Genomic DNA, 144,179 nt, shown 5'->3' with positions numbered 1-144,179 from the left:
GAGGAAGAGTATGGGGGCTAAGTCTCCTCTTCCTCACCCAGTGTAGGCTTCCAAGAGCGGCCGGATAATCTACCAATTAGCAGCAATTGTGGTGGAGGGTTTTAATGTGGGGTTCTGTATTTTTTAAATACCGTTTAATTTTCCTCTCTCTGGCACAATCACGATTGTCAGCACTCTCTCTGTCTCCCCCATTTAAAAGAAAAGGGTCCGGAGCTTAATTTGGCATTAAAGAGCGTTGAATGTGCACAGCCAGCGATGTGATTGTCAGTCTGAGACTGGTGAAGGAAAATGAAGGGAGAAAATCATTTTAAAAGGGAGCCGGTGTGAAGGACTTTTTTGAACAGGCCTAACGCCCGCCAGAGTATCAGTGGAAGAAGCCGTATAGTGTCCAGATGACACGGTGCATCCCCTGTGGTCCACTGAGTTTGGGGTGTTCGGATTAGGACACCCCATTACATTAGGCTAATAATGGGATATGGCTAGCCGAACAACATATTATACAGGATTGTACTAAGCGCTTGAACATACTTTTAGGTAAAGCAAATTATTTAAGTAATGTATGCTTAAATTTTTAAGTTGAGCCAATTAGTATAGCAGGTGAGTTGGATCAATGTTTGGCTTGTTTTGAATAAATGGTTTTGCGGTTTAGTCGCATTCATCTTCTACCCAGCATGCACTGGACAACTAGTTGCTTTGTTTCAGGATGAGTTTGGTCAATACATTTATTTTTACCCTTGTGGTGTGTCATATAGCAATTGATATTTGTTGTTTTCTGATGATGTGGTCAGTGGTTTAAGACAGTGGTTCTCAAACTGGGATCCGGGGCCCCCAGGGGGGTGCCAGGGGGGCCCCAGTTTTATGACATTTTATAAAATACATTAATTTATCATGAATTCTGTGTAATTAAACCTTAAAAAATAAGCTACTAACCAACAGCACTACTTTGTATAATTTAATATGTTTTGTTTAATTAAAATGCTACCTTTTAGAACAAATTTGTCTTAATTTTCTTTGGGGGGGGGCGCGAAGGAATGCACCGTACACAAGGAGGGCCGCACACTGAAAAAGTTTGAGAACCACTGGTTTAAGACAACAAGTACTTTGTTCTCCATAGCCTTTTTCACCCACATATTACGGAAAATACATGGAAAATGCGTCCCTGGATTTGTCCGGGATTGATTGATTTTAGTTTATTCACACTGCTAATGATTTTCAGGAATCTGTGGGTGCATTCACACACATCACGTAAAGATCCCGTAAAGACACGTGACATATTTAAAGTCCTGCACTTGGGTTTTTTCCGAAGCGTCTAAAGTTTGCTGCTTATCCGTGATTTCTTTCTAGAGAAACCGCGAGCATTTTTGTTTATAAAGGAGCGTGTGACATGCGGTTCTGTTATGCTGGTGAATGATCTCAACTTCAGTTTGGATGGTGACACCCTGGCCTGATATCTGATTTATTCCAGTTTGCAGACATTTCTCGTAATGAATTTTAATCTGCATTTAAAACCCCATGCGTAAAAGAGCTGAAGGCTAACTTGTTGCGATGACACACACGTCCTCACTACAACACCCCTTACGGGCATTGTTTCTGCCTTTTGTTCATTTACGTTCCATAAATGTTAGGGCAATGTTATTACTGTACTGTAGGTCCCCTTTCCAGGAGCGATCCCAAAAACAATCATGGGACGTGTTTGTGAAGTTGTGTGACAAATTCCTCATGCAAAGATTATTGTACAGTTGTACAGTATTGCACAATTTACTATTTAAAATCTCACTTTGGGAACACTTTGCATACTGTAGAAGTTTATACTTGAACATTAAACAGCTTTCACAGTTGCATATAAACAATTTAAATAGGTATTAATTGTTTGCTTAAGACATTTATTTTTAATAATTAAAGAAAAACATAAGCAAACTGCTACCTTAATTGTATAAAATTTTTAAGAACACATACATTTTTTTAAACATATCATTAACATTTTCCTATTTTGTTTTAATATGACTCAAAAATTATATGTTTTAAATAAAAGACGCATTCTGATACCATGTTTTATGGGGACATTCCATGGACGTATTGCATTTTATACCATACAAACTGTATATTCTATTTACCTTTCCTACCCCATTCCCTAACCCCAACCATCACAGAAAACCCTACTTCACATTTTCAAGAAACATCATTTTGTTTGATTTATAAGCTTGTTTCCTCATGGGGACATCAAAATGTCCCCACAAGGTACAAAAATACCAGGTACACACACACACACACACACATCTAATTTTTACTTTGGACAATTTCCTCCTTCACTTTAGTAGTTATCTACCCAAGCCCATTGCAGTTGGGCTGTGAAACAGGTGGAGCACAATCTTCGTGAGAATTATGTTAGTGCAAAAAGTTTCAAAAACAAACCCCTGTTAGTGCGGCTGTAAAACACACAGCTTTAACCAAACACTTCTGTGATTATAGTGCTGAAATGACAATCATTAGCTGACTATGTGGGTATTTCCATTGGAGGAAACTGAGCCAACACTGCACGCTGTTCTTTAATTTAATGATAAATGTTAAGTGTGAACCTAGAAAGCCTACTTTTTTGTCTGTAAGGAACTGTTCTGCACTGTCTTGTTCTATGTCCTCAGGCAGCTCGTAAGCATTTTGATGCCCAGTGCACCTGTATGATCCGTACAAAGATGTATATACCTGATATTTATCATTTTTACTCCAAAAGTGCTGAGTAGTTTATATCACTATATAAACTACTATAAAATATAATATATAATATATAATACCTGCTGGATAAAATGCAAAATTGCATACTCTTTTGTGATTAGAAGCATTAAAGTTTGATTTCAGTCATTGATTTTAATCTTTGACATGGCCTTACTCAATCAATATTAAAGGTATCATGGTACCGAATGTGTATTACATCATGTAGGATGATTTAACATAAATAACAGTGAATCACAAAAAATACTTAAGCTGGGTTTTTACAGCCTAGCTCACAAATGTGAAAAAACTCCTCTGTTTTAAGTTAACCTAAATGTCCATATTTGACCCAGCCATCGTTCGAAACAACACAGCATAAGTTAATTTAAACCATATTGTTTTGGTTGTCTGTATTTTACTCAGCTACACTCTAAAAATGGGCTGGGTTTAATTTGAGTCAATGCTGGGTTGTTTTACCCCAACTGCTGGGTTATTATACCCCATGGTTGCATAACAACAACCCAACCTTGGGTCATTTTTAACCCAGCATGTGTTCTGTCCAATATTTACATATTATGGGTCAAAAATAACCCAGCCGTTTTTAGAGTGTATGGGTTAAAACAATCTCACAGAAAAAAAGTCTTCAAGGTCAAGTGAACAAATAAGCATAAAGCATTATGCAGTTTACTGCCATGCTAACTAAAACTTGAAGTCTCTTGTGCAAATCGTCATTTAAATAATTCCAAATCATCAAAGAACCTTAAAAATGGCTGGGTTATTTTTGACCCATAATAAGTAAATATTGGACAGAACACATGTTGGGTTAAAATTACCCAATGTTGGGTTGTTGTTATGCAACCATGGGGTATAATAACCCAGCATTGGGTCAATTTTAACCCAGCGGTGTGCTCTGTCAAATATTTACCAATTATGGGTCAAAATTAGTGCATGATGGTTAGGACGGCGCAAAAATTAAATAAACAAATAAATGAAATAAAATCAAACTGTTTTTTAATATCACAAAATGATTTTAATCCACACTTCACATTCATGCTATTTTTTAAACAGTGGTGCATCGCAACACACATGAGCTGCATTTTTCTCAGGTGGGCCCATAGGCAGCCAAAAGGCCAATAATTAGTTGTCATCCCTGCTTGCCTTTCTAGTGCTAATTTGAGGTCAGGCTGTCGGGTGTAAAGGTCACGGCCACAGCTGGCTCTCTCACTGTGCCCATGGCGGCTGTTTGTCTATTGCGGGAGCGAAAACAATCTACTGGCTGTTCCCTCTGGTCGGCATAGTGACCTTGCCCTTGGCCACGCTGGGCAATGGCAGCTGGTGTCAAACAGAACAGCGCTACAAAGTTCCCAAGATCTCCGTGCTTTCCTTTCCTCGCAGGTGTGCGGAGATCGGTGTAGAACATGGAGATGGGGTGGAGTGTTTCTTCAAGAGACTTCACAACCCCTTCTGTGTGTGTTGACCTCATAATCAAAACACAGAAAGCTATGGCTTATCTCTCCTTCAATCTTTTAAATCTTCAAATAACAGTCTGATCCTTTTACTAATGGCTAACTCTTCCCTGGAGGGTTCATCTCCAGGTCCTCAAACAATAACACAGTGCAGGTGAAGTTCATACCTTGACGGGGGCTAACTGACCATTAGCTTATAAGTTGAAGCAAACTTGTATTTGAGTTGCTGTTACTGCAGGTTTATGCTGCACGCTCATCGTATTTAAGTTGAAGATGCTGACAAGAAGTCTGCATTTTTGCACTACACATGAGGTGAGACTTTCAGGACAACACCCTCGTCCTCCAAGCTTCTCGTGATCAGAATTTGCTACCTATTTCTACATTTCTTCAATGAGTTTGGGTAAACAGTGCCAACAGCTTGGTGTCCACCTGCTTTGGGGCAGTTGAGAAATTGACGTTTCCTGAAAAGTTCCTTGAACTTTGACCTTCGGAGGGCAGGAAGAGGGGTGCGGTGTGGCAATGCCCTCCTGTGTGGCCAACTACCATTTAACCCCCTAATTGTTACAAGGCAGCTCCTGGCACTCTAATACTTGGTTTCCGGAAATGGCTCTTAAACAATCAAATAAACGCACATGCGTGGAATTCGTCGTGCCTTTGGGCCTGGGATAAACTGTGTAGCGAAGCCTGCAAAAGTCATCTGGTGGTGCTTAAGCTCAGAGGAAATGCTCCATCTAAACACATTTTTAGAAGTGAGGCATGTTATTAATAATCTGATTAGTAACTGAAATGTATCAAGTGACTTCTGAAATACAGTTGATTGCAGTTTTAAACAAGCACACGTCAAATGATTTCAATGGTCAAATGTTGCCCAGACTGTCACGATAAGCTACGAGCTACTTAAGCTGAATAGTTATTTAAAATGGGGTTAAAATATTATGTTGACATAAAATGCAATGGGTCATGAAGGTCAAAGGCAAACATAAAACATGTAAGATTGTAGTACTAGCATATTGTGCATACAGGACAGTTTAGAAATATTTTACATAACATTACATACACTATTTTTCTCTGCAGCAATGCCATAGAAGAACCATTTTTGGTTCACCATGGAACCTTATAGGTTGAAAGTTTTTTAAATAACCATTCATTTTTATTGCATGTAAAACATTTTTCATTACAGAGAACCATTTGTGCAACAGATGAGTGGTTTAAATGTGAAACCTTTATTTTTAAAAGTGTCTTATTTATTTAAGTTTACACTCTGCACCTTTATTTAGTACTAAAGGTTTTGGAGGCTTTGCATCATTGCATTAAAAAGTTTGTTTGCAAAGTCCCTTAAGCAACACTTATAAGTTTCCTTTATCATTTTAAAATATTTATTAACTTTCCCAAAAGCTTTATTTATTCACACACCCTATCCAGTGTCTGCCACGCAAATATCCAGCATAACCCAAATTTCAAAGCTGTACTTTGTCAAAAGCATAGATACTCTCTTTCTGTGACAATAAGTAATTTAAACACAATAAACATTTTAAATCATCTAACTACTCTTCAAAATGTTTGACGTTTTAAAAAAAGCAACAGTGAATAAACATGTTAGGACTTTAATTAGCAAATGAAGACTAATGTGTATTAGTCAGCGTTTATTAGAAATGTCACAGGAATGGCCTGAGAGGAAGCACTATATCAGGAGCGGGAGATGGCCTGTCCGTCCAGATGATTTGCAGACACATTATTAGCATACAGTGCAAGTTCCTCTGGAGGACATCACACTTATTTTCTTTTTCTCTGTGTTTTCATTTTCTTTCTTTGCCTTTGTGTTAAAGGTTTATCGAAGAATTAGGTTTCCTGTGATATATCATTTCACCACTAAAGATTATTGTACAAATACAGAACACAAACACATCTGAGAAACTAATGCCCTGAATGTGTTCCACATAAGTGCCTGTGTTTATAATTTTGAAGTGATGTTTCCGCTCAATATATTGTGTGGTGAATATTTTGTGAAAATATGTAAATTAAAGCAGCCACAGGGTGTAAGTGTAAGCATAGAAGAATTCAATGACAAAATTGTGATTTATAGAACAACCAAACCATAATATTATAATTATTATTATTATTTTGTTATTATTATTATTATTATTGAAAGCTATATTTCAGCCAGTTTGGAAAATGTTTATTAAAAATAGTATGCCCCATTGCATTATGGGATATCTGAAACCCTCTATGGCTTTCCACACTTGAGTTTTTCCACTTTCGACTCACTTTTAGCAGCGGTCTCAGACGCATGTGAGTGTTCCTCAGTGCAGCTGAGATAGCGACCTAGGCCTGATTGCTTCTCAGGATCAGAGCAGAAAGCAGCAGCCAACCTACAGTAACTTTTCTCAGCCCCGCTAAGCTAACCACACACAGACCACCCGATCAGAGGCGTCTCCACCCGCCCCGGATTACGCACGAGGCCAAATTATATTTCAGCTCATCTACTTTGTTTATTTCTTGCTCTTCTCTTTATCTGCCCTCTCCAACCTGCCTCTTCTAATCCGATCCTCATTTCCCGTGCCACTACCGCCCCAAAACTCAGGTGTTACTTTTCAAGAGGGGTGTTGGGAGACTCGGAGAGTTTAGTGATGTAATGAAACAACAGCCAGATTCCAGGCAAGCTTTTAGCACCAGCAAATTGGGTGGGGAGAAAGTTCTGAAGAGACTCCAAGGTCAATTGCTGTGGGAACCGACACTATTGCCAGAATGAAAAAGGAAACGGAGGAAGTATCAAAGGCTGTTACCTCTACGGAAGCTGGATTCGAACTCTTGCTTTTCTTGGTGGACACTATCATATGTCTGCTTTATGTTGACAGAGGATGTGTAATGTATATGTGATATACTGTTTTTTATGTATTTTAAGTTTTTAACATTTAACTGAATGAAACATTTTAAATACACACAAAATATAAATGTGGTCACACAAATTAATGCAAACAAATATGGTATTGCAATCCCTAAAACAATTTAGGGCCACATGAACAGTTCTCTTAAAAAAGTAAGAGAATAATGGAATATGGAAATTTTAAATAGATATATTTTGTTTACTAAAGCAATTGTTATGACTGTTATCAAATTTATTTGTACTAGTAATTATTCATGTATAATGCAATATATTTTATGTAAAATATTTACACTTATGACCAATTTTATATAGGTAACTTTGATGTTATAGCTGTAATTGTAAATTAAAAGAAAACGACAAACAAGCAACCTTAACTTTTTGCACTTTTATTTTATAGTTTTATATACGCATATACATATTTTTTTGGCTAACATAATGAAACACAAAAGCAGAAATGTAGGTTATATTAGAATACAGAGCAAACCTTCAAACCTCTCTTAGCATGCTGCGCTCAGTTCACATATCTGTGTCAAAACTTCATAAAAGTTTTTAGCTTTTCTTATTCTAATAGTATGCATTTTTAAAGTATTTTGGCTCTTTTTGATTTATTGAGAACTGGCAAAGGTGTAGTGTGTGAAAGTTTTTTTTTTTAAATCCCTCCGCTTTGTGAGGCACAGCAAGGATTGGAGACAAAAGGCCACAGGAATTCTGGATCAGAATTGTTTTTAACCCAGTTTTTACAGACAACAATTTATCTACCATATGACCATTTATTACATATCTGTATATTCGAGTTCTTAATTTTTATAGAATAAATGCATGGTTGTGTTTCTTTATTAAATAAACCTTTTGTATCTGACAACAAAAGTGTTAAACACCTTTCCTTTTATCTTCCTTCATTACATTATATATGTATGCATAGAACATGTTAAATTAAAAAGCACATTTATGAATCCATTCAAAAGTTGGGTTTAATGTTTCAATATATTATAAAAAAGCAAAATACTTCTGTTCATTAGTAATATAGTGATTATACAAATTTTATTAGCATTTTTTTGCAAGAAAATACCCATTAGTCATTTTGCCCTAAAGGAAATGATTCTGCAAGAGCTCTCTGTATCAGACAGTGCAAAACGTAAATTATACCCACCACAGTTAATGTATGTCATGTAAAATGTGAGCAAGCAGTCCTTATCCTACTTTCACCGGCCCCTCTCTTCCACTAGTTCCTGCCACCCTAGAGGTCAACGAGATTAGCCCGGGAACGTGAGAGGAAGCCGGAGAAAGTCTTGTGCCTAGCCTCCCCTCCCTCTACCTCCATCTCCTCTCCCCTGTGATTTAAATTCAATCGCTGAGAGCGTCAGAGCGACACAGCCGGGACACCGGCCGCCATTAAAGCAGCGTGCTATTTACACATCATAAGCCAGTCTATTACATTGACATCCCAAGGAGTTTCAGCCCTGTGCGAGCTCATCCTCGGGCCACGCCGGGGTACCTTCTCTGTTTGTTCTTCGCTCCGGCATGCTGATTGGGCGATTTTAGAGTGATATGACATTCCACTACTGCTGGACGACGTGTTAGGTCATCTCTGTGAAGTAGTCAGGAGGCATTTATTATTTTGGGTGAGTGAGAAATTGAGACGAAAGGTCAACTATGAGATGGGGATGGTGTAGGTGGATTTTAATAGAGGGCGGCTGAAGAAGGTGCTGGTTGGTGAGCGTTACAATTGAGTAGGGAATTTATTCACCCCTGATGTATCCCACACTTACAATAGATATATCCACACCAACAGTTTGTTTAAAGTGCGGAAAGTGATGGCAAGAAATGTTTGGTTTAGTGTCCTTTATACGGTATAACAGCATTGGACAACCCATCAGTCTGAGATTCTCGTCTCTGGAGGGTCTGAAAGGCCTGTCCGAACCAGCTTAGTATGGGGAATATACTTTCATTCCTCACTATAACACTAAAGGCATTAAAAATATTTGACCACTTACAATCAGATGGCTTGAACCGTGCATGTGTATGAATGTGTGAGTATATTTGTGTGTGACTGATGTTTATATACTGTGGATGCCCCGAGGAGAGTGAACTCAAAGCGGCTTAACGTTGTGGACTGAACCTTTGCTGAACTCAAGCAGACAGCAGAGCAGGTGGAGAAATATTCGTCATCTTGGTCTCTCAACTATACTCCTTGACTTTAGACAAGACCTGCTTTAAATTTATTGGTGATCTGTAGTGCTTTAACCATAGACTTGAAAACATAATCTTGGAAATGACACGGGAATTATTTTTTATCGTTGCACAATATTGATTTAGATATTCCTCAAGTTAGGTCATAATGTATTATATGTTTTATGTAAATATATGATATATAAAATTTGCCAATTCAAAATATGTGTGTGTTGTAATTTAAGAGAATTCTACGGGGCAGACAATCATGGTAAAGTGTTAGACAAATCTGATGTGGATTCATTCTGGTATTTCCTCTTACTTTTTAAAACAGAAAGTAACACTTTTGTTATTAACAACACACATTTTCATCAGGTTACATGAAGACCATGATTAGTTTGGAAAGATTTTAATATTCATGAATGATGGAATGTTTAACCACCGAGAGATTTGTTTGGCATCCATGCTGACATTTTCTCCAGCTTGGAAATTTTATACATTAAAAACTTTATGTAAGTTGATTCCAGCATGCCTACATTCGTCTTTTTGGTCAGACATTCGCAGATTTAATATGTTATAATAAAGTAATTTAAATTTGCTGTTTAGGGCTATTTTATCTTAAATATCAACGTATAATTTTACAGCTAAACTTTGTGTACTGCATCGATTTATGCAAAATAATGTCTAAACTCACAGCATTCTTGATATTATAGATTGCAAAAATGACTTAAATTAACACATTTACAGCATGTTATTGCTGCAGAACTGCAGATTATGGCATAAAACACAGGCATTATTTTATATTTATATTTCATGGACAGAAATACAGACTTGTTATTATGCTGTTAATGTTAATTACAATTGACTTTTATTGGTCGACCCCTAACCGTGAAATTTCCTATCTGTAAAGACAGCCATAAAAATTATTATAGTGTACTGCAAATGCAACGTCTTTATATGAGGAAAAAGAAACCATAAATCACAAACAAGACCTGCAAATTAATCTGTTATCAGATCTTTCTTGCTTTATCCTTGTCTGTAAATAAATAGCTTTTCAATGTAAAGGAAAATGTTTTCATATCTTATGTTGTGCCAAATTCAACTCAGTGCTTTTGGCACCTTTAATTTGGAAATATGGCCAGTATTAATACAATATTAAGCTGAATGTTTGTTTGATGTGGTAAATAGAAAACGAGTAACATTTGATAATACAGCCATATAAAATGTTAAATGGAAATTTCAATTTCATTCAGTTGTTTGACTTAAAGATCCTTTTGTTTACTACTAAAGACAATTGTTAAGAATGTATCAACAAAAATGTGGTACTACGGTTGGGAACCTCTGTTGTAAATATCTCTCCAGAGTTTGTGTGAAATCTCTTCATGGTTATCATACCCCATCTAGTGGCTGGAGCAGGTTAGAGTTATCATCTAAAACTCGCTCAACCATCTAGCAATCTCATCTTTCTCCTCACACTGCCTATGTCCAAAGCCAATAAGGAGTAAAGCCAGAAATAAATAACATACTTTACAAACCAATAGTTCTTGATAATATTATGCAGAAGTTAAATAATACAACAAAACAAAACAAGCTTAATTATTTAAAAAAATAATATGTGTAAAAATTACATAATACAGTAGTGACATTAGCAGTCTGTAAACACTGTACAACACACAATATAAAGGGAATATTGTACGGTTAGCTCACTGAAATGAATCCAGTTGTTTCCTGCGATGGATTCTGACCGTAAATATGGTTCATGTTATGCAGATATAAAGATGTAACAATGTGTGAAAGCGTTGGCCTGCGTTGCCCTCTTGTTTCACAAAGTCATTATCCGCTTGAAAACGGATCCCAGCGAGCTTCTTCTGCGTTCCCCTCTCAGAATAAGTGGACAAAATCGATCTCAGGTCTCGCAAGCAACATTGCATCTTATAAGGTTACAGATGGGACCATTTAATTCACGTCTAGGGGCAATTCACACACACATGCAAGTGAAAGAGAATCTCCCTTTCCCAGAGAACCTGTAGACCAGAGGTGCTCCACCTGTTTCTCGCTCCTCAACCCATTGTACCATTTTCCTGTAGTTTTTCAGATAAACATCTGTGTGTGACATGGCCTTCAGATTGACCGTGTTAACAATTCACCGCCATACAGTAAGCACGTCAGGTTGAAAGAGCTTCTATGCGGTAGATATCCTCATACAGTATGTTGTGACTCTGGCTGTCAGTAAAAGGGAACTTATGTTACAGCGTGTTAATTTTACCCTTTTCTACCATTCCAATCCGTGTCTCCTAGAATAAGTACATCAAAACAGTGAGAAGGTCGGGTTACCGCATCTGTGTCTATCTTATTTGAAGTTTCACTTTTCTTTTGGTGAAATTTGTTCATACATAAAAGCAGAAACAGATGAGCAACAGGTTATATCACTGTCACTCACTCTTTCACACAAACCTTCATTGCAATGGAGAACATACGTGCAGCTGAAAGAAACAAAGACGTACAGATGTACAGTACGCTCTCGAGTCACATTGCATTCTGAGGCACAGCTGGTCATTGCAGTGCAATCGCACAATAGATTAGTTGTAGCATTAAAAAAAATAAAGAATCTTCTGCTTATTCCATTTGAGATTAAAATTATATATTTCTTTAAATGCAGTACAGAGTGATGTTAATTTCAGGTACATATGGCCCTGGACTAGGTATGGGCCGGTTACCAGTTTTAAGGTATACCGAGGTTTTAAATAGTCAAGGTTTCAAGGTGATACCGTCTCCAAGGCATGAGCTGTGTTTATACAAAATTCATTAAATCATTAAGTCATGTGATTGATTTGATGTTTACATTTAATATACATTATGAAAATATTATATATTTTTTGAAAGCATATTATAATTTAAAGGCTTTATTTTTACCTGGCATTTGAAAATAACACATTTTAGTGTGGCAAAGGCAATACCACAACACTGTGAAACAGTGGTATTTTTGCTAAAGGTTATCATACCGCCAGAATCTTATATCGGCCCATGCCTACCCTGGACCAATAGCCAAAAATGCATAGTATGGTGCAAAATCATTGATTTTTCTTTTTTGCCAAAAAACATTAGGAAATTATGTAAAGATCATGTTCCATGGAGAAATTTTGCAATTTTCTAGAGTAAATACAGTATATCAAAATGTTATTTTTGTGAGTGGATACAGTTGAAGGACTTCATTGGACAACTTTAAAGGCGATTTTCTCAACATTTTCATTTTTTGCACCCTCGGATTCCAGATAATTTAAAAGGTTGTATATTGTAATATCCTGAATAATATCCGTTATTAAAAAGCTTTCAGATGATGTTCAAATCTTAATTTTAGACAATTGTGGTTCAGGGTCAGACATGATGTCCCATGTCATATTTTTTCTCCTTTTTAAAATAGTTTTATATGTAATTATTTTAATAATTTGAAACTCATTTTCATGGATTACAAGATGTCACAGGCCATTACAATGTAAAATTTTCTGTAAAAAGTGTCTTGTAATCATGATTTCCTGTTGTCCGAATAAGTCCTTGTCAATTCTGTTATTGTAAAAGTCTGATAGCAAGGTAGAGTACCAATGTTAAGACACTTTAAACAGAATTATTAAAATAATTTAAAATATAACCATTTGAAAAAATGTGCAATTAAATAAACACCTGTTTGGAAGATTCTATATGGCGGTTTCCCAGACAGGGATTAGCTTAAGACAGGATGAGGCCTTAGTTCAATTTGGCAATATAGTTTTAACAAACATGCCTTACTAAAAACATTACTTCTGTGCATTTTGAGGCAAAACAAATGGCACTGATGTATTTTAAGATATGTCAGTGCAAGTTGTTTTTAGTTTGGACAGCTCTTACATTTATTTTAGTCTAGGACTTATCTAATAGGCTGGGAAACTGCCTATGAGGATAGTGTTTGAATTTATACAGAGATACACTTGTATGAACAATTCCTATACAGTATTATAAAAGAAATTATATTAAAATGAGAAAACAATAATAAATATGTAATAATATACTATATAGAATGTGTGGCAAAAGCAAAGCCTGAGATCACTATTTAAAATGCGGTTAAAAAATGTATTTAAAGAAGAGTGTGATTTTTGAGATTTTTAGTATTCGGTAAGTCCCTCTTTTGTTTTAAAGACAGCATTTACTCAAGCTGGCATTGACTCCAGTAGTTTGTGCAGATTTTGATGATTCATGATATCTCAGCATCATTTGAGAATGTTCCAAAGAGCATCTTGTGTACTTTAATAAAAAAGCAAATCTGATCATGTTAACAAAATGTCTTAAATATTTCAAATTCATTTTACGTCATATAATTTCTTTATCTTTTAAAACCCTTAACTTCAAGTCTCAGATTTTCAATATAGTCTCTTTTCATATTTATATATCTATGATATAGTTCAAACAATGTGAAGATATTAATAAAACATATTCAAAATGACATTGATTTAGCTGATGACTATAATAAACTACACAGTGAAGAATAAGACGCATAAATCAGGTTAGATGACTATGATGTTAATGCTTTATCTCTCTCTCAATAAGGCAAAAGACCGCACATATATCATGAATGCAATTGAAAGCTCAGCAGCTCCATTAATTCCAAGGGCCATATCCTCGCTCTCCTCTCTTGAATAATTGATCCTTTATAAAACCAGCTATTAAAAAGAGACTCGCCCGTGAGAGAGGTCGGAGGGAGAGAGAGAAATCTCAAAGAAACGTCAATGTAGGTACACCCATCTCTTTCAGACTCGATTATGGATCGTTTTAATCTGACAGAAAGAAATTTGACTGGCGTGGCCGACAAGAAGAGCGATGCAATCCTGAAGAGAAAGACACCATTCATTAGACTGCCCTAATGTGATTGAAAGCACTTGTGTAAATAAACAGGCAGTTAAAACTGATAGAGAGGAATCTCACAGAGTCCGTGTCTGTACCAGACAGTGACTAATTCCACTCGGCCCTTTTATCATGGCAACGGTCGCAGGTCCAAAAGAGGACTTATAAATTACATCTAATAGGCTTCAAATCAAGTACTAATTAAAACTGCATTATCCTTAATGAATCGGAAAAATGGAGACCCCAATTTATCGGAGATGTGTTTATACAAGCGAGCGCTTCAATAATACATGACGCAATCTTGCTCTGTGGGATGAACTCTTCCTCCTAATGTAAACCTCCTGTGTCCGTGTGTGTGTGTACAGAGAATAGAGGAAGTGTATGTGTGTGTGTGTGTGTGTGTCACTTTGGTAAATTTGGGCACTTCTGATCATTACTGGCCTTGTTAGAGGTTAACTTAGCAACATTAAGGCATCTTTAGCATGGGGAAAACACAGATGGAGTGTGAGTGTGCCAATCAGCATCACAGGTGCTCATAATTGTCTCTCTAATTGCTTCATTATTTCTTGCGGGTCCCGGGCCCCTGTTTTTTCCCCTCCTCTTGTTGTGTGGCATCTGCGGTTCCATCACATCAGCATTTGGCAGATCCCTCTCAAGTCTCCACGAGAAGCCTCTCTAGAGTTTCGACATGTATCTGCATGTTTCCTTGATTTCCCCGGAGAACGCCTTTTATTTATTCACTGATTCTCCCCTCAACTCGCTTTAATAGGAATTCCCGCGGCGGAGGGTATGATTGTGGTGTTTATGACAAATTGTTAAATATCTCATTAGAAAAACACAGAAAGAGAAAGGGATATACGTGGAGAGAGGGCAATAATCAGGAAAATCCCACATCAATTATGTCAGTCAAACTGATGTTTTACTGCATGGATTTTAAAGCGAGCTGATGCGTAATTATACAGGTAGCTTTGCTCTAAACAGTTCGGACACTTGGTAAGTCCCTACACCTTAAAATAAAAGTTCCTTAATGGTTCTTCGTTGAGATATATGAAACTTTAACTTTCACGTAAACGTTTTGTTTTACAATATGTGGATAAAGAACCTTTTCTTTAAGAACCTTTGACAAATTTTTTTTTTGAGGAAACAAAAGTAGTTTTTATGGCATCACTGTATATGAGTGTATATGAATGTGCATGTACCGGTGATTCACAGATCTAGGGTTTTTAAGTGATTTAACAGTTTGCCAGGTAGTTAAGTTGTGATCTCTAAATAAGATTGATGACAGACAGAACAATTAAGATGGATGGACAGACAGATAATAAAACACCTACCGCACCCATCTGCTGGGTTCAATAGCTAACTCTAAATGCAACAACTACAAGTAGAATACTTAAAGAGAAACTTCACTTTTTTTTGAAAATATGTTCATTTTCCAGCTCCCCTAGAGTAAAACATTTTATTTTTACCATTTTGGAATCCATTCAGCTGATATCCGGATATGGCGCTGGCACTTTTAGCATAGCTTAGCATAATCCATTGAATCTGATTAGACCTTTAGCATCGCGCAAAAAAAAAAAAAAAACGATTTAAAACTTGACTCTTTTGTAGTTGCATTGTGTACTAAGACCGACGGATAATTAAAAGCTTTTTTCTAGGCAGATATGGCTAGGAACTATATTCTCAAACTGGCGTAATAATCAAGGACTTTGCTGCTGTAACATGGCTGAAGCAGGCGTAGTGATAAAACAGAGTACCCAAAAACAGTCTCCTGCTATGGAAAGTAACCAAGGGGACTATTTTAAGGCGGTGCGTAATATTACTACATCTGCTAGAGCCATGTTACAGCCTACAAAATCTGCCTAGAAAATCACAACTTTTAAATTTCGTCGGTCGTACACGATGTAACCACAGAAGAGTCAAGTTTTAAATAGGAAAAATATCAAAACTCTTGATGCTATTAGTCTAATCAGGTTCAATGGATTGTGGGAAAGTGGTACAGCCAGACACGGAGGTCAGCTGAATGGATTTCAAAATGGTAAGAATCAAATGTTTAGGGGAGCTGGAAAATGCGCATATTTTCAAAAAAAAAAAAAGTGGAGTGTCCCTTTAAGTAGAATACAGAGAATACTTCTTACCTTTTCACACACAACAGAGCTCAATCTCTAGAGCCACACTAAACTGACAGTACAGACAAAACAGCTAAACCATCATGAGAAAGCCTCATGGCTCAAACAGAAGTGACCCTGCGCCTAAGGAGTTCATTTCTGGGATACCCCTTCTTCTTACTTTAAGAAAAACTCAAATCACATGACATGAGATCCCCCAGAAGGCCTAACCACCTTCTGCCCACCCACAGAGCCAATGAAGCAGTCATGTATGCACGTTCATGCTTCTCAAGTCTGGACTTGTGCTTAGCGGGACTGGACCAATTATCTCTGCTCAACTGGGAATACCAACTGAATATAACTGTGACCCTTGAACTTGTGGAAGCACTGGTCAAAGCCTCAATTTATCTGATACATACAAAAAATCACTGCCATATTGCAACACTGTAAATATGTATGTGATCGATATGTCATATCAACATATGTTTATATGCTACTTTAACTTTTCAGATTAAGTTTTAAGCGATTTTGACAAGTTAGCGACTCATCAATCATTAGTCTAAATAGTGAATTAAAGTGTTGATTAACTTTAAAATAAAAAATTAAAATGAATACAGTGGATGTATATCATCAAGGTTTTTTTTTACTAGATTTAATAGTTTGGGAAATATTACACGATTGATTGGTTTTAATGAGTCAAGGTTTCAAAACTAAAATTTTATGTGATACCATTTTCAAAGTATAAGCTGTGTTTAGACAAAATTAAGTTATATAATTAAGTCATGCAATTGATTTTATGTTTTCATTTAATTAATACATTTTAATTTTTCTAATTTGTATAATTTTTTGAAAGAATTTGATAATTTAAGGCCTTATTTTTGCCTGGCATACATGTTGTAATTTGCTTAAAAATAAAATGCATTGTGTCCAGTTGAAAAGTTGTTGTTTGTATATGCAGACATTTGAAAATAAACATATTTAAGTGTTGCAATGGCAATACAATACTGCAACACTGTGAAACCGTCGTATTTTTGCTTAAGGTTATCATTGTGCCAAAATCTCATGCCTAGGATGATATTTTTAAATATATCTGAAATAGTCACATTTCATCTGTTAGGAAGCAAAATGACAATAACAAGTATGGATTATTAATATAAATCAATTTAATGCAAATAAATATGAATTTTTCTTGTAATTGTGTTTATAAAAACACCAATTTAACATGGCACCTTAGAATTCTTTACTTCAACACTTATTTCAACACTGTTGGATTTGAACTCATGGGGGTAAAGGATCTGGCTACAGTATGTTTGACATCCAAGATTCCTCTATCATTTAGCTAAAGATTATTTTTTGTGCAGACAGTGTGTTAAACTCTGCTGACAGGTGTTTTTGTTTTTCCTCTGCAGTACTTTGACAGAGACGCACTGACTGCTAAAGCAATGTTAACATCTTTTCCAATCTCCCCCAGGATGTTTGGTGTCTTTTCATCACCTGGGACCGGCTCATCATAATCCACGCTGCTTAAAGTCCACATAGCAACTTTCACATTGTCCAAACCCTGGCAACCACATCAAACGACAACAGTAGATCCCTTACTTCTGTTCTCACCCACACTAAATCCATCTGTGCAAAAGAGCCTGTGGGGAGGAAAGAGTTAATTAAATTAAAATGCATTTTTAAGAAGCGCACTGTCTGCGTCTCCTGCCAGATGATGAGGGGCATGTCTGAGCCTGCTGTTCCCTCAGTCTGTCTCTCCGGAGCTCCTGCCTGTCACACACACTCAGGTGTGTTTCCCCAAATGCACCTTTCACATGCACTCACTGGAGTGACATTCACACTTTCACAACAAGATGCAAGTCACTCACATTAATCAGCGTGATGGCAGAATTCGGTAGAATGATGATACGATTACGATTTGCCAAGATTTATGACTCGGCATGAGGATGGCGGCAAGCTCAATTCAAATGTATTTACAATTATTAAACACCTTCACTGAATTAGTAGATTTTTATCGTCCTAATAAAAAGATTGTAGTTTATTTATAAAGTATTTACATTTAGTCTGGAATATGACATACTGTGTGACAGGAATACAGATATATTTAAACAATTCAACAGCCTGTTGATTCCATTTGCAATGTTTCATTTAAAGACACTTACAGACTGCGTTTTTTTTTTAAATCTTTTAATGTTACTCATACAACTGGCCAGGCCATCTTAAACTTAAGATGGATTAAAGTTGTGACAGGGTTCTTCCGAGAGCCGAGTTTTTCCGAGAGCTAATCAAAATAAGTGTCGTCAGGAACCGATTCTTCTGGGGGGCCTTTAACAAGCCCTTCATTATATTTGACCTGATTTTCTCCTTACGAGGTCTTACGACAGAACAAGTGGCGAGATATTTCATGTTCTTGGCAGCAAAACAAGGGACGCGAGGAAGCGATTCCTTTTCTTAAAGCAATTAATGGCTCCTTCATCAGTTTTCCGGAGAAAGGAAAGAAGGTGGTGAACAAATTTAAAGAGCGATCCGTGACTAAACAGTTCCACAGAAAAATGTCACGTTTCCTGCGAAGAGAAACCCTTTGCGGAATTTGAAGAAACAATATTAAAAATGCCAATTTAATTCACGTTGGAGGCCAATTATTAATTCTGATTCATGTCGCCCCACTTACTTTCACAGTTAAATTAATGAGGCTTGTTATCGTCCGCATTTAGAGGTAATGGACAATTGCTGAATTGTGAGTGTTTACTCTATTGGAGCTGAATCCTATCTTAGCCCTTTTGTAATGCATTGCCAGCGAGCGAGAGATTAACAGTGTTTGCCATTCCTCCCACAGCTGTTTTATAATGCAAAATGAGGAGAGCGAATTAATCGAAATGGCCATGTGAAATAGCGACCGTCAAACTTCTGAAAGCTAATTAACAGTGTAATTCTTGATCTTATTAGCAAAAAGTCTGACATGCTTTGAGAAACATCACAGGGAGAGAGAGAATAGAAAAAAAACTAATATATTGTATGTGACTGAATAGTAAAGCACAATCTATAGAGTATAATGAGCTGCTTTAATGTACACAGCATGCATTAAAGCTATAGCGTATTACAAATGCTTGCTACATTTGAATACATACTTCATTTCAGGCCAATGTTTCTCAAATTATACTGAATTGGAGACCCATCGGTTGAGAATTAGCATAAATTACACAAAGAGCTGTTGAAATAAAACAGAGAGCTTAACACACGTTAACAGCATGTAATCATATTTTGACCTACTTAATTCTATTTCTTTCTCTGTTTACTCAACACAAGGAGGTTATTACATTCAAGGATTTCATCAAGAAATGATTCACTACTGGACAGTGTGTTGAAAAAAGAAATATGCTAATATTAATGACCTGCTCTTAGTTCTGCCAAGGAATCTTAATCTCAAGACGTGTATTTGTCTTCTCCAAGCGTTTTATGTCAGGTATCTCTTCTGGGATAGAGAGCAGATATTGTATCCAGCAGTGTACAGTCAATGGAAATGAATGTTATGGATATCCCTGGAGGATAAGCCAAATCCAGCAGCAGTGAGCTGTTGTTGTTGAGTTCTTACATAAACAAAGACAATGCAATGATCTGATTTAGCATCCTACTTTACTATGACAATCCAAGCTTATTGGGCAATCAATTAAACACATTTGATTTGAGTCTTTTAAGTGCTCTAAAACTGGCTCAGGCCTCAAATCATTTCTATTTTCAAACAGGATTTGAGAGATTAGCATGTGATAATGTACTGCTTTGCTAATATAGATTTTGTCCTAATTTAACAACATGTTCAATGCAAGTGTATTTTTGGTCAAATGCAAGTCATATGGAAGCAAATTATATATGCGTACATCATTATAACAATTCAGAAAGACTCTGGTTTCTGTTGTCTCCCATTTGGTTTCATTTTCTATGGCTACTAATCCTCTTTTTGTCAGGCATAAGGGTTGCCAACATGCCCAACTCAGGTACTCTAACTCTTAGATGTTTTCAAGGGGTTTTCCGCATTACTAGTCAATGGTATTTGGTTTGAAGCGGGTGACGTTTGGAAAATCAATCCACAATGAAAACGTTTGGGTCTGTGATCTTCACAGAGAGACGAGCTTGATCTGGTATGAGCACACCCAGGGTCCTAAATAACACTTACCATGCTTCAAATACCAGTAATAATCCACATTACTTGCCAGTTGGCTGTAAATAAAAAGTACAAGAAGCTGCAACAGAATATTTTAATTGTAATATTTAATTTAATCATTTGTATATAATATTGTTACAGTCCCAGTCTGTCTGCCTGCCTGCCTGCTTCCCTCCGGACTCCAATTCCCATCATCCTCTTCACTCCCTCACCTGAACTGCATTTGTTATCATCCTCTTCTGTCATCAATTATATGTTCATCATCATTGTCTATTACTACCCGATCATGGCAAGTTGTGTTATAGTCACAAAATCTTTGATTAATTTATTCATGTTATTGACACGATTTTCTGCTGTTTTTCATGTCACTCAGCTCTGATTTCTGTGGCACGACTTTCTATATCGTGTCATTTAATATTTTTTATCATAGTTTTTTCCTATTTTTAAATCATTGTCGTTTGGGGTTAGGGTTAGATTTGGGGTTTGTGTTAGGATGTCATTTTATGCATTGGTTTCTAAATGTTTTTCTTTCGCTTTTAAAACTATTCTTGCTTGGAGTGGTTAGAGTTGGGGTTTGCAGCCCAAGTCTCACGAAATTAAATACCTATAGTCACGTAATTTTTATATAGTATCACAAATTTCTGTTTATGGGTCATTGTCACGTATTTATTACTCAACTGTTTTGTCCTATTTTTTTACCATTGTCGCTTCGTTTTAGCGTTAGATTTACATAAAATGACATCCTTACCCAAACCCAACTATAACCCTTACGCCAGGCGACAATGGTTTAAAAATCAGAAAAATATAAAAAAACAAATCAGATTTTTTTTTATAAACCTATAGTTAAAGTGACAGCCTAATGCAAACACCAAATCAACCCTAAACAAAAATGGGTTTAGGGTTGAAAATTAGACAAAGCAGTTGAGTAACCAATACGTGACAATGACACATACACAGAAATTCGTTCTACGATCACGAAAAAAACACGGAAATTCGTGACAGTATCACGAAAAAGAATAAAAAATTACATGACTATAGGTACATAATTTCGTAAGACTGGGTAGGGATTTGGGTTAGGATTTCACAGAAAGTGATTCTAACCCTAACCCCAAGCGACAATGGGAAAAAAAATGGGAAAAAACAATGAGAAAACACAAAATATAAAAATGACATGATAAAAAAGGTGTGCCACAGACACGAAAAACTATTTATAGATATTCATATTTATACCCTTCATATTTATGGGCTATTTATACCCTGTTGTTTGCCTTAGTCTTTGTCGGTATTGTCAAAATGTTACCTTCTGTCAGTGTCTATCTTGTAATATTTGTCTTTAGTCTATTAAACCTGTTTATTTGAATTATCCTTATCTCCTTCGTCATTCTCCACCACACATACTGTAAAATATATGTTATTAAAGATATATATTTTTTGGGCTGCACGATTAGAGCGGCATTTACTACACAGAGCCATGGTTTACTGACAAGAGGGGAAATATCGCATTCATAATCGCAGGTGATTCATCTGCGATTATGAATGCGATATCTATATTTATTTATATAAAATTTTTGTTTAATATTAAACTGCACCTGTCAAAATAATTTGCAGCATCCGGGTTACTGTGTGTTATCTCGGAATAACATACCTTGCAATGTCGCAAGCATTTTAGAGTGCTGTCTAATAATATTTGATTAATTCTATATCTCCTTCTATATTTTTCATTCCATTCTTATTCAAAAATGTAAATAAATTTTATTTAATTGTTTTTTCAATATACAACATGCATTATCATCGAGAATACTGGTTTGTGATTATACCGTCTATTGAGGTCAAAGAAGTCTCAGTGTGCATAATAACAAATACCAGACACAAAGACATTGTTCTCTAACTAGGATAACAGCAGATATTAACCAAACACACTAGAGTTCCTATCAGGATCCACTGACTTGGATGACACAGTGTGGGCACTTATCTAACGTTTCTAATTACTTGGGTTTATTTGATAAACAGAAGAAGCGGAATGCATAAATGATTCAACTAAATCCAATGGGGATTCATCTGAACTCCTTCAAGAGTGAGAGACAGAAAGAGAGGGAAGGAGTGAGAATCCATCTTTTGTCGAATGCTTCATTTTGGTCTTTAATGATGCTTTAATTAGGAACAGTAGGGCACCTAGTTACACTTGGCATTTTAAAGGATTGGTTGTTCAAAGGAAAGACCATGTTAGCCTGGTCTCCTGAGAAACATGTTGGAAAAACACACTTACAATGGCATCTCATTCTGTTTGGAGGGCTTGGGGATTATAATTCTGCATTCGGTAGCGCACGCTGTAGTGTTTTTCTTGCTAATTTCAACATTATTTTGTTGCAAAAAGTGCCAGCAGTGTGCCAGGATGAACATACACGATTTGAATTCATGTCGATTGGTGTTTTGTAAAAATGTGTTTTTAAATGAAAGAATCGACAGCCTCTTCACGAAACACACTTGTACTTCTGTTTTGAAGTCATTATGCGGCCCTTTTCCCTTCCACCCGCCTTTCTCTTCACCAGCTAAAATAAAGAGGGGGCTTCACAGGCAATCTCTGCCTTGTTTGTGTAAGGTAATTACTACTCGTCCTCCCTGCCCACCAGTTCTGATGATGCATGAAAAATAACCGTTCCTCTACTTCAATCAAAGCAGAGGAAAGAGACCAGAGAGAAAGAGGAGCTCAGGAAAGTGTGTGTGTGTGTGTGTGTGTGGGGGGGGGGGGGGGTTGGACCAGGAGACAAGGAGAAAGAGGGAGAGGGGGAATCTGGGAGCAATGCACACTGCTCCCTCCACGTTTCTGATTAATTAGTTGGAGTTGGTAATCAGTTTAATAAGGCTGAAGTTGCTGGTGAGAGGTCCCTTTGGCTGGGAATCGCTAAGCTGAACGGGGGACCGGGGCCCTGCTATTCTTCCAAGTAAACACACAGACCTTATTTACATAAACAGTTGTTTCTTTTCTTTTACTTTCTTTGTGTGTGTGTGGGTGTGTTTGCATGTGTGTGTATGTGTGACCCTTCTTTGTCGGGACGACCTGCAATCCTCACACCACTGCCCAAGTCACTTTCAACGAGGGGGCAAAGCAAATTCATGAATTTTTCAGGGGATTTATGCCCTAATTAAATCTGGGCTTTCCAAAAGAATAGCAGAGCAGAGCGCCTGTGCCGGTTCCTGCATAAACAACAGAGGCCTAATGCCGTTAAACCTTATGACGTCAGATATTTAGCATTCAAGTCTACCAGTTTGTTTGCGAGCAAGCTTAGTTTACAGAAGCGAAAACTTTATTTAGTCCACTTTTTCCTCTCAGTCAAAAAGGATTAATGCAGGCATGCATCATATCATTTATAACGCAGCTTATGGGTCCATTTTTGGTGCAGAAGCATCTTTTAGTAGACTTTGTAAGACTTTGTATGTTTAAAGGGACACTTCACTTGAAAATCGGCTCATTTTCCAGCTCCTCTAGAGCTAAACATTTTATTTTTACAGTTTTGGAATTCATTCAGCCATTTAGCATCGCGCTCAAAAATAACCAAAGAGTTTAGATTTTTCCTATTTCAAAACTTGACTCTTCTATAGTTACACCATGCACTAAGACCGACTGAAAATTAAAAGTTGCAATTTTCTAGGCCGATATGGGTAGGAACTACTCTCTAGCGCCTGAAAATAGTCTCCTTGGTAACTTTCAATAGCAGAGGACTATTTTCAGGCACTGCATAATATAATTGGGAATGAGAGTATAGTTCCTAGCTATATCGGCCTAGAATATCGCAACTTTAATTTTTCGTTGGTCTTAGTACACGATGTAACTACAGAAGAGTCAAGTTTTAAATAGGAAAAATATCAAAACTCTTTGGTTTTGAGCGCAAGCTAATGGTCTAATCAGATTCAATGGATTGTGCTAAGCTATGCTAAAAGTGGTACCGCCAGAGATCAGCTGAATGGATTCCAAAACGGTAAAAATCAAATGTTTAACTCTAGGGGAGCTGGAAAATAAGCCTATTTTCAAAAAAAAGTGGACTGTCCCTTTAAGAGCAACAAGACAAATATTTGAATTTATGCCAGGTGATTTTAGTAATACATGATGTATATATGTTTTTTTAGATACGAATTTGTAGGATGTGTAAATTGTCTGTATTTTTAACACATGGTTGGGTAACAACAACCCAGCATAGATTTATTTATCATAACCCAACAGTTTAGAGTGTCCATATTTGACCTAACCCAGCATTTTTAGAGTGCATGTTTAAAAACAAATGTGTGGTTAAAAGAAGATAACATGTCATTTTCGTTTAGAATAGATTAAAAACGTTTCCTAAATATTTTTTACTGACATGTAGAAAAGTCTTTTCGTTGTCATGATCTCGCATACACTAACATCTTCAAGACTTTCTTGAAAAAAATTAAGCAGACCCAGTTGCATGAATTATTGCAAATATTCAAAACAACTAATTTAATGCTCGTTCCCTCAGGAACACCTCCTTCACATCATAAAATGTGCGATTTGCTTTATTCAGTTTCTACCTTGGAGAAAACAGAAAGTTCAGCATAGTTCCAAACCCAAACTTTGATAAGGGACTACCTCATAAACTCTGCAGTTAATGATAGTGTGCAGTTACAACACATATCCAGTCAAGTAGCTGATAGTGCAGAGAAATAATTTAGGATGTGTTAAGTGGCCTATTGTCATTCAAATGACAAATTATGCTTGGCAAAGGTTTTAGAATAGCTTTTACAAAGCATTGCTATTGTTTGTGCCGGGACAAGGTTTTAGGCAGCCAGAAGTAAGGGAATTACTTTAGAGAGTTGTGCAAAGTTCCTAAGGGTTCAGAGACAAATTGGTTCAGCACTCATCAGGTCTTGGCTGAAAGTAAGCTCAGCCCTCGACATAAAAACACTGACACAGCCATAACATCGAGCAGCAGAGCCGTAACAAAACACTGCTACAGATTTACGGCCAATCCAACGAATCTAATGACCGTACTGATTATAATACATGCATCCTAAACTGTTTCACTTGCTCCCAAATGTTTGTCTCTTCCTTAACTTTCTTTGAAACCTATTTATTGGCATCTTTCTCATCATCAAAGGGTATTCCAAAATGAGGTCCTCAAGGGCCCGTGCCAAAACATCTTTCACGTCGCCATGACAACCAGGCACCATTAATGGGTTATTTCTAATCAAGCTAACCTTGTAATTATTAGCTTAGCAAGGGAATAGTTTTGTTTTGTAAGTAGATACTGAATCTTGACAAAAAGGAAAAGGTTTCGCAGCATCGGTCACTTTAGCGTATACTTGCTACAGAGACAAATCAAGCTAATGGTAATTACGTCCCTTATGATGATTTGGGCAGATCCCCCGAAGGCTTTCGTAAACGCTTAGTGTCCATTTGTAAGACAGGGGCATTTCTCTAGCTCGGTCAGTGGTGTCAGAGCCCTGAGGGTGAAGGTGAATCATTCACTGCAGGTGTGTTTACACAGCCAGAAAAGTGCGGAGGCTTGACCGATACTGTGTTCATTCTCACAGGGTACGTTCTTGTACACATGGGCTGATTTTGAGTTTGAAATTGTACGAAATTACTGTGAATATACGCCAAAGATTTTTTTTTTTTTAAAGGAATGTTTAATTATTAGGTCAACCTCAACTATTTTAAAAAGAAACTGGCATGAAAAATGTTTTCATTTCAACGTTTTATAGATGATATTACAATTGTGTGCATTGAATAATTTCACTAAAAATAATATGTAATATTCATGAAGATTAATTAATTATTCGGTCAGATAACATGCAGCATGCCATTATATTTTAATGATGAGAGAGCATTATGTCAGCATATTTGTTCTAGGGAACATTTATTTCATTTAAAGATACCCAAAATTTTAATTGGAAGTTCATTTCCATTTTGTTTCAAGAGTTATTTTTAGATGATAATAAGTGCTTTCAAAGTTTTCGTTTCCATATCCATATCAAAGTACAACTTATTTTTAATTATTCTGAAGTTCTTTAGTTTTAGTTTTTTTTTAATCCAACAACATATGATATATTTTGTCATCTTGACCTTGTTACTACAGCATACAGTAGTCTTGATGGTTAATGAAAAATGTTTGATGTAATATTATTAAATATAACTAATTGATCCACTGTGCATTTGGCCTTGTTCTTATAGCGACTGTAGGTGCTAATCAAGACATTTAAATAATGAATTTATTTAAATAATGAACATATATATATATATATATATATATATATATATGGAATAACACATTATTGTAATTTAATTTAAAGACACAAATGAGTAAGTTTCTGTAAAGGTCACTAAAGACATTTACTCATTTATAGCCAAAGACAATGTACGTCTTTAGAGACACATAAAGTAAAAATTGGTGCTTTTATATTTGTACACTTGAACATCTATGCCCTCATCATCCGAAATTGGTAGCTAATGTCAGTAAATATCTTATTTATAGTGCATTTCAAAATGGCACTTCTGTAACACAAACAGTCACATTTTTTCCTGAGCAGGGAGGTTCATTTGACTGTAATGAGTCTATTTTTTCTTCTCCTGACTGATTAAGAATCTTTTGTCTTGACACATATAATTATTTAATGAACGCTGCGACAGAATAAATGACACGTCTTTTGTGTTATTATTCTGAGCATCTTGACAAACAAGGCCCGCTGAGTGACCCGCTGGCCTCTCTCAAGAGCGATGATTACACCAATTAAAACTGCAAAACATCTGCGAGGGCCGCGGATACGCCGGAATTAAACAGGTCATTAAATCAGCGGAGGAAAATGTCAACATCCTTAGACAGCTTCTCTTTTCCTGTCTCACAGTCCAAATGAACATTAGCGGCGGTCTCACACACACACGTTTCATTATTCTGAAGTCACATTTTATTTTACTGCCAAATGGATTGGTTTAATTAAAAAAGCTTTTTTGTAAATTCAGGTTAATCGCACTGTTTAACATGTTAAACTGCTTATCTCAAGGATCTATGCTATACGACATCCTGCAGGTTCCACTTGTAGTCTCTCGGTTTTTAACACGTTTCTTTCCTCGAGGTTCTCTGCTGAAGAGGGATTACCAGGTCCGTGCATCCCCTTCACGGCAAAACCTGGATTTTAACGCATTGCGGCCACGTTCGAGCGTTTAATAGGATTGGATGTCACAGATTTTTTTAAGCATTCTTCGACTAACAATAACCATTTTGCCCCCTTAAGTGTTTCAACATGTGGATCAAGAGTTGTTCCTCTGTGCTCCTCAACAAATCAACACAGGTCAGGGTGCAAGCCTGGCCTGGAGTAAAGAAACACAACGTAAGCAGCAGGAAGACATTGGGAGACACAGAGACATCGAAAAAGCGGATTGTCCTGTTTTAAATGCTATAAACACTCAGCTCGAGGCTTTGTGCCATGTTCAAAGAGATTCATAGACTGAGATGATTCGGTAGGAAAGCGAGTTGTCAAGAAACTCTCCGAGTGGAGAATATCTTCATGTTCTCTCAAAACCACTCTCTCTTTTTCACATTCCCTGATGGTGAAATGGTTTATGTACGCATCTCTGCAGATGCATGTTCCTTCTGGACAGCCGACATCCTCTCCCGAGTCCTGGAGGACATGGGATTTCTGTAAATGATGTATAAGTTCTGCTCAAACAAATTGTTTTACTGGGGAAAAAAAGTTTATCGTCTCAATATTTTTAGCACAGGCTGTTAAGACCACAATACTGGAATACATGGATGTATCTGTCATTTTAATAAAATGTACTCCCATTGTAACTTTACAGAAAAAAAGCATTTACATTACATTTACAATTATGCATTTGGTGGAAGCTTTTTTCAAAAGCGACTTAGAACTGAACACTGAATTACAAGGTTGTTCACTTGGAATCAAACCCACTAACTTTCACGCTTCTAGCAAAATGCTTAACAAATTAAGCCACGCAATATGCTAGCTCTGTGTTAAAAATATATAAGTTCCCGCTTCGGAGTCTCTATGTTTTATAATGCAGGAAAAAGGGAGTGTCTCAGTGTAATTTGTATTTGCTTGAAACTTAAATATCACTTACCATAAAAAAAATAAAAAGTGATTGACAGCGCATTTTTACACCTATAATTATGAACGCCTTTGGCAATGTGTATGACTTTCAATTCCTGTGCATGCTGGAAACCCTCTCTATGCTGTTGAGCAACAGAACAATAAAAATATTTCGCATGAGCCTTTAAGCGTTTCCAGCCAATCACTCTTACTGTAAAACGGTGAGAATTTCAAGATGGTGATCTATGGCCAAACTTTGGAATAGCGGGAAGAGGCTGTCTGTCAGCGGATGAAAGATTCGGGAAGAAGCTGTCTGCAAAATGAGTGTAATTAGCACCTCATATGTGGTGACAAATGTATTCATTAAAGACAGAGATGGCTAAGGATGTGGTTTAGCTTTGGACATGTTCTGAACACATACTGAGATGTTTGTAACACATATGCAGACATGGCTTGTGAAATATGTGAAGATCACGCTTTGACTTGTACATTTCACAGCAAGCTTTACCAGTTAAGACCCTGCATGCACTTATAAACAAAAGCTCCTTATTTATTACATATGTGACTATTTTTACATTTAAAAAAAGATTATATGAATAAAACTTTGTGAAGATTCTCATCCAGGCCATAAAATAATATTTAGTAGCATGTTGTATTTATATTCTCCACTTTAATATATAAATAAAATAAAACCTTCTCAAGAAAAGGTGTTGCTATGTGAATAATAATATTGATTTGAAAACATAACACACGTTTTAAAAGCTGCTTGTCAACAACCTGGCATTATTTCAGACTGATTGGAATGTCGTGTTAGTCACACAAATTTGATCAATTTATTTGTGTCCATGGCACGAAATTAAGCTTTTTTCGTACCTTAAGCACAAATGTCTTCACACCACAACTTTCTTTTTCGTTTCATATTATGTATTGTTTTCCTATTTTCTTACCATTGTCGTTTGGGGTTAGAATCACTTTCTGTTACATTTTTGACATCCTAACCCAAACCCCAACTCCAGGCGAGAATAGTTTTAAAAGCGGAAGAAAAACATGTAGAAACCAATACATAAAAGTACATCCACACCCCAAATTTATCCCCAACCCCAAGCGACAATGATTTAAAAATAGGGGGAAAAGGAGAAAACAATACATAAAAAAGAAAAAGAAAGTTATGCCACGGACACAAAAAACTATTTATTGAAATTTGTCATGAAAAAAAAAATTGTGCGAGTGTCAGGAAAAAAAACATTTGTGCTCGAGGCATGTAAAAAAAGCTGAATTTCGTGCCATGGACACAAATAAATTGATCAAATTTTGCGTGACTAACACGATTTTCCATATGATCATGTTGTATTATTTACTCTACAAGGATTTCACAATCAGAGCTAAGTTTGCATTTTATTAATAAAAATAAGTTGGTTATGGTAAATCATCAAAATCATTTTTATTGCTACAGCTATTAATGGGACTAAACCGTTTTTTTATTTTTGTGACATTCACCACAATAGCAAAGCGACTTTGCGCGACCCACCTTATCCCGCTGTGTGACCCACAAGTGGGCCCCGACCCACAGTTAAAACAAATGATTTAGACATAGGAAATAATTGAACACTAGCAATCTGTTTTTAAATAAACACGTTGAACAAATCAGCCCACAATCTTCCAAAGCTTTATTTATTGATGATCGCAAACCACAATTTGACTGATGTAATAAAGATGGCATTTACAACAGATTTTTTCTTTAGTAAGATGTCTCCGTGCTGACTGCATTGCCTTAAGGCAGCACTGACAAGTTTGTGCTACAGTTGTCAGTTGGCTGTTGTCAGGGTGGCAAAGCCCTAAAATTACAGATGTCTCTGCCTCAGGCCAACAGAGAATAAATCAATAGAGTGAGCTGCTACATTCCCACTACAGAGCTCACTCGTACCAAACAGGGTCGTGAAAGTGGGAGGGATGTTTAGAAAAGAAAGGTACTCGGGTGTATTAAGAAATATAATGACAAAACTACTCCTTTTTTGTTATTTACTCATCCCCATGTCTTTCCAAACATTCCTCTGCGGAATTTTCCTTATAGCATAATGTCCAACATGCTATTTACTACACATGGAAGATGAACAGTGACCTTGGCTACCAAAACTATATTTATCAAACACAGTACACACAAATCTATTACATGGTTTTAAATGAAATATAGCACACAAGTCATACAGACTAGTATTATCATGTTCTTGAAGCCAAAAAAGCCCCTTGTTCTCTTCATTTTTACTACATGGAAAAAAACTCTAAACATTCCTAAAAGTCATACAGTATTGTGAATATGAGTAAATAATAATCCAATCCATTGTGAGTTTTGGGCAAACTATCATTTAAAATAATTACATTTATTCATAACTATAAATATTATATACATTTCACGTTAAGAAAGTTTTACTGGTTCTTATCTGACAGCTCATGAGAATGTGCAACCAAAAGCACTGACCACAGGTCAGTGTCATACACGCGCTGCTCTCCATCTTATTCTCTTTTCCTCACACACGCTCATCTTACACTCAGACCCGACTAAAGTCGGCGTTTATGACTGCTCAAACCTCCTTACAGCCAACAAATTTCATTTTGCCTAGGCAAATCCTATTGCATATTATCCTGTACATTGCATTAGGCTCTTAATCTCTCCTTTCTCTTCCCTCTCTCCATACCTCCATGGAAGAAAAGGCGGCTTCTGATTAACCCACTTACTCCGGTAAATAAACGCTGTGTGTGCCAGATTTAATTATGAGAAAAAGAACCCAAATACACGCAATAATGTAAATGCCAATCTGACAGTAATAATCCTACTTATTAAATGACCCACAAAACTGAATGACCAAAAACTGATTCACTGAAAAATTAAACTATATTTGAAATGATCACATGAATCCCATGTTGCTTTTGGTTTCCCATCTTTGCTTTGCTTCGAACCTAAAATAAAAAAATATGATAAATTGAGTCAAAATATTACATAAGGATGTTAGGAAGAATTGATAAGAGCAATAAACAGAAAGGGAATATAAAGAAAAAGCATAACTACTTCTATATGTGGTATTTCAATACAAAATCACTTATTTACTAACCATCTGCCTACTAACCATTGGGCTTAAGCTGGTGCTAAAAGCGGCGAAATAGTGCTGCACAATCAGTATTAAAAAAATTAGGTAACTATCATTCTATTTAGTGCCCATGTCTATGTACAGTAAATAAAAATCACAAAAGTTGGCACTATTCGCCTGCCACAATTTACACTGGCAATACAGTAAATCCGTAAACTGAATTTAGTTTCATCAAAATAATAAAAAGAAACAAGGAAATAAGAACATTCTTATAATAGTATGCAAATACTAATTCAAAGAATCTGAAAAGTTTATAAGTGGCAAATAGCTCTTACTTCTTTCTCACATTATTCAAAAGCCACACAGAGACTCTCTATAGGGACTGACTGACCCATAAGATAAGAAGCATCCCCATTAGAAAGCTCTTACAAGTTAACACACAGGAGCATGTCCAAGATAGATATCTAAAGTATAAAACTGCACGGTGTCAGTGCTAGAGGTAGAGACAACTTCAGATAGAAGAAATAAAAATAAACAACAAACCCCCAAGCGATTTGCTTTCTCCGTTTTCGGGCTGCCTGGGAAGCCTCTGCTTCCCGTTTGGACCGGGTGAAGTCGCGGCAGTCGGCGGCTTGTGCGATTTTCACGCCCAGCTATTGAGAAGACGACAGAGACAAGCTCCATTAGCTGACGAAAATCAGTCTGCCTGGCAAACCTTACCAGAACTGCCAGCATGTCAACGCGATGCCTGAGGTTCATGGTGTTTTCTGACGTTGTGCTTAAAGCATGCGTGTGTCCATGCAAGTTAAAAAAAAATACAAAAATGTTTCATGGTTCATAGACAGAAGTAGGACACCCTGTTCCCTGAGCATGGTTGTGCATAATTAATGTTATTATCTCATATACTTAATCGCTTCATCTAAAGAGGACCTTTAATTCTGAAAATTGCAGTGCAGGCAGTTAGGATGGGAAAATGAATGGAGGAGGGTGAGAGGAGCATGTCGGCAGTATCAGTTAGGGGAAATGTGTGTGGTGTGGTTGAGATTAATTCCAATAGCCAGAGTGACACAGAGGGCTCGGGAAACAAAAGAAGAGTCCTGGCCTCTCCCATCACTCCTGGGATGGGTTTATTATTGAACCGCGAGAAACTCTGATAAACACTTGGAGCAAATCACAAACCTTTTTTAAAACTCTTCTTTCACTCGCTCTGTTTTTCGGGAGGGTAATTCTTAAGAACAGTGAATTAACACAATTGGAAGAACACAAAAAAACTCTACTGGTAATGAGGAAACGTGCCACCGTTTGTCGGCTTGAAAAAACCTAGAGAGAGCCAGCGAGAGAAAAAATGTTTCAATTATAATTAAGTGGGATAAACTTTATTAGAAAGACTGAAACTAAAATATCTCCTAATGCATGCTGGGATTAGGCAGGTCAGAGCGAGCAGGAAGAAGAAATTAAACTCTAAAGGCTTTTTATCGCCATATTTCAGGAACCAAGGGTGTAAAATGTTCTAATTTGGGATACATTAAAAGCCATAAAGGTCTTTCAAAAAGATTAATGGTACTTTGCTTGGATTTAAGATAAGGCCTTTAGCAGGCTGAGAGAGCGGGGTTCCGGCTGGGCCCTCGAGGCATTCATCTATACAGGCACTTGGAAGATTTGTAAAGGCGTCTGCATAACCTGAAGCTAACACACTATGACAGTTTTTTCTAAATCCTTGCCATTTTTTCGAGGTTTTAGAGGCCATAAATCATGTTTTCTAGCAAGACAGCAAAAAGAAGGGAAGTTATAATAGGCGATCATGCTCATGTTTAGCGCAGATCTTCTTGCAGATAATTCACACCAGGGTGTTTTTTGAAAGGCATGTTTAAGTGGAATACTGTAGGTGCTAAAGCTGTCGCTGCCAGTACGGCATGTTAAATCGCAGCTTTATTAAATCGTTGAGACATTCTGGCACGGCTCTGGGTCTTATGTAAAAAAAAAAATAATAATGTTAATATGGATAGAAAGGAGTAGTTTGATACAGTAAAAATCTTATGATTTAAGTATTTTCGATACATTAACCACCATCATCTCATCCAATAATACCCCCCCACACACACCCTTTACTGTGTCCCCTTTATCATTACTATATTCAAAGCATTAAAGGTTTTTTTTAATCAGCCCAGTCTACAATTCACGATTGTCTTTACCGCAGCTCAACATTAATGTCAACCAAGTTACCTAGGAGACAGAGCAGATCAAAGCGACAAAAAAATTGGAAAAAAGCTCTCAAATGTCTGATTAATCAAGCCTAGCAAACAGCTTATTTCTTTTAGCCTGCATGCAAGTATGAAAATGAGATTCGGAGAGCAGTACATTGTGCAGATTTGTTCATTCTTATCAGAACAAAGCCGGCGGCAGCTTATTTCATGGATCACTGGCACAGTCATCAGAGTAGCGCAAAGCAGGTGACAGCACTTCTGTCTGCAGCAAGAGCAAAATTAGCAAAAAGTCGGCACAAATTAGCCTCTTATATATTCCGTAATATGACATTATTTTTCATTTACTTTTCTGATCCACTTTTCATGATTTTTCACCCTTTTTCATCTTTAGCCCCCACCACGCTCGGGACTTAGAGCCAAATCCTTTCACATCAAATACATGCAGAGGCTGAAAATGCAGGAATAACGAAACAAAGAAATCACAATCTAAAAAAAAATGTGGGTTAGGGGCTAACATACATAACACAAAGCTCTCGTGCTCTTTGTTCTAGGTAAACATTGCCATATTTCTGAAAGAAATTCTCGTTCAGTGAATTTTTATTGTCGTTTCTCTCCTCTTTAAAGGCATTGTGTGGCATTTACACCCATTCTCGGACAGTCTTATTCAGTGCTGGGTTCATTTAGCACCATTAATGATGTGACCTTTCAAAGGTCTGTGAGGGATGAATATATTCAGCTCAGTCCTGTAGCTACACCGTGGGGCCACTAGGTGGGTTAAGTCAACAGTGCTATAGATGTAAGACATCAGGTTTTAGACAAGAACCATGTTTCATAAACCCAAACCCTTTCAGTAACACTTTACAATTAGGTTGTATTTGTTAACATTAATTAATGAATTGTGAATTATAAACATCTAACCATGAACAAAACTTCTACAGTATTTATTAATCTTAGATCATGTTAATTTCAGCATTTAATACACGTTTAAAATAAAAATATATAACTGTAATCATGAGTACAATTAGGCTAACTAACATTAATAATTGTATTGTCAAAAACGAACATTAATAAAGATAATAAATGCTGACAAACTATATTAGTTTGTGTAATCTATGTATTTACTATTGTTAACAACTATAACCTGATTATAAAGTGTTAGCAATCTTTTTTTTTTTTTTTAGCAAAATGTGATTCTGATTTTCAAATATTTTTGTGATACATTTTCAGCTGAATTGAATGCTATAAGAATCATTTTGTGATTTATATGTGGAAGAAGGCCAATGCTCACAATCACCTAAAAGCAAAATCTTATGGTTGACAGTTAAAATATTTGGGCAGAAACTCCTAAAGTGGAGTTTGTATAATGTATCAGCTGTTAGACAACGTTCACTCTCAAACAAATAATGCTTAGACAAATCCTTTAATAAGTGTCCCTTTCTATAAAATGAGATGTGGATAAACAACACTAGTTAGACTTTGTCTGGTTAATCCCATGCAGAAGCTGCTTCTCAACATTTCTGTGCCTATGCCTAAATAACATGGCCTAAGTAAATACAAAAAACAAGTTCATATAAGACTTCAGTGAGTATCAGATTAACATTAATTGCATATGGTTTCTTTTTTTGGATATAAAACAACGTCTGTGCTGGATATGTACACTTGCTCGTGATTTTGCATATGATTGGACAAAAATCTCTGTAGTGCAAGATGACTAATCAATATATTTGGTCTGTTCTCCTCTGTTTGTTAAAATAAAGATAATAGACCAGTGGTTCTCAAACTTTTTCAGCGTGCGGCCCCCCCTTGTGTACAGTGCCTTCGCGCCCCCCCAAGGGAAATTTATGACAAAAAACTGTTATAAACATAACATTTTAATTAAACAAAACATTAAATTATACAAAGTAGTGCTGCTGTAGCCTTATTTTTTAGGTTTAATTACACAAAATTCATCATAAATTTATGTATTTTATAAAATTTCATAAAACTGGGGCCCCCCTGGCACTATCTCGCGGCCCCCCAGTTTGAGAACCACTGTATTACACAGATTTTATCTACTGCAAAGTCACTAGGGATATTTATGTTAAAGAGCCTTATGTACCCTCTCGATCACTGCGCTCTGCCACCGAGCGACGACTTGTGGTACCATCTCAAAAAGGGAAGAAAACCCTAACGCGTACCTTCTCAGGAACTGTCCCACAACTGTGGAATGATCTGCCGGTCGTGACACGATCAGCTGACACTGTAGCTGTCTTTAAGACTCGGCTAAAAACCCATCTCTTCCATCATTACCTAACTTCCTAATTACAGATTTACTATCTTTACTTAGTTACCCTTCTCTTTATCTCTTTCTCTATCTACCTTCCTCTTTATATAAAAAAAAAAAAAAAAAACTAACATACCCTTGGCTATGTATATTGTGTTGGACTTGATGAGACTATTTCCAGTGCACTTATGTATTGCTGTTCTTATGTTGCCATAATTATGTTGGCTTGACAAAGCCAACATACTGTTCTTCGATCTAAGCTTATTATTAGTGGTGCTTGCATTTATGCAAGGCATCACTATTATTATTGCTCATACTTATTAGTGGTGCTTGCATTTATGCAAGGCATCACTATTATTATTGCTCATACTTATTATGTTGGCTTGACAAAGCCAACATACTGTTCTTCGATCTAAGCTTATTATTATTATTAGTGGTGCTTGCATTTATGCAAAGCATCACTATTACTATCTTGCATACTTATTATTATTATTATTATTATTATTATTCTTCTTTTTCTGGACACTTTTTCGGCGCGTAACTCGTCCCGCACGCTTTGTCGTAGACCCATAAATTAGGGCTCAAATCGACCGGCTTATTGAGGAGAGGTGTGCTATGACTTTTATAAGCGATCGGGTGCAGGATTTCCGAAAGGGGGGCGAAAAACCACCCAAAAAATCCCATTGACTTAACATTGCGCCCAACTTTGACGAGTCATAGCTCCGCTTGAGGATTTTGTAGAAACATGTGGGTTACAACATTTGAAGAGGGTGGTAGGCTCTGTAAGAACATGGATCACAATGGGGTGTAAGTTGTACCCCTGGGGTGTAAGAGGTGCCCAAAATTGCCCCAATGAAAAGTCAATGGGGCAAAATCCCATAGACTTACCATTGCAAAAATTTTGACGGGTCATAGGTCCGAGCCAGGATTTCATAGAAACATGTGGGTTACTAAATTTGAAGAGGGTGCTAGACTCTGTCAGGACGTCCCCCACAATGGGGTGTAAGGTTACCATAGCAACCATTTTGGGCACCCTAGCAACCTATACCATAGACTGCCATTATAAAATGCCCGGATGGATATCTTTGCACCACAGTGTCATAGAGACATGGGGGTGGGCTCATTTTACTCAGGCATCCAATCAGTCTCTCAGGATCCTTACAGACTTACTAAGCCACGCCCCTAGCAACCACTTTTGAGCACCCTAGCAACATAAAATACAAACAGTTATATCTCGGCATCAGAACATCGTAGAGACACGGGGGTTGGACCGTTTTACTTGTGACTAGGGGTGTAACAATTGGGCACATCATTGGCCACTCCCAAGCCACGCCCCTAGCAATTAAATTTGAGCACCCTAGCAACCGAATAAACAAAGCCTTATATCTCCGCATCAGAACATCGTAGAGACACGGGGTTTGGACCGTTTTACTTGTGACTCGGAGTGTAATCACTGGGCACATCATTGGCCACTCCCAAGCCACGCCCCTAGCAACCAAATACAGTACCCTAGCAACAGAGTAAACAAAGCCTTATATCTCCGCATCAGAACATCGTAGAGACACGGGGGTTGGACCGTTTTACTTGTGACTCGGAGTGTAATCACTGGGCACATCATTGGCCACTCCCAAGCCACGCCCTTAGCAACCAAATACAGTACCCTAGCAACAGAGTAAACAAAGCCTTATATCTCCACATCAGAACATCGTAGAGACACGGGGGTTGGACCGTTTTACTTGTGACTCGGAGTGTAATCACTGGGCACATAATTGGCCACTCCCAAGCCACGCCCCTAGCAACCAAATACAGTACCCTAGCAACAGAGTAAACAAAGCCTTATATCTCCGCATCAGAACATCGTAGAGACACGGGGGTTGGACCGTTTTACTTGTGACTCGGAGTGTAATCACTGGGCACATCATTGGCCACTCCCAAGCCACGCCCCTAGCAACCAAATACAGTACCCTAGCAACAGAGTAAACAAAGCCTTATATCTCCACATCAGAACATCGTAGAGACATGGGGGTTGGACCGTTTGACTCATGACTCGGAGGGTAATCACTAGTGGATGCCAATTTTTTCCCTAACAACCAAATACAGTACCCTAGCAACCGGATAAACACAGCCTTATATCTCCACATCAGAACATCGTACAGACACGGGAGTTGGATCGTTTAACTTTTGGCTTGGAGTATAATCATATATGTTCCCCAGAATTTTGCCACGGCAAGCACCACTCACATTTTCTTCAGGAAATGTACCTATCTAGTTATTATTATTATGTTGGCTTGAAAAAGCCAACATATTGTTATTGCTTTTAAACTTATTATTATTATTCTTCTTAGCACCCCAAAATTATAAACACTAACTCGTCCTAGAGCTTTCAAGCTACATGCACCAAATTTTCCACGGACCTTCAGACTGGTCTGACTTAGTGTGCTATATCTTTTCTAACTGATGGGACCTTCCGAATTCCTAAACGGGGCGCTCAAACACCCCAAATTTCCCATTTACTTAACATGGAGACAAACTTTGACGGGCCATAGCTGCGAGTGAGAAACTTGTAGAAACTTGTGGCTTACCACATTTAAGGAGGCTGACAGGCTCTGTAAGAACATACATCACATTAAGGTGTAAGCTGTACCCCTGGGGTGTAAGAGGCCCCCAAAATTTCCCATTGACTTATAATGGGGCAGGAAACATGCCCATATAAGGGAGTAAAAGCGTCCCAGATGGAATATCTTCACTTTAGAGTGTCGTAGAGACATGGGGGTGGGCTCATTTTACTCAGTCATCCAATAGGTCTCTTAGGATCGCCCCAGAGCTATTAAGCCACGCCCCTAGCAACAATTTTGGGTACCCTAGCAACATCTCCCATAGACTACCATTATAAAAAGCCCAGATGGATATCTTTACACCAGAGTGTCATAGAGACATAGGGGTGGGCTCATTTTACTCAGGCATCCAATCAGTCTCTTAGGATTCCTACTGAGGTATTAAACCACGCCCCTAGCAACCAATTTGAGCACCCTAGCAACATAATAAACAAAGCCTTATATCTCTGGATCTGAACATCTTAGAGACATGGGGGTTGGGTCTTTGGGTCATGTTAGCTTCATGCTAGCTCCATGCTAAGTCATACTAGCTTCATGCTAGTTTCATGCTAGCTTTATGCTAATTTCATAATAAATCTTGCTAACTTCATGCTAAATCATGCTAACTTCATGTTAAATCTTGTTAGCTGCACGCTAAATAGTGCTAGCTTAATGCTAATCATGCTAGCATCATGCTAATCATGCTAGCTTCACGTTAAATCATGCTAGCTTCATGCTAATCATGCTATTCTCATGCTAACTTCATGTTAATCATGCAAGCCTCGTGCTAGCTTCATGCTAGCTTCATGCTAATCTTGCTAGTTTCATGCTAGCTTCATGCTAATCATGCTAGCATCATGCTATCTTCATGCTAATCATGCTAGCATCATGCTAGCTTCATGCTAATCATGCTAGAATCATGCTAGTTTCATGCTAATCATGCTAGCTTCATGCTAATCATGCTAGCTTCATGCTAATCATGCTAGCATCATGCTAGCTTCATGCTAATCATGCTAGAATCATGCTAGTTTCATGCTAATCATGCTAGCTTTATGCTAGCTTCATGCTAATCATGCTAGCATCATGCTAATCATGCTAGAATCATGCTAGTTTCATGCTAATCATGCTAGCTTTATGCTAGCTTCATGCTAATCATGCTAGCATCATGCTAGCTTCATGCTAATCATGCTAACATCATGCTAGCTTCATGCTAATCATGCTAGCTTCATGCTAATCATGCTAGCATCATGCTAGCTTCATGCTAATCATGCTAGCATCATGCTAGCTTCATGCTAGCTACATGCTAATCATGCTAGCATCATGCTAGCTTCATGCTAATCATGCTAGCTTCATGCTAATCATGCTAGCATCATGCTAGCTTCATGCTAATCATGCTAGCATCATGCTAGCTTCATGCTAATCATGCTAGCTTCATGCTAGCTTCATGCTAGCTTCATGCTAGCTTCATGCTAGCTTCATGCTAGCTTCATGCTAGCTACATGCTAATAATGCTAGCATCATGCTAGCTACATGCTAATCATGCTAGCTTCATGCTAATCATGCTAGCATCATGCTAGCTTCATGCTAATCATGCTAACATCATGCTAGCTTCATGCTAGCTACATATTAACAATTCTAACATCATGCTAGCTATATGCTAATCATGCTAGCATCATGCTAGCTTCATGTTAATCATGCTAGCATCATGCTAGCTTCATGCTAGCTTCATGCTAATCATGCTAGCTTCATGCTAGCATCATGGTAGCTTCATGCTAATCATGCTAGCATCATGCTAGCTTCATGCTAATCATGCTAGCATCATGCTAACTTCATGCTAATCATGCTAGCTTCATGCTAATCATGCTAGCATCATGCTAGCTTCATGCTAATCATGCTAGCATCATGCTAGCTTCATGCTAATCATGCTAGCTTCATGCTAATCATGCTAGCATCATGCTAGCTTCATGCTAATCATGTTAGCTTCATACTTAAACATACTAACTGCCAGATAGCCTACTAAACTAAACTTCTGTCAATCCGTTTTAAACGTTCAGGCTACGCTTTTTCAAGCCAACATAAAGTTTGTCTTCAAACTTTAATATCTAGTTATTATTATTATTATTCTTTTTCTCCCCCCAAAATTTCGGCAACTAACTCGTCCTAGGGCTTTCAAGCTACATGCACCAAATTTTCCACAGACCTTCAGACTGGTCTGACTTAGTGTGCTATATCTTTTCTAACTGATGGGACCATCCGAATTCCTAAACGGGGGTCTCGAACACCCCAAAATTTCTATTGACTTAACATTGAGACAAACTTTGACGGGTCATAGCTGTGAGTGAGAAACTTGTAGAAACTTGTGGCTTACCACATTTAAGGTGGCTGACAGGCTCTGTAAGAACATACATCACAATGGGGTGTAAGCTATACCACTGGGGTGTAAGAGGCCCCCAAAATTTCCCATTGACTTATAATGGGGCAGGAAACATGCCCATATAAGGGAATAAAAGCGTCCCAGATGGAATATCTTTACTTTAGAGTGTCGTAGAGACATGGGGGTGGGCTCATTTTACTCAGTCATCCAATCAGTCTCTTAGGATCGCCCCAAAGCTATTTAGCCACGCCCCTAGCAACAATTTTGGGTACCCTAGCAACATCTCCCATAGACTACCATTATAAAAAGCCCAGATGGATATCTTTACACCAGAGTGTCATAGAGACATAGGGGTGGGCTCATTTTACTCAGGCATCCAATCAGTCTCTTAGGATTCCTACTGAAGTATTAAACCACGCCCCTAGCAACCAATTTGAGCACCCTAGCAACATAATAAACAAAGCCTTATATCTCTGGATCTGAACATCATAGAGACATGGGGGTTGGGTCTTTGGGTCATGTTAGCTTCATGCTAGCTCCATGCTAAGTCATACTAGCTTCATGCTAGTTTCATGCTAGCTTTATGCTAATTTCATAATAAATCTTGCTAACTTCATGCTAAATCATGCTAACTTCATGTTAAATCTTGTTAGCTGCACGTTAAATAGTGCTAGCTTAATGCTAATCATGCTAGCATCATGCTAATCATGCCAGCTTCACGTTAAATCATGCTAGCTTCATGCTAATCATGCTATTCTCATGCTAACTTCATGTTAATCATGCAAGCCTCGTGCTAGCTTCATGCTAGCTTCATGCTAATCTTGCTAGTTTCATGCTAGCTTCATGCTAATCATGCTAGCATCATGGTAGCTTCATGCTAATCATGCTAGAATCATGCTAGTTTCATGCTAATCATGCTAGCTTTATGCTAGCTTCATGCTATTCATGCTAACATCATGCTAGCTTCATGCTAATCATGCAAGCATCATGCTAGCTTCATGCTAATCATGCTAGCATCATGCTAGCTTCATGCTAGCTACATGCTAATCATGCTAGCATCATGCTAGCTTCATGCTAATCATGCTAGCATCATGCTAGCTTCATGCTAATCATGCTAGCATCATGCTAGCTTCATGCTAGCTTCATGCTAGCTACATGCTAATCATGCTAGCATCATGCTAGCTTCATGCTAATCATGCTAGCATCATGCTAGATTCATGCTAATCATGCTAGCATCAAGCTAGCTTCATGCTAGCTTCATGCTAATCATGCTAGCATCATGCTAGCTTCATGCTAATCATGCTAGCATCATGCTAGCTTCATGCTAATCATGCTAGCATCATGCTAGCTTCATGCTAATCATGCTAGCATCATGTTGGCTTCATGCTAGCTTCATGCTAATCATGCTAGCATCATGCTAGCTTCATGCTAATCATGCTAGCATCATGCTAGCTTCATGCTAATCATGCTAGCATCATGCTAGCTTCATGCTAATCATGCTAGCATCATGCTAGCATCATGCTAGCTTCATGCTAGCTTCATGCTAGCTACATGCTAATCATGCTAGCATCATGCTAGCTTCATGCTAATCATGCTAGCATCATGCTAGATTCATGCTAATCATGCTAGCATCATGCTAGCTTCATGCTAGCTTCATGCTAATCATGCTAGCATCATGCTAGCTTCATGCTAATCATGCTAGCATCATGCTAGCTTCATGCTAATCATGCTAGCATCATGCTAGCTTCATGCTAATCATGCTAGCATCATGCTAGCTTCATGCTAATCATGCTAGCATCATGTTAGCTTCATGCTAGCTTCATGCTAATCATGCTAGCATCATGCTAGCTTCATGCTAATCATGCTAGCATCATGCTAGCTTCATGCTAATCATGCTAGCATCATGCTAGCTTCATGCTAGCTACATGCTAATCATGCTAGCATCATGCTAGCTACATGCTAATCATGCTAGCTTCATGCTAATCATGCTAGCATCATGCTTAGCTACATGCTAATCATGCTAACATCATGCTAGCTACATGCTAATCATGCTAGCATCATGCTAGCTTCATGCTAATCATGCTAGCATCATGCTAGCTTCATGCTAGCTTCATGCTAATCATGCTAACTTCATGCTAGCATCATGCTAGCTTCATGCTAATCATGCTAGCATCATGTTAGCTTCATGCTAATCATGCTAGCATCATGCTAGCTTCATGCTAATCATGCTAGCATCATGCTAGCTTCATGCTAATCATGCTAGCATCATGCTAGCTTCATGCTAATCATGTTAGCTTCATGCTAGCTTCATGCTAATCATGTTAGCTTCATACTTAAACATACTAACTGCCAGATAGCCTACTAAACTAAACTTCTGTCAATCTGTTTTAAACGTTCAGGCTACGCTTTTTCAAGCCAACATAAAGTTTGTCTTCAAACTTTAATATCTAGTTATTATTATTCTTCTGGTCCACACTTTTTCTAACTGTAACTCCTCCTAGAGCTTTCAAGCTACACCCACAAAATTTTACAAAACTTTTAAGACTGGTACGTAGATTTATGCTATATCTTTTCTAACTGATGGGACCTACCGAATTCCTAAACGGGGCGCTCAAACACCCCAAATTTTCCATTGACTTAACATTGCGACAAACTTTGACGGGTCATAGCTGCGAGCGAGAAATTTGTAGAAACTTCTGGGTTACCACATTTGAAGAGGCTGGCAGGCTCTGTAAGAACATGCCTCACATTGGGGTGTAAGTTTCACCCCTGGGGCGTAAGGGCCACCCAAATTTCCCCATTGACTTATAATGGGGCAGGGAACATGCCCATATAAGGGAATAAAAGCGTCCCAGATGGAATATCTTCACTTTAGAGTGTCGTAGAGACATGGGGGTGGGCTCATTTTACTCAGTCATCCAATCAGTCTCTTAGGATCACCCCAGAGCTATTAAGCCACGCCCCTAGCAACCATTTTGGGCACCCTAGCAACATCTTCCATAGACTGCCATTATAAAATGCCCAGATGGATATCTTTGCATCACAGTGTCACAGAGACATGGGGGTGGGCTTATTTTACTCAGACATCCAATCAGTCTCTTTGGATTTTTATTGAGGTATTAAGCCACGCCCCTAACACCCAAATATGAGCACCCTAGCAACATAATAAACAAAGCCTTATATCTCTGGATCCGAACATCATAGAGACATGGGGGTTGGGTCTTTTGGTCATGTTAGCCTTATGCTAGCTCCATGCTAAGTCATACTAGCTTCATGCTAGTTTCGTGCTAGCTTTATGCTAATTTCATAATAAATCTTGTTAACTTCATGCTAAATCATGTTAGCATCATGCTAGCTTCATGTTAATTCATGTTAGCATCGTGCTAGCTTCATGCTAATTCATGTTAACATCGTGCTAGCTTCATGCTAATTCATGTTAGCTTCATGCTAGCTTCATGCTAATTCATGTTAGCATCGTGCTAGCTTCATGCTAATTCATGTTAGCATCGTGCTAGCTTCATGTTAATTCATGTTAACATCGTGCTAGCTTCATGCTAATTCATGTTAGCATCGTGCTAGCTTCATGCTAATTCATATTAGCATCGTGCTAGCTTCATGCTAATTCATGTTAGCATCGTGCTAGCTTCATGCTAATTCATGTTAGCATCGTGCTAGCTTCATGCTAATTCATGTTAGCATCGTGCTAGCTTCATGCTAATTCATGTTAGCATCGTGCTAGCTTCATGCTAATTCATGTTAGCATCGTGCTAGCTTCATGCTAATTCATGTTAGCATCGTGCTAGCTTCATGCTAATTCATGTTAGCATCGTGCTAGCTTCATGCTAATTCATGTTAGCATCGTGCTAGCTTCATGCTAATTCATGTTAGCATCGTGCTAGCTTCATGCTAATTCATGTTAGCATTGTGCTAGCTTCATGCTAATTCATGTTAGCATCGTGCTAGCTTCATGCTAATTCATGTTAGCGTCGTGCTAGCTTCATGCTAATTCATGTTAGCATCGTGCTAGCTTCATGCTAATTCATGTTAGCTTCATACTAATTCATGTTAGCATCATGCTAGCTTCATGCTAATCATGCTAACATGATGCTAGCTTCCTGCTAATTCATGTTACCATCATGCTAACTTCATGTTTATTCATGTTAGCATCATGTTAGCTTCATGCTAATTCATGTTAGCATCATGTTACTTCATGCTAATTCATGTTAACATCATGCTAGCTTCATGCTAATTCATGTTAGCATCATGCTAACTTCATGCTAATTCATGTTAGCATCATGCTAGCTTCATGCTAATTCATGTTAGCATCATGCTAGCTTCATGCTAATTCATGTTAACATCGTGCTAGCTTCATGCTAATTCATGTTAGCGTCGTGCTAGCTTCATGCTAATTCATGTTAGCATCATGCTAGCTTCATGCTAATTCATGTTAGCTTCATGCTAATTCATGTTAGCATCATGTTAGCTTCATGCTAATCATGCTAACATGATGTTAGCTTCCTGCTAATCATGCTAACATCATGCTAGCTTCATGCTAATCATGCTAGCATCATGCTAGCTTCATGCTAATTCATGTTAGCATCATGCTAGCTTCATGCTTATTCATGTTAGCATCATGCTAGCTTCATGCTAATTCATGTTAGCATCATGGTAGCTTCATAGTAATTCATGTTAACATCATGCTAGCTTCATGCTAATTCATGTTAGCATCATGCTAGCTTCATGCTAATTCATGTTAGCTTCATGCTAGCTTCATGCTAATTCATGTTAGCTTCATGCTAATTCATGTTAGCATCATGCTAGCTTCATGCTAAGTCATGCTAGCTTCATGCTAATTCATGTTAACATCATGCTAGCTTCATGATAATTCATGTTAGCATCATGCTAGCTTCATGCTAATTCATGTTAGCATCATGCTAGCTTCATGTTAATTCATGTAAGCATCATGTTAGCTTCATGTTAATTCATGTTAGCATCATGTTAGCTTCATGCTAATTCATGTTAGCTTCATGCTAATTCATGTTAGCATCATGTTAGCTTCATGCTAATTCATGTTATCATCATGCTAGCTTCATGCTAATTCATGTTAGCATCATGCTAACTTAGTGCTAAACATGCTAACATGGTAACTTTTGGTATCATGTTTACGGAAAGTTATAATACTAAACTAAACTTGTTTTAAATTTCTCTCAATCTGTTTTAAACATTCAGGCTAGGCTTTGTCAAGCCAACATAAAGTTTGTCTTCAAACTTTTCTATCTAGTTATATTTTATTCTTATATCTGGACACTTTTTTCGGCGCGTAACTCGTCCCGCACGCTTTGTCGTAGACCCATGAAAGAGGGCTCAAATCGACCGGCTTATTGAGGAGAGGTGTGCTATATCTTTTATAAGGGATCGGGTGCAGGATTTTCGAAAGGGGGGCGAAAAATCACCCGAAAAATCCCATTGACTTTACATGGCGCCCAACTTTGACGAGTCATAGCTCCGCTCGAGGATATTGTAGAAACATGTGGGTTACAACATTTGAAGAGGGTGGTAGGGTCTGTAAGAACATACATCACATTGGGGTTTAAGTTGTACCCCTGGGGTGTAAGGGGCACCCTTAAATTCCCCATTGACTTATAATGGGGCAGGAAACATGCCCATATAAGGGAATAAAAAAGTTCCAGATGGGATATCTTTGCTTTACATTGTCGTAGAGACAAGAGGGTGGGCTCATTTTACTCAGACATCCAATCAGTCTATCAGTATAGTCCCAAATGTATTAAGCCACGCCCCTAGCAACCACTTTTGAGCACCCTAGCAACATAAAATTCAAACAGTTATATCTCAGCATCCGAACATCGTAGAGATACGGGGGTTGGACTGTTTGACTCGTGACTCAGATTGTAATCATTATGGGATGCCAATTTTTTCCCTAGCAACCAAATACAGTACCTTAGCAACAGAGTAAACAAAGGCTTATATCTCCGCCTCAGAACATCGTAGAGACATGGGGGTTGGACTGTTTGACTCGTGACTTGGAGTGTAATCATTATGGGATGCCAATTTTTTTCCCTATCAACCAAATACAGTACCCTAGCAACAGAGTAAACAAAGCCTTATATCTCCGCATCAGAACATCGTAGAGACACGGGGGTTGGACCGTTTGACTCGTAACTCGGAGTGTAATCACTATGGGATGCCAATTTTTTCCATAGCAACCAAATACAGTACCCTAGCAACCAAATAAACAAAGCCTTATATCTCCGCATCAGAACATCGTAGAGACACGGGGGTTGGACCGTTTTACTTGTGACTCGGAGTGTAACAACTGGTCACATCATTGGCCACTCCCAAGCCACGCCCCTAGCAACCAAATTTTAGTACCCTAGCAACCGAATAAACAAAGCCTTATATCTCCGCATCACAATATCGTAGAGACACGGGGGTTGGACCGTTTGACTCGTGTCTCGGCGTGTAATCACTATGGGATGCCAATTTTTTCCCTAGCAACCAAATACAGTAGCCTAGCAACAGAGTAAACAAAGCCTTATATCTCAGCATCAGAACATCGTAGAGACACGGGGGTTGGACCGTTTGACTCGTGACTTAGAGTGTAATCACTATGGGATGCCAATTTTTTCCCTAGCAACCAAATACAGTACCCTAGCAACAGAGTAAACAAAGCCTTATATCTCAGCATCAGAACATCATAGAGACACGGGGGTTGGACCGTTTGACTCGTGACTCAGAGTGTAATCACTATGGGATGCCAATTTTTTCCCTAGCAACCAAATACAGTACCCTAGCAACAGAGTAAACAAAGCCTTATATCTCAGCATCAGAACATCATAGAGACACGGGGGTTGGACCGTTTGACTCGTGACTCGGCGTGTAATCACTATGGGATGCCAATTTTTTCCCTAGCAACCAAATACAGTACCCTAGCAACAGAGTAAACAAAGCCTTATATCTTCGCATCAGAACATCGTAGAGACACGGGAGTTGGATCGTTTTACTTTTGGCTTGGAGTATAATCATATATGTTCCCCAGAATTTTGCCACGGCAAGCACTTATTATTCTTCTTTTTCTGGACACTTTTTTCGGCGCGTAACTCGTCCCGCACGCTTTGTCGTAGACCCATGAAATAGGGCTCAAATCGACCGGCTTATTGAGGAGAGGTGTGCTATGACTTTTATAAGCGATCGGGTGCAGGATTTCTGAAAGGGGGGCGAAAAACCCCCCGAAAAATCCCATTGACTTAACATTGCGCCCAACTTTGACGAGTCATAGCTCCTCTCAAGGATTTTGTTGAAACATGTGGGTTACAACTTTTGAAGAGGGTGGTAGGCTCTGTAAAAACATGGATCACAATGGGGTGTAAGTTGTACCCCTGGGGTGTAAGAGGTGCCCAAAAGTGCCCCAATGAAAAGTCAATGGGGCAAAATCCCATAGACTTACCATTGCAAAAATTTTGAGGGGTCATAGGTCCGAGCCAGGATTTCATAGAAACATGTGGGTTACTAAATTTGAAAAGGGTGCTAGACTCTGTCAGGACGTCCCCCACAATGGGGTGTAAGGTTACCATAGCAACCATTTTGGGCACCCTAGCAACCTATCCCATAGACTGCCATTATAAAATGCCCAGATGGATATCTTTGCACCAGAGTGTCATAGAGACATGGGGGTGGGCTCATTTTACTCAGGCTTCCAATCAGTCTCTCAGGATCCTTATTGAGATATTAAACCACGCCCCTAGCAACCACTTTTGAGCACCCTAGCAACATAAAATACAAACAGTTATATCTCGGCATCAGAACATCGTAGAGACACGGGGGTTGGACCGTTTTACTTGTGACTAGGGGTGTAACAATTGGGCACATCATTGGCCACTCCCAAGCCACGCCCCTAGCAACCAAATTTGAGCACCCTAGCAACCGAATAAACAAAGCCTTATATCTCCGCATCAGAACATCGTAGAGACACGGGGTTTGGACCGTTTTACTTGTGACTCGGAGTGTAATCACTGGGCACATCATTGGCCACTCCCAAGCCACGCCCCTAGCAACCAAATACAGTACCCTAGCAACAGAGTAAACAAAGCCTTATATCTCCGCATCAGAACATCGTAGAGACAAGGGGGTTGGACCGTTTTACTTGTGACTCGGAGTGTAATCACTGGGCACATAATTGGCCACTCCCAAGCCACGCCCCTAGCAACCAAATACAGTACCCTAGCAACAGAGTAAACAAAGCCTTATATCTCCGCATCAGAACATCGTAGAGACACGGGGGTTGGACCGTTTTACTTGTGACTCGGAGTGTAATCACTGGGCACATCATTGGCCACTCCCAAGCCACGCCCCTAGCAACCAAATACAGTACCTTAGCAACAGAGTAAACAAAGCCTTATATCTCCACATCAGAACATCGTAGAGACATGGGGGTTGGACCGTTTGACTCGTGACTCGGAGGGTAATCACTAGTGGATGCAATTTTTTTCCCTAGCAACAAAATACAGTACCCTAGCAACAGAGTAAACAAAGCCTTATATCTCCGCATCAGAACATCGTAGAGACACGGGGGTTGGACCGTTTGACTCGTGACTCGGAGGGTAATCACTAGTGGATGCCATTTTTTTCCCTAGCAACCAAATACAGTACCCTAGCAACAGAGTAAACAAAGCCTTATATCTCCGCATCAGAACATCGTAGAGACACGGGGTTTGGACCGTTTGACTCGTGACTCGGAGGGTAATCACTAGTGGATGCCATTTTTTTCCCTAGCAACCAAATACAGTACCCTAGCAACAGAGTAAACAAAGCCTTATATCTCCGCATCAGAACATCGTAGAGACACGGGGTTTGGACCGTTTGACTCGTGACTCGGAGGGTAATCACTAGTGGATGCCATTTTTTTCCCTAGCAACCAAATACAGTACCCTAGCAACAGAGTAAACAAAGCCTTATATCTCTGCATCAGAACATCGTAGAGACATGGGGGTTGGACCGTTTGACTCGTGACTCGAAGTGTAATCACTAGTGGATGCCAATTTTTTCCCTAGCAACCATATACAGTACCCTAGCAACAGAGTAAACAAAGCCTTATATCTCCGCATCAGAACATCGTAGAGACACGGGGGTTGGATCGTTTGACTTTTGGCTTTGAGTATAATCATAAATTGTCCCCCGAAACATGCCACGGCAAGCACCACTCACATTTTCTTCAGGAAATGTACCTATCTAGTTATTATGTTGGCTTGAAAAAGCCAACATATTGTTATTGCTTTTAAACTTATTATTATTATTCTTTTTCTGAGACCAAAATTACGAACACTAACTCGTCCTAGAGCTTTCAAGCTACATGCACCAAATTTTCCACGGACCTTCAGACTGGTCTGACGGAGTGTGCTATATCTTTTCTAACAGATGGGACCTTCCGAATTCCTAAACGGGGGGCTCGAACACCCCAAAATTTCCATTGACTTAACATTGAGACAAACTTTGACGAGTCATAGCTGTGAGTGAGAAACTTGTAGAAACTTGTGGCTTACCACATTTAAGGAGGCTGACAGGCTCTGTAAGAACATACATCACAATGGGGTGTAAGCTATACCCCTGGGGTGTAAGAGGCCCCCAAAATTTCCCATTGACTTATAATGGGGCAGGAAACATGCCCATATAAGGGAATGAAAGCGTCCCAGATGGAATATCTTTACTTTAGAGTGTCGTAGAGACATGGGGGTGGGCTCATCTTACTCAGTCATCCAATCAGTCTCTTAGGATCGCCCCAGAGCTATTAAGCCACGCCCCTAGCAACAATTTTGGGTACCCTAGCAACATCTCCCATAGACTACCATTATAAAAAGCCCAGATGGATATCTTTGCACCAGAGTGTCATAGAGACATAGGGGTGGGCTCATTTTACTCAGGCATCCAATCAGTCTTAATAGGATTCTTATTGAGGTATTAAACCACGCCCCTAGCAACCAATTATGAGCACCCTAGCAACATAACAAACAAAGCCTTATATCTCTGGATCTGAACATCATAGAGACATGGGGGTTGGGTCTTTGGGTCATGTTAGCTTCATGCTAGCTTAATGCTAAGTCATACTAGCTTCATGCTAGTTTCATGCTAGCTTTATGCTAATTTCACAATATATCTTGCTAACTTCATGCTAAATCATGTTAGCTTCATGTTAAATCTTGTTAGCTTCAGGCTAAATAGTGTTAGCTTCATGCTAATCATGTTAGCATCATGTTAATCATGCTAGCTTCATGTTAAATCATGCTAGCTTCATGCTAATCATGTTAACATCATGTTAGCTTCATGTTAATCATGTTAGCCTCATGCTAGCTTCATGCTAATCATGCTAGCCTCATGCTAGCTTCATGCTAATCATGCTAAAATCATGCTAACATCATGCTAGCTTCATGTTAATCATGCTAACATCATGCTAACTTCATGCTAAACATGCTAATATCATGCTAGCTTCATGCTAGCTTCGTGCTAATCATGCTAACATCATGCTAGCTTCGTGCTAATCATGCTAGCATCATGCAAGCTTCATGCTAACCATGCTAGCATCATGCTAGCTTGATGCTAATCAAGCTAGCATCATGATAGCTTCATGCTAGTCATGCTAGCTTCATGCTAGTCATATAAGCTTCATGCTAGCTTCATGCTAATCATGCTAGCTTCATGCTAGCATCATGCTAATCATGCTATCATCATGCTAGCTTCATGCTAATCATGTTAGCATCATGCTAGCTTCATGCTAATCATGCTACCATCATGCTAGCTTCATGTTAATCATGCTAGCATCATGCTAGCTTCATGCTAATCATGCTAGCATCATGCTAGCTTCATGCTTATCATGCTGGCATCATGTTAGCTTCATGCTAATCATGTTAGCTTCATGCTAATCATGCTAACATCATGCTAGCTTCATGTTAATCGTGCTAACATCATGCTAGCTTCATGCTAATCATGCTAGCATCATGCTAGCTTCATGCTAATCATGCTAGCATCATGCTAGCTTCTTGCTAATCATGCTAGCTTCATGCTAATCATACTAGTATCATGCTTGCTTCATGCTAATCATGCTAGCATCATGCTAGCTTCATGTTAATCATGCTAGCATCATGCTAGCTTCATGCTAATCATGTTAACATCATGCTAATCATGCTACCATCATGCTAGCTTCATGCTAATCATGCTAGCATCATGCTAGCTTCATGCTAATCATGCTAGCATCATGCTAGCTTCATGCTAATCATGCTAACATCTTGCTAGCTTCATGCTAATCATGCTAGCATCATGCTAGCTTCATGCTAATCATGCTAGCATCATGCTAGCTTCATGCTAATCATGCTAGCATCATGCTAGCTTCATGCTAATCATGCTAGCATCATGTTAGCTTCATGCTAGTCATGCTAGCATCATGCTAGCATCATGCTAATCATGCTAGCATCATGCCAGCTTCATGCTTATCATGTTAGCATCATGTTAAATCATGTTACCTTCATACTTAAACATTCTAACAGCCAGATAGCCTACTAAACTAAACTTCTGTCAAACCGTTTTAAACGTTCAAGCTACGCTTTTTCAAGCCAACATAAAGTTTGTCTTCAAACTTTAATATCTAGTTATTATGTTGGCTTGACAAAGCCAACATACTGTTCTTCGATCTAAGCTTATTATTATTAGTGGTGCTTGCATTTATGCAAGGCATCACTATTACTATTGCTCAAAGATATTATTATTATTATTCTTCTTTTTCTGGACACTTTTTCGGCGCGTAACTCGTCTCGCACGGTTTGGCGTAGTGCCATGAAAGAGGGCTCAAATCGACCGGATTATTGAGGAGAGGTGTGCTATGACTTTTATAAGCGATCGGGTGCAGGATTTCCGAAAGGGGCGCGAAAAACCTCCCGAAAACGTCCCATTGACTTTACATTGCGTCGAACTTTGGCAGGTCATAGCTCCACTGTAGGATTTTGCAGAAACATGTGGGTTACAGCATTTGAAGAGGGTGGTAGGCTCTGTAAGAACATGGATCACATTGGGGTGTAAGTTGTACCCCTGGGGTGTAAGAGGTGCCCAAAAGTGCCCTAATGGAAAGTCAATGGGGCGAAAATCCCATAGACTAACATTGCCAAAAAAATTTGACAGGTCACAGGTCCAAGTGAGGATTTCATAGAAACATGTGGGTTACTAAAATTGAAGAGGGTGCTAGACTCTGTCAGGACGTCCCCCACAATGGGGTGTAAGGTTACCCTAGCAACCGTTTTGGGCACCCTAGCAACATCTCCCATAGACTGCCATTATAAAATGCCCAGGTGGATATCTTTGCAGCACAGTGTCATAGAGACATGGGGGTGGGCTCATTTTACTTAGGCATCCAATCAGTATCTTAGGATCCTTAAAGACTAACTAAGCCACGCCCCTAGCAACCACTTTTGAGCACCCTAGCAACATAAAATTCAAACAGTTATATCTCGGGATCAGAACATCGTAGAGACGCGGGGGTTGGACCGGTTTACTTGTGACTAGGGGTGTAACAATTGGGTACATCATTGGCCACTCCCAAGCCACGCCCCTAGCAACCAAATTTGAGCACCCTAGCAACGGAATAAACAAAGCCTTATATCTCTGCATCAGAACATCGTAGAGACACGGGGGTTGGACCGTTTTTCTCGTGACTCGAAGGGTAATCACTAGTTAATGCCAAGAGGTGTTAAGCCACGCCCCTAGCAACCAAATATGAACACCCTAGCAACCGAATAAACAAAGCCTTATAACTTCGCATCAGAACATCGTAGAGACATGGGGGTTGGACCGTTTTACTTGTGACCTGAAGGGTAATCACTAATGGAAGCCAAGAGGTGTTAAGCCACGCCCCTAGCAACCAAATATGAACACCTAGCAACGGAATAAACAAAGCCTTATATCTCCACATCAGAACATCGTAGAGACACGGGGGTTGGACCGTTTGACTCGTGACTCGAAGTGTAATCACTAGTGGATGCCAAGAGGTGTTAAGCCACGCCCCTAGCAACCAAATATGAACACCCTAGCAACGGAATAAACAAAGCCTTATATCTCTGCATCAGAACATCGTAGAGACACGGGGGTTGGACAGTTTGACTCGTGACTCGAAGTGTAATCACTAGTGGATGCCAGTTTTTTCCCTAGCAACCAAATACAGTACCCTAGCAACCAAATAAACAAAGCCTTATATCTCTGCATCAGAACATCGTAGAGACACAGGGGTTGGACCGTTTACTTTTGGCTTGGAGTATAATCATAAATTGTCCCCCAAAATTTGCCACGGCAAGCACCACTAACATTTTCTTCAGGAAATGTACCTATCTAGTTTATAATTATTATTCTTCTTTTTCTGGACACTTTTTCGGCGCGTAACTCGTCCCGCACGGTTTAACGTAGTCCCACGAAAGAGGGCTCAAATCGACCGGATTATTGAGGAGAGGTGTGCTATGACTTTTATAAGGGATCGGGTGCAGGATTTCTGAAAGGGGGGCGAAAAACCACCCGAAAAATCCCATTGACTTAACATTGCGCCCAACTTTGACAGGTCATAGCTCCGCTCGAGGATTTTATAGAAACATGTGGGTTACAACATTTGAAGAGGGTGGTAGGCTCTGTAAGAACATGGATCACAATGGGGTGTAAGTTGTACCCCTGGGGTGTAAGAGGCACCCAAAAATTCCCATTGACTTATAATGGGGCAGGAAACATGCCCATATAAGGGAATAAAACAGTTCCAGATGGGATATCTTTGCTTTACAGTGTCGTAGAGATAAGTGGGTGGGCTCATTTTACTCGGCCATCCAATCAGTCTCTCAGGATCATCCCAGAGCAATTAAGCCACGCCCCTAGCAACAATTTTGGGCACCCTAGCAACATCTCCCATAGACTGCCATTATAAAATGCCCAGATGGATATCTTTGCATCACACTGTCATAGAGACATGGGGGTGGGCTCATTTTACTCAGGCATCCAATCAGTCTCTCAGGATCCTTACATAGGTATTAAGCCACGCCCCTAGCAACCACTTTTGAGCACCCTAGCAACATAAAATTCAAACAGTTATATCTCAGCATCAGAACATCGTAGAGACACGGGGGTTGGACCGTTTGACTCGTGACTCAGAGTGTAATCATTATGGGATGCCATTTTTTTCCCTAGCAACCAAATACAGTACCCTAGCAACAGAGTAAACAAAGCCTTATATCTCCGCATCAGAACAACGTAGAGACACGGGGGTTGGCCCGTTTTACTTGTGGCTTGGAGTATGATCATTATGGGATGCCAATTTTCTCCCTAGCAACCAAATACACTACCCTAGCAACCGAATACACAAAGCCTTATATCTCCGCATCAGAACATCGTAGAGACACGGGGTTTGGACCGTTTGACTCGTGACTCGGAGCGTAATCACTAGTGGATGCCATTTTTTTCCCTAGCAACCAAATGCAGGACCCTAGCAACAGAGTAAACAAAGCCTTATATCTCCGCATCCGAACATCGTAGAGACACAGGGGTTGGACCGTTTGACTCGTGACTCAGAGTGTAATCACTATGGGATGCCAATTTTTTCCCTAGCAACCAAATACAGTACCCTAGCAACAGAGTAAACAAAGCCTTATATCTCCGCATCAGAACATCGTAGAGACACGGGGGTTGGACCGTTTGACTCGTGACTCAGAGTGTAATTACTATGGGATGCCATTTTTTTCCCTAGCAACCAAATACAGTACCCTAGCAACAGAGTAAACAAAGCCTTATATCTCAGCATCAGAACATCGTAGAGACAAGGGGGTTGGACCGTTTGACTCGTGACTCAGAGTGTAATCACTATGGGATGCCAATTTTTTCCCTAGCAACCAAATACAGTACCCTAGCAACAGAGTAAAAAAAGCCTTATATCTCCGCATCAGAACATCGTAGAGACACGGGGGTTGGACCGTTTGACTCGTGACTCAGAGTGTAATCACTATGGGATGCCAGTTTTTTCCCTAGCAACCAAACACAGTACCCTAGCAACAGAGTAAACAAAGCCTTATATCTCAGCATCAGAACATCGTAGAGACACGGGGGTTGGACCGTTTGACTCGTGACTCAAAGTGTAATCACTATGGGATGCCAATTTTTTCCCTAGCAACCAAATACAGTACCCTAGCAACAGAGTAAACAAAGCCTAATATCTTCGCATCAGAACATCGTAGAGACACAGGAGTTGGATCGTTTTACTTTTGGCTTGGAGTATAATCATATATGTTCCCCAGAATTTTGCCACGGCAAGCACCACTCACATTTTCTTCAGGAAATGTACCTATCTAGTTATTATTATTTTTATATCTGGACAAAATTTCGGCGCGTAACTCGTCCCGCACGGTTTGTCGTAGACACATGAATGAGGGCTCAAATTGACCGGTTTATTGAGGAGAGGTGTGCTATGACTTTTATAAGCGATCGGGTGCAGGATTTCCGAAAGGGGGGCGAAAAACCACCCCAAAAATCCCATTGACTTAACATTGGACCGAACTTTGACAGGTCATAGCTCCGCTCGAGGATTTTGTAGAAACATGTGGGTTCTAACATTTCAAGAGGGTGGTACGCTCTGTAAGAACATACATCACATTGGGGTGTTAGTTGTACCCCTGGGGTGTAAGAGGCACCCGAAATTTCCCATTGATTTATAATGGGGCAGGAAACATGCCCATATAAGGGAATAAAAAAGTTCCAGATGGAATATCTTCGCTTTACAATGTCGTAGAGACATGGGGGTGGGCTCATTTTACTCAGACATCCAATCAATTTATCAGGATAGTCCCAGAGCTATTAAGCCACGCCCCTAGCAACCACTTTTAAGCACCCTAGCAACATAAAATTCAAACAGTTATATCTAGGCATCAGAACATCGTAGAATAACGGGGGTTGGATCGTTTTACTCGTGACTCGGAGGGTAATCACTGGCCACATCATTGGCCACTCCCAGGCCACGCCCCTAGCAACCAAATGTGAGCACCCTAGCAACAGAGTAAACAAAGCCTTATATCTTCGCATCAGAACATCGTAGAAACACGGGGGTTGGACCGTTTTACTTGTGACTCGGAGTGTAGCAACTGGTCACATCATTGGCCACTCCCAAGCCCCGCCCCTAGCAACCAAATACAGTACCCTAGCAACAGAGTAAACAAAGCCTTATATCTTCGCATCAGAACATCGTAGAAACACGGGGGTTGGACCGTTTTACTTGTGACTCGGAGTGTAGCAACTGGTCACATCATTGGCTACTCCCAAGCCCCGCCCCTAGCAACCAAATACAGTACCCTAGCAACAGAGTAAACAAAGCCTTATATCTTCGCATCAGAACATCGTAGAAACATGGGGGTTGGACCGTTTTACTTGTGACTCGGAGTGTAGCAACTGGTCACATCATTGGCCACTCCCAAGCCCCGCCCCTAGCAACCAAATACAGTACCCTAGCAACAGAGTAAACAAAGCCTTGTATCTCAGCATCAGAACATCGTAGAGACACGGGGGTTGGACCGTTTGACTCGTGACTCAGAGTGTTATCACTATGGGATGCAAATTTTTTCCCTAGCAACCAAATACAGTACCCTAGCAACAGAGTAAACAAAGCCTTATATCTCAGCATCAGAACATCGTAGAGACACGGGGGTTGGACCGTTTGACTCGTGACTCAGAGTGTTATCACTATGGGATGCAAATTTTTTCCCTAGCAACCAAATACAGTACCCTAGCAACAGAGTAAACAAAGCCTTATATCTCAGCATCAGAACATCGTAGAAACACGGGGGTTGGACCGTTTGACTCGTGACTCAGAGTGTAATCACTAGTGGATGCCAATTTTTTCCCTAGCAACCAAATACAGTACCCTAGCAACAGAGTAAACAAAGCCTTATATCTCAGCATCAGAACATCGTAGACACACGGGGGTTGGACCGTTTGACTCGTGACTCAGAGTGTAATCACTATGGGATGGCAATTTTTTCCCTAGCAACCAAATACAGTACCCTAGCAACAGAGTAAACAAAGCCTTATATCTCCGCATCAGAACATCGTAGAGACACGAGGGTTGGACCGTTTGACTCGTGACTCAGAGTGTAATCACTATGGGGTGCCAATTTTTTCCCTAGCAGCCAAATACGGTACCCTAGCAACAGAGTAAAGAAAGTCTTATATCTTCGCATCAGAACATCGTAGAGACACGAGAGTTGGATTGTTTTACTTTTGGCTTGGAGTATAATCATATATGTTCCCCAGAATTTTGCCACGGCAAGCACCACTCACATTTTCTTCAGGAAATGTACCTATCTAGTTATTATTATTATTATTATTCTTCTGATCCCCAAAATTTTTGACTGTAACTCCTCCTAGAGCTTTCAAGCTACATTCACCAAACTTTCCAAAAGTCTTCAGACTGGTCTGACTTAGCGTGCTATGACTTTTCTAACTGATGGGACCTACCGAATTCCTAAACGGGGCGCTCAAACACCCCAAATTTTCCATTGACTTAACATTGCGACAAACTTTGACGGGTCATAGCTGCGAGCGAGAAATTTGTAGAAACTTCTGGGTTACCACATTTGAAGAGGCTGGCAGGCTCTGTAAGAACATGCCTCACATTGGGGTGTAAGTTTCACCCCTGGGGTGTAAGGGGCACCCAAATTTCCCCATTGACTTATAATGGGGCAGGGAACATGTCCATATAAGGGAATAAAAGCGTCCCAGATGGAATATCTTCACTTTAGAGTGTCGTAGAGACATGGGGGTGGGCTCAATTTAGTCAGGCATCCAATCAGTCTCTCAGGATCGCCCCATAGCTATTAAGCCACGCCCCTAGCAACCATTTTTGGGCACCCTAGCAACATATCCCATAGACTGCCATTATAAAATGCCCAGATGGATATCTTTGCAGCACAGTGTCACAGAGACATAGGGGTGGGCTCATTTTACTCAGGCATCCAATCAGTCTCGGAGGATTCTTATTGAGGTATTAAGCCACGCCCCTAGCAACCAAATATGAGCACCCTAGCAACATAATAAACAAAGCCTTATATCTCTGGATCCGAACATCATAGAGACATGGGGGTTGGGTCTTTTGGTCATGTTAGCCTTATGCTAGCTCCATGCTAAGTCATACTAGCTTCATGCTAGTTTCGTGCTAGCTTTATGCTAATTTCATAATAAATCTTGCTAACTTCATGCTAATCATGTTAGCATCATGCTAGCTTCATACTAATTCATGTTAGCATCATGCTAACTTCATGCTAATTCATGTTAGCTTCATGCTAGCTTCATGCTAATTTATGTTAGCATAGTGCTAGCTTCATGCTAATTCATGTTAGCTTCATGCTAGCTTCATGCTAATTCATGTTAGCATCGTGCTAGCTTCATGCTAATTCATGTTAGCATCGTGCTAGCTTCATGCTAATTCATGTTAGCATCGTGCTAGCTTCATGCTAATTCATGTTAGCATCGTGCTAGCTTCATGCTAATTCATGTTAGCATCGTGCTAGCTTCATGCTAATTCATGTTAGCATCATGCTAGCTTCATGCTAATTCATGTTAGCATCATGCTAGCTTCATGCTAATTCATGTTAACATCATGCTAGCTTCATGTTAATTCATGTTAGCATCATGCTAGCTTCATGTTAATTCATGTTAGCATCGTGCTAGCTTCATGCTAATTCATGTTAGCATCGTGCTAGCTTCATGCTAATTCATGTTAGCATCGTGCTAGCTTCATGCTAATTCATGTTAGCATCGTGCTAGCTTCATGCTAATTCATGTTAGCATCGTGCTAGCTTCATGCTAATTCTTGTTAGCATCGTGCTAGCTTCATGCTAATTCATGTTAGCATTGTGCTAGCTTCATGCTAATTTATGTTAGCTTCGTGCTAGCTTCATGCTAATTCATGTTAGCATCGTGCTAGCTTCATGCTAATTCATGTTAGCATCGTGCTAGCTTCATGCTAATTCATGTTAGCATCGTGCTAGCTTCATGCTAATTCATGTTAGCTTCATGCTAATCATGCTAACATCATGCTAGCTTCCTGCTAATCATGCTAGCATCATGCTAGCTTCATGCTAATCATGCTAGCATCATGCTAGCTTCATGCTAATTCATGTTAGCATCATGCTAGCTTCATGCTAATTCATGTTAGCATCATGCTAGCTTCATGCTAATTCATGTTAGCATCATGCTAGCTTCATGCTAATTCATGTTAACATCATGCTAGCTTCATGTTAATTCATGTTAGCATCATGCTAGCTTCATGTTAATTCATGTTAGCATCATGTTAGCTTCATGCTAATTCATGTTAGCTTCATGCTAATTCAAGTTAGCATCATGCTAGCTTCATGCTAATTCATGTTAGCATCATGCTAGCTTCATGCTAATTCATGTTAGCATCATGTTAGCTTCATGCTAATTCATGTTAGCTTTATGCTAATTCATGTTAGCATCATGCTAGCTTCATGCTAATTCATGTTAGCATCATGCTAGCTTCATGCTAATTCATGTTAGCATCATGTTAGCTTCATGCTAATTCATGTTAGCGTCATGCTAATTTATGTTAGCATCATGCTAGCTTCATGCTAATTCATGTTAACATCATGCTAGCTTCATGCTAATTCATGTTAACATCATGCTAACTTAGTGCTAAACATGCTAACATGGTAACTTTTGGTATCATGTTTACGGAAAGTTATAATACTAAACTAAACTTGTTTTAAATTTCTCTCAATCTGTTTTAAACGTTCAGGCTAGGCTTTGTCAAGCCAACATAAAGTTTGTCTTCAAACTTTTCTATCTAGTTATTATTATGTTGGCTTTGAAAAAGCCAATATATTGTTATTGCTATTAAACTTATTATTATTATGTTGGCTTGAAAAAGCCAACATATTGTTATTGCTTTTAAACTTATTATTATTATTCTTCTTAGCACCCCAAAATTATAAACACTAACTCGTCCTAGAGCTTTCAAGCTACATGCACCAAATTTTCCACGGACCTTCAGACTGGTCTGACTTAGTGTGCTATATCTTTTCTAACTGATGGGACCTTCCGAATTCCTAAACGGGGCGCTCAAACACCCCAAATTTCCCATTTACTTAACATGGAGACAAACTTTGACGGGCCATAGCTGCGAGTGAGAAACTTGTAGAAACTTGTGGCTTACCACATTTAAGGAGGCTGACAGGCTCTGTAAGAACATACATCACATTAAGGTGTAAGCTGTACCCCTGGGGTGTAAGAGGCCCCCAAAATTTCCCATTGACTTATAATGGGGCAGGAAACATGCCCATATAAGGGAGTAAAAGCGTCCCAGATGGAATATCTTCACTTTAGAGTGTCGTAGAGACATGGGGGTGGGCTCATTTTACTCAGTCATCCAATAGGTCTCTTAGGATCGCCCCAGAGCTATTAAGCCACGCCCCTAGCAACAATTTTGGGTACCCTAGCAACATCTCCCATAGACTACCATTATAAAAAGCCCAGATGGATATCTTTACACCAGAGTGTCATAGAGACATAGGGGTGGGCTCATTTTACTCAGGCATCCAATCAGTCTCTTAGGATTCCTACTGAGGTATTAAACCACGCCCCTAGCAACCAATTTGAGCACCCTAGCAACATAATAAACAAAGCCTTATATCTCTGGATCTGAACATCTTAGAGACATGGGGGTTGGGTCTTTGGGTCATGTTAGCTTCATGCTAGCTCCATGCTAAGTCATACTAGCTTCATGCTAGTTTCATGCTAGCTTTATGCTAATTTCATAATAAATCTTGCTAACTTCATGCTAAATCATGCTAACTTCATGTTAAATCTTGTTAGCTGCACGCTAAATAGTGCTAGCTTAATGCTAATCATGCTAGCATCATGCTAATCATGCTAGCTTCACGTTAAATCATGCTAGCTTCATGCTAATCATGCTATTCTCATGCTAACTTCATGTTAATCATGCAAGCCTCGTGCTAGCTTCATGCTAGCTTCATGCTAATCTTGCTAGTTTCATGCTAGCTTCATGCTAATCATGCTAGCATCATGCTATCTTCATGCTAATCATGCTAGCATCATGCTAGCTTCATGCTAATCATGCTAGAATCATGCTAGTTTCATGCTAATCATGCTAGCTTCATGCTAATCATGCTAGCTTCATGCTAATCATGCTAGCATCATGCTAGCTTCATGCTAATCATGCTAGAATCATGCTAGTTTCATGCTAATCATGCTAGCTTTATGCTAGCTTCATGCTAATCATGCTAGCATCATGCTAATCATGCTAGAATCATGCTAGTTTCATGCTAATCATGCTAGCTTTATGCTAGCTTCATGCTAATCATGCTAGCATCATGCTAGCTTCATGCTAATCATGCTAACATCATGCTAGCTTCATGCTAATCATGCTAGCTTCATGCTAATCATGCTAGCATCATGCTAGCTTCATGCTAATCATGCTAGCATCATGCTAGCTTCATGCTAGCTACATGCTAATCATGCTAGCATCATGCTAGCTTCATGCTAATCATGCTAGCTTCATGCTAATCATGCTAGCATCATGCTAGCTTCATGCTAATCATGCTAGCATCATGCTAGCTTCATGCTAATCATGCTAGCTTCATGCTAGCTTCATGCTAGCTTCATGCTAGCTTCATGCTAGCTTCATGCTAGCTACATGCTAATAATGCTAGCATCATGCTAGCTACATGCTAATCATGCTAGCTTCATGCTAATCATGCTAGCATCATGCTAGCTTCATGCTAATCATGCTAACATCATGCTAGCTTCATGCTAGCTACATATTAACAATTCTAACATCATGCTAGCTACATGCTAATCATGCTAGCATCATGCTAGCTTCATGTTAATCATGCTAGCATCATGCTAGCTTCATGCTAGCTTCATGCTAATCATGCTAGCTTCATGCTAGCATCATGGTAGCTTCATGCTAATCATGCTAGCATCATGCTAGCTTCATGCTAATCATGCTAGCATCATGCTAACTTCATGCTAATCATGCTAGCTTCATGCTAATCATGCTAGCATCATGCTAGCTTCATGCTAATCATGCTAGCATCATGCTAGCTTCATGCTAATCATGCTAGCTTCATGCTAATCATGCTAGCATCATGCTAGCTTCATGCTAATCATGTTAGCTTCATACTTAAACATACTAACTGCCAGATAGCCTACTAAACTAAACTTCTGTCAATCCGTTTTAAACGTTCAGGCTACGCTTTTTCAAGCCAACATAAAGTTTGTCTTCAAACTTTAATATCTAGTTATTATTATTCTTTTTCTCCCCCCAAAATTATAAACACTAACTCGTCCTAGGGCTTTCAAGCTACATGCACCAAATTTTCCACAGACCTTCAGACTGGTCTGACTTAGTGTGCTATATCTTTTCTAACTGATGGGACCTTCCGAATTCCTAAACGGGGGTCTCGAACACCCCAAAATTTCCATTGACTTAACATTGAGACAAACTTTGACGGGTCATAGCTGTGAGTGAGAAACTTGTAGAAACTTGTGGCTTACCACATTTAAGGTGGCTGACAGGCTCTGTAAGAACATACATCACAATGGGGTGTAAGCTATACCCCTGGGGTGTAAGAGGCCCCCAAAATTTCCCATTGACTTATAATGGGGCAGGAAACATGCCCATATAAGGGAATAAAAGCATCCCAGATGGAATATCTTTACTTTAGAGTGTCGTAGAGACATGGGGGTTGGACCGTTTTACTTGTGGCTTGAAGGTTGATCATTATGGGATGCCATTTTTCTCCCTAGCAACCAAACTTAGTACCCTAGCAACGGAATAAACAAAGCCTTATATCTCCGCTTCAGAACATCATAGAGACACGGGGGTTGGACCGTTTTACTTGTGGCTTGAAGGTTGATCATTATGGGATGCCAATTTTCTCCCTAGCAACCAAACTTAGTACCCTAGCAACGGAATAAACAAAGCCTTATATCTCCGTTTCAGAACATCATAGAGACACGGGGGTTGGACCGTTTTACTTGTGGCTTGAAGGTTGATCATTATGGGATGCCAATTTTCTCCCTAGCAACCAAACTTAGTACCCTAGCAACGGAATAAACAAAGCCTTATATCTCCGCTTCAGAACATCATAGAGACACGGGGGTTGGACCGTTTTACTTGTGGCTTGAAGGTTGATCATTATGGGATGCCAATTTTCTCCCTAGCAACCAAACTTAGTACCCTAGCAACGGAATAAACAAAGCCTTATATCTCCGCTTCAGAACATCATAGAGACACGGGGGTTGGACCGTTTTACTTGTGGCTTGAAGGTTGATCATTATGGGATGCCAATTTTCTCCCTAGCAACCAAACTTAGTACCCTAGCAACGGAATAAACAAAGCCTTATATCTCCGCTTCAGAACATCATAGAGACACGGGGGTTGGACCGTTTTACTTGTGGCTTGAAGGTTGATCATTATGGGATGCCAATTTTCTCCCTAGCAACCAAACTTAGTACCCTAGCAACGGAATAAACAAAGCCTTATATCTCCGCTTCAGAACATCATAGAGACACGGGGGTTGGACCGTTTTACTTGTGGCTTGAAGGTTGATCATTATGGGATGCCAATTTTCTCCCTAGCAACCAAACTTAGTACCCTAGCAACGGAATAAACAAAGCCTTATATCTCCGCTTCAGAACATCATAGAGACACAGGGGTTGGACCGTTTTACTTGTGGCTTGAAGGTTGATCATTATGGGATGCCAATTTTCTGCCTAGCAACCAAACTTAGTACCCTAGCAACGGAATAAACAAAGCCTTATATCTCCGCTTCAGAACATCATAGAGACACGGGGGTTGGACCGTTTTACTTGTGGCTTGAAGGTTGATCATTATGGGATGCCATTTTTCTCCCTAGCAACCAAACTTAGTACCCTAGCAACGGAATAAACAAAGCCTTATTTCTCCGCTTCAGAACATCTTAGAGACACGGGGGTTGGACCGTTTTACTTGTGGCTTGAAGGTTGATTATTATGGGATGCCAATTTCTTCCCTAGCAACCAAACTTAGTACCCTAGCAACGGAATAAACAAAGCCTTATATCTCAGCATCAGAACATTGTAGAGACACGGGGGTTGGACCGTTTTACTTGTGGCTTGAAGGTTGATCATTATGGGATGCCAATTTTCTCCCTAGCAACCAAACTTAGTACCCTAGCAACGGAATAAACAAAGCCTTATATCTCCGCTTCAGAACATCATAGAGACACGGGGTTGGACCGTTTTACTTGTGGCTTGAAGGTTGATCATTATGGGATGCCAATTTTCTCCCTAGCAACCAAACTTAGTACCCTAGCAACGGAATAAACAAAGCCTTATATCTCCGCTTCAGAACATCATAGAGACACGGGGGTTGGACCGTTTTACTTGTGGCTTGAAGGTTGATCATTATGGGATGCCAATTTTCTCCCTAGCAACCAAACTTAGTACCCTAGCAACGGAATAAACAAAGCCTTATATCTCCGCTTCAGAACATCATAGAGACACGGGGGTTGGACCGTTTTACTTGTGGCTTGAAGGTTGATCATTATGGGATGCCAATTTTCTCCCTAGCAACCAAACTTAGTACCCTAGCAACGGAATAAACAAAGCCTTATATCTCCGCTTCAGAACATCATAGAGACACGGGGGTTGGACCGTTTTACTTGTGGCTTGAAGGTTGATCATTATGGGATGCCAATTTTCTCCCTAGCAACCAAACTTAGTACCCTAGCAACGGAATAAACAAAGCCTTATATCTCCGCTTCAGAACATCATAGAGACACGGGGGTTGGACCGTTTTACTTTTGGCTTGAAGGTTGATCATTATGGGATGCCAATTTTCTCCCTAGCAACCAAACTTAGTACCCTAGCAACGGAATAAACAAAGCCTTATTTCTCCGCTTCAGAACATCTTAGAGACACGGGGGTTGGACCGTTTTACTTGTGGCTTGAAGGTTGATTATTATGGGATGCCAATTTCCTCCCTAGCAACCAAACTTAGTACCCTAGCAACGGAATAAACAAAGCCTTATATCTCAGCATCAGAACATTGTAGAGACACGGGGGTTGGACCGTTTTACTTGTGGCTTTAAGTGTGATCATTATGGGATGCCATTTTTCTCCCTAGCAACCAAACTTAGTACCCTAGCAACGGAATAAACAAAGCCTTATATCTCCGCTTCAGAACATCCTAGAGACACGGGGGTTGGACCGTTTTACTTGTGGCTTGAAGGTTGATCATTATGGGATGCCAATTTTCTCCCTAGCAACCAAACTTAGTACCCTAGCAACGGAATAAACAAAGCCTTATATCTCCGCTTCAGAACATCATAGAGACACGGGGGTTGGACCGTTTTACTTGTGGCTTGAAGGTTGATCATTATGGGATGCCAATTTTCTCCCTAGCAACCAAACTTAGTACCCTAGCAACGGAATAAACAAAGCCTTATATCTCCGCTTCAGAACATCATAGAGACACGGGGTTGGACCGTTTTACTTGTGGCATGAAGGTTGATCATTATGGGATGCCAATTTTCTCCCTAGCAACCAAACTTAGTACCCTAGCAACGGAATAAACAAAGCCTTATATCTCCGCTTCAGAACATCATAGAGACACGGGGGTTGGACCGTTTTACTTGTGGCTTGAAGGTTGATCATTATGGGATGCCAATTTTCTCCTTAGCAACCAAACTTAGTACCCTAGCAACGGAATAAATGTTAGCTTCATTCTAGCTTCATGCTAATCATGTTAGCTTCATGCTAGCTTCATGCTAATCATGTTAGCTTCATGTTAGCTTCATGCTAATCATGTTAGCTTCATGTTAGCTTCATGCTAATCATGTTAGCTTCATGCTAGCTTCATACTGATCATGCTAACATCATGCTAGCTTCATGCTAATCATGCTAGCTTCATGCTAATCATGCTAACTTCATGCTAATCATGCTAACAGCCAGATAGCCTACTAAAATAAACTTCTGTCAAACCATTTTAAATGTTCAGGCTACGCTTTTTCAAGCCAACATAAAGTTTGTCCTCAAACTTTAATATCTAGTTATTATTATTCTTCTGGTCCACACTTTTTCTAACTGTAACTCCTCCTAGAGCTTTCAAGCTACACCCACAAAATTTTACAAAACTTTTAAGACTGGTACGTAGATTTATGCTATATCTTTTCTAACTGATGGGACCTACCGAATTCCTAAACGGGGCGCTCAAACACCCCAAATTTTCCATTGACTTAAAATTGCGACAAACTTTGACGGGTCATAGCTGCGAGCGAGAAATTTGTAGAAACTTCTGGGTTACCACATTTGAAGAGGCTGGCAGGCTCTGTAAGAACATGCCTCACATTGGGGTGTAAGTTTCACCCCTGGGGCGTAAGGGCCACCCAAATTTCCCCATTGACTTATAATGGGGCAGGGAACATGCCCATATAAGGGAATAAAAGCGTCCCAGATGGAATATCTTCACTTTAGAGTGTCGTAGAGACATGGGGGTGGGCTCATTTTACTCAGTCATCCAATCAGTCTCTTAGGATCACCCCAGAGCTATTAAGCCACGCCCCTAGCAACCATTTTGGGCACCCTAGCAACATATCCCATAGACTGCCATTATAAAATGCCCAGATGGATATCTTTGCATCACAGTGTCACAGAGACATGGGGGTGGGCTTATTTTACTCAGACATCCAATCAGTCTCTTTGGATTCTTATTGAGGTATTAAGCCACGCCCCTAACAACCAAATATGAGCACCCTAGCAACATAATAAACAAAGCCTTATATCTCTGGATCCGAACATCATAGAGACATGGGGGTTGGGTCTTTTGGTCATGTTAGCCTTATGCTAGCTCCATGCTAAGTCATACTAGCTTCATGCTAGTTTCGTGCTAGCTTTATGCTAATTTCATAATAAATCTTGCTAACTTCATGCTAAATCATGTTAGCATCATGCTAGCTTCATGTTAATTCATGTTAGCATCGTTCTAGCTTCATGCTAATTCATATTAACATCGTGCTAGCTTCATGCTAATTCATGTTAGCTTCATGCTAGCTTCATGCTAATTCATGTTAACATCGTGCTAGCTTCATGCTAATTCATGTTAACATCGTGCTAGCTTCATGTTAATTCATGTTAACATCGTGCTAGCTTCATGCTAATTCATGTTAGCATCGTGCTAGCTTCATGCTAATTCATGTTAGCTTTGTGCTAGCTTCATGCTAATTCATGTTAGCATCGTGCTAGCTTCATGCTAATTCATGTTAGCATCGTGCTAGCTTCATGCTAATTCATGTTAGCTTCGTGCTAGCTTCATGCTAATTCATGTTAGCATCGTGCTAGCTTCATGCTAATTCATGTTAACATCTTGCTAGCTTCATGCTAATTCATGTTAGCATCATGCTAACTTCATGCTAATTCATGTTAGCATCATGCTAGCTTCATGCTTATTCATGTTAGCATCATGCTAGCTTCATGCTAATTCATGTTAGCATCATGCTAGCTTCATGCTAATTCATGTTAGCGTCGTGCTAGCTTCATGCTAATTCATGTTAGCGTCGTGCTAGCTTCATGCTAATTCATGTTAGCATCATGCTAGCTTCATGCTAATTCATGTTAGCTTCATGCTAATTCATGTTAGCATCATGTTAGCTTCATGCTAATCATGCTAACATGATGTTAGCTTCCTGCTAATCATGCTAGCATCATGCTAGCTTCATGCTAATCATGCTAGCATCATGCTAGCTTCATGCTAATTCATGTTAGCATCATGCTAGCTTCATGCTTATTCATGTTAGCATCATGCTAGCTTCATGCTAATTCATGTTAGCATCATGCTAGCTTCATACTAATTCATGTTAGCATCATGCTAGCTTCATGCTAATTCATGTTAGCATCATGCTAGCTTCATGCTAATTCATGTTAGCATCATGCTAGCTTCATGCTAAGTCATGCTAGCTTCATGCTAATTCATGTTAGCATCATGCTAGCTTCATGCTAATTCATGTTAGCATCATGTTAGCTTCATGTTAATTCATGTTAGCATCATGCTAGCTTCATGCTAATTCATGTTAGCATCATGCTAGCTTCATGTTAATTCATGTTAGCATCATGTTAGCTTCATGTTAATTCATGTTAGCATCATGTTAGATTCATGCTAATTCATGTTAGCTTCATGCTAATTCATGTTAACATCATGTTAGCTTCATGCTAATTCATGTTATCATCATGCTAGCTTCATGCTAATTCATGTTAGCATCATGCTAACTTAGTGCTAAACATGCTAACATGGTAACTTTTGGTATCATGTTTACGGAAAGTTATAATACTAAACTAAACTTGTTTTAAATTTCTCTCAATCTGTTTTAAACATTCAGGCTAGGCTTTGTCAAGCCAACATAAAGTTTGTCTTCAAACTTTTCTATCTAGTTGCTTCTATTGTTTACCTCACTTGTAAGTCGCTTTGGACAAAAGCATCTGCTAAATGACTAAATGTAAATGTAAATGTAATTGAGAAATAGTTAAATGAATTCATATAAATATAATTTAGTGTTTAAACAATATTGAGCTAAATTTTATTAACACTATTGCATTTCTTGAAAAAAAAACTAAACAGGCCACGCTCCTGTGACAATACTCCGTGTCATCTAATTGAAAGTAAAGACAAAATCCTCAGAACAAAAGTAACATATCGACAGTCCTACACTTGATATCCTTGTATACAGTAAAAGATCCAGTTAACATAGCTTATCAGTCTCAAGGGGGTGGTTGGGGAAAATAAGACAAGGAGTTTCCGTAATCTTGCCACCAACTTGACAAACAGCATTACAAGACACAGAGAGAGAGGCAGCCTCTCTGAGGGGGATCTAGTTGGAGAAGCTCTGCGTATAATGCGCTTTACTGTGTTTTAGCCCCAATAATCTGATTCCAGATACATAAGACTGTCATCTTCAGGGAACAAGGGAGTGGAAAAAAGTCGGAAAGTTCGACGGCTTTGTGCACATTTCATTATCTTCCCTCTTCTGAGCAGGCAAGGCTTATTAGCAAGCTTTGAACTCGCACTTACAATAATGTGCCATCAACAGTTTTATGAGCTAATTAGAAAAACAGTTTAATTAATGACTGACTGGCAATAAAATGGCAATCAGGAAAAAGAAAACGAGGGTGCTAAGCTTCCACTACCACCAATTAAGGGCTAATTACAAACAAATTATATATGTGTTTTGCTGTGGGCTTTAATTTGGAAAAAATGGTTTTAATTAAAAGAGAAAACATGCTAATTAATTAAAGAGCACAAAAAAATCTACATTGAAAAGTATGCTTTGTCTATCAAGTAATTAATGAAATACAATAATCCAAATGAGATTCCTCAGCATTTGATAAAAGCTTAGTACCCATTTCAAAATTAATGGGCAAGAATTTGAATCATCTAAAGATATAACAAAAGTTCATTCTGTGATAAATTGCTAATGCTGATGAACAAGGAACAAAGGGGAGAGTTTTGCGTCACAGTTTTCCTGTTGCCAGAGGGGCCCGCACAGAGCGACTCTTGTGTTTCTCGACAGATTGGATGTCCTTCCTGAAGAAGAACAGGAATGCAAGGATAAAATAACTAATCAAGCTAATTTTAGGGGGGGGGAAGACAATTCATAATTGGGTGAAAATTACCAAAAAATATGCAATATGCTTAATGCCATAATAAGCCATAACAACCTGTAAAATAATGAAATAAGGACAATAATAATTGGATGAGAAAACAAAAAGATACATTACGATCACGCCAGAAGACATAAGCCATAACTTACACGTCTCACTGCTTAAAAGCTGCCAAACTAGTGCAATTTAATTGGATTAGTGTCCACCGTTGAGTCTGACCTAACTACAATAATGACTCTTACACCCTTGTAAAGAACACACAGAGAAACTTTGAGAGAACAGGTAACAACATGTGATTAGAGCTATCTTTTCACTTAGTTACTGAGACACACTTTATTTCAAACACATATTATGACAGAACCCCAGCTGATTGGTGGTAAATTAGTATGGATGAAGGAAACAGTAATGCAACACGTTTAATGGGCCTTATCTTAAATCCTTACCATTTATAAGGCCAAATTTAATGCATGATCTTGGACTGACGCAAAAGAAAAGTATCTACCCCTGTGTAGTTGCTTCATTTCTAAAAGCATATTTGACTTTTAACTTTTTTCAGACAATGTCTCTCTTTTAATCATGCTCATATTGTCTGACTCCCACAAAACGTGTAATGATGCAGTACCACCCACCGCTCGAGACGAAAAAGTCTGCGTTTTGAAGTGGAAATGCGGAGCGAATGTTCATGATCAGGGCAGAAAGAAAGTGTAGGATATAATAAAGTGTGACAGTCTTTTGTTTAGCACTGCTCACTTGCTTTCCTACAGAGACTCAAAGTGCAGCTCCAGTTATTAAATATGCTTATAAGGCTAAAATAAAAGCGCTTAAGTTGACACTAGCCATTTATTCTCTACTGCCAAAAGCTCTTCAAACAGTCAAAACATCTAAAAATCTGAAACTAAATATTATGCAATGTAAACAATACATTTCTTAATTCCTGAGGCTTCAAATGGGACAACCTATTAATTTATATTGAATTGTTGCAGTCACTTGAATGAATGTATACGTGCACCTTCACTAAAGTATGTGTGTTTTTATCTCATCAACTTACCTTGTTTCCGCTTCTAACATTAAAGAAAGGTACCAGTACAGTATGGTTTTTGTTACATGATATACAGTAAAAACTGTTAATATTTGGTAATAAGAAGGGTTTTATTAATATTTTTAAAAACTTTACACAGCCCAAGAATTATAACACCTACACTGTAAGCAATTGCTGTAAATTTACAGCCAATGTTCAACACTAAAATATTGTTTTCATGTTAAACAGGTTATTACTGTAGTTGCATTGTGGGCTGCTTAAATTGGAGCAACATGACAGAGGCCCTGAACAGTAAGCTGATGTTTTAAATTACAGGACACTACAGTATTTTGTACTTTGTATTTTGTACAGTATAATACAGTAGATCTGCCTGTCTAGTAAACTGTGATAAAGTAACAAACTAAACAATTTTATTTTAGTTTTTAAATAAATCACAGAAATATGGTGCATTTTTTTTTATCATATTAGACTGTGAAACATTTGACAGTGTAACTACAGAAATATACTGTATTTCTGATTTACAGACTACTACCGTAAAGTAATTTTACATATGAATATCGTAAAAATAATGGTATATTGCTGGCGTCTTTGATGCCAGCTCTTTACTGTAAATTATAGAAATACAGAAAAATACAGGTTTTCTGGTTTACAGACTACTACCGTAAAGTAATTTTACATACAGTATGAATATCGTAAAAATAATGGTATACTGCTGGTGTCTCTGTGCCAGCTCTTTACTGTTATTTTACACAAAAAAATGTACAGTGTACAAATAAGTGAGCAACACTTTCATGAAAGGAAAATCTCAAAGAAGCTATTACTATCAAATGCTATCAAATTTTTGTTTCAAATGCTTAAAGATGAAAGCCTATGCTTAACACACATTTTAGAACAACTTCAAAGAAGGTTTTAACAAATTGCTTGAATTTGCAGATTAAAGGAAAATTATTACATTATCATTTGATTAAAAAAGCCAAGCAGAAAAGCAACCAATAACTCGTCATCTACTTTTGAGTTGAGAAGAAAAGCAAAAGAAGACACCACCAAATATGGCAAAAGAAATTCAAAAGATAGAGTTTGCAGACCTTTTGACTTCTAAACACGTTAATTTAACGCTGTATTAGTACGCAAACATATTACAGAATGTATAATGTTGCATATATCAGTAGACACAAATATCATTAGAACCTTGAAATTGATGCTTGCCAAAGCTGGGATTATTGACATTTATCCTGGGCAGGTGCTCTGTGACCCCACAGAGCCCTGTAACAATGAATTCTACCTGGATTAAAAATTATGGCATAAAATTGCCCCAAGGACCCTAGATACGGGGCAACATATTCCCACCGTTTATCTAGAGTTGCATCAAGATTAGAGGAAATGTAGTGAAATTACAGTAGGTTGTGGGGTGATTGCATCTTTTAAAACCAAAGAAAAAGAGGTGGCTTAGCAGTTAGAGTTTCTGGTGCTCAATTGGAAATGTAAGTTCAAATCTGGCATGTGACTTTCCAGATCCTCATCTTTCCTAATTTCCCATCTTTCCTGTTCTCTATATAAAAGCGTCAAAAAGCAAAAAGCATGTTAAATGTATAACATAAAAATAAATATATAATAGTATAATACGGAATAAACAATAGTTATTGTGGCTATGGAAAGGTGTTGTATACGGCTACAATAATAAATGGTGAGACTCACGAATCTAAATCAAGAGAAACCCCTTAAATGTCATATACTATCATGGCTTATATGCACCTCTGCATTACAAAATCTTAAAAACATGCCAGTATCTTATATTGGCATCTTCAAAGAGAGCCTTTCATATCTACACCTCTCTGAGGCAGAAAGAATCTATGTACACTGTGAAAAACCGGTCAAAAACACGGTCCCAAGCTGTCACTAGGGCATGAGTACCCTTAAAAAGTCCTAAAATGTGCCAGATAAGTATACATGTGGTACCAATTAGAGATAGACCGATATATCGGCCGACCGTGTAAGGGTTTTATGTGTATCGGCATCAGCTACAAATATCGGCTCAAGAAAATCGGCAGCCTGTATCGGTCATCGGCTAAGGCTGATGAAACAAAAATCAGTATCGGCATCTGCACTAAAAAAAAAATCCATATCGGTCGATCCCTAGGACCAATATGTCCCAAGTACTAATATGCACTCATTGGTACAAATATGTGAGGTACTAATATAAACTCTTTAGATGCATTTTTTCTGCCAGTGTAGGGTAGATGTTCAGTCCAGCAGATGATAAATGCACATTAACTGATGAAATTTGTAATTTAGTAACAAATAGAGCAGGTAATGATTGCAATTGTCAGTGTTGTGTCAGAAGCAGACATTTGTCTGTCTGAGTGAGTGATTCTAGACTCGGCTGAGTCTACTCAAATCCACAGATGCTTTAAGAAGCTTAGACATATTCCTGGTTTGTCAATCAAAGAGGAACACCATACAATTTAGCCGTTTTGTTTTTACCTGCAAACCAGGCTAAAGTAATAATTTTGCCTGCAGTAATTCAAATACCAATGTTATTTGATAAGACAGATTAGCTGTAGAAATTTCAGTTCTTTTAATTTAAACATGCAACAGATTTTTCAGTAAAATTGTGGCATCTCTGAAATTCTTTAGCAGCTTTTTGAAGTCAAGATAAACTTGTGCTTCAATCTGGCACTCTGAACAAAACAAAAGAACAAAGGCAGAGGATGATATAGCCGTGTAAAAACAAAATCAAGCTCATGTAAAGATGAAACGTTTCTGAACACAGTTGCCAAAGAAACCATTATGTCTCAGTCGATCTAGGAAAGAAACGGATAAACCATAGAGATACAGCAGAGATGAGCGTAAGCAGCATCTGTATGGATTACCTCTGCAAAGACGCTAAGAAAATTACCTAAACCAAGGGCCTGTTGTTAGCATTACTGAGCTATTTAATGCTTCTTCCCATGACACTGTGCTTGTTAGGAAAATGATTATCACCTTACTTTGAACCGATTTAAACCAACATCAACACAATATGATTTCATTAACTGGTAATAAATAGTGTCATTTCGCATTTACCCAGAGGAAGCATAAACTGTAATTGATTATGAAGGAAACTAATATTTGAGGTTAACAAGATTAATCCCGATTCACCCAATTAGATGTTTGGATGAGAGTGCTTTACTAAGCATGACCCGAGAGCATTTTATCCATAATATGCTATAAAATTAATAGAAAATTAATTATTGTAGGAAGTGTATTGCTAAAAATGCAATTTAAAACAAACAACCACAACCAGAAATAGATTCGGATGTAGCATGGCAATAAACTGTAAAAAGAAATTATTTTCATAAAAAGGATTTATAGAGTGGGACCTAGAAATCATTTAGTAAACTTAAATATACAGCTATTAATAGATGCTTTGTGCAATGTAATTTAACACACAACTTCATGATAAAGTAAAGGCTGGTTTGTATGTCGAGTGACACTTGTTATTAACTCACCCAATAACAAATAAAGCATGCAAGCAGGAAATAAAAATAATAACTTTGCAGAATTAATATGGTATCAGATGAAAGTATTTTCTTATGTCCTGCGAAAGTTACAAGAATCCTGTTTTCTTTACAAACAGCATTTCATTATGCCTTAAGTCAACAATGTGTACAGTATGTAAAGAAAACTAGCAGAACATGTTCAAACCTTTTTACCCTAAACTGTTTAAAGTTGACGGTGAACATCAATTCCATGCAGTAATGCTAGAATCAAAGGCTAGGTGCGAATTTAGCCGAATGCATTTCAGATTCTATTGAATCAAACTTGCAAGGCTTAAAAATATTGTCCGCTATGATTGCCCCAACTTCAGAAAAGTCGAATGTCTTTTTACCTGCAATTACAGCTCTGCGAATGTTACATTTTCTGCCAAATTAGCTACGAAACGCTTGATCCTACATACACTCCTAAAATGTGCCGCTTTAAAACTGCAGGCGCTGTATTTAGGTACGAGCTCACTTCAAAGGTGCAAACTACCACCTTGAAAATGTTTTAGTGCATGGCTCGAAAGCATTGTAGCCTTCATTAAAAGGCAGAACCAAAAGTTCTATAGACACTGCTGCACTTCAAACTAGGGGGGAGGGCTTTCCATTAACTTTAGTGTAAAAGGGTAGCAAGACTTTATGCCCAAGTTGAATCATGCACGAGCGTGTGTGTGCGTGCACAGTTGTGTGTTTGTAGCCTCTGTGTCTTTGCAGGCAATATGGCCACAGACCCATTAGCTCAATTTGTCACAGTTGAAGCGCCCCCCGAGATGGCTTATCTGGGCAACATACCTCTCGAGTAGCAAGTCTGTCACTCAGTTCTTCCGCCGTCCCATAGTCCCCTTCAGCGATGGCGCTCTCTATGCTCTTTTCCAGGCCTGACTGAAGATGAGAAGAGACAGGAATAAAATGAAGTGATTTCAAATAGAAATTGAAGGAAAAAAAATCAAAGAGTATCTCATGAACGCCTTTGGCTATTCTTTTTAATATGATTGCTATTACAACAAATATGTAGATTTCCTCTCATAAATGAAAATCGTTGGTTGATTAAATATTAGGCAAAAAAATCTTCAGGAGGTTACCAAACATACACGTTGGTCTTTAATTAGATATTTCCATCAGAAGCAGCATAGCTCTCAGTCTTGTTTCTCTGATCTTCACAAGGCAAATCCCAAAACAAAACCATGAACCCAACAGTAAATAAATCATGAAGAACAGTAGTAAATGGCTGGATTATGTCGATGGCGGATGTGCAAAATATTCAAGAACAACCATGTGTCCTTTATTCTGGAGGAGCTAATGTATATTCCATACTGTGATTTCAAAAACAGTCACATAAACATTACAGAAGTCAACTAGAGGAAGGTTTTTGACTCAGCCCGAGTCAAAACTTTAATAAAATTAGCTTTCAGGCTATATGCTCTTTTGTTATGTTTATCCAATACAGAAATTCCCTTTGAAAGTCAAATGAAGAGAACATGGAGAGAACTGTATAAATTAAGACTAGCCAAAGATGTATATCAAACAATATTTAAACTCAATAACCTCATATTTTACCTAACTAATGCAAAATTATTTGAGCTTAGCATTAAAAGATATGGAAAATTGAATTAGCAGCATTTTTTCTATTTAAAACAAATTACACTTGCTAACATTCTGCTAACACGACAAATTATAAATTAAAAAATAACTGCACAAAATGTTTTCAGTTAATGCACCAAATGATAAGTAATATGCATTAGTGCAAACATGGCTTGAAGTTACAAATTAATTTGATCCATTTACAAAGCTTTACACATAAGAGACTTATTTATAGAAAATTTAATTAGGAGAATTTCTGGATGAATAAATGACATTATAAGCAAATGTCAAACAAAGTCAACTTCCTACAATTATTCTTTATTCACCCACATATACACTTCGCCTCTCATGTTTATATAAATATTTACTGACTTTAAAAATACTGATCTAAAGTTCTGATTTCATATCAACTTGTTTTCAGTTGTTTGGTTTTGCTGAAGTGGGCAACACATGGCATGCCCCTGCGACTACTCACCCTCAATGTAAGGCAAAAAATTAAAAATGTTATTGCCATCAGTAATTATTTAAAGTTTTAGATAATTGGTGACTAATTCATGTGACTTTTTATTATCTCAATTATACATTTTACAACTATCTGCTTTTGCCACACTGATAGTCGCATTTAGGGGTGGACTGTCACGCTTTTTTGTAAAAAAATTCACATCATACCAATTCATTAAAAAAATTACCTTGCAAAAAATTACAATTTTCCTTCAAGATCAGGTTGCAAAATTATACTTCTGCAATAATTTGAAGCATTTAAAAACACATGCAAAGTCATTAAGGTCACTTTAGTTTAAACCTGTATACCTTGAGGTGTACACCATGCAAGTAGAATGGAATAAAAGGTTTTTTAAATGCATTGTTTTATACGAAGACTTTTTGACCCTTATATGCAAACAGTACAGCAATAATAATACGGTAACCTGACTGAGCTCTGCTAAGAAGTCTTAATATGACAGCATAATGACAATTGTATGGACGCTACATGCATGCATGGCAAAAAAAATTGTTAATGTAAAAAAGGTACATTTTTGTGACATATCCGCTGTAGAAAAAAAGAGCATTTGCACTGAAAATAAAACATGAAACTCAAAGAGGTGATATTTCATGTTGAATGTGCAGAAAGAGTGGGTGATACTAAAAGCTGATCCCTAAAGACAGCTAAAGACATATGATGTTTATTGTTTATATTATTCAACAACATGTGATGCCCTTCAGTTTGCGAGTGGGAAAAATTGGACCTGTCATTTGTCTGGTGTATTTCATTCAAACTTGCCGGTGTATTTCATTTGTAAGCATCAGACTCCCTATCACTACATTACAACATTAGAAAGAGCTCCTCGCTCTATTGTGCCGTGGCTTTCACCAGAAGAAATTTTGCAATGAAGAAATCCACCTCATATAAGAAATATTAAACACCAACCAGAACAGACAGTGCTACCACATCCTCATGTCAAGATTAAGGTAATCTCATCATTAAATATAATACCATCTATTCTGTTATCCTCAGTGTCATGTGGAAGAAAAGACGCCTCCTCATGCTGTCTTTCACGTTTGATAGAGGAAACAATTATGAGTTAGACATACAGCAGGCATGAAACAGAGAGAAGCAGAGGGATATTATTTTTTCAGTGGAATTAGGACACCCACAGAGTGGCAGAGGAATATGGTGGAAATGATTGTTACCTTGGGAGGAGGCCTGTTGCAAGGAGGAGGCTCGAATTTATCCTTCATGCCAAAAAACTGCGTGAGCTCCTTCCAGTTTTCCTCCTTTTCCTCCAGCTTTCTGTGCAAATACACCGAGCGAGAAGCTTTGATGTTTATTTATTATCAGTTGCTAAAAGACTGTCAAGAAAACTTTCTAAGATTTTGTTATTTCTCTAACTGTTACATGTTCTACAAGTGTAAATTTGGTGCTAGGATGAGACATGCTTTGACAAAGTGTAAGGGTGATGTATGATAAAACTAGAAGGGTAAAAGATAACTAGTTCAGCCAAAAATTAAAGGGCACCTATTGTCTGATTCACGATTTTTCATTAAATTTTGTGTATAAGTGTGTATAAGAGGTACAAATCCCAAAGTAAACAATGATGCGAGTTCATCTCCAACGTAAATCTATTTTCTTAGACTACAACAAACACACGGATTGTAGGCAACAGTTTAATAATTGGGATTGGTGATGTTGACAAGACCGAAATTATCATAATTGCTCCCGCTTCGGACTCAGCCTGTAAGTTAACTCATGTCAGCATTGCATTGTGAGCGAATCTTTCAAACATGGTAAGGAGCGTCACATTTTTGGCTGACGTCAGAGGTTTTCAATCCAATCAAAACATACAGATTAGCTGGCAAATCAGGGATACAGCATTTTTCAAATCAACAAGTTTTGTCCAAAATCTGTGCATTTCAAGATGATCTGGAGCTACAAAAATGTACGGTATGTGGAAAAGAATGTGTTTTTTAACCACAAACCACCCAAACACATTGTATTATACCATTTACACACAATAACATTGTTTTTAGCAATGAAATAGGTGCCCTTTAAAATTACCAATGATTTAGATTTACCCTCATGTCAGCCTTGATTAGGGGTGCAACGGATCGTCTCGGTTACGGATGTAACCCTCGTTCCCTGAAGGAGGGAACGGAGACGTCACGTCGTGACCGACGAATTGGGAACTCGCTTAGAGAGACCAATCTGCTTCGTTTACTACTAAAACGCCAATGAACTTGGCATTGAGATATTTGCATAATGCTGGCGCCGCCCCGCCAGGTGCCTTTATAAGCAGCAGGTGCAAATAGGGAAATTAGCTTCTTTTCGCTGAGAAAGCCGGGAGAAAGTGACCGGTCGATAAACAGCAGGGAGCAGCCCTGTGGCGACGGGACGTGACGTCTCCGTTCCCTCCTTCAGGGAACGAGGGTTACATCCGTAACCGAGACGTTCCCTTTCAGTCGGTCACTACGACGTCACGTCGTGACCGACGAATTGGGAATCCCTACCAAAACGCCACTAGGGGCTGACCTCTTCCAGAGTCTGCGTAAAAGCCCTCCGGTTCCACTTAAGGAGGAGGAGGTAGGTTTTAAGGCAGAAGGCCGGGCACTAGTTGTTCCTTTAACCCCACAGAAGTGCCAGCGACTGGGAAGCGCCCTACCTGAGCGGGACAGGAACGCTGCGGAAGCCACCGCCCCTCTTAAGGGCTAATGGTGGGCGAAAGTCAACCATAGTTGAGGTAAAATGACAGCCGTGGCTGTGTAAGCAAAGCAGTGCTCTGCTAAGGGAAACGTGGGCTGGTAGGATTAACCCCACGGAAAAATACTCACAAAGGAACCCGGTGGGACACAATGTGGAGCCCGAGCCAGACACGTAGGTTCGCGAGGATACAGCTAGTGAAAGGCTGACAGCCAATGCTCCGCAACAAAGGCTGCCAAGGCAGCGGAGGAAGAACAATTCAAACCATTACGCATTTTTGTTCTGAAGGCCTTCCATACTGACACAGTTATGAAGCATCAGTTGGAGGCTGCAAGCCGACCTGCGAGACTGCTCTCCGTGCTCCCCCTGGTGAGGAAAGAACACGAGAGGATACAGGCTCGATACGAACACTGTAAAATCTAGTGAACGTATTAGGTGTCGCCCAACCAGCAGCTCTACAGATGTCTGTTAGCGAGGAACCACGAGCTAAAGCCCAAGATGAGGCAACACTCCGTGTGGAGTGCGCTCTCAAATTAAAGGGGCAAGGAATACCCTGAAGATTATAAGCCAGGGCGATAGTATCAACTATCCAATGAGACATCCTCTGCTTAGTGGCAGCTTTCCCTTTCTGCTGGCCACCATAACAAACAAAGAGCTGGTCTGAGGTCCTGAGGCTTTGCGTGCGATCCACGTAGAGTCGCAGTGCGCGTACGGGGCACAACAAAGCCATGGTTGGGTCTGCGTCCTCCGGGGGCAGCGCTTGCAAGCTCACCACCTTATCTCTGAAGGGAGTGGTGGGAACTTTGGGCACGTAGCCTGGTCTGGGTCTCAGTGAGACAGCAGGACCAAACTAAAAGCACGAATCGTCAACAGAGAATGCATGTAAATCCCCTACTCTCTTCATGGAGGCCAATGCTATCAGGGTCAGAGTTTTCATTGATAAAAACATCAGACTCGTAGACTGCAAAGGCTCAAAAGGGAGACCTGAAGGCTTCAGCACCATGGACAGGTCTCAGGAGGAAAGAGGGAGGGCGCGAGGGGTTTAGCCTGCGAGCGCCTCTTAAAATGTAATAATTAAATCATGCTGGCCAACTGATCTGCCGTTGATAAGAGAGTGATGAGCAGAAATAGCGGCGATATCAACTTTAATGGCGGAGGGACAGCCTACCATCTAACCTATGTTAAAGATATAAAAGCACAATGTTAATGGCATTCTCTGGGGTCCTCGCGTTGCGAAGAGCACCGGGTGACGAAAAAGGTTTCTTTAAGCGCGTAAGCCCGTCTTGTGGACGGTGCTCGAACCGCGTCGATGGTGTTAGATACCGCTTGCGATAAATCACCTAAACCTTGTGCGCGGTCAACGACCAAACATGGAAATCCCACAGGTCGGGGCGCGGGTGCCATAATGTGCCCCTTCCTTGAGAAAGAAAGTCTTTCCTCAGGGGAAATCGTCAGGGAGGGGCTGTCGCGAGGAGCATTAACTCTGAAAACCAATTCCTGGTAGTCCAGTACGGGGCGACTAATAAAAGGCTCTCCTCGTCCTGCCTGACTTTGCACAGTGTCTGCGCAATAAAGCTCACTGGAAGGAATGGGTATTTATGCACCCCCCGCGGCCAGCTGTGTGCCAACGCATCCACGCCGAGGCTGCCCTCGGTTAGTGAATAAAATAGGCGACAGTGGGTATCGTCCGGCGACGCAAACAGATCTATCTACGCACAACCGAACTTCTTCCAAATTAGCTGGACCGTCTGGAGGTGGAGTCGCCATTCGCTGGGGGCGCAGCTCGGGAAGCGCGTCTGCCGCTGTATTGAGCGAACCCGGGATGTAAATGGCACGAAGGGACCTCAGATGCTTCTGACTCCAAAGGAGGAGATGACGAGCGAGATGCGACAGGTGACGAGAGCGCAAAACCGCCTTAACGGTAAATAACGCAACAGTCGCAATGTTATTGGTGTCGGCTAATACATCCTTCCCTCGCATCTCCATAGCGGAGCGTACAAGTCCCAGATATACAGCGCACCGCTCGCGGCAGTTGGGGTGCTATACACACCCCTGAGACTGCAAGCCCGTCATACGTGGCTGATCATCCCGTGCTGAGGGCATTGCAATATACAGAATGCCAGGAGACCCCTCAGGGGCATATCTTCTATCGGAAATGCCGGGTCTACCACGGGGAAAAATTGAAATGACACGCAGGTGCAATGTTTACACGGTGAATGTCGGTGTGCCACGCTCTCCTCGAGACTCGATCGTAAGCCAACGCTGAAGCGGTCTCATATGAAGCAGCTCGGGCGGCGTCACAGCCGCAGCATGCTGTCATATGTCCAGGAGCTTCTGAAATTGTTTCAGAGGGACCGCGTACTTCCCTCGAATTAAACCGAGGCAAGTCAGAACTGACTGGTTGCGCGCTCTTGTTAAACACGCCAATTAGTCGATTGAGTCTTATTTCCATACTGAGAAAAAGGATCCTCTGCACGGGGCAAAGTTGCTCTTTCCCAGTCGACCTGAAGACTTAAACGAGCGAGATGCCGAAGCATTAACTCTCTGTGTTCGCGCACGTCTGCCAAGAACGGGCTATTATAAGTCGACGTAGAAAAAAGCAGAATGCGAACAACGCTCTCTCTCTGACATTTTAATGCCGTGACTAGCACATGGAGACACGGAGAGAGAGAGACAGCTCGAATGGTGTACTTAGTATTAATATGCCCACCCCACGACGCAGAGCGAAAAACGGTCTAAAGCGAGGGGGAGATGGACACATAAAGTACATGTCTTACAGGTCTAAGGCTGCAAACCGATCTGAATATTGAAATACGAGCCTCGGCGTTATCATCCAAAAAGAACACCTTCGTAGAGCCGGAGCGTAAATCAAATCGATCGTAACCCGCCGCGTATTTTGGGTACTATGAGATAAAGGCTGGAAAAACCCTATCATCATCATCTCGGTAAGAGGGACCGGCTCGAACATCCTTCGCCAACAGGATATCGACTTTTGCACGCAGTACATGTGCATCGGACGCTTTCACTACAGTGAAACGAAAGCCCGAATTTTGGGGTGTGCCGGATTCGTAACCGAGGCGGATCGTGCGTAAAACCCAACGAAACGGGCTGGGAACTGAAGCCAAGCACCCAGGCACCGTACGAGGAGAAATAACGACACTACCGAAGTACCCGCGGTGGGGCAGCGAAGCGAGACAGGTGGGACTGCCGGTGCGTCTGCTGTGACAGCATAAACATCTACAGTATGTGTGTGTGACACTGACCTGAGCCCGCTGAGGGTGACGGTCGTCTGGTCTCCTCTGCGGAGAGCGCAGACTCCGATAAGGGTGCTGGTGGTCCGGTCTCCTCAGCGGAGAGCTCGGACTCCTCAGGTCACCCGCTGGCGATAGAGGAGAGGTAGGGGAGCTGGTGTGTACCCGCTCACGGCTCTCTCGATCCTCCGGAGACCTAGAGAGGGAAGAGGAATGCACTCTTATGTGTGGTTAAGTGGGTACCGGCCGAACAGCCGGTGGAACATATGCAAACCAAGGATTTTCCACCCGACCCTCTATCGGGGGAAGGAGCTCCATCTCCTGAAGAGTGATCCTCTGCCAATCCGGGTCGCCCTTCACTGGCCACTTAAACTCCCGATTTTCACGGGAAGCGGCTAAGCGGGCGGGGCGAGCTGCTGACGACCGGTTCCCCTGCGCTGCCGAGATGGGGTCCGAGGAGGGGAACGGACGTGGTCGCCGCAGGACGCCGACGGCGAGAGGCAGACTGAGGAGCCGGCGTGGTGGACCAAGGGCAGCTCTCTTCCGCCGGGGCATGACCTAGGAGATCGCCTCAGTCTGCGCAGGGGAGCTGTCCGACTCCCCTGGCTCGCCGAAGAGGCCGGTCTGTGAGACAGGAGCATTCAAGTTGTTCTCGTCTGCGTCCGTCATGTCAGCCAGACACAGCCAAAGGTGGCGATCTTGAACCACTGTGGTGGACATCGCACGACTGAAGGTCGCGGGCTCCCTCGTAAATCCTTGGTGAGCCTGCAGCAACGTTATGGCGTGCAGGGCCGAAGCCGCCTCTCCGGCATGCCTGATGGGCAGCGTCCGTAACCGGACGACTGTCTACAAACACGGGAGGGAAGGGTTGGGTGGTCCCTCCAGGAACGCATCCCGCTCCACTGAAGGGGTCCCCGCCCTTAGCGGCTCCGTTGGTGAGGGAGGTGAGGGGTGAAGCTGAACGGCCGGACGGCCGCAAATCACGTCAGCTCTTCGTGCCGTCGGGAAAGAAAGGCACAGGAGGAGAGGACCGAGAGGCCCGAGCAGCTCCGAAGTACCAATCCTGTGGGCGGGACGGTTCGGGCGGAGAGGGGTTAACCTTTCCAACTCTACCGTCTCCGCCGCTCGAGCGGGCACGGCCGCCATCTCCGGAACGACTCTGCCTCGGAGGAAAAATGGACACCCCTCTGATGCTGCAGAAGTGACGGGACCAGAAGGAGGTCCAATGGATTCGGCAGACATCGTAGAACACGACTCTGCAGTCTCCACCGGAGCCTCAACCAGCTGAGGATGAGAAGGCTGGTAGGTGGAGGACGCATCCTCCGTCCTACTCAGCGTAGTGACGCGAAGGGCGCCCTGCGAGCGCTTGACAGCCGCACCATGGCGGCGTCAGCACTGCAAAGGCGCGGACAGCGTTCCCGTAGAAACGACAGTCGTCTCCGCAATCCAAGAGGGTTATGCTCTCACAGAGAGAACAGAAACTCTCCACGAACGCAGCCCCGGGGTGCTCGATGCCTGAGCACGAAGACAGCGCTCGTGACCGTCACTGGAACCCTTATACTTCTCGCACCCAAGATCGCACGGGCGAAAAGCTATCCTGAAAAGGACGCTGATCGCCGTATATACGAGAGAGTGGCTGCCTTTAAAAAGACACAGAGCTCTCACGTATCACTCTTTTAGGGAAATCACTCTTTAGGTGCTCAGCTGATGATGCGCACAGGGAAGGCAACGCACACACTAAACTCAAAACAAAAAAGATGCAGAGCCGTGGAATACTGCGAGCGTCCGCTGTGTTAGTACTGCTTGTCAATCAACTTCAGCAACCGTTTCCAGAAGAGCAGAGAGTAGCTTCTCAGTAGCAGATAAAGCCGGCTTTCGAAGCGAAAAAGCTAATTTCCCTATTTGCACCTGCTGCTTATAAAGGCACCTGGCGGGGCGGCGCCAGCATTATGCAAATATCTCAATGCCAAGTTCATTGGCGTTTTAGTAGTAAACGAAGCAGATTGGTCTCTCTAAGCGAGTTCCCAATTCGTCGGTCACGACGTGACGTCGTAGTGACCGACTGAAAGGGAACACAAAACTCACGGTTCGGATCACATTACGGTTTTTGAGGCACGGATCGGATCATTTTTCGGATCAGCTAAAAAAAGTATGGGAAAAATCTAATAACAAATCAAGAAATTACATACATTTATAAAAAAGAACAAAATTGCACATTATGTAAGGTCTAAAATCATTAGGTACAGAAATCCAATTGAATAATAACCTTGCATTTATTGTATTAATTAAATTATTATATTATAAATTTATTTATTATTTTTTAAAGCTTCATAAGTGATTTTCTCTGTGTTTAGGTTGTTTGATTACTTAGGTCTGTCTCATTCATGTTAAATCAATTGAGCTAACTGTCTCTTTAAGACCAAATATGCACAGACTGCATATCTCTCTGTGTGTGCACTACTGAGTCCCCTTAAACGCGTGCACAAACACAGACAGAGGGCAAATTACAAACGGCGCAGCATAAACAGTATCCCACATAAAAACGTAACGTTGTTTTTTTTTTTGCTGTGTTAGCCAAATGTATTTTAATATACAACAGTATGAGAGAGAGTAGCGCAACTCTCTGAAATTTACATATCAAGAGTTCTGATGTTTGAAGGATGATCACGTTGGACTCTAGCTGTACCGGACGCATTCAACCACACGTGCGTTTGTGCGCAAAGTAAACTGCTCACTTTAGCGCCTTTTTGCAGTTAAACGGTTTAAAATCACTTGAATGTTAACATTTGCAAACCTTTGAAACCCTTACAAATGATAAACTTTCCCTATTTAAATTTGCGTATTAATCCGCGAATCACATGCGAGCCGAACCGTGGGTTGTGATCCGTACGGATCACGGATCAACTGCGATTCGTTACACCACTAGCCTTGATGTATATGATTATCTTTTTTTTAGACGAACACAATCTGAGTTTTATTAGAAAATGTCCAGGCTGTTCCAGGCTTTATAATGGTAGTAAATGGTGCTTCGGTTTTGACTTGACAAACTAAAATAACTAGCTTCCAGTAATGACCAACACGCGTTCAGCGAGTGCATTACTAGCGTATGAGATGTGGTGTAGATGAGACGAGAGAGACGAGAGGCTACGTTCTATGTTGCAAACTCTTGTGAACGTACACTCATCTTTATCGGAACCTAGTTATTTTAGATATATTGATATTTTTCCTACAGAATCACATCAATTGCCCTGAGAAGGCCTTTATTAACCCACTGGGAACCCACTGGATTTCTTCTGTGAAGAATGGATGCACTTTTTTAGGCTTCAAATCAGAAGCACCATTTATTACCTTTATAAAGCTTGGGACAGCCAGGACATTTTCTAATATAACTTTGATTGTGTTTGTCTGAAAAAGAAAATCATATACATCGAGGATAGCTTGAGAGTGAGTAAATCATGGGGTATTTTCATTTCCGGCTGAACTATCCCATCAAATCTGAAAAATGTTTGTGCAAGTATATCTCATAGACCTTGTGACTGGTCTATTTGTAAATGAACTGTCTTGCAGCAAACCAAAACTGTCCACAATACCTTTTCTGCTCTGCATCATCGTTTTGTGTTTGAGTCCCACCTGTTTAAGGTGCAGAATAAAAAGTACATTTTATGTAATTCAGTGCATTTAAAACTGTATTTAACATACATTAAAATAGACACAGTCCCTCTCTTCTTAAAAAGTAATATTACATGTAAACTATACTAAAGTAATTTTTACATTTTCCATGTAACAGTTTCAAACAGCTGTATGTAGAATGTAGACATCTGCATGAAAGATACTATCCAGAATTAGCATCTGTGATGTGAATAAAGTATCTCTGTGAAGATCAAAACAGACATGTCATAAGAAAGCTAACGTTACATCCAATAGACATGCTCACGTTTTTTGTGTCGTCTTTTTCTTTGTCGTTTTGTTTTTGGTTGCTTTACTCTCTGATCAGATTTTGCTCTCTGGAGCTCTTTGAATCTCTGTAACAATAAAAAGCAATAAAAAAAACTAGCATCGACATATTGATTTTAAATGATCACTTGTTTTAGCAACATGCTTTGTTTATATTATCCTTTCAGCAGTTTGTCAAACTACCTGCTGCTAAACAATACGATCCCAATGTTAGGCATACCTCCACCAACGATTCATAAATCATTACATGATCTGTTATATTCTGACAATATCCATAACTTCCTTCAGTGGACGTACTTGCCATTTGTCCAGGGAGACTCCAGGAGGACAATCATCATCACACAATGCATCAGTTTGCAAATCAGTAGTCCTGTTAACGTTACTTTCAAGCTGTACACATGCTGGGTGTGTCTCTGTGCTTGACTGAGGTGATAGGTGCTCATTTGTTTCTGTCTCTCTAACATCACCATCATCTTCAGAGCTCAAATCAGCCTCAGTGAGACCCGACGGGAGTAGTCCGCTATACATATTCAATGTTGCGAATCGCCGACAAACAACTCTTGAAGACGCATGTGTTAGTCTCTGTCAAACAGTGAGGTTATTTGTGTTATAAATAATATATAAATCGTTTAGTGATTTTACGATATCCATGTGCATCACCTCACCACTTCTATGAAAGCAGTATGTTTACAGTTGCGTTCGGTATTTCCGCATTTTGAATATAGCGCTTTTTGATTGGATGAGCGATTGAGCGTCATCTGTAACATGGAAAATGATTGGACGCTTTCTGTAAGCGGATACGTATTGGCATAGCACCATATAAATGATTGTTTTCTGTTTTTTGAATAATAAATTATAATTTAGGAAAAAATGTATTTTGATAGGTTAATCTGTGCATTCGATAATCGCAGTATTTTTTTTATTGATGTATGCTTTTTGCGAACAAAGAATCCCTAAAAAGTCATGTCTGTTAAACAATACATGTGAAAATATTTTTTTTTCTGATTAGTAACGTTAACTTACCTAAGAAAGAAAGACCCAGCATCAAAAGACTCATCGTTTCAAAATAAACTGCACGTATTTTATTAGTAAAAAAAAACCTCACTCTTAGAGATGCAATACACTAACCCACTAAGGTAAGAAAAAGTAATTCAAACATAGTTGCATGCCAGTTTACTTGTGAGAATTGCCATACTTTATTTTTCAGTATGTTATAAAAGAACTAAAACACAATTGCTCATGTTTTCTACAGCGATAAGAATGCTCTTATGTGAGCATGTCTCACAATTTATTCAGACAGCTGAGGGCATCATCACATTATCATTCAAATGATTAGCATGCTAATCTTGTTTAGCCTGTGGCACTGGCAGACGAAAAACACTGATGCTTAAATTGCTTATTTATATCAAATAACATCAGTTTTCTGTTTTGTTGCTAAATAGGGGTGGGCTTTGTGCCTAATTGCAAAACCACCTATTTACTTAAATGATTTATTTAGTGTGCACAGATTTTGGGGCAACAAGCTCATTTGTATTGTCATGATGTCAGAAATTTTCATCAATGTAATTTCTGCTTGTGACGCCTCCAGAGGTGTTGCCACAAGGTTTGAATGTGCCTAACATTCTGTCTCTCTCTCTCTCTCTCTCTCTCTCTCTCTCTCTCTCTCTCTCTCTCTCTCTCTCTCTCTCCCCCACCACACACACACACACACACACACACGTTGTTTACTAAATGTAGCATGTGCTTACTTGACCTTCTTGAAGTATATTTTGATTACGTCTTTAAAAACATCAATTTCATCCTGACCATTAAAACTTACAGTAAATATGTCAGGGTCTACAGTAAATCACCAAGATATATTAAAACGTCACTCCTTGTAACCCATATCTTCTCCACTGCAGTGCAAACTGATATTGCCCACCCCACAGTTAATACCAATTTAATTATCTGTGTGACAACTTCAACTTTTTAACATAACGTAGTATGCTGATATGTCAGTGCTGCAGAATTACTGACATCAAAATGATTATTATGCTTATTTGCATTTTCTATTTAATTAACACAAAAAGTGTTTTGTTAAAAACAACTAATTGTCTACTTGTAGCTCTTTTCTTTGGGCTTTAATTTGTTATTTCTTTAATTTCTTTGTAAGTTCGGGAGCACTGTTTAAAGCTTATTAAGTTTTTGCTACAGCGAACAAAAGGTGGTAAGTGCATGGAGATAAACTAATCATCTTAAACCCTTAATTATTAGTATCTTACTGTGACAAGCTGTTTTTTTAAGCCAGCCGGACCAAGGCTCAAATGAGCAAAGCATGTCTGAGGAAATAGTAATAATTTTTAAGTCATCTGGATCTGGCTTCGGGTGGCAGAATTCATTAGAGCAGATTAACTGAGCATGTACAAAGTAAATGGGATATCTAATAGCCAACACGGAGGTCCAGAGATTCCTCATTTAGCTCAGAATATGAGAAACCATGTTAAGAGGCGATTAGGTAGGCTATAGCTTGACTTTGAGAACGACTTACATGCCTGTTTTCCTGTGCATTTGGCCTGATGCTGTACTTTCCAATTTAATAACACTTGACTTTTACCCTCCACATGTACAGTATACAAGCCATTACTAATAATGGCCAGTCCTGCTGAATAAAGAAGGAGAAGTATGTGGTGTGTGTGTGGCCCATCGTTGAGATTTTTCACTGCTGAGTGTCTTTTTACACTGAGGGTAAATACTGTCCATTGTTGGCAAACGCTATTTACACTAGCTCCGCCCACCAATGTTTGGTTGGAGCACTTAAGTGTTAAAGAAGACGTACTGCAATCAGTGGCACAGGCAATGTAGAACTTGGCTTTTGACACGATGTTGCTGGTTTGAATTCGCCTTTTGCTGAAGTTGCACTTTTCGTTTTACTATCACATATCACAGCAAAAAGCCATTTATTTTTAATAAAAATGAAGAAGATGTTTGAAGAAAAATAATAAAGTATTTATTGGGGTTAGGGCATGGTGTAGGGAGGGCTTTATTTATCACAATAATATGGCATCCATTTAATAATTGTAATAATCATTTACACATATGTTATTATTGCATCCTGTTAATCTACAAAAATACTGAGGTGCTAATAGGATCTGCCACTTATTGCAAATTGTATAATTTTTTTTATTAAGTAAAACTTATTTTCAACTACTATAAATAGCATATCGCTAAGAAAATGCAGATATTTGTCACTTAATGTAAATTGAAATATCTATATTTTTAGATGGTGTAAATTGCATCTACAGCTATTTGCACTTAGTGTAAGCAGCATCTATCACAAAAAAAATATGTTATTTTCACTTGTGTAAATAGCATCATCACTATTTGCATTTAGTGTAAATAGTATCTGCACTTAAATAGCCGCTACCTTAGTCATTGTTAGTCTGACTGGGCAGCCGACTGAATTGTTTTTTTTTTTGGAAGAGAAGCGGGGGAGCTAATTATGAGTTTAAGAAGGAGGTTGAAGGAAAAAAATAATAAGATTACAAAGAATAATTTGCAGATATAATTACACCAAAATTGGGTACACACAATCGTCAAATACATGTATTGCTTGACCTGGGTGAGCCAGTGAAATAAATCCTTCTTCTATAGCCTTTGTTAATTTGTTTTTATCATCTCCAAGTGGTGTTTGTGCAGGCAGTGCAATTTGCATGTGTAATTCCACTGTGCAAATTGACAACAAGTAGATAATTCAGGGAAATGGGTTAGTTGCAAGGCACCAGCTATCTTCCTGCGCCGATTCATTTTGAGGAACTGCTGAGGCATGAAACTCATACATCAACTATTTCCTGACAATGCTCAGACTTATTGTCCCCTAAAATGTCATCACAGCCATTATTTATGGAGTTAATTCATTTATTAAACCATATTTACTCTGACAGACTGTCACATTGTGTCATCGTCCAGACTGATGCCATTAATGATGATTTTAACACATTTTTCATTTTAAAATTCTACAAAGAAAACTTTTATGTCACATACCTTAAACTAAACAGAAAAGAAAGAAACGGGCACTGCTATTATAAATTGTTATACGCATGGAAATGATGTGTTTTCAATAGGGCTGTCAAAAGATTAATCACGATTAATCGCATACAAAATAAAAGCATTTTTTTTGCCTTATTTGTGTGTGTGCGTGCGTGTGCGCTAACAAACTTTAATTTTGTTTGTGATTAATCGCGATTAATCTTTTGACAGCCCTGTGTACCTTGTAAAGCACTGAAGTCACTTTGGATAAACGCATCTGACAAATGCATAAATATAAATTTTGAGTGCTCATATGTCACAGATTGTTGGCAGCAAATATGACAGTATTCCTAATGTGTATTTGTGCAGAAGAAGACATCTCTTGATGTGTCCTACTTTTTAATGGTACATATTCTCACTGAGTAATTCCATCATGCCATTTTCATTTATTTTAATTTCTAGCTTCACCTGTCACTTCAAACTACTCATTATGGCAGTAATTTTGAACTGTATTTGAACCATTAAGCTGTAATGATTCACTTGTGTGACATTTTAATTCATACAAGAAGTTTGAAGAGGATAGCAGTGTTATTGGGATTAGACGGTTAGTGCTAAAACAAACTAAGTTGATTGGCATGATAATACAGGCTTCAAGTAAATGTTTGGTTGGTATAAAAAGTAATAATTGTAAACAATCTTTTAATATAAACCTTCAAGCCAATAGCCGAGACGGAACATTTTGGATATTAGAACATTTTATGGATTTAAGGTTTTTTTAATTTTTCTCTTTTTCTCACATTGCTTTTTGAAAAAGAAAGTATCAATAATTCTGTCTCGCAAGTCCCTCTGCTGTCTGCATTTGATTATACATAATAAGTAATTCAGTTATTGCACACCATTGCAATATGCATATTGCAGTATGGACATTTCCTATTCTATACTCACCATTATCAATGCAGCCTGAAATGGATCTATTTAACTAATAGACTGTACAGTAGATGTATTTCTAAAAAAGGTTGAGTAACTTCTGCAATACATATCCTTTTGATATAAAAGATAATGATTTTATAAGATGGATTATAGTGTTTTCTAACTTGTGGAACGACTCATTACGTGTACTTAATGTGATTTCCTGCAATAAGGAAAATCAAAGATAACAACAATCAATGGTAAAACGATGACGATGAGATGGTATAAGAGCCAAAGATAAAACAATAGAGAGATAGAGAGGCAAATGTGAAACACTCCTGAAACAAGTGATTAAACAAAAGAGATTCATCAGGTTTTTTTGTCAAATCCACACTGCCCATGCAAATTCTGGAAACATGACAACAATGTAAAAAAAATACCTCATTCATTTAACTAAAAATATTGATTTCTGAATTAGTTTTAAGACTTTGACACATTTGATACAAGCCCATTCCCAGCAAGCATAGCCATCATTTCACCATCTGGACTCTAAAAATAAACAGTGCTAAATAGCACTAAAAGTTGTTCACTGATTTCATCGGAAAGTCGTGTTATAGTCATGAAAATTTTTTATTTAATTATTATTGTCTACGGCACGAAATTCAGCTTTTTTCGTGTCACTCGCACAAATTTCTATACATGGTTTTTTGTGTCTGTGGCACGTATTTCTTTTTCGTGTCATTTTATGTATTGTTTTCTCAAAGTTTTTTTTCTTCTTACCATTGTCGCTTGGGGTTGGGGTTAGAATCACGTTCGGTTACATTTTTAGACATTCTAACCCCAACTCCAGGCGAGAATAGTTTAAAAAGCGGAAGAAAAACATGTAGAAACAAAGTACATCCTAACCCAAATCTCAAATCTAACCCCTGAAACACGAAAAAGACAGTTGTGCTATGGACACAAAAGACTATTCATAGAAAAGCTGAATTTCATGCCATGGACACAAATAAAATTAATACAATTTAAGACCACTTGCGGTGAGATCATGTTGCAGAAATCATAGGGGAACCATTTTAAGTGCCATATAGCGCTTACATATGTAGTACCTGTGTAGCACCTGTGTAGAACCATATTGTGCTAAAACCATATGTGGTGCTATATCACCCCTGTATGGTTCTTCATTGGTGCCTTATAGGTGCTATATAGCACTAAAAATGGTTCCCCTATGATTACGTGCTTTTAGTGCTATTTAGCACCAATTTTTTTAGAGTTTAGGTTAACTATAAACCTAATATAGTCCGGCTTGGAGTAACCCAGCCAACATTGGTTACATGCCATTCTTTGCTGAAATCACTTGCGAGATGTATGTTATTCCATCATGAAAGCAAAGTCCACAGTGATAACAAGATGTTTGGTTTTATTTATTATTTCATTTATTTTTGGGCTGTGGATAGACGTCTATAAAATTTTTACTGACCCAAAATTTTCTTGTTTTAGCCCAGTCGCTGAGCTGTGTTTGAATGGCTATTAGACGTCTTTTAAACACCAATTTGCTTGCTGGGATAGGTTTATATTTTGTAAATGCAGCCTAGAAAATAAATAGAATATGTTTATTGGATATAATAAAAGTTTTTTATATGGAAAACATTTTCTTCTGTAAGTGAGATCAGTGCAATCTGTTTTGTGATAGATTTCAGATGCTTTGACACAGTTATGATTTACAGTCATTCTTGTGTAATCAGTTTAAGCGCAAAGTTGCACAACCGGACCATTCCCTGATAATATCATACATTTAAATTGAATCATTTATTTCCTCTTTTTTACACCAAGACTTAACACATTCGGCACATTTATCTGTTGTCTGTTTCTTTATTTTAATCACACTTCCTTGCCTTTTGGAAAGCTTCACTGGCTTGTAGATTAGTGTGAAATGTACCCTGGTTAGAATCTCAAGCAAGCTCCAATCAGATGAGCTCAGATTTAATCAGAGCGAATTGGCTATCCCAGCCGTGAGGGGCTGCTCAGATGAAACACACCTCATATTCATAACTTCACTTACATGCCTGATTATGAAGCGAGAGATAGCAGGTAACTCTCATTCTTTGCCTTTTTCTTCCAGCACAATTTTGCCTTGAAACTTGAATTATTAATCACAGCCTTTTTCTTCATCAGTCGAGAATCTAAATCTGAATAGAAGGGTGTATATATCATTAAAGATAAAAAAGAATCACAAATTGAATTGGCCTTTTGGACCAGGGATATTGTGTCAAATTTCAGTGCCTTCAAAAAGAGTTTTTCCCCTTTGCATTAATTTCCAGCTGCTCTAACTATCATTTTCTAAGTGAGAACGTTCACGTTGCACTGCTAATTTGTGTGCTTGGCTCTGTAATCGTGCCATTACTTTCTTTGACATAAAATAATGTCTTTGAATAATGGGAAATATTACCTGATGAATTAATTTAAGAGATATGATCCAGGGTTAGAAGCTTAAATGCCATCTTAAATTATATGCAAGCCTTGAAAAACTTTCAATGAGTCTCATTTGCATTAGCTTAGCCCTGGATTCACATCATGACTCACTGGGAGAAGCATGAACACACCTTCAAAATAGAATATCGACCTGATCACATACATAGACTGTTTAAACAATGGATGTATTTGTCCGTGACGTCATCCATAGGTTTCTGAAGAGCTTTTTTAAAGCCCAATATGGGCTAAGCCGGCCTTCGCCATCTTGCCAGCGCATTACCATGCGTCATTCTTGGATAACCGAAAATGAGTAAAGAGGCGAAATGTTGGTGGAGCTGAGGCGCCTGGTTGCTGAAACAGTAGTAACAGCAACGGCAATCCACCTGTCACGCAAGTGGCCAAAAATGAATTAATGGATAATTAAATGGATGAGTTACACAAAAATTTAGCCCCTTACAATTGTTAAGAGTGGCACAATTACATGTAGACTACAACCACTTTTTGTACCAGGCTGTAAAAAAAATTCTGCTATAAAGTTGGGCATCCTAACATGGGGGGTCTCTGGGATTGACTCCCCTATTGGAGCCAGTCTCTAGCGGCCAGTCCATGAATTGCAAGTTACTTACATGCTGGATTCAAGAGAGAGACTCAAGAGATTTAAAGATGATTTAAACATATTTTATGAGCTGGCTAATTCGTATTCATTTTTACAAAGTGAATCAAAAGTATACGATTATCATTAAAAAAAAACAAAAAACAAATCCCCACCCCTAACTCCAACGTAATTATACAGTACAGAAATGTAAAAATGTGCTTGTACGAATTGATATGAATTAGCCACCTCATAAATACATACAAATTGCTATGAGATAGCGTAGTTTACATGTCCTGTCAATAGTAATAATGAAACTTAGTTTCTTCACTGCTATAAATGCACATCTGCGCTTCAGCCGCCTTCTGCTGGATTCAAACTGGAAAAACGTCATAATGTCCAACAAATTGATTATTAAAATCTAAAATCACTTACAATGATTTTAAGTTGCTATTCTTCGTAATAAATCCATAATTTATAATTCATTTCTGCTCATAACACAATGATTTCCTTTTATGGCAGCATAAGGGGATTCAAGCTTTTAGCTCAGGTGGAGAGAAAAAAGACCCTCAAATTCTAGAAAATCTCCTGCCTAAAGATAGACAGACAGACAGAGAGAAATAAGGAAAGAGGGATGCCTTGCTCATTACACTGCTGTCATTTACTCTTCATCCTTCGTACTCTTTAGTGGCATTAAGACGGGATGTAAATTTGACAGTTAACGCTATTAGAAAATGGCTAGTTCAAGAAGGGCAGGAATTAGAGATGGGCATTAGGCTCTGATAAGCTGCTTTCCTCCACTGCGGCAGCTGCTTAACATTCATGGGAAAGTCATCATCAAACAACGTTATCGCAGCTCTGTTGACGGCTGAGGAACATCATCACTATGATAATTTTTTTATAGCTGTGAGCCAGAAAAGCCCCCTTTTATTTCAGCGGTGTGTTAATGAGATAGGGCCTTGTTGGTATGGGCAATGCAAACTTGCCACTCTCCATCGTTTGTTATAGTCCCTCTGCCCCCACCGCTGTTTCCTCTCTTCCATATTTCTCTCTCTTTCACATTCTGCATCTGCCGAAGAGAGAGAGAGAGAGTATTTTATATGCTCAAATGCAAGCTTTCAATGAAAGCTTTTAAAGTAGGACCTTTATAGGGGCATTTAAAGTCAAACTGGTTCCGGTCGCACAACACAGTTCACTGAAAATAGTGTTAGTTATCAGTTATAAAATGCGGCTGTCACCCCTATTTAGCTCTTTAAAACAGGACTGACAGCTGTATTTCATGTGAACAGGCCCAGTTTGTAGACACACTGGCATGTTAGCTCTTATACTGTTTAAAAGTACCAGAAGCTTAACTTATGAACCATATATCTTCCCTATTTTGGGTTATATACGGTGTATAGTGTTTTAAGCAGGATGTGATGTGCAAACGCCATTTTCTGTTTGTACACTCCAGTAGCTAACTTGGTAGTATTTTGTGTTAGCAATGCAAAGGTCATGGGTTCGAGTCCAGGTAACACGTATTGGTAAATTGCAGAACTTGAATGCACTATAAGTTGATTTGGATAAAAGCATCTGCCAAATGCATAAATGTAAAGGTCCAGTCAGTGCTTCTTTTTTATGTGATATATTCAGTGTTAAAACAGTGGTGGCCAGCATTGTTATGTTTTCTTAATACTAGGGGTACCACTGTCTAGGGTGAACATAGTCCAGATTTTTTAAAATTAGTATGAACAAAAAAAATAAAACAATTCTTTTGTTTGAACTTGAGAAAAACATGAGGATGACCAGACAGATTCCTACTTTTTTAGATTCAGACATCATAATGCGAGAGAGAGAGAGAGAGAGAGAGAGAGAGAGAGAGAGAGAGAGAGAGAGAGAGAGAGAGAGAGATGCAAACACCCAGCACAATGAGTCTCTGTCTGTGTTGGGGATACATGGGCTGCCTACCGCAGATACCAAAATCAGATTTAGGATTTATTACTCAGCTTTTGTTTGTTGAGTGGTTTGGGAGAGATTTAGGCACTCTTGATCTTCCACAGATCTCTGTCAAGGGGGAACACAATGCATGTAGAATCCAAGCGGCTTTAATTAGTTTTTAAACTTTAAAAACGGCAAGGCTTTGTGATCCTGACGGCAAACGTTACTGATTCTGGGAGAGTTTCAAACTTCTTTAGTGGTCTTTAAGAAGATCCGGTGTCATATTGTGCAACTCCATTGTAGTACACTTAAAACTCCACCAGCCTTTGTTTCAACAGTGACACTTGTAATACCTAGTTTTGACTGCTATGACAGTTCATGGGAATTAACTAAGAGCAAATGCGATTGGGTGTGGATTGCAGGGAGAGCATCTTATCTAGTGGACATGCAGACATTTCAAGATTTCCAGTGCACAAATCTGATCAAGATTAAATGCGCTGTGTTTTTGTATAATGTTTATTAGATCATTTTAAAAAAGTGCTTTAACATGTATATTAAATAAACTTTGGAATGATATATGTAAAAAAAAAAATTAAATAGGACAATTTTTGCATTAGTTTACACTAATAGGAGTAATTTAAAAAAAATTGATTTAAAGTAGAAATAATTGGTAACACCTGTTTTTTTTAACACTTGAAAATGCAGTAGCTAACACCAGAAGTGCTCTGGCCATCTGAAGCAGCGGGAAATTTCCCAGTGGCCTGACAGTCGTTAGCATGTCATGCAGTCAGCTTGACGTGTGATAGGCTGATATGTAGTTAGGAATGAATTGCCTGAGTCAACAAATCAGGCAATCATGGTGTGAAAATGACACCGCCACATGACCCAACATTAGCGACGCACTGCCTGTTTGGCTATATTCGACAAACGTGGAAAAATGGAGTGAAGGATGATCAATCAATCAATCAATCTTTATTACAGACTCGGGGTCCAGATAAAACAAAAGAATACTACAGACAAGACATTAAAACAAGATAAACAACTCACACAATAAATAGCTACAGAATACAACAATACCAATGTCTCCAAAGCTTTGACTGATATCGTGTAGTACTCACACTTATATTAGATAGACCCACAATAATCTCATTATCAGAATCATTTAGCCGGCAGATAAATCTATACATGAGATTTCGTAGCAGTGCTTTAAAAGTAATTACTCTAACACTCACAAACATTTCACTTGCACCATGCCATCTAGGTTTCTTAAGTAAAATTCTCATACGCTACCTGCAGCTTCTGTAAACTTGATGTTCTATAGTTAAACCACAGGTGAGCAGTATAAAGTGTAGTGCAAAATGCTTTAAAAAGAGACACCTTCACCTCATCTGAACAGAAACTAAACTTACGTAAAAGTGTATTCGCCTGCATATACATCATACGCCGTTGTCTTTCTATATCCTCATCATCTGTCATGTGTTCTGTGATAAAAGGACCAAGGTATTTTACATTCACAGATACAGTAAGACTCTTATTAGACAGTTTAAAGACTGGAAATGTTATACTTTTATCCTCCTTAGTTCTACAGATCATAACCACACTCTTATCAGGATTATATAAAATATCATGTTTAAGACCATACTCAGAACACATATTTAAAAGCTGTTGAAGACCAGCACTGCTAGGACTAAACACCACAAGATCATCTGCATACATAATATGATTCACACACATATTCCCAATCATACACCCAGTTTTATAGGCATTCAAACATTCTGATAGATCATCCATGTAAAGATTGAATAAAATTGGGGACAAAATCCCCCCTTGTCTCACACCATTACTAACCCCAAAAGGGGCAGAGGCTTTATTGCCCCATTTGACTTGCATCATCTGATGGGCATACCAATAAGCCAGGATTCTCACAATATATTCTGGCACCCCTCTTTGTTTCATTTAAAAAAAAAAACTTTGCATGGTTGACCCGATCGAAGGCCTTGGATGCATCAATAAAGCACATAAAAACTGATGAGTTTTTATTTCTATACTTATTTACAATTTCCTTTAATGCATAAATGCAGAGATCAGTACCATGTTTAGCCTTAATTCCAAACTGGTTGTCTTTAGATTTAATAAACACATTTAACCTATACAGCAAGATTTTTTCCAACACTTTAGACAGGATGCTTGCTAGAGCTATGGGTCTGTAATTATCTAAGTTGCCTACCATACCAGCTTTGTTCTTAATAACTGGGACTAACAGAACAGACAACATTGACTCTGGTAACACGCCATGAATCAAAAGGCCAGTAAAACAGACAGCTAGTAAAGGGGCTATCCTCTTACTTCCATATTTTAGATGTTCAGCAGAAATATTATCTAGTCAACTAGCTTTATTTTGAGGCAATTTAATCATAGCATGTTCCACCTCACGTGACATAATCACTATTTAATCATTAGGTTGAATATCAGAGAGGGAGCAGATAAAAAAGAAAAGCCCTTGCCAGATGCAGCAAGGTGCTGCAATATCACAACCATGTTCACCAGTTAGGGTGCAGGCTGGTCAGAATTACACACACTCGTCTATAGCATCACCTAAAAAGTTAAATGTTTGGTGTTCCCAAAATAAAATAACAATAGAAGTTAGATAGATAACAATAGAAGTGCATGTTGCAACATGTTGGAAAATGACAAACTAGCACACTGTTTTAGAGATACAGGGCCCTATTTTAACGATCTGAAACGCAAGTGCGAAGCACAAAGCGCAAGTGGCTTTGTGGGCGGATCTTGGGCGCTGTTGCTATTTTCCCGGCGGGAGAAACAACTCTTGCATCAGGCGCAAATCAATAAGGGGTTGGTCTGAAGTAGCTTCATTATTCATAGGTGTGGTTGGGCGTAATGTCAAATAAACCAATCAGAACGCTATCCAACATTCCCTTTAAACGCAAGGGCGCAAATTCCATGGCGGGTTGCTATTATCATGACGTATTTACCAGGCGGACGCCAGGAGCGGTTCACAGCCGAGGAGATCGACGTTCTTGTAAAAGCAGTTAAAGACAGAGAAGTTGTTTTGTATGGGGATGGGAGAAACCCGCCCAAATCAGTGTCGGTTAAACGGGCGTGAGAGAAAATAGCCACAATTGTCTCATCAACTGGCATCCCCAGGACGTTGCGCCAAGCGCTACAATGATGTCAGGAGACGGGGGAATCCCAAGCTTGCCAGCATAAATTGGGCACGCCGTGTAACGGGAGGTGGATCTGCCTCTACACATGACCTGACGCCAGCAGAGGACATTGCTGCGTCCACCCTCACCGCTGAAAGGGTTTGGGGGCTTTGAAATCGGACCCAAGAAATGCAAGCAAGGTCCAACCCCAAAGTAAACTTACAAATCAAGTTCATATACATTAAGGTTTCTTATGAAAACATTTTAGTTATTATTTACATAAAATAAACGTAATACAGCCACACAACAAACTTATGAAAATATTTTAATCGTTATTTGCATGATAATTTTTTAACGCAGCCACACAATAAATAAAAACTATCACCACAATGCTCACCACTATGATTTCCCTTATCTCATGTGTTAATATTTTTATTGTAACAATTTATGATTTGCAAAAATAACTGTTGCATCTGTGTAGATTAGATAAGCAAAGTGTGTGCGCGTTGTGCACGCTATACATTATGGTCAAGCATGCGCCCTTAAAATAGCATAATGAACCATGCGCAAAGCGCCACTGACTTTAGACTAGTTTTTTTTTGGTCAGTGGCGCAATTGTTTTTTGAAACTGGAAAATAGCATCGGGTATGGTTTGCGCCGGCACACGCCTCCTTTTTTGTGCTGAACCGCCCAGAGAGCGCAAGTTCATTCCCTAGTTTGCCGACGTGCGTCTGTGGAGGGAAAAACCCACTGTGCGCCGGTACAAAATACGAATGATACATGCGTCACTGACAAAGTCAATTGCGCTGGGTGCAAGATAGGGCCCACAGTATTTTCTGTCAAATGCCAAATTTGATTACATGAATATGTTGGCGGTGATGGCAGCAGTGTAGATGGCCTGGGATGGAGTCAAATTCCCGGTCTGAATAATTGTCTCAGTCCGCCACTGGCTAAAATGTACTAACAATAATAAAATGAACTTTTGTTGATGTTAGTTAATGCAAATAAAATTGTTTTTGTTATTTTTTGTGCATTTACTATAACAGAAACAATCTTAGGCCTAGTCCACACGGACACGGCTATTTTTATAACCTCCTGCGGTAAAAAAAAAATTCCGTCCATACATGCTCGGTTTAAAAGGAATCTCTGCCTACATGAAAGCGCAAAAACACGCTATCACACACTGTCAAGGGCATGCCACACCACCAGCCGGTGATATAACCCTAACCGTAAAGCCACGTTGGCCAATCAGAAGCCTTAATCAGAAGCAAAATCCCCGGTTGTACTGTCTACACAACAACACTGCAACAGCGTTTTTGAAAATCCTCACCCTGGCAAGGGTTTTCAAAAATGTTCGGTTTCAGTGACCTGATGCTGCGTTTCCGTGTGGATGAACGGCCATACCACGTAAAAAAAGTCACGGATATAAAAATACCTGTGTCCGTGTGGACAAGGCCTTATGGTATTACCAAACAAATTCTTTAAAGGGCACCTATTTCATTGCTAAAAAACAATGTTATTTTGTGTATTTGGTATAATAGAATGTGTTCCCATGGTTTATGGTTCAAAATAAACATTTTTTTCTACATACCGTACATTTTTGTAGCTTGAGATTTCACTCTCTTCCTGAAACGCACTCATCGATTTGAGAAGCTCTATGTCCCTGATTGGCCAGCTAATCTGTATGTTGTGATTGGCCTAAATACCTTATCATGTAAGATTCACTCACAATGCAATGCTAACAGGAGTTAACTTACAGGCTGAGTCCAAAGTGGGAGGAATTATGATAATGTCGGTCTTGTCTATGTCAAAAAGCCCAGGAAGTAAACTGTTGCCTTCAATCCTTGTGTTTGTTGTAGTCCAAGAAAAGAGATTTATGTTGGAGACAATAACTCGCATTTACTTTGGGGTACCGTTTTCATACTGTCAACTTACTAATACACACTTACATACTAAAGGAAATGAAAAATTCAGTTCTGATTCAATGTCTTTGTGTTTTCTTATACCTTCTGAAAACAATATGCTAAGGGACGGTATTAATTATGATGTTGAGGCGTATACATTACACTGCTCAGACTAATTCCCCCTCTGGAAAGCAGAGTGGCATATATCCAGATTAAAGAAAATGCTATTGTGATTCAAAAACTCAAGAGATGAAGATTCACGATCAACATGTAAACAGCTTCTCCAACATTAAATTACTATTCACTACTCTGATTATTGTACCTTGTGAGTCCCACATTACATAATGGTAAAGATCTCATAGAACGTTTAAACAAAGCTTCAACAGAAGCAGAGGAAAGCTATACAGACAATTGTAAAAGCAGTTACTGGCTTTGATTTCTCTGGTGACTGAATAAATAATAGCCTGCTTTCAGATGTTGTTTGTTTTCCGTCACTGCGCACAAGCACCTTATGTCTCTCGTGGAACCGTTTTTTCTTTCCGGATTTGTTCTTTTCTTTAATTACAGCAGAGAACCCAGGCGGGAGAATGAGAGGCCTGCAGCTCTTTGTATTGGTCTCTAAAACTACTTAAGGGGTTTGAACATGAAACGCACACCGCCCAGCTTTATAAATGAATTGAACTATATTCCTTACAGTTACAGAGTTTATGAATGAAACACCTGTAAGCTTGTGAGGAAACTGCCATTATGAAGGATAATAAAGAGTATCTTATCTTACAACTGTGTTTTTTCTTTAGAACCCAGCTTTTACAATGAACATAAACAGGTATCCCAACACAGTTCCAAAATAATTTATCTTATAAAATAAAACTTTATTGGTCTCATTCCCTCACCTTGCGGTACACCACAAAACACTGTGGTCAGTGTAAACAATGTTTATCGTTGCTGTAAGTGAACCTGTTTTAATCTTTTCATTGTAAACCTTACAAATGTGTAAGACTTTACATAACTAACTGTATTGTTTTTATTACCTTAGAATAAGCCATTTTTATCTACATACACCTCATGTCCACATGTAAGTCGCAGCCATGATAACGGACAAATTGTTCTTCTTTTTGCCCCTACGCTGTCTTATGCTGTGTTCACACCAGCCACGGTAGAGGGGTCAAGCACAAGTGATTTCAATGTTAAGTCAATGTGAAGACGTGTTGACATGTGTCTGGAGGACTCGCGGCACGAATGAGGAGTGTAGTGCAGCGTGATTCCGCTTTATTTGCATGTCTAGTTCGCACGAATGACGCGAATTGAGCATTGCCGTGGTAAACGTGCGAGTTGAAAAAATGGCGAAAAACGTGCTGCGTTAACCTATCAGGAGCTTGCTCTAGTGGTGACATAATTACAGAAAGCGAGCAGAGTTGCAGAAGCCCCTCGCTTGACGTGAATTTCCGCATGAATGTCTCGAGAATGAAGCGAATAAACTCAAAATGTTCAAGCGGTAAAGTAGATGCGGTAGATGCTAATTTGACGCCTCAAGCGTGGCTGGTGTGAACCCACAGTTAGACAACATTTTTGTCTTGGTGCAGCTATCATAGACTTTAATTGCGTTTCGAAATTGAGTTTGTGCAATTTGTAATCTTACCACTAGATATCGCTAAAAAAATTCATGTTACACCTTTAAAGCTCCAGAAAAGGATTATTCCTTATTGTAAGTGTTATTGTTTCAGTCTAGTTACATTCTGTGTTTTTTCATAGCATTATAAAAACGATCTACTGTAAAAAGCAAGAGTCCCTTCTTAGCATACAATAAACCCGTATTAGCACATAGGGCTTGATTTGTCTTTGCCTGCCCTTGTAACGTTTCTTTAATAACCTTGTGTAAAACTAAACTCTCTGTACTCAGCTCTCATTAAGGAAAGCTGGGAGTAATGCCCTACTGATTGCTCTCCCTGTATCAGTGGCAGGCACGGAGACTTTAACATGCGCGTGCCTCTCACATGGAAGGGAAACCAATAGGGGTCACTACTCCGCATTCCACAGAGCCATTACGGGGTGAAGCGGTTCCACCTGGGCCTTCGGACCACTCCTGGAGTCAGCGTGTGTGCATGCGTGATGAGTTATCGCGGGCAGAGACAGAAGACTCATTGTTGATGGAGGTGATGGGCACCAAATCAGGCCCTCATCCATTTCAGTGGTGGGCAAGCATGACTTATTCTGTAATGATTTTGATGTCTGAAAACGGAGTTGAGCTATTGACCTTCAACCAAGATAAAGACTCCCTCTAAATGGAAATTCCCTATTTTTTCAGCACTGTACGGGGGCATTATTTCAAGCCCATTACTTTCTAATCACATTGTTAAAATCCTCACTCCCTTTCATCCATCCCACCCCTCCTTTATTTGCGTTCCCTTGTTTTTTCTCCTTTCTGTGCCGGTGTTCGGATTCTATGATGCTTCCGAAAAGCTGTTACTCAAGTTGAGGTCAATTCCAGTATAAAGAGCAAGAGAGAGCAAAATCAAATAATGTTGCATTATTCCTCAACCCAAAGTGACCTGCTTTTCAACAGCTCCTCATCTACTGAGCTGAGCCGAGGCTTGATAAGTAATCTCCTGCACAGTTTCTCCTTTAATATATTTACATTATTGTGTGTATCATGGCTTAACGAAGTTTGGGTCGACTAGAATGTACCTGCAGGATTCATCCTAAACAGAAAAGGGTTATAATGAACAGTTACAACCTTAAATCAAACCCGTTTTCATTTTAAGTAAAATCTAAAATGTTACGATAGTCAGCCTTAAGCAACTCCTCAAAATTGGTCGATTAAACATGCAGGATTCGACCCACGCTCTGTGTACGCTCATTGTTCACGAATGACAGTTAGTGTGCACCGATTCGGTCAGAGACGGTGATAAAGCCGGGCTCAGTTTGCTCGCAGTCATGGAAACTAGTTATAATCTAGAGAGGGAGGCAAACAGAGAGGCAAGCTGACCTCCTCGGTATCAGCAGGTTATCCTGCCCCGCAAATATTAAAGTAAGTATGTCTGCACTGCCAAGAGGCCTGCACAATAGGCACATTTGTACAGAGAAACTGGATCTGTTGGACGGGAAACCATAAACTGACTTGGCAGACTTACACAACAACTGGATGTTATTGAGTCGGAGAGACCTCTGCCCGTTCTGGGGGGAACCGGGGGAATGTGTCAATGCTATCTGGGCTAGTAACTGTTTTGTTTTCTCTACGACGGAGCACGTAAAAGCTAATGTTAGGATTCCTGAGATAATTATATGCTAATGTGGATAATTGTAAAGCTGAATAACACATCTAAGATTGTATGTGAAAGTGCCCTTGTGTTTGAAATGATACTGTAGATGCCATGCATCTTCCATCATTAATTAACATGTAAATACCTACACTAGCCTACTGTACTTGTGAAATTAGTGAAGGAGAAATGAAATAGGCCTATTAAAATTACATTAAACGCATTTATGAATTTTCTAAAATTACGCACCTGCTCGTTTTAATTTACAAAATACCAATTAGTAAATGTTTTTAGTTAAACTTACTGATTGTGTTTTATTAAAAATTTAACAGAAACAAATTCTCTTATTGGAGCAAACACGAATCGTCTGTAATAAGTAACGTGGACCCTTTAGAGAGAGGCAAAGTGCATTAAAGCTAACGAAGTGCATTACACACATATTAAAGTAATTTTCTCACCCCCTAACAGAATTGGCCCCAAAAACGCAAAAGAAATCACTTTTACTTCTCATTGTACTTCAAGGTATGTAGGTTTTTCACTCCTTAACTTTGAAGTACGCTGAAAAATGTCCAGGTAGACGGAGGAAGACATCTAATCATCAGCAACTTCAAAAAGCATGCTGCCACTTAGCACTCCAAAAGCTAATGTCCCCGAGACATTCAGAATGTAAATTATTCAAACTCATTTAGCGTCTGCAAATTGGTCCAAGTTCAATCAGAATACAGCCTGACGCCGAACAAGTCGAGCAGCCTAATTGTACTTGTTTGTCAAATGAAAATTTCATTTGGGTGGAAATGGAGGCTCCTAGCAAATTCTTTTAAGGTGAGCTCCTGGTTGTATTATCAGCTAAACACAGTAAAATCCATAATCATATGGCGATAATGAAAATGGTGCCAATGTTAACATTCAGGCTTTCTTCGCCCTAGGCAAGCGGCGATAAAAATTAAGTACCATCGTCCTCTGGCAGGCACATTGACACCCAGGCTGGTCTTTAGCCTCTGCCATGCATTTTTGCATTTTAAAAACTTTATCAAAGCGCTCTCGCAATGTGGAAAATGTCAACGTGAAATGCTCTGAAGGCAAATTGGAATTTCATTAATTGTAAAATTATTGCTTTTGACTGATGTATTACTATGCTTGTTAAGAGCTGGGAGTGGAACGGACCTGTCCCTGTTTCTGTGACACACTCACATTCCTCACACACACACACACACACACACACACACACACACACACACACAGATGAAAGTTTGACATCTACGTTTGATTTAAATGACCGATTTGAGAATGATGTCAGGTGGAAGCACATCTTACAGGTAAATTTGTAAAAATTATGCATCTGCCTTTAAAGACAAGTTCTGATAAGAACAATGATTACAAATGGAATGGAATCAAAATGCAAAGGGGCTAAGAAAAAAAAGGCATAAAAAGATTCACCATGTGAGTCTAAAATCTTGAATCTAACTTACATTCCATGTTGTTACAATACACAAGTCATTCATAGTGTTTTTTTTTTTGCTAAGCCAAAATTGGCAGTAAATCTTTAACTTTTGTAAAGCTATGACGTCAGATATACAATCTACTTCCACTGAATTTTTATTATTTTTTTATTAACAATTACACATGTTTATTATATTTAGTATTGCTTGCTATAACTCGAAATTTGCCTTTATTTAAAGAAGGACACACTTTTGCTGAACCTGCCTTAATTTATTAGGCCATTTTCTGTAAATCCATGAGGTTTTGAGGTAATTGTGTATATGAGGTATTGAGGTACTGTGTGTATGTTGTGTTTTTTTATGTTTGCACTGAAAAAAATGGGTAGTTATGCAGCTGTTTGCCAGTAAATTACTGTAGATTTAAAGGGGACATTTTACAAGACTTTTTAAGATGTCCAATATATCCAATAAAACAAAATTCGCCCTTTTTGGGTGTGTTCTTTTAAATGCAAATGAGCTGATCTCTGCACTAAATGGCAGTGCTGTGGTTGGATTGTGCAGATTAAGGGGTGGTATTATCCCCCTTCTGACATCACAAGGGGAGCCAAATTTCAATGACCTATTTTTCACATGCTTGCAGAGAATGGTTTACCAAAATTAAGTTACCGGTTGGTCCTTTTTTACATTTTCTAGGTTTATGGAAGCACTGGGGAGCCAATCATAGCACTTAAACATGGAAAAAGTCAGATCATCATGATATGTCCCCTTTAAATTTATGTTATTTACTGGCAACAGTAACTTACTATAGATTTAAATGTATGTTATTTACTGGCAAAAGTTTGTTCAAAGTTAAATGAACATTAAACATTAACAAGTGTTTGTCTTTACAAAATAAAACTATAAAATATCAGCCTCATGCAAAGCATTCTGGGAACCAGAAATCCTCGTTAACCTTTTTCTGTTTTCCTTCTGATTTTGGTTCCCAAAATGCTTTGCATAAAGCTGTTATTTTATAGTTTTACTCTGTAAAGATAAAGACTTGTTAATGTTTAATGTTCATTTAACTTTGAACAAACTGTTGCCAGTAAATAACATACATTTAAATCTACAGATAACAGCTGCCAGTAATACTGTAATTCCTACAGAAATTTGAACAGTGTGGAAAATATAAACAGATGGTTCAATATATTGGTAATATATTCATTTTCTGACTGCAAATGTCACATCCATAAAGCTTAAATTGCTCATTTCTTGTTAATAATCAATTAAATGTTTTTTCTGGCATAACATTTGAGTTATTTGAAAATAATTTGTGCAATTTGTCACAAGGCTCATTTAGAATTATGAAATTATTTAGATTAGGATTTGTAATAACCATTAAAACAAACATAATGTAAATCTTGCCCTGTCCCTTGACTCATGGAAAGCAGGTTATTCTAAGAAGAACATTACCTTCCAAAAAAAATGAAAAAATATGTGAAATTTCGCAGTCAACTTCTGTCCTCTAGTGGCTATGTGTCAAAAGCACAAATTGACACTGACTTTGATTTCAGAAGCGGATTGCACATGGTTCATTTTTTTCTAATCTGCTATATTGTTAATGTTTTTTTTATATAATTAAATGCATTTAACCTGTTTCTTTATTGCTTTTTTTATAAATGCATGGTAAACAATTTAAAGCAATTTGTTACATAAGGTGACACATATCATGTCGAGTGGTTAAACAGGCCCAACTGTTTAGTACATTGACTTTTGTAATTTCCTTAATCTATCCACTCATCTGATGCTGTTTACAACATTAGAGCAGCATATCTCACTGTGTGTTCTGTGTGTTCACTTTCTGTAAGAATAACCAATGATAGGGTTAGTCTGAGATCCACACTCATTCCCGTGAATGCTTTCTATCAGTACTCTCTTTGTGCGCTGGACAAGTTTTAAGCCTCGATCGGGCAGGCACGCGACCCCGGCTCTTGACCCGCTCTAATTAAATACTGGATTAAGCTGGAGGAAGAGGCCCGCATATATTTCAGGTTAATGTCTGTCTGTTCAAAGCCTTTTAAAATGAGCTAAGTGATGCGTTTAACTTTAAGGAAGCTTACCTCCTCCACGCTGGGTGTCATGTTAGTCTCCGTACAATGACTGTGTTTGTTAGGGATGTTGAGCTGTTGTACTGCACACCGCACCTCTACTGAGGCCGAAGGACATGGAAAAGAGATCTAGAACCGCATGTGAATCGATTATTTCTGTAGAGGTGCAAACATATCAGACTAACTGCTTTGTCATTGCCTTAATTACGTGATTATATTTTTAATGTATGCATTGCTGCTACTGTAAGTGCACAAATATTGCATGCTTGAATGATTTGGCCAACTTGTAAACACTGGAGAGCAGTGTGGAGACATGAGTCTGATAAAAGAGAAACATTCTTCGTCTTTTATATAGTAAAATAACTTTTCATCACTCAAAAAAATGAAGTGTTGGGTTTAATAAAAAAATATTATGTCAACAGGTTCTACGCAATTTGTTTAAGTAATCTCAACAAACAATAATTTAGTTCATTTTACAAAAGAAGTTTAAGTAAACTCAACAAATCTTTGTATAGTCAACAAAAAAAAATGTAGTTAATTGTACATAAAAAATGTAATTAATGATGACAAAAAATTTTAATAATGCCATTTTATAAACTCCACCCCCTTTAATTAGGATTTAATAAGTCCACAAGACCGAATAAATCAAGCAAGTCATAAACATAGTTGAAATGCAATGTTACATTCCAAACCATTTGTTTGTTTTGTTCTAAAATATATCAAAACAAGTTAATTGACTCATATTTGGCCACTTATTACTCACAAATGGTGCTACACTTCTGGAAGAGGGCACCTAGCAATTACCCATAATACACTGCAAAATCCTCAGCCAATGAGATGCAAGTCTATATTGGTTTTATTTAGGGCTGTCAAAAGATTAATCGTGATTAATCACATCTAAAATAAAAGTTTGTGTTTACATAACATATGTGTGTGTAATGTGTATAATTATTATGTATATATAAATACACACACATTCATGTGTATATTTAAGAAATATTTGCATTTATATACTGTATAAACATTTATATAATTTATATTATATAGAAATATAAATATTTTATATATAAATATAACCAATTTTTCTTAAATATATACATGACTGTGTGTGTTTTTATATATAAATATTAATTATACACACTACACACACATATGTTATGTATACACAAACTTTTATTTTAGATGTGATTAATCACGATTAATCTTTTGACAGCCCTAGTTTTATTCAATCGTTACTTTTATGCAACAATGTTATGTTCGCTGGACAAATAAGTTTTAGGTAAAGCTGACAATACACTATTTGTTGAATGAACTAGATTAAATTAAGTACACATTTTTAAATGGATTTTTTTTTAAGTTATCACAACATGAAAGAATTAAGTAAAATTGGCAAAAGTGAAAGTTCATTTTTTTGAGTGATTGGTCCTAATTTAAAACAAAATCCAAATTGAATAAAAGTAAGAAAGTGTGGACTCAGGTTTATATTTAAAGTGCTTGAAACTGCTACCATATAGTGCACATGTCAATATGCAATTTTTTTATTTTCTTTGTTAAGCTCCTGTTCCAAAAAATGCAGCATAATGCAATCAGCAAACAAATACATGCAGTTTATGCAATTTAAACTAAAATAATATATTTGCTTTTTGGACATTTGCAATATTTTGTCATTACTGAATGAGATCATTGAGCTGGCTTTTTACACTCACTTTAAGCATATGAGTATAATGAGTATTTTAGAGTCCTCTTATATTAGAGTACAAACATCAGAAAAATATCAGTCTATGCATGTGTTTTTTGCTTTAGATGAGGGAAATACTGTATGCATATGTTATGGATGTGACAATAAAATAAGTTTTTTGGTATACATCATTTGTAGGAATAAAAATGCACAAACCAGAAGCAATAATACTTATCAAATGCAGAAAGGATGAGTCTTCAAAGAGCAAGAAACATTTATTTTATTACATTTTTAATTTGCATTTATGAGTACATACAGATTTATGGATGTGACATTTCTTGTGACAATTCTGTAATCCATGCTTACCTAACTGAAAAAAAATTGAAACAGAGGCCTCACATGGGTATTTATGCCACCATATATTGACATCTGACATACCAGTATAGCCCTAGTTAAAAACATTGGGTAAGGTTGACATTTGCATGGAATTGCTCATATGACGTCAATAAGCAAAAATCAATGTATAGCTAAACTATGTTGGCAACTTTTAAGTAAAATGAATAACTGCACATTAGGAAAGGATGTGTTAAAAACAACACAATCAGTGTTACTTTTGTTGTTATTTTGTTGTTGTTTTTAACAAAAAACTTAAATATCACTTCTTTATTTACTTTAACACAAAATCAACACAAAATGACACATAATGTATTAAATAACATAACATACAGTTTGTTTAGCAGATGCTTTCCTATCCAAAAAGTCTCCCGGTCCTCTTTTACAGGTTACTCTTACATGAATTCCAGTAGTTACTGGAATTCATGTAAGAGTAACCTGTAAAAGAGGATAGGAATAGGAAAGCGTGTGTCCAGCTCATGAATTGAACTTTTCAAGGTTTGAACCTGTGCCCTTTGGATTATTAGAGAGGGTTTATAACCGCTAAGATGCCACCGCCCCTTATCTCACTGTTTATGGTGACGGAGCAGTTTAGCATTTTAAACAAGTTTAAACAAGTTTTTAAAAGTTTGCAATCTCAGCTTTCACGGCTAATATTCTTACCCCACATACCATCACGAACACAAATTACCGCTGCATATTTCTGCAGAGTAAGATTGGCAGTGCTAACAGCATTCATTTCTGGGATTCAATCTGGCCTGAAAGGGGCATTAAAGTATGAAAATGAGACCACCGTACCAGCGTTCAATTCAGGATGAAACAATTACCTTGAGCCACACACACACAGACACACACACACACACTTCTATAGATAAATAGGACTGATTAATATCCACTTTGCGATTACTGTAAAGCCAAAGCTGCTATTCCAAATTGAAAGCTTATCATGTTGAAGCTATTTCAGCAGAACACAGACAGTAGATGAAAGCAGAATGATCTTTAAATAGTGGTTTAAGATAGTGTTTCCGATAAGATGTTTCACAACAGTTTTGATCAATGAAGCGTGTATTCAATATATTGCCTATTTAGATTGTGATGATTAGCTAACTGGACCTTTAAAGCTTTTAAATTATGTGCACTTTTTACACACTTTTTATTATAAAATTAGAAATATTACAGGTGACTCGTAATCCATGTTTATTAGGAGACCTTGGGATAAATGGATAAGACTTATTTCTCTTTATCTTGATTAATTTGGCATGCAGGGAATGCTGATGTGGGTTTTGTGGAGTGTTTTACACACACACACACACACACACACACACACACACACACGCACACACACACACACACACACACACGCGCACACACACACACACATAACACATACATAAAATTAGTTAGGGAAACAGGCAGTATTGCTCTCTTCAGTTATATTTTACCATATGCATTATCATTAGAAATATATACATAAACAAATGTTTAATATAAATGTTATGACAGAGTCCGTTAATATTTGATAAGGTGGAATACCAGTAGTGTGAAAACACTTTGTTTCTCCATCTTCTTACATTTACCAAGCACTTGAGTGTGTTTGTAAACCCAAAGGCGGTGTGTCACTCACACCTCTTGGTATTCTTGTCGACAAAGACCCTTATCAACAGCAGACAGTCTCAATGCTAATTTTCCTTTCACCACTCTGATGGCTGTCCAAATAACGATTGAAATCTTTTACCACTGTTTGCACACCATTTCATATGAGCCTTTTTTTCAGGCCTAAACTCCATTTAAGTTTTTAATAATACTTTAAAATGGTCCCGTTCAGGTAAACACAATCTGATTACAATGATTGATAAAAGCAAGAGTACACTGTAAAAAAAATTCCGTAGAAATTGCAGCTGGGTTGCCGGTAATTTACCGTAGATTAACATTTATGTTTTTTACTGGCAACATTTTGTTCAAAGTTAAATGAAAATTAAACATTTACAAGTCTTTATCTTTACAGAGTAAAACTAAAAAACAGCATCAAGCAAAACATTCAGGGAAACAAAATCTGGACCAAAAAACAGAAAAAGGTTGATGATAATTTCTGGTTCCCAGAATGCTTTGCATGAGGCTGTTATTGTATTGTTTTATTCTGTAAAGATAAAGACTTGTTAATATTTGAAATTTATTTAACTTTGAACAAACTCTTGCCAGTAAATAACATAAATGTAAATCTACGGTAAATTACCGGCAACCCAGCTGCAATAACATTAAAATTTCTACGGAATTTTTTTACAGTGCACTGTAAAAAAATTCGGTATAATTACTGTGTTACTTGCAGCTGGTTGCCGGTAATTTACCGTGGATTTAAATTTCTGTTATTAACTGGCAAGAGTTTATTCAAAGTTAAATAAATTTTAAATATTAACAAGTCTTTATCTTTACAGAATAAAACTATACAAAACAGCCTCATGCAAAGCATTCTGGGAACCAGAAATCATCAGCTTCAGTTTTGTTTCCCATAATGCTTTGCTTGATGCTGTTTTTTTAGTTTTACTCTGTAAAGACAAAGACTTGTAAATGTTTAATGTTCATTTAACTTTGAACAAACTCTTGCCAGTAAATAACATAAATGTAAATCTACGGTAAGTTACTGGCAACCAGCTGCAAGTAACACTGTAATTTCTAAAAAAAATGTTACAGTGTTAATTTCAACAATTGCTAATACTTCATTAAAATCTTGTTCGCATCAGAGCCGATGGTATAGTGGGCAGTGCTCTGATATGTGCTGCATTCACACTTTCGGCGACCCGAGTAAGATTCCCGGGTCGTGGTCATTTGCCGGTCCCATACCGCACTCTTTTCCCTGTACTTTCCTGTCCTCTCCACTGTCAATGTTTAAATAAAGGCAAAAATTGCAAAAATTGCAAAAAAATGCAAAAAAAAAATAAATAAATAAATTTGCAAAAAAAAAACTATATATATATATATATATATATATATATATATATATATATATATATATATATATATATATATATATATATATATATACACACACATATATAACTTTAAAATCTTTAAAACTAACATGAACAAACATTAAAAGCTCTATTTTTATTAATTAACAAATATTAATAAATACCGTAACAAATGTATTAGGTAATACATTAACTAATGTTAACTTATGAACCTTATTATAAAGCGTTACCCAACAATGTTATTTAACATATAACAATGTTATTTCATCAACATACATAGCCTCACTCACACTCTTGAAGAATTTCCATTTACACTTTAAAAATGAAAGAAAGGAAAAAAGGAGAACAATAAATCTCTACTATGAACAAAGATTACTAAATAAGTAATAATTAATAAGTGCAATTCATTATTAGTTCATGATAACTAATGTAGTTAACTAATAATGATAACTATTTAACCTTATTGTAAAGTGTTACCAAAATCTGTAGTTAAAAATTCATTTTTATACTGATGATCATGTGCCTTTAAATTTATTATGTCTCAAATTTAGGAGATGTTTTAAAGTGACTTGTCATAGGAAGGTCCCTTTGCAAAGTCCCTTTCAGTTTACCAAGTTTTCACTGATCATTAGATACACAACATGTGTTTGTGATAGAAAGAAAATTCATTTTTTATAGGCAACATATTCTATTCAAGAGACAAAAGAGATGTCTGTAGGAAATGTTTCTGATCGGACAAAGTTTGGAATATCATTCCACCAGCAAGGAATGCCGGTGAAAGTGAATGAACAGGAAAGTTATTTTGTATCCTTTAGCAAAGGTATCACAAGGCGTCTTTCCTTTGCTGACCGTAGAGTTCTGGATGGGGGTGTATATGTGTAATTTTCTAACTTTGTATTATACGATTGTCTCCCTAAAATGAATAGCTTTATTGTTTTCTTCGTTGTTGTATGTTGCTTTAAACAAAAGCATCTGCTGAATGACAAAATTTTATGTAAAACTGTTCAACAAAGGATACTGGATAGAACAAAGTAAATTGGGTTATTTTAAGACTCTAACTGTTACCTAATATTTCAAATAAATATATGAATAATGTTACAGTGACAGCTTAAATAAGTGATGTGTTTTTTACAGAGAATGCTTCAGTACTCAAGAAGTATGGCTACCTGAAAAAAAATGTCCCGAACAGCTCTGCATAGTTCAGGGCCCAAAACTATTCTTTGATCGTTTTAGATTTCCCTCCATAAGCAGCCCTTTGTGTCGACTGCGCTGCTTTGGCCAAGTGCTGGCCCACGGCTGCCTAAATGAAGTTATTCTGTTTCTCCCACTCACTGTAAATTTCAATAATTTGTTTGAGAGGCCACTCTCTCTGTCACTTTTTATCATATTATCAATGACCACTCAATTTTCCCCCGGCTGCTCATATAGCGTGGCTCACCCTGGCCCTATTACTGTTCTGTAATGAAGTGCAATGGAGTAGTAATTGGTTCACATTATACTAGATCAGGTAACATTAGCCCTATTTCCTTATCGCAGCGAGCCCTGCTGCTGCTCTCAATGAGAAACTCAACACAGCTTTCCCTTGCTTTAATGCACGGGTATCATCCAAATAACATTTCAGCCCATCCAGCAAGCCCCTGTTGCTGCTTCAGTTTTCTGTTTCAAGATTGCACTCTGCATTTAGCTAAGCGATTGCCGCTTGTCTGCCCGTTCCTTCTGCTTGAAAACTCCCCAAAAGGCGGCTGCCATTAGAGATGCAGATACAGGGGATAGCTTTTCCCGGCTCTGGGGGAAGTACAGTAAGTGAGAAGGTAACTTAAGAGAGAGGCTGTAAGCTGAGTGCGGCTGTACAGTGCCCGGCTGGCACTGTTTTCATTGAAGCTGCTCGGACTTGTACGTGCATCCTTTGTTCTGTTATTTATTGCTACATAAACTAAAAAGAATGGGCCCGTGAATAATAAGGCATAAATCATTTAACATGGAAAGAGCTTATTATCAAATATAAAACTGCGTTTCTCATTTTGCACTTAATAAGGATGTCATTGTTCTCAATCAATATTGCAAAGCAAAAACTTTAAAGGTAGCCTTGAAATGAAATAGATACACCACAGTGAACATTTCTCCTTCATATCCTATTTTCCCTGGCTATTGTTTTATCAGATAAATACCAAAAATACCACTGGGTCAAATGTAGTTAAGTAGTTGTTAAGATAGCAGGTCGATTTCATATATAAAGGTGACCCTTAGGTGCCTAAAAAACTATTTGATTACACCCAGACTCTATTGATACAATCCTTAAAGGTTTACCAAGCACTTAACCTCACCCAGTACAACTACACACTTTGTACATATTTAATGGTCTGTCCACTGCCAAATATAAACAGGTGTCAAGTGAAACACGCCAACGTGTGTTGATGTTCACAGATTAAAGATCACATCTACTGGTCACTAAATATTGCTTTTTAGATGTTCAGAAGGCAAATCATAACAGTTTTCTAGCAGCTATTTAGTATGTAATATTAATGTTTAATGCCTTTGCAATTAAATTGGCTTTATTTCAAATGTTAATTTCAATATTACAGTTTTTTACGATTGGTTACACACAAAATCTTTTCATGTCACACGATTTTCAAAACCTCTCACTCAAAGTGCAAAACTACATGCCAAATCTTCAAAACCATAAGCTATTTCTCAGCCTTTGACTCAGTTTTCAATTGCATAAAACACTTTTTTCAAAACACTACACACAATTCTCTACCTAAAACACAAAGATCTATGAGGAAGTCACTTGCTTTCCTTTTCCAAACACAACCAATCAAAATGCTACACTCATTCACCAGGTCACACAGACACACTCCTCACATGTGCAAACACTAAATGCTTTACTGATCACTAACCAATCACTGCTTTACTTTACAGTAGTATAGATATGCCTATAAATAGGTCAAAGGTCACTGTTTTGTCAATCTGCACCCCCCCTGCCAATTCCTGGAACAGGACCCCACACACAATTTACTGTATTCTACTGTAAAGAATATACTTTTGGTTTACATGTTTATAGTTTTGTTGTATGCTAATATATACAACAGTAATATTTGGACTAATAAATATTTTCTGTTTCTACATTGCATTGGCGTCTCCGGTGTACTTTTTACCCCTCTCGGCAGATTACTTTCACTGTAGAACATTGTATTGAAATGTAGATATAAGCCCATGAAAGACCAAAGAGCTTTAGATTTAGAACAGAAGTGTTTACATGGTATATCCAAAAATGTATTATTTTGAAAGAAGTGTTTGCCATTTGATGCAAATGCTTCATTTTGACACGTGTTTGTGGCATTTTGAATGCAGTGTTGCATTTTGAAGGAGATATGTGCTATTTTGCATTTTGTGTGTGCAGTTTTGAGAATTGTGTGTAGAGTTTTGAAAAAAGGAGACTTAGTTTTGAAAACGTGTGTAAGCAATTGGTAAAAACTGTAATATTACCTGACCAGTGGAAACCTGCTTTAACTTCTTTTGATGAGTTGAAGTAATGTTAAAAAATTAGTAATGCTAATATTACAGTTTTTTTCGATTGCTAAACGACAGTGGGCACAACTGGAGTCACATGTGCAAAACTCTAACTACAGTCTGCACAGCAGCAGTTCATGTGGACCAAACTCTAGTTCGTTTTTCATTGCTTGAACACAGTTTTCAAAACTTTACACACTTATCCCATGACTTTAATCGCAACCTGCACAACACTGTGGATTTACAGCACTTTGTTCAAATGCTAACACACTGCTATCAAAACTGTGAATCACACATTCAAAACAGAAAAGATTTCAGCCTTGTGCCTTTCAAACACTGCTGATTGCAATTTCATATAAATATAAATTTCAATTTCATATATGTATTTCATTTATATATAATATTACCTTTCATGTACTTTAAGTTTCTACCTTTTTTTCTCATTACTGTAATTCCGTAAATTACTACAGACAACTGAAGCAAACTGCTAATTTTCATTTACCTTAAAAAATTATGGTGTTCTAAAAAATAATGTGATAAATCAATAAATAAATCATTCTTTAAAGAAAACATTATTTGGTGTGACATCACTGAAATTGTTAAAACTGTAAAGATATAAAGTTAGTATTTTGTGTATTGGTGTTTGATGTTAGTGTTTTTCCTCTCAGTGTGTTGTGAGTGACAGTGTGTGTTATCTCAGTGAGGGTTGTGTTTAGTGTTTGGCTGCACGGAGCTGTTTTGAGCCATGTGTTTAGAGTTGTGCTCAGGTGACTTTTGGTAGTGCAGACTGTAGTTAGTGTTTTGCACATGTAGCTCCAGTTGTGCCCACTGTCGTTTAGCAATCGAAAAAAACTGTAAAAATATTAAAGTCACAATATGTCATTTCTATCACCGGTAATGAGATGTATTCTTTATCTCCAATGTGTTAGATGCTACAGTACATTAGGTCAAATACATTGATCCCTGCACCCATTCTCATATTATCCTTCCTAAATAGCATTCAAAATAAGCACTAGTTTGTACCCGGATGAACTGGAAAATTCAAAGAGCATGGAAATTTTGCTGATATTATGCACAACTCACTGTGAGAGGAAACTGTATTAATAAATCATATTTGTTATGCTTCACTGATTTAATAAATAAAAACATTTCTTTAAAAAAATGAAAAAGCTCAGGTCCCAGTAACTGCACCCTCTTTTGCTTTGAACTAAAATGTACTTACCCAGCAAAAACTGTACACATTGTTAAGAAGGAATAGTATAAGTAATTAAGTATAATTACTGCAGTTTAAGCAGTCCCTTATAAAAATTAACTGTTTTTTTTATTGTAAAACGTCTCGGTTACGGATGTAACCCTCGTTCCCTGAAGGAGGGAACGGAGACGTCACGTCGTGACCGACGAATTGGGAACTCGCTTAGAGAGACCAATCTGCTTCGAATACTACTAAAACGCCAATGAACTTGGCATTGAGATATTTGCATAATGCTGGCGCCGCCCCGCCAGGTGCGTATATAAGCAGCAGGTGCAAATAAGGAAATTAGCTTCTTTTTCGCTGAGAAAGCCGGAAAGTGTGACCGGCCGTAACAGCAGGTGGCAGCACCTGTGGCGACGGGACGTGACGTCTCCGTTCCCTCCTTCAGGGAACGAGGGTTACATCCGTAACCGAGACGTTCCCTTTCAGTCGGTCACTACGACGTCACGTCGTGACCGACGAATTGGGAATCCCTACCAAAACGCCACTAGGGGCTGACCTCTTCCAGTGTCTGCGTAAAGCCCTCCGGTTCCACTTAAGGATAAGGAGAATTAGGTTTTAAGGCAGAAGGCCGGGCACTAGATGTTCCTTTAACCCCACAGAAGTGCCAGCGACTGGGAAGCGCCCTACCTGAGCGGGATAGGAACGCTGCGGAAGCCACCACCCGTCTTAAGGGTTAATGGTGGGCGAAGTCAACCGTAGTTGAGGTAAAATGACAGCCGTGGCTGTGTAAGCAAAGCAGTGCTCTGCTAAGGGAAACGTGGGCTAGTAGGATTAACCCCACGGAAAATACTCACAAAGGAACCCGGTGGGACACAATGTGGAGCCCGAGCCAACACGTAGGTTCGCGAGGATGCAGCTAGTGAAGGCTGACAGCCAATGCTCCGCAACAAAGGCTGCCAAGGCAGCGGAGGAAGAACAATTCAAACCATTACGCATTTTTGTTCTGAAGGCCTTCCATACTGACACAGTTATGAAGCATCAGATGGAGGCTGCAAGCCGACCTGTGAGACTGTTCTCCGTGCTCCCCCTGGTGAGGAAAGAACACGAGAGGATACAGGCTCAATACGAACACTGTAAAATCTAATGAACGTATTAGGTGTCGCCCAACCAGCAGCTCTACAGATGTCTGTTAGCGAGGAACCACGAGCTAGAGCCCAAGATGAGGCAACACTCCGTGTGGAGTGCGCTCTCAAATTAAAGGGGCAAGGAATACCCTGAAGATTATAAGCCAGGGCGATAGTATCAACTATCCAATGAGACATCCTCTGCTTAGTGACAGCTTTCCCTTTCTGCTGGCCACCATAACAAACAAAGAGCTGGTCTGAGGTCCTGAGGCTTTGCGTGCGATCCACGTAGAGTCGCAGTGCGCGTACGGGGCACAACAAAGCCACGGTTGGGTCTGCGTCCTCCGGAGGCAGCGCTTGCAAGCTCACCACTTGGTCTCTGAAAGGAGTCGTGGGAACTTTGGGCACGTAGCCTGGTCTGGGCCTCAATGTTACGCTTGAGGCAGCAGGACCAAACTGAAGGCACGAGTCGTCAACAGAGAATGCATGTAAATCCCCTACTCTCTTCATTGAGGCCAAAGCTAGCAGGGTCAGAGCTTTCATTGATAAAAGCTTCAGACTCACAGACTGCAAAGGCTCGAACGGGGGGGCCTGAAGGGCTTTCAGCACCATGGACAGGTCCCAGGGAGGAATAGAAGGAGGGCGCGAGGGGTTTAGCCTACGAGCGCCTCTTAGAAATCTAACAACCAAATCATGCTGGCCAACTGTTCTGCCGTTAATAAGTGAGTGATGAGCAGAAATAGCAGCGATATCAACTTTAATGGTGGAGGGTGACAGCCTACCGTCTAACCTATGTTGAAGATATAAAAGCACGGTGTTAATAGGGCATTCTCTGGGGTCCTCGCGTTGCGAAGAGCACCAGGTGACGAAAAGGTTCCATTTAAACGCGTAAGCCCGTCTCGTAGACGGAGCTCGTGCCGCGTTGATTGTGTTAGATACCGCTTGTGGTAAATCACTTAAACCTTGCGCGCGCTCAACGACCACACATGGAGATCCCACAGGTCGGGGCGCGGGTGCCATAATGTGCCCCCTCCTTGAGAAAGAAGGTCCTTCCTCAGGGGAATCCGCCAGGGAGGGGCTGTCGCGAGGAGCATTAACTCTGGAAACCAATTCTTGCTCGTCCAATATGGGGCGATCAGTAAAAGGTTCTCCTCGTCCTGCCTGACCTTGCACAGTGTCTGTGCGATTAAGCTCACTGGGGGGAATGCGTATTTGCGCATCCCCCGAGGCCAGCTGTGTGCCAATGCGTCCACGCCGAGGCTGCCCTCGGTTAGTGAATAAAACAGGCGACAGTGGGTATCGTCCGGCGACGCAAACAGATCTATCTGCGCACGACCGAACTTCTTCCAAATTAGCTGGACCGTCTGGGGGTGGAGTCGCCATTCGCCGGGGCGCGCAGCTCGAGAAAGCGCGTCCGCTGCTGTATTGAGCGAGCCCGGAATGTGAATGGCACGAAGGGACCTCAGATGCTTCTGACTCCAAAGGAGGAGATGACGAGCGAGATGCGACAGGTGACGGGAGCGCAAACCGCCTTGACGGTTGATATACGCAACGGTCGCAGTGTTGTCGGTGCGTACTAGTACATCCTTCCCTCGCAGCTCCGTAGCGAAGCGTACGAGTCCCAGATATACTGCCCACAACTCTCGGCAATTGATATGCCAGTGCAACTGGGGTGCTGTCCACACCCCTGAAGCCGTAAGCTCGTCGTACGTGGCACCCCAGCCCGTGTCGGACGCATCTGTGTGTACAACAGCATGCTGAGCGATCTGTCTCATGGACACACCGGACCTGAGAAACGCGGGGTCCGACCACGGGGGGAATGTTAGGCGACACGCAGGTGTAATGGTTACACGATGGATGCCGGCGCGCCACGCTCTCCTCGGGACTCGATCGTGAAGCCAACGCTGAAGCGGTCTCATATGGAGCAGTCCGAGCGGTGTCACGGCCGCTGCTGCAGCCATATGCCCCAGGAGCTTCTGAAATTGTTTCAGCGGGACCGCATTCTTCCCTCGGAATGAACCGAGGCAAGTCAGAATTGACTGGACGCGCTCTTCTGTCAAACGCGCCGATAAATCGATCGAGTCCAGTTCCATCCCGAGAAAAGAGATCCTCTGCGTGGGGCAGAGTTTGCTCTTTTCCCAGTTGACCCGAAGACCCAAACGGGCGAGATGCCGAAGCGTTAAATCTCTGTGCTCGCACAGCGTCCGTCGAGAATGCGCTATTATAAGCCAATCGTCGAGGTAAGCCAATATGCGAACGCCACTCTCTCTGAGGGGTTTTAACGCCGCCTCCACTACTTTCGTGAACACACGGGGAGAGAGGGATAGCCCGAACGGTAAAACTTTGTACTGGTATGCCCGTCCCTCGAACGCAAACCGGAGAAACGGTCTGTGACGAGGGATTATGGACACATGAAAGTACGCGTCTTTCAGGTCTATTGCCGCAAACCAATCTTGGGGGCGAATTGAATTGAATATTTGCTTCGGTGTTATCATCCTGAAGGACCTCTTCTGCAGAGATTTGTTCAGAACGCGCAAATCCAAGATCGGTCGCAACCCGCCGCCTTTTTTGGGTACTATAAAATACGGGCTGTAGAAGCCCGATCTCATCTCGGTTGGAGGGACCGGCTCGATCGCGTCCTTCGCCAACAGGACTTCGACCTCTGCACGCAGTACGTGTGCATCGGACGCTTTCACCGTGGTGAAACGAATGCCCGAGAATTTGGGTGTGTGCCGGATGAATTGAATTTCGTAACCGAGGCGAACAGTGCGTAAAACCCAACGAGACGGGCTGGGAAGCTGAAGCCACGCCCCCAGGGACCGTACGAGGGGAATTAACGGCACTGTCGGGGTACCCGCGGTGGGGCGGCTGAGCGGGACAGGTGGTACTGCCGGTACGTCTGCTGAGACAGCATAAGTATCTACAGTATGTGTGTGTGTGACACTGACCTGAGCCCGCTGAGGGTGACGGTCGTCTGGTCTCCTCAGCGGAGAGCACAGACTCCGAGGAGGGTGCTGGTGGTCCCGTCTCTTCAGCGGAGAGCTGGAACTCCTCAGAACACCCGCTGGCGATAGAGGAGAGGGAGGAAGAGCATGTGAATGCCCGCTCACATCTCTCTCGATCCTCTGAAGACCTGGAGAAGGAATAGGAATGCACTCTTTTTGTGGTTTTGTGGGTGCCGGCTGAGAAGCCGGCGGAACAGAAACAAAAGGAAACCAAAGATTCTCCACCCGGCCCTCTACCGGTGGAGGGAGCGATGCCATCACCGTCTCCCGTAGAGTGATCCCATCCAAATCCAGGTCGCCCGTCTCAGGGCCGCTTCGTCTTCCGTTTACCACGGGAAGCGGGTGGGGCGGGCGGGGCGGGCTGTCGACGGCTGTTCCCCCTCCGTGGCCTGGAAGATGTTCTAGTGGGGGGGGCGGAGGCAGCCGCCGCAGGGCGCCCTCGGCGAGGAGCAGACGGGCCCGCCGGCGCTGGAGGGCGAGATGCAGGTCGCTTGCGCCGGGGCATGATCTGTGCGATCGCCTCTGTCTGCTTCTGGGCGGCGGAGAACTGCTGGGCAAAAGACTCCACCGACTCACCGAAGAGGCCAGCCTGTGACACTGGAGCGTCCAAGAACTTGTTCTTGTCCGCTTCCGACATGTCAGCCAGACATAGCCATAAGTGGCGTTCCTGGACCACCATCGTGGACATGGCACGACCAATCGCCTGCGCTGTCACCTTCGTAGCGCGAAGAGCCAGGTCAGTGGCAGCCCGGAGCTCCGAAAGGACAGGCGAGTCGTGTCCTCCCTCGTGCAGATCCCTCAAGGCCTTGGCTTGGTGAACCTGCAGCAACGCCATTGCGTGCAGGGCTGAGGCCGCCTCTCCACATGCCTGGTGGGCAGCGCCCGTTAAACCGGAGGACTGTCTGCAGGCACGAGAGGGGAGGGTTGGGCGGTCCTTCCAAGAGGGAGCGTGTGCCGGACACAGCTGCATCGCGACAGCACGCTCCACGGGAGGGATCCCCGTATAACCCTTAGCGGCTCCGCTGGTGAGGGAGGTGAGGGGGGAGGGCTGAAACGGCCGTAATCTCATGGAAAACGGCGACTTCCAGGTTCTAGTCAGCTCCTCGTGCACCTCGGGGAAGAAAGGCACCGGTGGAGAGGGTTGTGAAACCCGGGCAGCTCCAAAGAACCAATCATCCAGGCGGGACGGTTCGGGCTGAGGGGGGGGAACCCACTCTAACCCTACGGTCTCCGCCGCTCGAGCGAGCACGGCCACCATCTCTGGATCGAACTCCGGCGTCCCAACCCGACCAGAGGGAGGAAGGGCGTCGGGGTCCACGTCAGGGGGAGGAGGCCCACCCTCGGATGCTGCGGCGTCGGTGGACCCGGAGGGCGGCACGATGGATTCTAGAGACATCGTAGAACACGACGCTGAAGTCTCCATCGGCACATCAACCGGCTGTGGATGAGGAGGCTGAGAGCCTGAGGACGAATCCCCCGCTCGGCTCAGCACAGTGATGCGCAGGTCGTCTTTTGAGAGCTTCACAGCCGCACCGTGGCGGCGTTCAGCACTCGCATGACGAGGGTTGCGTTTTTCCCGGAGGAAAGACAACCGTCTGCGCAAATCCACAAGGGACATGTTCTCGCAGTGAGAACACTTACCCCCAGCGAACGCTGCCTCTGCGTGCTCGATGCCCAAACACGAAAGACAACGCTCGTGACCGTCCTTCGGACCCATGTATTTGCCGCACCCAAGATCGCACGGACGAAAAGCCATCCTGAAAAGGACGCTGATGTCCGGATATACGAGAGAGTGGCTGCCTTTAACATGGCACAAAGCTCTCTCGTATCACTCTTTTAGGGAAATTCACTCAGATGCTTAGTTGATGAGCGCACAGGAAGGCAACGCACACACTAAACTCAAAACAAAATAAAGATGTAGAGTCGTGGAATTAAGCGAAGCGTCCGCTGTGGTACTGCTAGTCCAACCAACTTCAGCAATCGAATCCCACCAGAGTAGAGTAGCTTCTCAGTAGCAGATACTGCCGGCTTTCGAAGCGATAAAAAGCTAATTTCCTTATTTGCACCTGCTGCTTATATACGCACCTGGCGGGGCGGCGCCAGCATTATGCAAATATCTCAATGCCAAGTTCATTGGCGTTTTAGTAGTATTCGAAGCAGATTGGTCTCTCTAAGCGAGTTCCCAATTCGTCGGTCACGACGTGACGTCGTAGTGACCGACTGAAAGGGAACCATGTTGTTTAGTGTATTGATTACTATTAGTAAAAAAAAATTTTTAACTGTAGTGAAACCATGGTTAATTTTTGTAAGAGTTAAACTGAGGATTACGTTGTTAAGACACCCTTGACAGGTGACCCTATGAAAAGGGCGGATTTTTTTAAAACTATTAATTCTCTTAATTCAAACATTGTTGAAAACATTTGGGATAACAAAAAATTACAGTGCCCTCCTTACACTCAGTAATAGATGTCCAAAGTAGTCTATAAGATTAGTAGTACAGTTCATGGGAGTTTCCCAGTCAGCTGATTTAATTATATTAACCCATAAACACTACTTTAGTATTTTTACTTTCTACATAAAAGTAAATTTTTAAGTATTTGTATTTAAGCAGTGTTTTTCTTTGGAAAACATACATTCCAAAGCATATTATCATCATTTTTATTCCACTATATTTCATAATTTCAAGTTTTTGGTTTATATTTAATATTTAAGTACATTAAAGGTGACATAGAATGATTGAACGGGGTATTTATCCTTGTTCTGTGATGTGACATGTAGACAAAATAAATTTTGTTTGGGCCTTAGAAGCTTCCTAAAAACCTCTCTCAGATAGCTCTATTAGGGTGTGGGATTTTAAACAAGTGGTTTTGCACCTATTTGGCTCCCCCTACTGGTTTAACTTGCAATCTCATTACTGATTGGCTGACTTTGCTGCCACTCAAAAAATGTAGCCAATTATTTTAAAGTGGAGGGGCAGTGAGATGCCTGTGATGTCATAAGCATCAGTTTTTCAGATTGGGCTGTTTTCTGGCTGACATTTCTAAAAGAGGAATTTGTATGAGACTGAGATGTTTAGCATGTCAAGCACTTTTTGTATGTTCGTGAATGCGGGTAGACTACAGTACCATTATTCAACAAAGACAAGATAAAAATGGTTTTTCATTCTCTGTCCCCTTTAAACATCTAGTATTTTTTTACTTTTACTTAAGTAAAAGTACTTTTGTACTTTTACTCAAGAAAAGTAAAAGTACACACTTTTTATATAATTATGTATTAAATACATTTTAATATGCAATATCAAAGGAATACACAGTATGATTCTATGCTTTAGAATGTAGTGAACATTTTTTAGTAAAGTAAAGTAAAAAAATTTCCCAAGACAACCACTCTGATAAAGCACAGATGCTTGGAAAATGTACTAAAAATATTCAAGTAGTGTCCGGCTCTGCCCATAAGTCATAATACTGGATAGTCATTACATGGATAGAATGTCCATTCAAATTTGTTGCTTACAACTTTTAAGAAAATAATGCAAACATAGATTTTTACTGTGATTATTTGCCTTATTAATGACCCAATTGAGCTAAACAAACAAAACCTAAAAACCTTAAATCACTACTTCTCTATATTACAGAAGCCCAGATCGTTCACTCAGAGGATTATAAAACAGGATATTGGAAAACAAGGTAAAAATAAAAATGTCAATATTCTGTTAGCAGCAGGGATTTAATTTGAGCTGACCAATAGACAATCATTTATAGACGGACCATAAGGAAGGTAACGGTCAGGTCATGATTTTGCTGTCAAATGGTGGATAAATGTGGATAATGGCTCACAGAGGACTAGTGCTCAGCATTAATGCACAGGTCGTACAGTAAACTGAGCTGTTACATCACAGAAGATATTAGGCTACAGCTTTGTGCTTATTGTCCATGAGGTATTCTACTTAAACAAAATGATAAAATCTTTTTTTTTTTGCAAAACGTGCTGCCAACATGATTAGATGTTTTGGGTTGTGGCCAGGGAATAGCTATGTGGTTGCTAGGATGTACTAGGTACAAAAATAAAGAAATAAAGGTACAAAACTGTACCTTTTCTGTCACTGGGGCTGTACCCTTTCAAAAACTACAGCTTTGCACCTAAGGACTTCATTTTAGTTCCTCATACTGGGACCAAAGAGAGCTAAATGTAGTGGTCCATACAATTACCTTCTTATAGGGTGCTGCCCCACTGACAGCTAGGGTACATATTTTGACTTTTTTCTATCAATGTAGGTGCTTAAGGTACGGTAATCTACCCAAAATTGTATTCTGTTTTATATTCCTGTAAAGGTATCAAACGGAAACTTAGGGTACAGCCACAGTGACAGAAAAGGTACAGTTTTGTACCTTTATTTCTGACAGTGTAGTTGCTCAGTCATATGCAAGCTTTGCTGCCATCTTGTGGATTGTTTTGTTTTCTGTTGAGATGAAGATAGGATTTGCAATTTCTGTTCAAACTCCCTTTTTTGTTCATTAACAATAAAGGTGCTTCTTCACAGCAATGCCATAGATAAACCATTTTTGGTTCCTTAGAGAACCATTAAGTCAAAGGTTCTTTAAAAAAAAAACATTTTATAATCCAAAGAACCTTTTTTCACTTCACTTCTGGGGAAGCACATTTGTTTTAAATCCACTTCTCTTCTTCTCACTGTCCGGAAATTTCGTCTCACCTCTTTGTTACTGCATGAAGCCAATATAACCGACCTTGTCATTCTTTTCCCAGAATCCACTTATACTTCTACTCCACTGAAACCATTAACAGGCAAATTGTGGCGTGCACACGGACTGTATTACAAAGCCTGATTGCTATAAATCCACTTGGGAAAATGTCTCACAATTCTTTACTTTAAATACCACCTCTTAATATAGCTTAGAGAGGAGCCAGTATGAGATTGCACAGGTGGCACGCACTAAAGTGACATTTGCGTCATAGTGATAAGTCAAAGTGAATGGCATTCATCTACGGGCAGGATTGTGCTACTGTGTAGCCACACATGTGATCTTCTTTCACTCTCAACTCTCTCTCTCTCTCTCTCTCTCTCTCTCTCTCTCTCTCTCTCTCTCTCTCTCTCTCTCTCTCTCTCTCTCTCTCTCTCTCCCCCCCCCCTGATGGGAAATCTACAGAGTAGCAGATTATTCCCAAAGGCTTTGTGTAAGCAACATAAGGATGTCCTTCACAGATCCTCTGTCACACTGACAGTTTGGGGAGTTGACGCAAAGGCTCAGTTTAAGGTAAGTTCTGCTGTTATTTTTTTTCCTGTAATTCTTATTTATATTTAGTTGTACCCTCCTGTATCTTGTGCCATGTCCCAAACAAGACATGGAGCAACCCAATATCCAGGATCATCTGATTAGACAAAAGGAGTTGATCAAATATAGACTGAAGAAACTGAATGACAAGCAAAATGAAATCAAAGTAAGTTCATCATTTTTTTTTTTTTTTTGTATTGTTGTAGTTCACAAAATATTTTTTTAATTGCATGTTAAAGAAATGTACATTTACATTTAAGACAATAAACATGACCGTTAATAATTTCTTCATCTAACTCAGTCAAAGTCTTCAGTGATGAGAGAAAACACAGTGAAGAAGTATAAAGAGATGCAGAGAGTTCTGGAGGAGGACTGTAGGATCACTTTATCTCTGCTGGAGATAGAGGAGACAGCTACAGTTCATGCACTGGACGATCTCATTGATACAAACTGTGTCCTTCTCAAAGACATTGAATTGCAACTAAATCAAGGACTGATGGACAATGGCATAAAGCCTGTTGAAAGGGTGAGCTTTTAGAAGAGAGAATCCATCACACATCAACTGTTCTCACGTATTTAAATAAACTAAAAATATGAATGGCATTGACTCTCAGCCAATCAGCTTAGTTGACAAAGTTATGGTTACAATCTTAACCGTGGCAATACAGTCTTGCTATAGTTACCTTTCCTTCTTCTCTGTTATAGGTCACAATGTTTGACAACAGGTATGTATATTTAGAAGCCCTTAATGTTTAAACTTTAATTTTTGGAAATCAATCAAAGAGAAAATTGTTTTATGACCGTGCTATGACCGACAGCACATCTTACTCATCTACATGGGCATTAATTTAATAGAGATCATGTTTGACAACTATTAAAAAAATTATAGTCATGAAAAACTGCACAGGCTTGTCGGCTTCTAAATTTAAGTTTGTTTTTATATAAATTATTTAGGAAAATCCACAGATTATATATAGAACCTAAGATAATATATTTTTAATATATATGGATAGGTATTATTTGCAGTGCTGATCTCTGTTTTATTGGCAGGGTACAGGAACTGCTAAGAACGACAGACCCAGGTCTGGTAAAGCTTGATGAGGCGAAATCAGATCAGCTACTGGGCCTAACCAACAATCTACTGCTGTTTATCCGTTCTCAGATACCTATTGCTAAGAGGTTGCTGAAGAGCTGTGAGTTGTTGTGCATAACACATTTAGGACAGTGCTTATCCGAGTCCCAGACTAAAATGAATGTTCGACCTGTCTTAATTTAGGAACATCTTGAACTAACATGTCTTTTATATATAGTACTTATCAACTACCAATCTTTAGAGAATTAGTAGACTGTCTGCTTAATATCTACTAACACTTTTTTGTGATGATATCTCAACAGACATTCAACTGACTATAAGTATCTTTGCATGTGCATGTAAACTTATTCCACTAACCCAAACCTCTTCCCTAACCCCAACCCCTACAGTCTACTAATACTCTAATGACAGTTAGTTGACGTATAAGTGCAAATTATTGAAAGTTAGTTGACATGTAGTTGCATAGTTATTTATAGTTAGTAGAATGTCTGAAGTGGACTATCAAAATAAAGTGTAACCCAGAAATCACAATATATGATTTTTTTTAACTATTTGTATGATACAGCTGCAAATAAGTATTTGAACACTTGTGTATCAGCTAGAATTCTGATACTCAAAGACCTGTTAGTCTGCTTTTAAAATGTCCACCTCCACTCCATTTATTATCCTAAATTAGATGCACCTGTTTGAGGTCATTGGCTGCATAAAGACACCTGTCCACCCCATACAATCAGTAAGAATCTAGCTACTAACATGGCCAAGACCAAAGAGCTGCCCAAAGACACTAAAGACAAAATTGTACACCTCCACAAGGCTGGAAAGGGCTACGGGGAAATTGCCAAGCAGCTTGGTGAAAACAGGTCCACTGTTGGAGCAATCATTAGAAAATGGAAGAAGCTAAACATGACTGTCAATCTCCCTAGGACTGGGGCTCCATGCAAGATCTCACCTCGTGGGGTCTCAATGATCCTAAGAAAGGTGAGAAATCAGCCCAGAACTACACAGAGGAGCTGGTCAATGACCTGAAAAGAGCTGCGACCACCGTTTCCAAGGTTACTATTGGTAATACACTAAAACATCATGGTTTGAAATCATGCATGGCACGGAAGGTTCCCCTGCTTAAACCAGCACATGTTTAGGCCCGTCTAAGTTTGCCAGTGACCATTTGGATGATCCAGAGGAGTCATGGGAGAAAGTCATGTGGTCAGATGAAACCAAAATAGAACTTTTTGGTCATAATTCCACTAAGCATGTTTGGAGGAAGAAGAATGATGAGTACCATCCCAAGAACACCATCCATACTGTGAAGCATTGGGGTGGTAGCATCATGCTTTTTCTGCACATGGGACAGGGCGGCTGCACTGTATTAAGGAGAGGATGACCGGGGCCATGTATTGCGAGATTTTGGGGAACAACCTCCTTCTCTCAGTTAGAGCATTGAAGATGGGTCGAGGCTGGGTCTTCCAACATGACAATGACCCGAAGCACACAGCCAGGATAACAAAGGAGTGGCTCTGTAAGAAGCATATCAAGGTTCTGCCGTGGCCTAGTCAGTCTCCAGACCTAAACCCAATAGAGAATTTTTGGAGGGAGCTCAAACTCTGTGTTTCTCAGCGACAGGCCAGAAACCTGACTGATCTAGAGAAGATCTGTGTGGAGGAGTGGCCCAAAATCCCTCCTGCAGTGTGTGCGTTTGACCTCTGTAATTGCAACAAAGGCTACTGTACCAAATATTAACATTGACTTTCTCAGGTGTTCGAATACTTATTTGCAGCTGTATTATACAAATAAATAGTTAAAAAAATCATACATTGTGATTTCTGATTTTTTTTAAGATTATTTCTCTCACAGTTGACATGCACCTACGATGACAATTTCAGACCCCTCCATTATTTCTAAGTGGGATAACTTGCAAAATAACAGGGTGTTCAAAAACTTATTTTCCTCACTGTAACTAAGGCGTAGTCCTGGATTAATCTAAACCCTGTCCTGGAAACTGCTCATCTGGTCCTGTCAATAATTTTGTGAAATCCATGCTAAAGTGTCATAAGATTTTACTTACTGTTTTCACTTTATTTTCAATCTTTAACATGGTCTTACTTAGTCAGTATTAACTACTTGAAGGGGTGTTCATAAGACTGACATGATACCTTCATAATCATGACATCACATAGTCATGAACATGAAGGAGATTTTATGCACATTTATGACAATTGTCGTTAGGTGTCATTTGTTCAAATATATAATTTTTAATGCAAAAATTACATTGTTTGAATTGTCTTTGTTATGACGACAACTTGACATTAACCAATTCATTGTGTAGGATGGTTTTATATAGAAATTTCTTTAGCTGGGTTTTCACAGGCAGAGTCACAAATGACCAAAACATGTAAGCATCGAAATAAAGTGGAAGTGAGGTGCATTTTCACATTAATCAGCCTTGTGATTTGACATTAGGCACAGTATCTGTCATATGTAATATAAAAGCATTCTTGCAGGTAAAACAGGTTTTAATTCCTTTCATCCCATCTTAATTGTGCAGATTCCACAGAAGTGATTCTAGATCCGACCACTGCCCACCCAAAGCTGATTATTTCATCTGCAGGGGACTGTGCCACTTTTACAGATGTATGGCAGGATGTCCCCGAGGACAAGGGGCGCTTTGACACCACCCTTAACGTTCTTAGCCTTCAGAGCTGGGATTCAGGTCGCCATTATTGGGAGGTCGATGTTAGTGAGAAGTTATACTGGGAGCTGGGTCTCACCTACCCTTCCATCTCAAGAAAAGGTCAAAAGGAGGACTGCTGGTTAGGCCGACATGCTGAGTCCTGGTGTCTGGAGTATTTTGATGGAGACTACAATGCATGGCATGGAGGTACCGCCCATCCTTTACCCATCTCAACATGCTTTCGGCGGATAGGGATTCTCTGCAGCTTTTATGGAGGTCTGGTGACATTTTTAGGCGTGGACAACATGACACCACTGTACTCATTCTGTACTGGAACATTTACAGATGCACTACATTTGGCTCTGTGTCCAGGTCATGATCTTCAGGGGACAAACGCGAAACCAATTAAAATCTGTCAATCATAACATTTTTTTAAATATGGCACGGGTTTTTCTTATGTAAGTGTGTAGAAGTACTGTACTTGTTACTGTTGCACAAGTTTGTCTGCTTTCACAATGACATTTCTGAGTAACTTGGTTTGTTTGTTTTGCCAGCAGTGAAAATTGGAGTTATACTATTTGTTTAGCTTTACTATAGCTGTGTTGTAAAAAAAATTTGGTAACACTTTACTTGAACAGGTGTTCATAAGACTGACATGACACATTTATAATCATGACATGACACGTGCCATGAACATGAATAAGATTTTATGCACATTTATGACAAATGTCATTAAGTTTCATTTGTTCAATTATGTCATTTTTAATGCAAAGATGACATTGTTTGAGATGTCTTTGTTATGACAACTTGACATTACCAAGACAACTGACCATTTTTACTAGTGATACTAATTTAATTTGTCATTAAAATGTCATTAAGTGTTAATAGTCTTTCATATTGTTTTATAACAGCGTCATGAATATTCTTTAGTTCATTATGTTTTCATAAGTTTCCTTCATGTGTCTAACAAATAAAATCAATCATTCAATAATAATTATAAATTTATAAAATGATACTTTATTGCATTTGGAGACCGATTCACCTAAAATTAAATGAAAACAGTACAATAATGGGTTAAGCCATGCAGCATTGGGTCCATATTGCTGCAAAGTTAATAACATTAAATTAAATTGATTAAATGTTTTGAAGAACAAGTTCTGTTAGTTGTCAATTTTTTATGTATTATGCACATACATAAAGTTAAGTATAATATTTTGACATGTCTGTTACATTTTGTTAAGGTATATAAAATTATTTGACATAGTATCAACACTTAATGACATTTAAATGACAGTTTAATGTAATGTTAACCCATAAAGCTAGGTAGTTTCTTAAGTTTGATGTTTACTCTCTGCTATGTCATGTTTATGACAAGTTATGATGTATTGGTTTATGTCAAGTTGTCATAACAAAGACAATTCAAACAATGTCATCTTTGCATAAAAAATTACATAATTGAACAAATGACACTTAATATAAATGTGCATAAAATATTGTGTCATGTCAGTTTTATGAACACCCCTTCAAGTATTACCAAAACTTTTTTAATGCAGAATTTGGTTAATTTGAACAGCATTCTAAACACCTTTAAGTGTTACAACAAGCATGGTTTTATCCATCATCATGGTATTAAGTGGATAGTGTAGCTAAGCAGGGCAAAAAGCAATATAGCTGGAAGATATTTGAATAGTGGCTGCCTGCACATAATTTATTATTACGTGTAGTAGGTATGTTTTTTGATGTATTGATTAACATTTGTAAAACCATGGCTATACTACAAAAAACATGCCTATGGGAACCTATGGTAAATTTATGGTGTGGTCACATGGTTTAACAACTATAGTAACCATTTTTTTAATTGTACTAATACCATTGTTAATTTTTATAGAGGTTCAAACTGGAATGGGATTGTACAAACAGAGTAAATAATTTCTCTCCACGTTTAAAAAAAATGTAAACAGCATGGTCCATAATCACACACACACATATTTTATTAATTCATAGGAATCATATGAAGAATCTTAAATGATCCAATAAAATGCGTGCTCTGTATGCTCAAAGCATGTCAGGTATATCAGTGTACATAAGAACAAATTATTGCATCAGTTAACTGTTTTTAGAAATGTTAGTTTCCAGCGATTATTTTATTAATCCAGTCCACATATTTAATGACTTTGGTGTAGACCCCAGGCTTGCCCTTCTCCCCACAGCTGTCCCCCCAGCTTACTACACCATATATATAATGTGTTTGATTCCTCTCACAAGTGAGAGGTCCACCAGAGTCACCCTGCCAGAGAGAGAGAGAGATAGAAATAAATGACAGATCAACTACATCAGCATTGTCCCTAAGTGCTTATTGTCATTCTTGTTGTCAACTGCTTTATTATTAACTTTAAACATAAGTAAAATGTCAACATTAAAGGAATATTTCACCCAAACATGCACGTTCCCTTATAATTTACTCACCCTTATTTAGTTTGGGTGAACTATTCCAAATTTATCTCATGGCCGTTTATACGTATTTTATGAAGTGGCTAATCCACATTCATGCATTTTTGTATAATTGCTTTTGCCCCTGGGAAATTGGGGTTAGATGCTGGGTTAGGGCTGTGGTATCGTTATTGTTTGTTTTATGATAATCATATGTTTTTGTACGTATTTCACTTCTTCAAATAAGTATGAATTCTCTTGAGATCAGGCTGATTATTCCTTTAACTACAGTACATAATTTAGAAAGGTGGCCATTTCCTCCCAATGACCTACCTGACAGGAGTCTACTCCCCCCTGGAGATAGCCAGCACAAAACATGCCATCATCTATCACAGCTTCGTAGAGTTTGTTGGTGGAACAAGCCTCCTGAGAGATCAGTAAAACCTGTGCATCAAGCAAATGGGCGGAGCCATGATCCGCTATAGAAGGAAAGAAGGAAAAAATTGTTGCTTTCAATTTCAGTGGTTGAGAAATCATAAATAAATGTCTTAAATGGCCAAACACAGATTTGGAGAAGCATACATGTCTCTGTGGCTCCCCATCCAGAGATGGTGCATTCTGATCCATCTGCAAAAGGTTCTTTGGGCAGGCAGGCAGTCTTCACCATCTGACTTTCCTTAGCACATTGCCCTTTAGTTTCTTTAAGCTTTAACAGGGCTGTAACATAAACAATTATATAATTTTTAAAGAGCATTCAAGACATACACTCTAAAAACAAACGGTACTATATAGCACGAAAGTGGTTTTTTGCTCGTAATCATAGAAGAACCATTTTTAGTGCCATATAGCACCGGTAAAGCACCAGTGAAGCACCTGTGTAGAACCATTTAGTGCTATGTAGAACCACATGTGGTTTTAGAGTGTAGTAATGTGGGATGTTTTGATTTTAGTACTTTTCTTCTTGCTAGACTTAACTGACTTTATTTTGAAGTTTCTGGTTCCTTTTAGATTTGAATGAAAGTATTGCATTGGTGTAATATTTATCTAAAAGACCTCTTTTAAGTTCTTGTTTGCCTGGTGATGTGTATGTAAATTAAGTCTATGTAGATATGAGGACATGTGGATATTAGGGTTGTGGTTAAAATCTAATATACTGACCCAATGCTTTCAACCTAATCTCACTGGAAATGTATTTTACATGAATTTCTATGATGTGAAAATCTATGATTATCCAAAAAGAAAAAAAAACAAGAATGAAGCTCCTCCCATATCCCCACCTATAAGCCGAATGTCACTGGGGCAAAAGCAGATCATCATGCTAATATGTGAATACTAATTCATATGAATAAGCCACCTCATAAAATAGTTACACTGCCGTGAGATTAGGTTGATGCTTTCCAGTTGCTCTACTACATACACAGGATTTTGAACAAATATATCTGAAACAAATGGAAACAGCAATAAAAACTGAAACAAATAACCACTGTCATTGCAACAATCACCGATATCATTGTAGACAACGCTTGGGGTAGTCCTGAATTGCTCATGGACAATAACTTTCTCCACTTGCAAACTCTGATGTGGTGGATCATTTAGTCCCAGATTTAGTCCTCCCACCAAAACATTGTATTCAAACTTATAGTCACTGCACAAAAAAAACAAAACAAACAAATGTTTATTACAGTTTTTATGTGAAATAAAACCAGTATTATTTAGAGGCAGTATTAGCAGGGCTCAACATAAAGGACTGCCAAGCAAGCGTGAGAGACATTCGGGCCAGTAAAAAGTATCTTCACTTGCCCGATCGAGCCAGTGCTTCACCCTCAGTCACTAAAATATATTTTCATCAATGTATATTATTTAACATCTTGGAAGCAGACATTTACTTGGGTAAAATGCAACAAAATAAACGATGCAATATTTTGCACAATTTGCTGTCAGTTTACAAGCAAAGCAGAAAAGTTGGGAGCCTTTTTTTGTTGGAACATGTATGTTGAATATGTATACAATTATATTTGACTTTTGCATTTTTATTTTTAAATATGTGACACTGACATTTATTTATTGGGGCCAGTGAAAATTTTGGCAGGGCAAGTGAAAACCTGAACCACTGGCCCGACCAGACCAGTATGAAAAATTATTTGCGTTGAGCCCTGATTAGTAAACTCTACTTACATGCAGTGGGCCGCTGTCAGCACCCAGCATGGTTTGATAAGAGTACCTCCACAGATGTGTCTAAAGAAGGAGATGGATGCCTTAGGTTTGGCCTGCACTGACACTTGCCAAGGACGGGCACCAGGAATAGCTTTAAGGCCCCCATAAATTCGGTTCATTTGCTTCTTCGGTTCTGGTTTACCACAGGTAAGAAAATCCTTGACTGTTGAAGTAGTGTTTCCAGATGATGTTATTGATGGACGAGCAGCATTCCCAGATGATGTTGGTGATGGACGTGCAGCGTTTCCCGACGATGTGGGTGATGGACGATGTGTAGTAGTACGAACAATTCCTTTGGATGAAGTTACACTCTGAGTGACGCGAGGCTTAGAGGTGGTGGGCACAACTGTGACAGGTGACATTTGTGAGAAAATTACACAATATGAGTAAATGTATCAAACATAGTAGGGGTAATCTATTGGGAAGTGTTACCTCTTCTAGGTGCCTTTGTTGTTCTGATAGGAGATTGTTTTAGTGTAGTATGCAGCTGGGTTGCAATTGTGGTGGGAGGTGCAATGGTTGTGGGGAGCACATCTGTGGTATTTGTTTCTGTGAAAAAAGTGCAAAATCTGTGGAAGCTGCATTGTAGCAATAAATATAGTGGAATGAATGTCATGCCGGTTTGGCTGTATTAACATCTGCTGGATCGGAAATGGGTCAATGATATGATTTTTTTTTCATTTTTGTCATTTGAAGGGATGTTTTGATCAAACTTGTATGAACAGTGTGGTTTATATGCACATATAAAGTAGTATATGTGTGTATGTATTGATTTGTCATCCATCTCGTCTTACTAGATGCGGGACATTTTTTGACATCACAATAATCCCATCTGAGTCTCTTGTCTTTCTTAATGAAGCACCATGGCTTCTGATCTCCATCAGGGTTTCTGTGATACAAACAGAAACACATTGACTTTATAAATGTTAGAATTTTAGCAGGGGCATATCAATCATTATATATGGTTTTAGTTATGTATAAGCAAACTTTTAGATTAAACTTTTTGGAAATACCTGGATCTGTGTGCAAGCAAGTATAAATATTTGCATATATGTGTAACCCAGTCTATGAAAACCCAGCTAAAGTCTTATTTTGTGATTTAGTGTTTCCATATAAAATCATTTTACATAATGTAAAGAACATTCTGTAAAAATATAACCTTGATATCTTTAATATTTACTGAGTTAGTCCATGTCAAAGATTGAAATGAAAGATAAATTATTGATTAAAATCATACTTTGATGCTGCATATCTCATAATTAAAATATGTAAGGCTTTAGTCTGGATATAGGGTCACAAATGTTTATAAATGTGAGGTTATACCTCTGTATGTGTTTGTGGGATCATGGCATATGTTTATGTTTGACTTGTGTATGTGTGGGTTGTTTGTAACCTGCAGTAGTTATGGGGTCCCAGGCTTTCACTAGCCCCAAATGCCGTTGCAGGAAAAGATCCTTTATCCAGAACAAACTCTGAGTTCCAGTCCAGACACTCGTCCCCATCTTCTGTCTCTGAAACCTTGCCTCTGTATGACTCACCATCCCCCGTATAGCAGTCTTCTGAGTCTATATATTTAATATTACATAATAAAAGTTTAATTAATCTAATCTAATTACACATATAAATTACAGTTCCTAATTTTTGTCCCACTGTAATCAATTCAATATACTATTTTAAGTTTTGGCTTTTGATAAGTTGACATAACTTTAATCTGACATTGTTTAACTTTTAAGTTCAATTATTTTTTCATTACATTTTTTTTAAGTTTAAAGTAACATAAAAATATATGCTGCTTTGACAAAAATGCTTCATGTCAACAGAAAATCATATGCACACTGTTAAAATTATATCAACATATATTTTTATTTTCTTTAACTTAAAAATTAAGTTAAGCAATTTCAACTTGTTTTTCTAAGTTATGACAATTTACCACAAGTCAAAACTTGTAGATTGAATAGACTTTATAATTCAGTTTAAACTTATTGCTGCATTTTTTTTACATTGCAGGAAATTACATCAGATGACTATTAGACCCTATGACTGTCTGTCAAAGTAACAAAAAACAAACAAAGTAAAAGTCTTGATATATGTAATGAAACATTAAACCATAAATTATTATAAAACAATAAATGTTTATGTATGTTATGTATTAATAAATCAAATATTAAATTAATAAGTGGTGTATTTAATAAATTAAGCAAAAGTTTAAAGCAAAAAATCATGTAAAATTCTCTAAAAGCTCCATATATACAATATAAATCTTAATTTGATCAAATACAGTACCTCATTGCTTTTTAGATCTAGATTAAAGAAATTATAAAGAGCACAAAGCAATACTATTGCCAAGTAATTGCTCACCAACTTGACAGTATCTTCCTCTGAAATCTTCTTGACAGACACAGTCAAAATCCTCCTCATCCTTAACACATTTGCCATTATTCTGACAAGGGTTTGGAGTACATGGAGTTGCTATAAAAAAAGACATAAATGAATAGACAAATAAATATAAAGACAACATAATGGGCCCTATTTTAACGATATAAGCGCATTGTCTAAAGCGCAGAGCGCAACGTCTAAATGGGCGTGTCCGAATCAACTTTTGCTAATTTAATGACTGAAAAAATGGTTTGTGCGACGAGCGCATGGTCGGAAAGAGTTGTGCATATTTTTTAATGATTAATGGGAGTATTTTGGGCGTAACGTGCAATAAATATTTAGATGACGGACTTTGTAAACTGAAAAACTACGCGAAGGAAGAAGATCCCCAGTTTAAGATTAATGTTAAATAATTGTGTTGTTTACTTGTATTGAAATTGTTTTTTTTTTTCATTAAAACCTTTAAAACCCGTTTTCATTTAGTCATGGAAGTAAAAAAGCAGGATTTTAATTGCTTTACATGGCTGGCCAATATCATCAAAAAAAATAATTTACAAGTTAGTAAGAAAAGGTTTGAACTGTAAAAATACTTTATTTGTAACAAACAGGAGATAAAGAATTTACAAACAGCTCTCAGCAAGGTTCAGCACTTGGACAGCGTCAGTTTTTTTAAGCATTACTTAAAAATGTTTCTCATCTCACCATATCCACAGAGTCATCATATACAATAAATCCGTGAGGTAGCATTTAAAAACATTCAAAAACAGATGCATTTTAATGCAAAGCATTTATTTACTTACCAGGCTGCAGGTGAAGCAGCTCTTTGTGCCTTCTAACGTCTCATAATTAGTCCTCATTTATGTCTAAGAGACTCAATAATAATCTTTTACATTCAATCCTTTAATCTTTCATATTTAAAAGCGTTTCTGTGCTGCTGCGCATTCATGTATGTGTTAAGCAAACCCGCGTTGTCGTCCCGTTTAGGCGCATATTACTAATGAGCCCTTTAAATAACAAAAAAAAAAACATATTGCGCCATTGACTTTAGACCAGGTTTTTGTTGGTCAATTGCGTAGTCTATTTTAGTTGCCTCAAAATAGCAACCCGTCAACAATGCGCCTGAACACACACCTCGTTTTCAGACCAGAACGCCCATGGGCGCAAAAGGGGGCGCAAATGCATTTGATATTTAAACAACGGGGCACTAAACGTGAAAATTATAATTGCGCAGGGTGGAAACTAGCAAAAGACACTTGCGTCGCGCATTGCGCTGCATTGCGCCGGGTGTAAGATAGAGCCCATTCATTTTTTGATATTTAAACATAATTAAGATTTAGTTTTTGTAACATTTATGTTTACTTTATTGTCTAAGAATTTTAAACCCAATTCTAGAAAAGTGTATGATTGTTAAAAAAAATTACTAATGAAATATTTGTTATTCAATCCTGTAAGTCTTACGTATTTTGCAGTTTGGTGGTGCAAAAGGTGGAATACATTTGCACTTATAGTAGGGAGGTGATGATGTCAGAAGGCACAGTCCTACCCCACAGGTTTCTTTTGAACAAATTCTTTTCCCTAAAACAAACATTCAATCATTTTTGGTACTTATAATTGATCTCAGTGATCTATATAAATGGTGTGAAGTGAGCTCCTACGTCTCTCGCATCTTCTGCCTCTGAAGTTTTCTGTACATTTGCATTTATATTTGTCTTTCTTCTGCTCACAAGTGCCGCCATTCTGGCATAGGTTTGAGGTGCATTTTCCTGAAAAAAAAAAAAACAGTTTGATTTGGGTTTTTGCAGTGGTGTAGTGGTACATGGAGAAGTGGGTATACTCTTACTTTATGCCCCCATGTTTTTAAAGTAGAAGTGGGTATACCCCATGCCATCAAGTAAAGAAGTGTGTATACTCTGTATACCTGCGTATACCCTGCACTACACCACTGGGTTTTAGAATAAAAAAATTGTAATAGCAGGGGTGACAATTCATCCAGAATCCCTCCTTTGCCCAGATATTTTTATTTACATAATTTTATTTAATTCTGTAGTTTGGGGATTAACTCCGAGATGTTGCCAAGCCTTGGTACAGTGGTTCTCCCTCAAGGACAGCAAGCCAAATTCATTGATTATTATTTGTTAAATATTAAGTAAGTATTTGTTAGGAAGCAGGTAAAATTTTGAACTGTTATCCTGTTTCTGAAGTGACCACAGAAAGATAAAAACACAGATCCCAGAAACAAGCAGATGTAGATATGTTTGCACCAATACAATAGTTTGTGGACCGTATAGGTGTGTGGTATTTGTTTATGAACAAATAAAGGAAGAAATTTAGTAAAGGATACCCATACCTCTCATATCTTGGAGTTCAAAAAGCCAGTCATTTGGATCATCATCATCATCCGAGTCAGAAGGTTTAAACTGTTCAGCCAAAGCTATTGTGAGAAGCACATATACTTACGCTATAGAGACCATACAGTACATATGCAGGTTGAACTGGAAACACTTCCAAAAAATTAAAACAATTACATAAAAAATGTATGCATATATTAAATGTTGAAAAATAACCACTTGCCTTTTACTCTTCCTTTTCCTCTTCTTCCAGGTTTACCATGACTCCCAGCTTCACCATGTCTACCATGTTCTCTCTCTTCATGTTTATGCCCACGATTGTCTTTCTCTTCATGCCTATGCCCATGATTTTCTTTCTTGAACTATAAACATAAGAAACTTTCTTAGAAAATAAAGTCTTTCCTAAAATTTTTATTTTAAAGTTCACCCAAATATTCAATATTGGAATCATTTAAAGCCATGGCAATCTAAAAATACAAGAAGAACCTTAAGAAGTGTATTACTTAATTTTCTAATTAAAATCAGGTGTAAAATCAGATAGATGAAAAAAGAAACAATATCCCACAATTTTTTTAAATGTTCTTACAAATGTTTTTAGATTTTGAAATTTGATATTGGTCCACAGCAGTGATAAAATAGAGTAACGTGAAATTATATATGTAACATATGCAATTTACAAACCTCTGCAGAACTAATGAAAGCACAGAGAACGAGAAGCAGTAAGCACAGCTTGAGATTCATGCTTGTAGTTGTTCTCCGGGGGAATAGACTTCTGAGAGCCCTAATCAGTGTATGAGGTCAATGCCTTGTAAGTGTGGGTGTGTGTTTATGTATGCCTGTGCAAGAGTGTGTGAGAGGTTTAAAGGGTATAGATGCCTGATATATGTATGTGTGGATCTGTGTTCTTTTTTTGTGTGGACAAAAGTCAAATCGCTTATTTAAGGATTTCAAAATTCTTGTCCGCATTTCACCCATACTTGGTTGGTTGTATATACAATCTTTAATAATTGTCAGGTTACCAAATGACCCCAATAACCCTTTCAATATTGCAAAATGATTTATGAATGTGAACTTTAATGTGATGCTAAACAATAAAGTAATTAGCGTTGAACGATCATATATCAAATGAAGAAAATGTTTTTGGATTAATGGATAGACTGAAAGTTCACTGATCATATTGACAAAGCAGCAAACTGTTTGTTGATTGCAGACTTTGTCCTAAGAATGGATTTTAAGAGGTCATGTTTGCAGCAGAGCAAAGATTTCAGAATAAATGCATGATCAAAAAAAGTGTATAAAAACCAATGGAAAAATCATCCGACCCAATTGACATGGGGCAGCAAAATTGCATGCACATGCAGAGTTGCATGACAGCTGCATGTGTAAGATAAAGAACCTAAAAGAACAAAAACATAAAATAAATTTGAATGACTTAATAGTTAATAGTTTCATAATGAGGTGAATGATATCTAAAGTGACATGATCAATGCTTACCTGATCCTTATATAATCACCTACAGCAGAGCTTCATTTTGCCATTTAAGAGTAAATGCAATTACATAAAAATGTATGTATATTTCAAATTCTGAAAGGTAACCACTTACGTCTTATCACTTAACTCAATAGACATTAGTTTAGTAGATTATAGGCAATGTAATTCCTTTAACAACCTTTTTTTACTGACATTTTTCTGTCAGTGCAAAGTATGGGCCATGGGTTTGATTCCTAGGAAACACAAATACTGATCAGACTGTTGGATGTATAGCTTGTAAGTCACTTTGGATAAAGGTGTCTTCCAAATGCATAAATGTTAAAATGCTATATATGACCTCATGAGGGCGCTAGAATGTCTGTTTTATTCCATTGATATATAAGAGTTTATTTTTTTATTTTTTGCTAATTTGAAGCACTACAGCATAAAATTACATTTCAGAAAATGTTGTGCATCCAACTTCCAACAAAACGCCAAACCATTGGGCAGGCCCTTGTTTAAATTGTGCTACTTAAGTCTTTTCCCATCGTGCTTTTCTTTCTTTTATTACATGTTGCTAATTGCTTTTTTATTCAACAGTGAACATAGAAGGGTAATACAGTATCAATAACTTATATCAAATTTGACCAATACAATAGACAGATACAGGAATTCAAATAAAAAATCACATGGAAATGGATATAGAATATTACAAATAAAATATTTACATATTTAAGGCTTTATAGTAATCTAAAGTCTTTTTCGCTTTGTTATTTCTTATTTCAGGAAGTGATTTAGTTCTATTTTAAAATGAGTAAAAGTGGGTTTTTCACAGCCCATTTACATTTATGGATAAAGAATTTTCCATATATAATTAACAAATTCAAAATGTAGCACATTTTTAAATCAAAATAGCCTTCATAAAAAAATTTAATGTTCTTTTTATTAAATTATATATTAATGTTAGTACTATGTAAATGACCACTAATTCCCCCATCAATGAAGTGAGCTGACATCTTTACCTCCAGCTGTAGAAGGCGATGTTGTCAAGGAACTATACAAAAAGGCTTTCACCAAAAAGGACCTTATTGCTAAACTTTGAGCAAAATGCTGCTAAAGAGCTATTTATTTATTTTTGCTTTAGTTAAATATTGATTTTGTTGAATGCTTAAAGTGTACTTTTTTGTGATTTGTTTTGTTTTAGTGCTTATGTTTTTACCACATACTTTTATTTTGAAATATGAGAGGAAGTGCGGAGGCGCTGTGTGTGTATTTTCGCGCACTTTCTAAGGGAAGCGTCAGTCTGATTAACGCTACCGGAGACGTAAGGTGATCGTTTTGTACATGCTGTTAAAAAAGGTTTATTTCTCCAACTAAGCTCCTGGCTGACAAAGGGCACAAGGTACTGTTGTGATTTTGTACTGTTTGGTGAACTTTGAGACTTTCATATGTTT

General features: G+C 39.0%; 3 protein-coding genes across 4 annotated transcripts; 1 reads left to right on the top strand and 2 right to left on the bottom strand.

Annotated features, from left to right (window-relative positions):
- Positions 1 to 30,074: 30,074 nt before the first annotated feature.
- On the bottom strand, positions 30,075 to 87,924 carry fam204a (family with sequence similarity 204 member A). Its single transcript, XM_065296959.1, has 7 exons — positions 87,519 to 87,924; positions 87,202 to 87,289; positions 86,858 to 86,897; positions 78,513 to 78,612; positions 76,035 to 76,124; positions 32,049 to 32,158; positions 30,075 to 31,377 (listed from the first exon to the last, which is right to left on the bottom strand). Exons 1-7 carry the CDS (start codon positions 87,747 to 87,749, stop codon positions 31,326 to 31,328), a joined length of 711 nt encoding a protein of 236 aa, XP_065153031.1. The 5' UTR covers positions 87,750 to 87,924; the 3' UTR covers positions 30,075 to 31,325.
- Positions 87,925 to 127,987: 40,063 nt separating this feature from the next.
- LOC135786498 (probable E3 ubiquitin-protein ligase TRIML1) lies at positions 127,988 to 133,704 on the top strand. Its single transcript, XM_065295962.2, has 6 exons — positions 127,988 to 128,108; positions 128,195 to 128,292; positions 128,428 to 128,652; positions 128,832 to 128,851; positions 129,177 to 129,319; positions 131,762 to 133,704. Exons 2-6 carry the CDS (start codon positions 128,197 to 128,199, stop codon positions 132,310 to 132,312), a joined length of 1,035 nt encoding a protein of 344 aa, XP_065152034.1. The 5' UTR covers positions 127,988 to 128,108; positions 128,195 to 128,196; the 3' UTR covers positions 132,313 to 133,704.
- Positions 133,705 to 133,853: 149 nt separating this feature from the next.
- On the bottom strand, positions 133,854 to 142,107 carry LOC135787162 (hyaluronan-binding protein 2-like). Of its 2 annotated transcripts, none has more exons than XM_065296958.2 (14): positions 141,937 to 142,107; positions 141,479 to 141,611; positions 141,255 to 141,338; positions 140,563 to 140,670; positions 140,366 to 140,482; positions 138,890 to 139,000; positions 137,925 to 138,096; positions 137,326 to 137,420; positions 136,964 to 137,080; positions 136,493 to 136,877; positions 135,820 to 135,962; positions 134,900 to 135,034; positions 134,651 to 134,796; positions 133,854 to 134,174 (listed from the first exon to the last, which is right to left on the bottom strand). In XM_065296958.2, the coding sequence occupies exons 1-14, from the start codon at positions 141,994 to 141,996 to the stop codon at positions 134,013 to 134,015; spliced, it is 1,968 nt and encodes a 655-aa protein (XP_065153030.1). In that variant the 5' UTR covers positions 141,997 to 142,107; the 3' UTR covers positions 133,854 to 134,012. The 2 variants fall into 2 exon arrangements, with proteins under 2 accessions (XP_065153030.1, XP_065153029.1); XM_065296957.2 differs by having other exon boundaries at positions 141,479 to 141,617; positions 141,937 to 142,106.
- Positions 142,108 to 144,179: the final 2,072 nt, after the last annotated feature.

Source organism: Paramisgurnus dabryanus, chromosome 20 (genome assembly GCF_030506205.2).
Source record: "Paramisgurnus dabryanus chromosome 20, PD_genome_1.1, whole genome shotgun sequence".
Classification (NCBI taxonomy): domain Eukaryota; kingdom Metazoa; phylum Chordata; class Actinopteri; order Cypriniformes; family Cobitidae; genus Paramisgurnus; species Paramisgurnus dabryanus.
This window is presented reverse-complemented; position numbering and strand designations above follow the sequence as displayed.

Excerpts from the sequence above, each read along its gene's own strand:
- LOC135786498 (XM_065295962.2), top strand. The coding sequence starts at position 128,197 with ATGGAGCAACCCAATATCCAGGATCATCTGATTAGACAAAAGGAGTTG. Across the intron at positions 128,653-128,831 it reads GCATAAAGCCTGTTGAAAGG|GTCACAATGTTTGACAACAG; the intron begins GTGAGCTTTTAG and ends TCTCTGTTATAG. Across the intron at positions 129,320-131,761 it reads TAAGAGGTTGCTGAAGAGCT|ATTCCACAGAAGTGATTCTA; the intron begins GTGAGTTGTTGT and ends TTAATTGTGCAG.
- LOC135787162 (XM_065296957.2), bottom strand. The coding sequence starts at position 141,996 with ATGAATCTCAAGCTGTGCTTACTGCTTCTCGTTCTCTGTGCTTTCATT. Across the intron at positions 140,671-141,254 it reads TGAACTCCAAGATATGAGAG|GAAAATGCACCTCAAACCTA; the intron begins GTATGGGTATCC and ends TTTTTTTTTCAG. Across the intron at positions 139,001-140,365 it reads ACCACCAAACTGCAAAATAC|CAACTCCATGTACTCCAAAC; the intron begins GTAAGACTTACA and ends CTTTTTTTATAG.
- fam204a (XM_065296959.1), bottom strand. The coding sequence starts at position 87,749 with ATGTATAGCGGACTACTCCCGTCGGGTCTCACTGAGGCTGATTTGAGC. Across the intron at positions 78,613-86,857 it reads GATGATGCAGAGCAGAAAAG|AAAGCTGGAGGAAAAGGAGG; the intron begins GTATTGTGGACA and ends GTATTTGCACAG. Across the intron at positions 31,378-32,048 it reads AGAAAGCAAATCGCTTGGGG|GTTCGAAGCAAAGCAAAGAT; the intron begins GTTTGTTGTTTA and ends TTTTTATTTTAG.